The sequence below is a fragment of the Equus przewalskii genome, chromosome 15 (genome assembly GCF_037783145.1).
Source record: "Equus przewalskii isolate Varuska chromosome 15, EquPr2, whole genome shotgun sequence".
Lineage (NCBI taxonomy): Eukaryota > Metazoa > Chordata > Mammalia > Perissodactyla > Equidae > Equus > Equus przewalskii.
Window position 1 is genome coordinate 71,610,738 of NC_091845.1, and position 142,379 is coordinate 71,753,116.

The 142,379-nt window shown below is 46.5% G+C and overlaps 3 protein-coding genes across 58 annotated transcripts; 1 reads left to right on the forward strand and 2 right to left on the reverse strand.

The window, feature by feature from the left end:
* Positions 1-1,841: 1,841 nt before the first annotated feature.
* Positions 1,842-10,457, reverse strand: ANAPC13 (anaphase promoting complex subunit 13). Of its 5 annotated transcripts, none has more exons than XM_008512907.2 (3): positions 10,320-10,457; positions 7,445-7,570; positions 1,842-3,097 (listed from the first exon to the last, which is right to left on the reverse strand). In XM_008512907.2, exons 2-3 carry the CDS (start codon positions 7,541-7,543, stop codon positions 2,972-2,974), a joined length of 225 nt encoding a protein of 74 aa, XP_008511129.1. In that variant the 5' UTR covers positions 7,544-7,570; positions 10,320-10,457; the 3' UTR covers positions 1,842-2,971. The 5 variants fall into 5 exon arrangements, with proteins under 5 accessions (XP_008511129.1, XP_008511128.1, XP_008511130.1 ...); XM_008512906.2 differs by lacking the exon at positions 10,320-10,457 and adding an exon at positions 9,765-9,905; XM_008512908.2 differs by lacking the exon at positions 10,320-10,457 and adding an exon at positions 9,761-9,901.
* CEP63 (centrosomal protein 63) lies at positions 10,112-56,644 on the forward strand. Of its 50 annotated transcripts, none has more exons than XM_070576095.1 (16): positions 10,127-10,411; positions 13,064-13,101; positions 18,347-18,415; positions 19,356-19,533; positions 27,032-27,127; positions 27,915-28,037; positions 31,064-31,177; positions 42,039-42,272; positions 42,519-42,658; positions 43,474-43,611; positions 46,173-46,287; positions 47,169-47,366; positions 48,724-48,810; positions 53,044-53,249; positions 54,037-54,316; positions 56,250-56,644. In XM_070576095.1, exons 1-16 carry the CDS (start codon positions 10,406-10,408, stop codon positions 56,406-56,408), a joined length of 2,181 nt encoding a protein of 726 aa, XP_070432196.1. In that variant the 5' UTR covers positions 10,127-10,405; the 3' UTR covers positions 56,409-56,644. The 50 variants fall into 50 exon arrangements, 38 of the variants coding, with proteins under 38 accessions (XP_070432225.1, XP_070432196.1, XP_008511125.2 ...); XM_070576098.1 differs by lacking the exon at positions 10,127-10,411 and adding an exon at positions 10,419-10,521; XM_070576097.1 differs by lacking the exon at positions 10,127-10,411 and adding an exon at positions 10,452-10,557.
* A 17,558-nt stretch (positions 56,645-74,202) lies between these two features.
* On the reverse strand, positions 74,203-117,998 carry KY (kyphoscoliosis peptidase). Of its 3 annotated transcripts, XM_070577548.1 has the most exons (12): positions 117,468-117,779; positions 114,150-114,212; positions 110,303-110,365; positions 100,001-100,075; positions 99,080-99,224; positions 97,854-97,916; positions 94,870-94,952; positions 92,214-92,322; positions 91,058-91,175; positions 83,283-83,471; positions 81,748-81,938; positions 74,203-78,646 (listed from the first exon to the last, which is right to left on the reverse strand). In XM_070577548.1, exons 5-12 carry the CDS (start codon positions 99,120-99,122, stop codon positions 77,751-77,753), a joined length of 1,692 nt encoding a protein of 563 aa, XP_070433649.1. In that variant the 5' UTR covers positions 99,123-99,224; positions 100,001-100,075; positions 110,303-110,365; positions 114,150-114,212; positions 117,468-117,779; the 3' UTR covers positions 74,203-77,750. The 3 variants fall into 3 exon arrangements, with proteins under 3 accessions (XP_070433649.1, XP_070433647.1, XP_070433648.1); XM_070577546.1 differs by lacking the exon at positions 99,080-99,224 and having other exon boundaries at positions 117,468-117,998; XM_070577547.1 differs by lacking the exons at positions 99,080-99,224; positions 114,150-114,212; positions 117,468-117,779 and adding an exon at positions 110,692-113,547.
* Between the last annotated feature and the right edge of the window lie 24,381 nt (positions 117,999-142,379).

Sequence of the window (142,379 nt, forward strand, 5' to 3'; positions counted from 1 at the left end):
GGGGTTTTCTGCCTCGGCTGGAAGACTGTGTTGAGCTTCAGGTCTCCTTTGGGGCAGCCCCAAAACCATGAACCTCTCAAGTTCCCCATCTCTCTGGAGAACCAGAAACTGGAGCACAGCTCTCCACCATTCCTGAGCTCCTTCTCTGCCTCCCTCCCTCGCTTCCCCAACAAGCGGTAGGGTTGTTTGAGCACATCTGCTCTCTGCTGTGAACACGAAGCACCAAGGACCTGGCCACTTCCTTGGCGAGTGGGAAAAACTTAGAAACAAAATTAATACTTCAAATTATGTTACAAAAGCTACTTAGCACAAGATCTCCCTGTCATTATCTACTCCACAGCAGGTGGCCCCAGTCACCTCTCTTATATTCTGCAGTAGTCGCTGTTGGGGCCCAGATCCCCTCTACCTGGTCTGTCTGCCCATCATTCCCTGGCTACCGGCTGTTGGCTGCCAAGAGCTCCCAGCTGCACTGTTCTCTGGAGCCATGACCCCTGGCACTGCCTGGGTTTTGCCCTCCCAGGGGGGTGGCGGGAGGGGCGGAACCAATGACTGACCAGGACACACTGAGTACAGAGCCCTAGCCCCTTGCCTCAAGGTGGGAAAACTTGGCGTCGTGTTCCATCACTCCCATGGAGGAATCTGTGCTGAGGCTGGACTTCCACTGAAACCACGTCCTTGTCCAGCTTCCTCCCCCGCCCTATCCTGCTTCCCTCACAGGTTCACCCTGAGATGGCAACCTCAATAAACCCCTTACACAGGAAACCCTGCCTCAAGCCTTACCTCTAGGAACCCAACCTAAGTGACATCCTTTATTTTTCCTTCCTGACATGTATCACAATTTGAAACCAGATTTGTATGGCTGTTGGTTTAACGCTTGTTTCCCCCACTAAGTGAAGGCAGAAGCCACACTTACCTTGTTTAGTGTCGTAGTCCTGCATCCTGTGAGGTGCGCCCCAGAGAGCAATACACATGCTCTGAGCTGGAAAGCTGCAGGAACTGAGGCGCCACACAGCCCCCCAGCGCCCCCCGCACACCTTCCTCCTTGGGTGTCCTGGTACGTACAGTTGACAGCCACTTTACGACAGCAGCCTAGCATCTCTTGGCGCCCATCCTCCTCAAGCCAGTCCTGGATGGGCAGATTCCAAAGCAGCAGGGAACAATTTGGCCCTGGTTTGGTCACCTAATTCCTGACACATTGAGCTGTGGTTCTGACACGATATCATAGGTCACAAACTTGGCCAGAGGCTATTCCTGGGTGTGGGGGAAGTTCTCAGATGACGGTCATAAGCCAAGCAGATAAACCAACAGCTATTTTACAGGCATCATACTCTGTTGGAATCAAGACAACTTTTATATTTTACTGGTCTACCAATATTCCCGGGGAAGGCTGGGCCCACAAGCAAGGCTGGATTCATGTGAACATCCACTAAGTTCCCAGACATCAAGGTCTTATATATTACATATCATGAATAAAGTTGTTGTAAAACTCTCATTTAACTAGAATGTGAAAGAAACTATGGCATTCTAGGTACCTTAATTTTTTGAAAGGCTTTGTTTTCTTTTGGTATAAACATTGTTTCTAAACATCCTAACTCTCTCTCTTCCTGGGTTGTCTTTCTTTGGTGACTGAGGGACTGGTGCCTCAGGGTCTTTCTTCTGAGTGAACGACTTCCAGGCAGGACAGAGACGCACAGGGGGAGCTCAGCCTGGATGTGTCTGGCTTACAGGAGAGCGACTACAACCATGTCTCTGACTGGAACTCTAAAAGAAACTCATTTGTTTTGTGATGTACTTTTTCCTCCTAAAAGCTGGGTAAACAAAAAGACCCCGTAAAGAAAGGATGAGAAGAGAGATTTCCATTATTCAGTGTTTTCCTTTTTCAATGAGGGATACAGATGTATAACCCAGGGACTCTTCCTAGAGTTTATGATCTGGGTAGAGAACAACAGACACACCACTCAATACCACTTAACATAGGCAAATAACTCCAGGGGATAAATGTTCATGAATGGGTTCTACAGAATAAAATTTCTTATTCAAATGCATAACTAAATCCTGACTCCACAGTGTTTCAGTTACATCTGAAAGGGCTTTGAGAAAATAAGAAATGCCATTGCTGGATAAAACTAGCAGTCCAGGGGCTGGCCCCACGGCCTAGTGGTCAGGTTTGGCATGTTCTGCTTCGGCAGCCGGGGCTCAGTTCCCAGGTGTGGGCCTACACCACTTGTCAGCAGCCATGCTGTGGTGGTGACCCACATACAAAATAGAGGACGACTGGCACTGATGTTCGCTCAGGGCGAATCTTCCTCAGCAACAAAAACACCAGAATCTAGTGGTCCATCTAGCCAAAGTGGCTAGTGGTCCATTCCCGTGGTACCAAAGGAAGTTGTAGGGAGAGCAAAGGTAACTATTAGATAACCTTTTAATCTGTAAATGTATCCAAAGTTTGAAAATACCATGGGGAATCTTGGGAACCCCTGTAGCCCATGAACAGGCTGTCTATCTATCCATTACATCTATAGGCTTCACACACATCACTCAGAATCTTCTCAGAATTAGGCTGTATGAGACAGTAGTAATTCTCATGTCTGGCTTCCTCTTCTTTGCCTCTCCCTCTCATATCTTCAATCACCATGTTACGGGACACAGAAGAGCGGTTGGGATGCGTTAAACTCTGATAGCAAAGCAAAATCAGAGTTAAAGGCACATGTTTAACCAGTCATGTTCAAACACAAGCCAGTGAATGACGAACTTTAGGGTCAAAGGGCCAAATAGTCTGCATTCCTGAGAACTCTCAATCAGTTCCTCGTTCCGGTGAGTATTTCCACAATGCACTCTGCTGCCACAAACTAAGTGGGTGCACATTTTTGAGTGCTGATCTACTACTAAAAGATTTCAATTAGCAGACTGAAAGAAAACATTTTGTATCTACATATTTTTTAAAAATCCATCCATGAAAAAGGAGCCAGTGTCAGTTTCCTGTGGGGGGAACGTTCTCGTGGAGGTACTGTAAGGCTAAGTCTGTCCACTTCATTTCTTGTTCTTTAACAGATTCTGTGGTGCCGCCATTGTCCTGTTCAGGTTCAGGAAGCTCATTCTGAAAGGGTACAATGGACATTCAGAATGACGGTATACTCCACATTAACAAATGCCTTAAAACACAAGAGCACTTAGAAGTAAAACCTGTGGGGCCAGCCTAGTGGCATAGTGGTTAAGTTCGCATGCTCCACTTTGGAGCCCTGGGGTTCGCAGCTTCAGGTCCTGGGTGTGGAACTACACACCGCTCATCAAGCCATGCTGTGGCGGCATCCCACATACAAAATAGAGGAAGAGTGGCACAGATGTCAGCTCAGGGCCAATCTTCCTCACCAAAAAAATAAATAAATAAAATAAAACCTGTGAGTTCCTAGGAATAGGCAACATAATGATAGAAGTGTATTCCACAGAAAAGAGCTAGAATAAATAGATGTGAGGAAATATTAGAAATATCGCTCAAACATAGGCTGGTCTGCCTCCGTAGGGAATGATGGCATTATGACCCTGGCACTTGTGCAGGAGGCAGTGTGGCAGAGGCTAAGGGCACAAGCTACAGAAGCCACTGGGATCCAAACCCGCGACTCCACCATTTGGTGGGCTACTCGGGCAAGGTATTCAAACCCTTGGGGCCTTTGTTTCCTCTTTGGCAATGAGAGAAAAAGGCAGCCATCAGCCCACAGTACTGCTGTGACGACTAAACGAGGTAATCTAGACCCAGTGCTCAGCACTGCACGGAGCATCCTGTGCTCTAGGAATATGTGCTATTATTATTAGGGCCTAGGAACACTGAGAAGAGCCAATACTAAGTCTCTTTTTAGGAGGCTGCTTTAATAGAATAACACGTTTGCTGACATATTCCTTAAGCACAAGTAACGTATTAAACTATCCTGTACCCAGCATGCCCATTTTATAATGGAGGCAAGTAGGGAGCCCAGAAACTGTAACATAAGGGATACAGGCTCCCCCTAGTGGTGGAGCGGGCAACATAAAACACAGCAAATGAACAATTCACAGCCTACCAGCAATTTTCTTAAAATGGTAAGCCATTCTACATGTAGTGTAGAATCTGGGACAGTTCCCTTATATATTTTTTTCCCAGCTTTATTGCGATATAATTGACACATAACATTGTGTAAGTTTAACGTGCACAACGTGATGATTTGATACACGTATATATTGTGAAATGATTACCACATTAAGGTTAATCATCTCCATCATCTCATAGTTACCATTTTTTTGTATGTGGTGAGAACCTTTAAGATAGTTTCCTTGTACTTTTCCATTTAAATTTATTACTACCAGAACTCTGTTTTGTACCAGAGTTCACTGATATCAATATATTTCTTTTCAATTATCTGAATTTATACTTTTTTAAGAGTTAGCCAACTGTTAATATCCAGACTTATGATTTCCCACTAGATTCCAATTTGCAGGACACAAATATAATAATGTTTTTCTCCTTTAAAATTATGTTCAATATATAAAAACTGTTTTACTTACAATATGTACAAGTATATTTGAATAATACACATCTTACTCTACAAATGTAAGACAGAGTCAAACATGCTTGTACAAATTGAAAAAAATTATTTACTGTAAAGCAGTAATGCCCTCAAAGCAAAAGTTTGGTTCTAATAATTACCTATAGCTGACAAAGCACAAACAAGTCCTTGGCTAATAAATTATTTAATTCAGAGACAGGCAACTTTGTTTAATTTCATCCCATCTGTGGTACACATTCTAAAATAATGTGTCTTGCATTTCACCGCTATTGTCTCCTGCAATGAATGGCAACATACAAAACTGCATGTGTCTGGAAAACAAACACGAAGTATCATAAACACAACCACCTTCATGGTATACTGCAAAAATGGTCACGATTCTCTGCAGCTGCTGCTCTAAAAGGCTGAGTCTATTGCTCCAGTCTTGACCTGGACCGGCCATGTGATTTGCTTTGCCCCACAGCACGCAGCTGCAGTGCCAGTGTGCCAGTTCTTGGCCTAAGCTCCAGGAAGCTTTACAGTTTCCTCTCATGCTGCTCTTGGAACCGAGAGGCCATGTGAAGAGGTCTGGGCTAGTCTGCTGGATGAGAGACTGTGTCCTCGTCACCTCATGATCCCAGCTGACAGCCTACTAACAGCCAGGACATGTGAAAATGTCCTGAATTACCCAGCCATCAGCTAGCTGCTGGCTGACTGCAGAACACGGGCAAGGCCAGCAGGGAGCAGCTAAGCTGGTGAAGACCAGAAGACCCTCTCAGCTGAGCTACAAAGTCATGAGACAAACAGCTGTTGTTTTACACATGGACAAAGAAAACAGTCCAGTGGTTACAGGGGAAGGGGAGGGGGAGGTGGGCAGAGGAGGTGAAGGGGAGCACTTACGCGGTGAGAAGAAATAACGTACAACTGAAATCTCACATTGATGTAAACTATTATGAACGCAATAAAAACAAAAACCAGCTGTTGTTTTAAGCCACTATGTTTTGGGGTGATTTGTTGTGCAGCAAAAGCTAACTGATAGCTTTCCCATGATAGCAGACATGGGAAAAGAGGGATCAGCAACAGGCTAGGTTACAACCAGGAAGTCGGCGTGGAAACTTCCCTCTCCCTTGTCCCCTAGCACACAGATGGTCCCTAAATCCTGCCATAAGCATGTCTGGATTCAAAAATTCCCCTCCACTTTCGTACCTTTGTTCAGGCCCTCCTCCCTTGCCTAGACCACTGCAACAACTTCCTAATTGGTCTCTCTGCCTTGTCACTTGCCCCATTCTCCATGGCACACATTCTCTAACAATGCTGATTGTTTAACTGATTTTCCAAAACCCAAACCTGAGCGTGGCAGACTTCTATTCTGAAGACCACTCATTCCTGGACATCCCTAGGATGAGGTCTATGCATGGCATCAAATACTCTTCTCAAATCTGGTCCGAGCCCAGCTTTCCTGCTGACTTATGTGACGAATGTATTCACCATTCACACTGAGCGCTTCAGCATCTCCCAAAGTCTTTACAAACCCTGAGCCTTCGTACCTCTGCCCCTCTGCTGAGTGCCCGTGTCCACCCCACTAAACTTCTGGTCCTCCCTTCTGACCAGCTTAAACATGACATTTTCTCTGAAGCCTTTCCTGACACCCAACAGGCAACCGAACACTTCCTATACTACATAGCTGATCACGACCCCCAGTTAGAACACTATTTATCACTATGCATTTCTGTGTTACCTCACTAGACCTCCAGTGACAGAATCTATGTCTTATGTTCACTTAGTCTTATGGTACACAGTGGGCTTCAAAAATGCTTGTGGAATGAGAATGAACAAAAGTTTACAGGATCTGGAGCCTCAGAGACCTAGGTGTGAAGTCCAACCCAGACTTCGGCAAGTTCCCCTCTCTGATCCTATTTCCCTCCTGTACAATGGGGACAACACCATCACCCCCACAAGGTTGCTTTAAGGATTAGAGATAATGTACATCAAATTTCAACCTCAGTCCATGGCATAAAACTGATATTCAGTAAGTGGCAACTTTAATTCTCATTATGCTCTCTGTTTTGACTATTTTTCTAAATTCAAACTAAGCTGTGACTTATCATTTGGTGTGTCTTATTCATTGAACATATTATTATCTCTTATTCTTAAATGAAAATGTGGGTGAGCTGAACTTTACTTCTCTGTAAATAGCAGCAGCAGACCGTCTACCTGTAAGCTCTATTTTAGTAATGACGCCTCTCAGGGCAGATGGCATGCTCTAAAGAAAAACAGTCCCTAAGTCCTGATCTCCTTGTTCTTTGTTAGGCCTCTATGACATAAATAGGATTTTTTAATAGGCATTTATAAAAGCAAAACTTTTAGATCACTTATTACATGAAGTTTAGCAAACTCCTTGCAGGTGAGTTTTCCAGAGATCAGGGAAGAAGAGTATTCTAGGAGCCCGTTGGTATACATGCAAAAGAAGAAAAGCCAGGTGTCTTCAGAATATTTTCCAGGGAACCTGGGATAGGCATGTGTTCCAAGAATGCGAGTTTCTAAAAATGTCAACTGAGAAACCACAGGTAGAAAGGTGAAGAAATGTAGTGTATATGCCACTGCTTCCTGTTCCTCTCCACCTTATACATTCAACTCTCATTATCTGCTTTACTAGTTTTGGTGTGGTGGACAGAACATGGCTCAGAAGACCTGTGTTCCAGGCCTGGGAGGACCCCTAGCTGAGCCGGTCATATCAGCTCTCTGAACCACATTTCTCTTCAAATAAAAGTCAAGCTAAATGCTGTCCAGAGGCTTCCAGAGATAGAGGACTCCACAGCTTTGACTTCTCCACCCTGCTAGTTTATTTGTCCACTGATTCCTACCTCTACTAGGACCCACCAGAGCACACCTTTCCCCCATCATCCTCAGCACAAACTAGAGCCTACCAGTGGTATTGCAACATCCTCATAAGGCAGCTTGTCTTCTCGCCAAGCATCGTCAATCAAATCCAAGATTCTTCCATCTCTCTGTACCTCACTGTCCATTCTCCTGCAGCTTTGATGTTGTCAGATCTGTAAGCCAAAGAAGTTATTTCTTAAACATGAAGACTGAGATGATGTAGTCCCACCCTAGGTGTCCCCCGGCTTTTTAGCCTGGATGTGTCTTTTGAGATATCATCACCCTGGGAAAGACTCATCTTCCCATCTGGGTCAGGTGACAACTTATTTTATAAAATAAGATCACAGTCCCTTTCTCCCTCTACCCCAGCTGATGGAGGCTTTATAGTGTACGGCAGAGAGACAACAGACACAGCCCAATTGACACACCAGTGTCTTGTGTGACAGGAGGCCAACATATTTGAGGGCCTCCTTTATGAGGCCACAGCACATCTTGAACGTAGCTTTTCTCTCCTAACTTGCACATTCACCTTTCCCTGTGTGAGACGCCTTTGATGAGCCCTTGATTCATGACCAAGTCTCCCCTCCGGCCCCTCTAGCCTTTCCTGCACCATTTTTACAAAAGTCTCCACCCACCTTGCCTCTAATCTTAGGCATTCTTAGGCACAGGAGCTAAATGAACATACTGAGATAATGCTAAACAGGGTTACCCAAAGCGAGCAACTACAGAGCTGACAGAAATCCTCAGCTGAGCTTGCAAAGGAAGGTGCTTCCTTTCTTAAGATAGCACCCAGCCTGAGCTCTGAAAGGAGCACCTCCAGGTGAACAACAGTGGCAGGACCCCATGCTCTTGTTTCCGCTTCCTTTTGGGGTCCCTTCCTCCGATTCTTAACGCTATACCCCCTTCAACGCCTGGCCCAAGTGGTCAGGATGTTCACTTAGCTCCTTGACCACAGCTGATTCCCCGTTTTTCTCCTAAACAGCTGCAGCCAGCTTGGAGGGTACCTCTGGATCTCGTTCCCAAGTTTGGGCTCTTGCTTCTTCATCACAGGCACCACCCTACTGTGCTACCTGCTACAACGCAGCCATCCTGACAGCCTGGAAGCCAATGACATCAAATGACATCTCAGTCACTCCCAGTTTGAGAATACGAAGATTCATAAAAGAAACAATCTTTAGGGGTGGAATCCAACTCCTTCATATAGGCCTGTGCTTCTCCCCAATAGTAGGATTGCAAGGTAGCCCTAACACCTGGGTAATAATTGTACAGGTTGGAGAGGGGAAGGGTTTTTACCCCCATGATGAGGATCCAGGCAAAACTGAAGCCAAAGGTGCCCAACTACTCCTGCCACCAGTGAACCTGATGAGGTCTTACTGGTTCACTCAGCAATTAATCCAGTATTGCCCAGTGGATAACTCAAATGGAAGGATTCTATCTTTAGGAAACTGACACACAAGGGGTTCCTGCCCTCAGTTCCAGCCGTACCTCTGGAGTCCTGGTCCTACAAGAGCCATCCCTTTTCCTGCTGCTACTCCTTTGTTCTTGCTGCTCTGTCCCCTGGGATACCCTTCTCACTTTTCTATGGTGACCAAAATCAGCCGATTTTCCCAGACAAAGATTCCACCTTCTCTAAGGTTTTCTAAAATCACTGCAGCTTTAGCAGGCACTCTGCCCTGAACACTTCCTTCTTCTCCTTATGATCCACCAAACAAGCCAGGTCGCCTCTAGGACCGATTGCTCAGGTGTAATTGTCTCCAACTGTTACACATAAATTTTGTTTCAATGCCTCAGCACATCTTTCTCCAATTAGGTCTCAACCTTTGATCTTTTTTCATCTGTTCCTCTTCTAAACACCTCTAACCCTGTCATACTTTCCAGCCTCTGCACTTAAAAGCCTCTTTTCCCCCTCACTAACACTAACGTTTCCTTCCAAACTCAAGGTGGGCATCAATTGTTCAGGATCAACGTCCCACTACCACACTTAGGTGCTAAAGTGTCTTGACTCTTTTTTTAAAAGACCTTTTTAATTTAATTTATTTATTTTTTTTAGGAAGACTGGCCCTCAGCTAACACCTGTGCCCATCTTCCTCTACTTTATATGTGGGACGCCTGCTACCGCATGGCTTGACAAGTAGTGCGTAGGTCCGCACCCAGGATCCAAACCGGCGAACCCCAGGCCGCCGAAGGGGAGCGCGAGAACTTAACCACTGCGCCACCGGGCGACCCTATGCCTTGACTCTTACGGGGCTGGAAGAGTGGAAAGCATCAAGACAGGCGATGTCCAGGGCACGGCCACTGTCTCGAGCACTCGCCACACTCGACAGAATGAACCCCTCCCAGTTTCCTGAACAAACTCTTCTTACGCACGTGACAGTCGCACCGCCTGGAATGCTCTCTCCTCTTCCTTTCTTCCCAGCTAACCGCCAGTCAGTCTACAAACTCCCAGGTCGCTTCCCGTAGGAGGCCTTCTCCCAGACCCAAGGGTGCGTGATGCCCGCCCCTGTGAGGGTCCCACAGCTCCCCTGGGGCACGAACGGTCCCGATGGGAGCTTGTCACAACGCCCGTGACACGGTCCTTCCTCTGCGCTCTAGAGCTCTGTAAACGCGCAACTACAAGTCCAAAGCAGGAGCGCCTTTCCCCTGCCTAGAAATGACCTTCGCAGGCCACCACCGTCGGCACAGGTGTGGCAGCCCCGGGCCGCAGCTTCCGGCCCGGGGCTGGATGTACCAAACGTGGAGCGGGGACGGGGGGGACGGGCCCTCCACGCAAGTCCTCTCCGCCCGAGCCAGCGCGCGGCAAGGGGACGAGCATGAAGACGAAGTGAAGGCCTCGGCCGACGGGAGCGGGAAAAGGGCGTGGCTGAGGAACCAACGTGTTCCTGCCCCGCTGAAACCTAGGCCAGGGCCGCGGGGAAGCCTTACCGGCGCCCGACCCACGCTGCACCCGCTTCCTCCGGACCCCGCCCTCTGCGTCACGTGACCGGCACGCCCTTCTCTACGACGGCCGGATGTGGGTGAGCCCATTCGCTGGCGCAGAGGGGAGGTCAGGGAGGACGTAGCTTCAATTCCAAGTGAGGGCGTAGTGGGCGGGACTAGCGAGCCGGCGACGGAGCCTGGACGTCAGGTTGGTGGTGACGCGCGTGCGCGTCCCCGGCCGGAGGTAACGGCGGGAAGGCTCGGGGGCGCGCTGCGGCAGCCCGTAACCGCATGTGCGCACGTAGGGCTGGCGAGGGCCCGGCGGGTTCTGGTCCGGAGGCCGCCCTGGCTGCGGTGGGGCCGCCGGAGCCCCGGTGGCACGGCCCGGAGCTGGCTTCCCCAGCGGCCCGCCTGCGGCCAGGCCCGCCTCCGCCGCCCCCGCCGCCCCGGGTCCGCCCCGGCGCCCCGCCCCTCGGCCTCGCTGCGCACGCCCTGCGGGCCCGCGAAGGCGGCCATGGCCGTGCGGGGCGCGCTGTCCGCGCCAGCCAGGTGGTCAGCCCCTCCCCGGAGGCCGGGCGGCGGGAGGGCGGGGCGAGCTGCTCCCGGGCCCTCACCTTCCCCGGCAGAGCCAGGCTTCCTCCCCGGGGCAGGGCACCCGGCTCAGCCCTCCGCCCGGGCTCGTTGTCCGGTTAGCTGTCTAGCGCAGTTGCGACTTAGGTCGTTGACGGCAGGTGATACCGGTTCGTGTATGGTGGGAAGGTTAGCAAATTTTAGCAAGAGAGTTGTTTTCAAAAGGCTAACGTTAGTACAGGAGATACGGAACTGTGGCAGAAATCGTGAAGGGCTGAAGTTGGGGAACCCTGAACTTACGGATTGTTCCACGCAGATCACGGCTGGGAAATAAATGATAGAGTGAGGGTTTAAAAGGGACGGTTCTTTAGGAACACTTGAATCCTCAAGATGCTTGAAGATAGTAAATCTAGGCTCATAGTGTGGTTTTTCTTATGTCCCTTACAACATAGGAGAGTCTGCTGTCTGTGACTGGTCTCCATTTACAGTGCACTTATTTGCACGAAGTAGTTTTCGTTTTGAGCCTTATGTCCGATTCCTTAAACCAGTCTTTAAAAAAGTTATTTTGTTCCTTTAATAAACCAGTATTGTAGGGTAGGTACCCTGTAGTTACACAGTTCCCCACATGCTTGCATTTAGTTTTATTTTATAGCTATGGAGAGGAAATCATAATAAGGGTCATCAACTACGTGTTAACTTCAAATATATTTACATTTATCCTTATCGTAGCTGTGGCTTAACGATAAGGTGTATGTATTTTCTTATTCAGGATGCAGTAGCATCTTCACATTGATTTTTATCCTGAGCTTTTTGCCCTTTGTGTCATTATCAGTGATCAGGATAGTAAAAAAGACTGAAATTAAAATGGGTTAGAGATTTATAAACATTCAGACAGTCACACTGCCCTTTAAAAGGTACATAGATTCAAGTTTTAAAAATTATTTGTAACAATTGTGTATGTTAATTGTACTGATGCCATTTTCCTTCCATCGAAAGGTGATGGAAGACCTTTGCTTGGTCCTTCCTGTTCTCAATTATGTAGTAGTGCTAGCCGGTGGTGACAGCATCAGTGGTCCACTCTATCAGAGCTTCTTTAAAAGTCAACTTGATTTGAAGTTCAGCTGAAGCCAACATTAACATAAATTTCAGGAACTGAATTTTTGTTTTTTTATGTTGCATTAGGTTTTTTTTCCTCCCAGAACTAAGTTTGTTTTTTCAGTTTTACAAAACCACAGTATTGTCATTACACCTACAAAAATTTTTAAAATTCTGTAATGTCAGTATTCTTTTTGGGTTCACATTTCCCCAGCTGTTCCTTAAATGTCTTTTTACGATTAGCTTGTTTGGCTCACAATCCCATAGAGAGCCACATGTTGTATGTGGTTGATACATCTTTTAAATCTTTTAGCATAGTAGTCCGTTGCTTGTCTTTTTTCCCTGAACATTCTAGGTTTAGCTGATTGCATCCACATGGTATCCTTTAACATGTACATCTATTCCCTTTATTTCCTTTAAACCACTAGTTAGATCTAGAATTGCTCTGTCCACTATACTAGCCGCCAGCCAGCTGTGGCTATTTGAATGAATTAAAATGAAATAAAACTGAAAATTAGTTCCCTAGTGGCATTAGCCACGTTTCAAGTGCGCAATAGTCGCAGGTGCCTAGTGACTACCTCTTGAATGGTGTAGATATAAAATATTTCCATAATTGCAGAAAGTTCTTTTGAACAGCACTGATCTAGGAGCTTGATCAGATTCACCCTTGGTTTTTTTTTGGTGGCGGGGCAAGATTTCCTAGATGGTGCAGTACACGTTCTGTTGCATTAATTATCAGAGAGGCACTGACGGCCTCAGATGTCACTCTTTTTGTGACAGTTAGATCGAGCAGTGTAGTGGGTTCAGGTGTTGTTAGCCCAATCCAGCCATCATGAAATTCCCGTGCGCCTTTCACTCCCTGATGGATTCTTTCTGTGGGTTTAGGTTGCCTATAACCATTATTGCATTAGGGGTTGCAAAATGGTGATTTTCTAATTCTGTCATTCCTTCAGTATTTATTAGTTGAAAGTCTTTTATGAAGATGAACTTGCCCCCACCAGCTATTTGAGTACCATCAGGTGTTTGAAATACAGTTTGGGCAGGAAAGGCAAAGAAAATACTTAATTCTTTCCCTCTATTTTCAGACTACAGTAATGAGCTGGTGGCCTAGCAACCTCGAAAGGTAACCATGAGGCTTTTGCCTTTTTAATTTTCATCATCATGAACTTACAGACTTGAAGATGTTTAAACTGTTCCAACCTATTGTAGTCTTTTTTATTTTGTTTTTTTGGTTTTTTTTGATACTCAATTTGTCCTGTCTTTGGCCAGTGGCAGCCCATTTAAGTTGGCTCCTGTCCACTTTGAGATGACCGGTAATCTTTGATAATTTCCTTGTTTTCTGGTAACACCTGTTCCTGGCTCATTTGTCCGTTTCTGGCCACCAAGAAGCCCTTGTTCCTTTGAGTGGGAAATGATGTGTAGCGACTGCAGTCTGGGTGCTGCATGTGCTCTTGCTCCTTGGCCGGTCATCGGTTCTAGATAGTTTGAAAGAGAAATATGCAGACTTCATACTGCTATTTCTGGTTTATGTTTAGTTTTATAGTTTTTTTCTTTGCATATTTGATTTTATATTTGTATCTTTTTCTCTTTTGCTGAAAATCTTAGTCTCTCATGTCATTAACATAATTACTTTTTTCTTATTCTATATTATATTTAACAGTTTCAAACTAATAATAATAGTTTTATTGTTAATGATATGATTCCTGAATAGTGTTTAGGATTTCTTTGTAGTTCTTTTTTATCCTTTTATAACCTACTTGGGATATGTACGGTAAAATCATTGCATGTTAAAGGCATATGAAACAATTTGTTTTATGGTTAGGCTGCCAACTTGATATCTAGTTGATTTATTTCATTTTGTTTCCAATTTTTCAATACTGCTTTTTTTTTCCATTTGGATTTGTTTTATTATATGTAAAACATTAGCATAGTTCCTGTAAAACAAGTACCTGTCAAAGCTACATCCAGACAAGTTTAGCTTTCATCCCTGTTTTCTCCACCCTATTTCCCTTTCTTATAGGTGTCATATTTACTAGTTTTGGGTTTATCCTTCCATAAAAACAAAGGCACCATATATATCTATCTATATTTTTTTTTCTCCTTTCTTAGATAAAAGGTAGTGTTTGCATACACTGTTTTGTATCTTGCTTTTTTTAACCTAATAATATATGAGCTGTAGATCCCTCCACAGAAGTATGTAGAGATGGTTGTCCCTTTTCACAGCTTCGTAGTGTTCCATTGGTGGATGAACACTCTACCAGTCCCCGGTTGATGGGCATTGGTGTTGTTTCCTACTATTGCAAATAGTGCTGCAGTGTATGTCCTGTGCATATGTGATTTTGTATTTTTACCAGTGTATCTTTGGGATAGTTTCCTGGAAGTGGCATCGTTGGATCAAAGGGTAAATGCATATGTATGTGTCAGTTGCTAGGTATTGCCAAAATCTCCTCTAGGGTAGTTGTGCCATTTTGCATTCATACCTACCGAGTATGTGAGTGCCTGTTTTCCCAAAGCCTTGTCATCAGAGTATGCTGTCAAACTTTTAACTTTTGGTTAATCTAATACAGAAGAAAGGGTAACTCCGTGTAATTTGTATTTCTCTTATTGTGAGCAAGGTTGAGCATCTTTTCATATGTTTAAGGTCGTTTGCATTTCTTTTTCTGTGAACTACTTGTTTGTGTTTTCTGCCCATTTTTCTACAGATTTCTTTTTTCCCCTCAATTTTTAGAATATCTTTATGTATTTGGATAATTAACCTTTTGTAATAAAACTTTCAAATACTGTTGTCGTTTGTCTTTGAACTTTGCTTATGGCATTTTTCCCAAGTAAAAGTGTGTTTTTATCAACTCAGATTTCTCAGTCTTTCCCCTTATTATTTCTGGATTTTTGAGTCATAGTTTGGACAATGTTTTTAAACTTCATTTTTCTTTTGGAAAATTTCTTTGATTCTTTATCTGCTGATTTGTTTTCCTTTTAGTTTAAGTAGGAACCTTTCTGGGCAATGGTAAATTACATTGACTGTTTGTTGGAGCAGCCACAGTTTATCAGCCGTAGTGTAGCTGACACAGCCGTGGGTCTCTGTAGTCACAGCAGCACCATGGCAGGTGGGGCAGAGCGCTCTTATCCTCCTTTACGTGAGACGTGATGGGTAGGCGTAGCCCTTCCATTAGTACACACAGATTCATAATTCTGTGTGGAGTTGTTATTTTCCTATGTCCCATTTGTGAGTAATTTGATCATGGGCTTATACTCTGGATGTTTTTCCTGATCTATAAAATGAAGAGGTTAAATTGGAGGTTTTCAGGTCTTTTCTAGCTGTTAAATTCCAGTATGTTAATGAATTTAAAAGATTTGCCCATTATCAGATATCCTATTTGGGTTTGTTTTTCCCTAAGATTTAAAGTGTGTTTTCCCTGCTTCCCAGACTTGGTGAGGAAGCCTGTGTTTCCTTTAACCATCCTCTTCCAGATTTCACTGATTTAAAATAGCCTTCATTCCAAAGGAGAGTTACAATTAATAACTTCCGTTTGCTGATGTCTTGGTCCAGCTGCAGAAGTGACGAAGATGGTTCTTTATCCGCTGTAGGGCAGCATAGTTCCCATTTAGCCGCACGAGCATTGTGTGTTAGTGGCAGGGGGTGGCAGATCATCAAACAGTAATTACTTCAATTCGTATTTAGTACTGTGAACAAATATCTCACTTTATATAACTTGCACATGGCACAGGCAAAGAAGAAACCAAAGGGATATAGTGCATAACGCTGAGTGAGGATCACGTTGGTTAGGAAAGGGATCAGTGATGTAGCTGTGAGGAGAGAAATCCACGGCAAATCCAAGTCCTTGCTTACCTGGTCCCAAAGAAGGAGAACTGATGGTGTCGGGCAGCTGCTCGAGCAGATGGTGAAAGTATTATGAAAGAAACACAGTACACAGTAGGAAGATTATTTTCCATGGAGAATGTTGCTGGCCCCCCCCCCACCCCCCCCCTTAAAACAGAGATCTCTTTGTCTTAGATCATTATTTTGGTTTCTGAAATGGCATTTTTCCCCTATGTGGACTATTTTCATTATTGTGCTCCTGCCACCTGGTGGCCATGGAGGTGATGTCATACGTTAGTTTGTGTTTTTTTCCTGTATCCAGACTTTGGTTTGGTTTGATTTTGTTTATTGCCAAGAAGACACTATTAAACTGAAAGAAGATATGAAGGTATTTTAAGATCTGGAATACTGTAAAATATATAAAGATTGAACACTGGCTGTCACACTGCCTAGGTTTGAATCCTAGGACTATAATTTGTAGTTTACTAGTCAGGTTATTGAACTGTCCAAGCCTCAGTTTCCTCAAAGTAATAGTATCTAAGTATTGTGAGGAATGAATTATACAGTATATACAAGGCAGAACAGTTGAGCATTCAACGATTTCTAGCTTCTATTATAAGTATTGCTAATCATTAAATCATGTCATCCAGAAAATATATTAATGTATTATATATTACTAAATATATTAATGTTTAAGAATAATATGACCTAAAGAAGTATAATTGTCTTAATGGTAATTTTGAGTAACTGTATCAGCACTGTCCTTAGGAATAGCACTTTCCTACATATTTAATAAATATCCATATGTAGTTGTCAGGAACATGGACATTTAATTGACTGTTAGAATCCTATGAAAAAGCTGGAAGAAACCTTGGTGATTATAGTTCATACCACTCATTTTACAGATGCCAAAACTGAAGGCCAAGGGCACAAAGCTCGTTGGCTGCAGAGCAGGACTATATCCTGGGTCCCCATCTACATAGTACCCTGTGAACTAAGGACTGCCTTTCATTTCCCTAGAGCGGACCAAACGCGGGATCTGGGTTGCCTTGTGACTGACTGTGTTGTGATTTGAAAGAAAGTAGAGTAGAACATGAAAACTATTTTCTTAAGGTTTTTATTTTTCTAATGTTGGTATAATGTGAAGGATAAATGAACTAGAAGAAAAACCTCTCTGCCATTCTTGTGCGTGAATCGTTAGTTTACTCCTCCTGTTAGTAACTGTAGAAGTCGATGTGGATAACGTGTAGTGGTTGTTTTTTCCAGGCTTTTCATCCTCCTCTGTGCCTTCAGGACACCCTGTGCATGTCTCTGACACTGTATTTATTACATTGGGGGAACCTTTTTGGTTAATTTTTTCTTTCCCTATTAATTCCTTGAAAAGAGCCATATCTTTCATCACTATATATCTCGTGGTTAGTACAACACTGAAATCTTTGTTGAACAAAGGAATCCCCTTCTCAGAGCAATATAATTTTTAGGTGAGGCTTTAGGACGAAAGAGCAGAACCTTCACACTGGTCTTTGGGAACTACCTAAAGACTGGGTCAGGGTTGAGCCTTTGAAGGTTTAAGGAAGTGAGAAGTGGTTTGACAGTGATTAGTTGATTAACATGTTGAAGATTTGTGGTGAGAGGTGAGAAACCTACGGCAGGCACAGTTACTGGTACTTCCAGATTTGGAGGTGATCTTTCCTCTCTGCCTCTCACCTTCGTTTCTTTGTGGTGGTCTTTCCTGTTCTCCGGCAAACTGTTCTGTCTCCCTTTCCTTCTTTCTCTTGCTAGACTCTTCTCTGTAGTTCTCCGTCTATGTCCAGTTTGCACAGGAGGATAGGTCAAAGGGAGGGGAATTGGGATAAGTTCAGCCAAAAGCATCCAGCACGTGCCGTGTTGAAATGCTGCACTGAGCTCTGGAGCTGCGGGCATGAATGACATTGGTTTTCTGCCCTTGAGGGATGAATAGTAAGGGGAAAAGGTGTGCAAAAAACTCATTTCCAGTGTGGTATAACTCCTGTGAAAGAGGCTGGTAAGGACCAGGAATGATGAAGTGCTGAGGAGGGAGGGCCCACATAGCTGCCTTCCAAGGCCTGGAGGGTGCTCTGGGGCGGAGAGGGTGCTCCAGTGTGGGGGGTGGTGCTCCAGGAAGCTTCACGGGCCAGTCGTCTCCAGACTGAGTAGGATCTCCTGTCATGGACCAAGGAGTTCAAGGGGGTTTGTGTCAGTGTCCCTCTGCTTCTAGCGCCCCACCTCCGGCCCGGCCCCCCTTACATCAGGAAGTAGGACTACAACAATGAGGTGTGTGATATCAGTTATTTGGGGAGAGTGTCAACAGCCATTCAGATCCTTCTGAGTGATTTTCTTGCAGTCTGACATGTATTTGGTTGTAATATTTCTTGAAGTGATAGTCCTTTCCTGCTCCTACAGTCATCCTAAGAAGTGCCGCGCTTTCTCATTGTCATCTGTATGCTTCTCATTCACATTCTTATGTTTGTAAGTTGGAATATTAGAACTTAAAAAATGCTTTTCCTCCTGAGTGATTTTTTTGCTTTCCCAGTTGCCGAAACCAAGGAGATTTGGCGATGGAGGCTTTGTTGGAAGGAATACAAAATCGGGGACGTGATGGGTAAGTTTGCTTGTGACCTTAAGCTTCTCACTGAGTTTTCAAAAGCATATCTGAGTTATGCCTCTGACCATTTTGTGCTTTGGGTACAGAAGAAAAAGTTGAGCAAAGCTAGGCTGATCCATGTCATGTTTGTGGACAGCACCTCTCTTGGGGGTATTTGCCTCATCTCAGCAGTGTGAGCACTGGCCTTCATCCCACTTTAAATTGTCTACTCTTAAAAAGCAAAGATAGAAGTGCAGAGGCTTTGTGACATGAAGAACAAGTGCTTTTTTAAGAAAGCCTTTAAGTCTTAGTAGTTATAGCTCTCTGTGCCCGTTCCTGGGCACCTCTTTGAATCCAGTACGTCTCTGTCCACTTCTCTTTCCGCCTCTGCAATATCTGGCATCTTCTGAAACTTGGAAGGACATCAGTAAGTTTATATAATAAGGTTGGTGCAGTAAGTGTCTCATAAGAAGGTGGGAAGAAATAGTTGAAATAAACCTAGCTCAAGGATGAATTTCTTGTAACAGCTCTTAAAATTGTATCATTTTCCTGATAGCCTACTTGCTTCCAAGGCTTTTTCTGTGGCTAGCTGAGAAGTGACTTAGCCTGCCTGGGTTCTTCCTGAAAGCTTCCCTGGAATATTACAGAAAAGCTGGGTGTCGGTTGTGGATGTGTCACTCACAAGCCAGGCTTACAACATCAGCCTTGTGTTTGACCAAATGACTTAGGCTTGAGGTTGGTTATTAGGGGAAGACAAAATGTTCTGTGGAATAAGTAATCATCTTAGTAGGAACCTTAATGGGAAAAGCTGAGAAATCCTGTTCTTTGCTTCTGGTAATTTGTTTATTGACACTGTCCCACCTCAGGTAACTTTACATATGCTATGTTTAACATGTGAAGGATGAAAAGCTGCTTGGACACATGTTCTGTGTTCTTAAGGGTCTGTTCTTATTTATAGGAGTTTTTTGACATCCTGTGAAGCAGAACTACAGGAGCTCATGAAACAGATTGACATAATGGTGGCTCATAAAAAGTCTGAGTGGGAGGGGCAGACACATGCTCTGGAAACTTGCCTGGACGTCCGTGAGCGGGAGCTGAAGAGTCTGAGGGGTCAGCTGGAAATGAAACACAAAGAGGTAAAGCAGCTGACTTGCTCCTGTTTTTGATATTTTGTTCTTGCCTTTTATATTAAATGTTTCTTAAATACTTGTTGAAGAAAGCATTTGTGTGTCAAATAAGTTTCTATATTGTCTTTTAATTCTGATAGTTTCTTTTAGGAGAAAAATTTGTCGTGAAAATGCTAAGAATATTTATTTCAAGATCATGTTACCTTGGTCACATGTGATACACACGTAACTTCTTTTAAGAAAATGTAAAGGGTGTCATATGATCTTTGTATAGCTTTCATTCTGTTACATGTCCGTATTAACATTCATTGAGTTTAGTGAACCTTTTTTTTGGCCTCATTGTATGGCTAGTGTAAAAAAGTTAAGCCAGAAATTCAATAATTTGCCTCTTTTGGTTGGAGTTAAAACAAAATTCAGAAAACCCTTTTAAAAATATTTGTATTTTCCCTTGTTGAAAATTAGGGGAAATGGAAAAGAAGAGGAAAATAAAAATTACTTGTAATCCCATCACCTATAATTACTGGTGATTTGGGGGAAAAGTTTGATAATATTTGCTGATTGATTTCTTGTAATTTCGCTGGTACAGTAAGAAGGGGTACACTGACTATTGGAAGGGAAGCAGAAAGCGTTGATAAGTGCAAGAATTGCCTCTTAATTTCTGGCGTGAATGTCAATCTCAGAAGGATTGGAAGAGAAGAAGATACTGGTCCCAAGCCCCACTGTGAGGGACTTGCCTGCCGGGAGGATCACGGCTCACAAGTGCTGTTACTCAGTGTGCTCAGGAACACGTCCCTGAGGGTTGCGCACTGGGACTGATTCTGCTGATGGCCTTATCAGGAGGTCGTCTCTTGATATTTTAGAAATGTTTCATTTAACAAGGGAAGAGTTAGGCTTGATAAAAGTGTTTTTATGCTTATCAAGACAATCTTTCAATGGTTGGCCATCTGCACTTTGGGTCAGAGCAGCGCATGGTAATATTGGCCGTGTCAAATTCAGTTTTCTGTGAATGCCATTTGCTAAACTGGAATTTATTTTAACATTTGGGTAGACCTTTGAAAATGTATTTTAAAATTACACTTCATGCAAAGATGTAGAAGGTGGTGAAAAAGTACATGGACTGATAATCATATTTGATTTTTTTAAGTGTAATGTAGGGAGGGTCAGTGCTCATTGTTTGGTAAGCTACCTAACCCTCTCTTTATTTCTCCTAGGGCAGAACAAAAGTAGTTGTGTTTGGTAAGCTAAAGTGATAGTGGTTTCCTAGTTAAGGAAAACACCATACACATAGATATCTAAGTTGTTTATTTTGTTAGAAGCCCATTAAAAAAATTCCTGTGTGTGTGATTATGAGAACATTTAGTCACTCCAAGGCTGTTTGAACTTATTCCTGTAGCTTAATTTTGACGTCAGGGGCATTATTGCCACTGCTTAATACTTTCAAGAGAAATTAAAGGGATTGAATGGATAGGTTCCATGGTAAGGATTTGAAGATTACAAGTTTGGCCTAGGGACATAAAAGAAATTTAGAGTTGTGGCTGTCTGGTCAATTTGCTGCTTCATTGATTGGGCTGCTGAAAGTTGATTAAGTTTCTAGAAGTGAAGTGAAGTGCTTTTACCAAACCTAGTAATGGGGATTTATTCCATAAAGTTTGTCTGTGAAACTGTGGTGGTAATAATGTGTTTGTAATCTACTTTGAACGGTATATGATATAAGAACTAGAAAATAGGGCTTTAAGTTTTTGTCCTTCTTATTTGTTTGAAAGTTACAGACCTAAAAGCAGCTAGTCCTATGGTACAAACCAGTGGTACTCAGAATACAGGTGCACAGTGTGATAAAAAGCTTGCATCAGAGCATCTTTCTCTTCATAGGAAGTTTTGCTATATAAAAATGTCAATTACACTAAACAGTGTGTTTCGTGACACACTTGATTTACATTCTGCCTCAAGTTCCTTATCTCCTGCTGGATTGCTGTTGTGACCACTTCCACCCCTCTGCGGATCATACTTGGAGGAGTACTGGTATAAATGACTTGTTTTGAAGTGAATGCTTTAGGTGTTTGCTGATTACACTGTTGGGAATGCGTTAGTTTTGATGGATGTTTCTGCTGCTGTTACCTTCTAATGCCCTACAGAGCTGGTAGACCTAAAGATATGTAAGGAGTCTGGAGTCCTGGCCCTGCCTCTTTTCAGCTGAATGGCCTTGAACAAATAATCTCACCTCTGAGCCTGTTTCATCATGTGTAAAATTAGGATATAATTCCTATGTCCCAGTGTTGTAAAGATTGAGTTACTGTTTGAGAAACCACTTTGAAGGCTCCAGATTGTACTGAAGCTGATGAGTTATTTCTGCTGTTCTTCTGTGATGCGTACTGACAGTTTCAAATCTCAGCTCCCATTTCTCTACCTAGTGCCACTCCCTCACTCTGAGCATTTAATCTGTTTTTCTCCTCTTCTTCTTTAAGAAACTTGAGTATTATTGAGTGCCCATTATGAACCAGACCCTGGTACATAAATAAAATTAAGCAGTCTTTTCTTCATATTTAATATTTATGCTTGCCACATAGAGTAAATAAAAAGAAAAATGGTTCTCCAGGGCTCGCAGGGAAAAACAGACCTCACCCGCACCATCCTCTGCACCTGGGACTCCTGCTTCGCTGAAGCAGTCCTTTCAGTGCCTTTAACTGTTTCGTTTGTCATGCCCCTCGTGCTCTAAGTAACATTTTATAGAATATTTCTTAATTGGCAGTTTTAGCTGTTTATCTAATGACTTGCTACTATAAAAGATAAGGGTTTGCTCTCTTACATACGATTTCCATCTCCTCGTCCTGCCAGGATTGTATACCTTAATTTTTGGTTAGATCAGCGTTCAGTATTTACGTCATTAAGATAGTAAATATTATTCACAGCTGAGTCAGATAGTATAATGATAATCAAACTTATTTCTTGTACAATTATTTGTTTTCCCAGGAATTACTAGTCTCCTTTTCATTTGCTTTTTAAAAATGTGCCACCATTGATTCTTCCCTAACTCTCTGACACGAGTGTAAATCTTCGCTCAGTGTGTTCAGATGTGTCAGGTATCCATCCACTTCCTTTTTCCCCTGTGAAGACATCTTTCCTGGAGCTCACAGTTCTCAAATGTAGATAAGGTACTCTTTGTGCTAGCTGTGGAGCTGTCCTCACTGTTATTCTGGAGGTTTCTATGCTTTTCTCCTTTTTGCTCCTTTGTAGTTTTGTCTTCTTCTTCATAAGGTTGTTTCCCTATTTTGGTAGAACATACTTTTGAGATCTTATATGTCTGAAAATATCTTTATTCTCATTTCACATCTGATTGAAAGTTTGATTGGCTGTAGAATTCTGCTTGAGAAGTAAATTTTACTCAGGTTGTTTTTGGTGAAATGTGAGTCTTTCAGACTTTAACATTGGGTAATGGCAAACTAGGTAATTTGGGCCAGTCCACCCCCTGAGAACAACTAGGTAAGTTAGATTAAAAAAAAATCTGCTTGAAGTGGAATGCTAACAAGATAGTGAAGAATTTCTAGGCCAGGATCTGGACCAGGCTAGAGGTCTGGGGAGGTGAGCAGAGGGTTTGGGGGAAATTATTAGCTGAAACTAGAGAAGGCAGCTGAGAGGATGAGAAGCTGGATGGGGTTTTTGATAACTTCAGGGGGCTAAGAGACTAAAGGATTTGGTGTCCAAGGTGGCTGTGAATACCTCCTCACCTTGGGTTGGGACCCTGAAAGCCTGCACCTTGGGAGTAAAGATGGGCCAGATGAAGAACAGACCCTCTTGAAAGTGCCACGTAGCTGCAGACACTTAAATCTCTGAAATCAGTTTAAGATGATCCTAGAGTGCCACTGTCCCCAGGTATCTCCAAAGTGGTAGGACTTCCAGGGGCCTGGAGAAGGCAATCCAAACTTTCCCCAAAGGAAAAGCACCATTCTGGGTCTTAAATTATTTCTTCAAATAATTTTGCTAATGCAATGCTTGATACCTACACAGAAAGTAACCTCACATACACAAGGAGACAAGACAACAAAAATGAGAAAAAGCAGAAGCAGTAGAAGATAGAAACAAACCTGTGGCAAATCTAGATATTGGCATTATCTTGCTCAGACTTTACAATAGCTGTGTTTACTGTGTTCAAGGAGATAAAAGATAAGATTCTCTTCAAGAAAGAGTTGGAAACTATAAAAAAAAGAAATTAGTGGAAATTTTGGTATTGAAAAATAGGTTAACTAGAATTAAGACTGTAAATATTAAGAGATAAAGAGTGAACTGGAAGATAGGACAGAAGAAAATGTTTAGACTAAAGCCCAGGCAAATGATGGAAAATATAGAAGAGAAAGTAAGAGCAGGAGGATACAATGAGGAGGTCTAACATGAGCATTTTGGAATCCTTGAAGGAGAAAAAAGACAGAATGAGCAGAAGTAATGTCTGAAGATAAATTGGCAGAGATTTTGCCAGAAGTGAGAAAGGCACGTATTTAAGAAGTCTAAGAGTCTCAAGCAAGATAAATAAAAAGGAATATGTACCCAGGTTGAAAACTGAAGACAAAGAGGAAATCTGAAAAGCAATAAAAGAAAAAAGAAGCAAACATTATCTACCAAGAAAAAAAGACAGATTGGCTGCAGCAGCTGACTTGTCAGCTACAACAGTGAAAGTCAGAAGACAATAGAGTGATATCTACGAACAAAGAAATGACTTTTTTTCCTGCCAAACCAGAAATCTATACCCAGAAAAAAGGTGAAATAAAGACATTTTCAGATCAACAATAATTGAAAGAATTTGTCACCAGCAGACCTGCACGAAGGAGATACGGAAGAATGTTCTTCAGGCAGAAAGGAAGTGATCCCAGATGGAAGCTCAAGAGAGAAAGCGAGAAATGAAAGACAACAGTAAACACGTGGGCAAATCTCAATGAGCGTTGTCTGTATCTAACAACAGTAGCCTTCTCAGTTTAACGATAGTGGAATTATGGTGGCATTTAAGTCAGTTCCATTAATAAATGGAATTAAAGTATCCGTATGAACTTGGGTTGCCTGCGGGTTGGTAAAACTAATTAACATTAGATTTGTTAAGTCACAGACTCATGTTTTAATCTTGAGAGAACCATTAAAAGTATATTACTATATATATAATTATATGCATATTAATATATCAATAGAGTGTATATCTTCCAAGCTAATAGGAGAAAAGTGAAATGATAAGAGGTTATCAGTCCCAAAGAAGGCAAAAGAGGAGAGAAAAAGGAATATTGAACTTATTAAGTACAAGTAGCACTTAATAAGGTGACGCATTTAAATCCAGATGGATCTATTAAGTGTAAATGCACTAAATGGCCTAATTAAAAGATAAAAATTGTCCAAATGGGTAAAAATTGTTAAACTCAATTATTTGGTGTTTATAAAGATATAGCAAAGTTGAAAGTAAAATGTAAAATAAAAATATATACCATACAAACACTTTGAATAGAAAGATGGTGTAGTTGTATTCATATTAGAGAAAGTGTACTTGAAGCAGAAGCAATGAACATTACTAAAGGTGAAGAGAAACATTTGAGTGATAAAATAGGAAATTTGAGGATATGTAGTAGCAGTCATTCTCTGTGGCCCGTACCATGTCCTCTTTGCCCCCTCATTTAACCTTGGCTATTACCTGCAGCTCCCTGTGCACTGCCAGCATCCTGCTACTCTAGGCTTCTCTCTCTGGAGCCTTAGAAAGCTGCTCTGATAAAACGTGGAAGTGAGGGACAGTTAACACTTCCCAGGGCAAGCCTGAGCAGTGGAGGGACTGGAATTGGTGGATCAGTTCTCCAACTTCCCTTCCCTTAGGGGACAACTCTGAAACAGTCTGTCTGGTTCCTTGGTGAGTTCCCCGTGGGAGTTAGCGTCGGCTGCTTATTGCAGAAATGGGCTCACTAACGCATCCTTTATTGGCTTTCCTCCCTTCCCTGGGTCCCTCTCCATTTCCTCACTGTGCTTCTGGGATCACCTCCAGGTACCTGTCCTGAAGTCTATGTCTCAGGCCACGCTTTTAAGGGAATTCAAACTAAGACAAAAAAAATCAAAATTTTTAAGTAATAAAATAGTCTTAAAAGACATTTCTGTCTCTTTTTCTCTCCCTTATCTGTATGCAAGACGTGGCAGAACTATAAGGAGAAATAGATGAAGCAGCAATTGTAGTTGGGGATTTTAACCCACTTTTCCTAGTATCTGATGGAACAGGAGACAAACATCAGGAAGGATATAGATTTGAGCATCATAATCAATAAACTTGACCTAATTTACACATACAGAACATTGCGCAGGAGAACTGCAGTGTGCACTTTCTTTTCTAGCACAAGCAGAATTCTTTCCAAAATTGACCGTATGCTAGGCCATAATGTAGATCTCGACACAATTCACAAGCTTGAAATGATAAGAGTATGTTTTATGAACATAGTGGAAACAAGTTAGAAAAAGATACCTAAAAATTAAAAATCCCAGGATACGTTTTTGTAAATGTTTTTCTCAGTTTACTTTTTAATTTTAATGGGATTTTTTTAAAATATAGAAGTTGTAAATTTTTACATAGAGCCATCATTTTAAAGTGACTTTTTCATTAATTTTAAGCTCAGAAAGTTTCCTTCTACCTAGAAGTCCAGTAAATATTCACTTAGAACTTTTTTTAAAAGTAGTTTTCTCTTTTCCATTTTATTGGCTATATTTAATCATTCTTTTAGTTTGAACTTCAGAATCATTTTTTCAAGTTAAAAAAAAATTAGACTAGAATTTTTACTTGGAATTGCATTAACTCCTTGTTCCTACAAGAAATTTATTTTTGTTTTTTTAAAATTACTCTTCTGTATGGTGATTGAAATTACTACCTCCTGTTCCTGTTCTCCCTCTCTCCTCATTCATCAATAGATGCAATTCCGACTGGTTATCGAGAGATGTAGAGAAATACTGATGGGTGGTGATGCGGCTGAGGGCTGGGCATGGACTAGCTGTGGCTGATATCAAGCCATTGAGAAGTTGGTTAGGACAGCGTCCCTCCTCTGGTTGTTGGTACTGGTTTCTGTGAAGTCAGGGAAATGGTAAAGCGGGTACAAGGCTCCTACCGTCTGACGTTACCGTTCCACACTCTTGATTTATGGAGCTTATTCTTGAAGTCTCATAGATTTTTGTTCAATATTCTTAGTTTCCAAGGTTTTTATAACTTTATATCTCTTAATTTTCTCATGAGCTTTTTTGATAAAAAGGGTTAGGGAGAATAATTCAGACAGTGAGAGCAAGTTTTCATCTAAACCTAGAAATTTTAGAACAGTTGTTCATTTTCCGTTTTTTGGTAGTGTTATGGATTAGTAAATACTTAGATATTTGACTTCTTGGGAACTGGGGTATTACCATATACACTTGAGAACTTGTGTTTACAGATAAGTATAAGAGTTATTTCCTCTTTTTGTGTTCCAGGGATACTGTTTCAATGCTAATAATAGAAATACTCCCACCTCTCTGCTTCCAGGTTGGAATGTTGCGTCAGCAGGTAGAAGAGCATGAAAAGGTCAAGCAAGAGATGGCCGTGGAGTATAAGCAGGAGTTAAAGAAACTACATGAAGAAGTGAGATTTTAATTCTGTGTTGTGTAATTCTCTCTTTTTAACCCTTGAGAATTTTGTTAATGGGCCAGTTTCTACCTGTAAAGTGGGAAGTATGTATTCCGTGGGAAGTATAGGGTGGAAATTTATTTCTCTGTTCTTAAAGCCAGGCAGAGAATCTTGCCTCACGGTATGTTTGATGCTACCTAGAACAGGGATTCTCAAATACATTTCTCACTTAAGTGCCTGAAAGGAATAGAGCTATTTCTATGTAATACTGTGAAATGTTGATACCAAAAACTTACATTAAATATTATGTTTTAAGTCAGTTACTAGATTTTAAATAATGGAGGATCCAAAGGTTTCAGAAGCATTTTGGGATTAAATAAGAAAAGTAAGGAAATTCTATATGTTAACTCAATTTTATTGTTTAGATTGGGGGAAAAACTGCTTTTATTTTTATTTAATTCCAAAGTACTCCTCTCCTGCTTACTGAATATCAGTGTTCCACAGGAGAATGGCTCAAGAACCACAGGCCTAGAAAAAAGAAAGAGTTTTTATTTGCCACTTTTATTGTGGGGGAGAGTTGTAGGGCCCTTTTTTTCTTTGACTCAATATATTTCTTTTATAGTGTTTATTTTTTATATGTAGTTTTGAGTTTTGTGTTTTAATTTGCAAATCTAACATGCTCTCAATCTGTTTGCAATAGTACCATTTATCATGCTCTTGCTTTCATCATACCAATTTGTTCCACCACATAATACCAATACAAATTCTTAAATTTTAAGTCTAGAAATAACTGTGTCTACAGTTAGGCAGACTGAAGAGAAGCTATGAAAAGCTACAGAAAAAACATATAAGGGACTTCAGAGGAAACACCAAAAATTACAGGGAAGATCCGTCTGAAATTGAGAGGTTAACTGGAAAAATAGAGGTATGTTCATAGTAATAACTTGTTCATAGTGATTGTCAGCCTTTGTGTAGGAAAATGCTGTTTCGGTAGTGCTCTTTCCTGAAACCAATTTTCTGCCATCTCCAGGACTGCTGCTGAGCTATTTCAAAGGTGGGCGGATGATCCAAGTACATCCTGTCATCATCTGGCTCCCTGTGGTTGACGGGGCTACTAGCATCAGTAGTTCTTAACAGGGCAGTACCACCCTTACAGGGCATTTTGAGTGTATGGAGACGTGGTTTCGTTGTCAAAATGACTGGGAGCAAAACTGGTGTTTAGGGGCCAGAGACCAGGGATACTAAACGTGCCTGGGACTGTTCTACACAGGAAGGGTCATTGTACCCAAAATGCCAATATTGAGAAACATTGATCACCAGTTACTAGCAGTCCTCCACCGGCAGTGTCCTTGTCTTATTTATCACCTGCTGGAGAAGGGGCTTAGTAAATGTTGAAAGTACATGGCTTTTTTTCTACAGAGTACTTTGCATGATCAGATTGTTTATCCTTAGTTTCCATCTAGATATAGTAAGCCATTTACCTGCCTCTTTGCTGACTTCATTTTTATTAAGACGGAGTAACTCTGCGATTGTTGTATATATTGATTCCTTGCAGGACTTAAGGGAGGTGGTGAGTCAACACTGCTAAGAGTAGATGAAAGAGCAGCACAAGGCTATCCGTCTTTTCCCCTTGAATCCACCGCCCCCCTCCTCTGTCTGTGCCGCTGGTTCTCTGGTATACCTGAGAATCACCCAGGGTCCTCTTTGGGCTCTCTGAGATTCTGATCCAGTGGTATGGCATGGGACCTAGGAATCTGCCTTTTATCCAGCCCCCCTAGCTGCTTCTAATTTGAGAAACATTCACATCTTTGTATGATTACTTACAACTTTTCTACTCAGAGTGACCTGTCACCCTCAAATGCCAATATATTATTACTATCTAGAACTGTAATTTCTGTGTTTAATATTCTTTTACATCTCAATATTTTCATACATTTGAAGAGCTTACAATTAGGACTGCCTTACTGCTAGAGGAAGTGTCCATGCTCTCCCCTATCCCGTTTGTCTCCAGTAAGACTTTTGCCCCCTCCTTCTACAGAAGCTATTTACCTGGAGGTCACCAGTGACTTTGACATTACTAAAGCCTGTGGCCAGCCCTTATCTTCCTTATCCTATCTGCAGCGTGGGACCCAGCTGGTGCCTCCCTCCTCCTTAAAACACTTTCTTGACTTGGCTTGGAGAACAAACACACTTTCCTGGTTTTTCTCCTACATTGTTAGCCACTCTTTCTCCATCTCTTTTGCTCCCCAACCTTTTAACATTGGAATGCCCTAGGGTCGTGTCGTTGGACCTCTTCTTTTTTCTCCCTATGCTCGCTCCCTTCATGATATTATTAAATCTCATAGCTTTAATCACTGTGTATATGTTGATAATTCACAGATTTATGTATCAAGTCTTGACCGCTCCTCTTTATTACAGAACAATTTCCAACTGCCTATTTCGCATTTCCACCTTGATATCTAAAGCTCTCAAACTTCACATGTCCAAAATAAAGGTCCTGATTTTATCTTCCCCCCATCTCCCCAGCACCATTCCTGTTTCAGTCAGTGGCAACTCCATTCCTCAGTTTGCTTAAGCCTAAAACCTCGGAGTCACCCTTGACTTCTCTTGTGTCAGCACCACAGCCAGAATGATTCTGTTCTAATGTAAGTCAAGTCATGTCCTCTCTTGGACACAAAACCCTTCCAGTAGCTGCTCTTAAAAGCTGAGGTTATCCTAATGACTACACAATCTCGCTCCCTGTTAACTCTCTCACCTTTCTCCTCCCACTTTTTCTTTTACTAACTCCATTCCAGCCATACCAGCTTTCTTGCTCATCCTTAAACATACCAGGATGCTTCCACTTCAAGGCCTTGTACTTGCTGTACCCTCTTCCCAGAATAGTATAACTTCATCCTCATGTCCCTGGTGTTTACTTAAATGTTCCTTAGTCCGGCCATCCCTTTTTAAAATTGCAACCCCCAAATCTGAGCACTCCCTGCTCTGTTTTCTCCAAAACAGGTATTACCATCTAATGTACAATACATGAATGTGTTGTCTATTGCCTTCTAATTGAGCTGAGCTAGGATTTTTGTTTGTTTTATTAAATATTGTATTCCCAACACCTACCACAGTACCTGGCAGGTATAGTAGAGTGAATGAATGGGTGGCTATCAGAAAGCTGGTTAACAGTAATTACCCTGAGCTAGCATGAGACTTCTGGTATTGAGGGTCCTGGAGGACAGTGATAGAAAGACCAAGTTTCCTTTCCCTTTGATTTGTCCTGTTTTCATGAATATTGAGCTCATTTTCTTGATCATGTGACTTGAAGTTACTATTGATCTATCATTAATTTTGAACTGTTTGGCTTTGAGTTGCAAATATCTGTTAAAATTTAGCATAGAGCTCCCTTGTTATTCAAGTCGTTGCAGTTCTGTAAGAGAGTAAAAATTTGGATATCAAAGAATATTTTGTTATTCATCTGAATCTATTTGGTTCCTGATTTTTAGATATTGAGAAGAATTCTGCTACCAACAGACTTATCTGAAAATTTATTTGAATCTGATCAATTCCTGGGTTTGGATATCAAGAACTTGGATAGTGAGGGATATCTGTAGTGATATTTTGAAATTTTGGTTATCTTAGGATCAGTTTTCTGAAAAATTATAACAACCCTTAGGTGGCAGCAAATCTGTGAGAATCATCATGAACCCAGTATTTAGCATCTGTGTTTCATACTCTTCACCATTAGGGTGTTAAATTTAGAGAGACAGACATCCAGAGGCACAGTGTGTGAGGAATTCAGGATTACTCTACAGTTGTGGCAGCTAAGTGAGTAATGGGGCTCCTGCTGCGGAGAAAGGTGCGTGTATACAGGGGACGTGGGGAGAAATTAAAGGAAAAGTGACTCTAGGAAGCTGAGACAGCAAGGGGGAAGCACTTAGAAGTTAAGTACCTTAATTGCCTCTTCAGGAATTCCGCCAGAAATCACTGGACTGGGAGAAGCAGCGCATGATTTATCAGCAACAGGTGTCTTCTCTGGAGGCACAAAGGAAGGCGCTGGCTGAACAGTCAGAGATAATTCAGGTAGGTCACAGACGTTTTCAAATAATGAGAGGCAGAGATTAAATGAGTAAATTTGATTAAATATGAACCAGCTTAATGCAGTGCACGTGAGCTCCCACCTGTCTCCTCAAGTCCGTGTGTCCATCTGCTCCTTTGCCTGCTTTTCTCTCTGGCTTCTTTCTCCCTCCCTCATTCTCTCTCTCTCTCCCCGTCAACTCTTGCATTCTCGTGCTCACCCTATGCTCGCATTCACGTTCACTCTCCTCACCTTGGTCTCTCTCCACTTCTCTCTCTATCCTGTTCTCCCTCTCTATCTCCTATTTCACTTCCTTCTGTCTCTGTCCTTGGGTCTCTGGCTCCCTTGTTCTGTCTGTGTCTTGCTCCATCTCTGATAGCTAGGGGACCTTGGCTCGTCTGCCTGTTTGGGCACAAATACTGAGAGATTCACACTGTGCTGGTGTGCAGTCACTAAAAGCTGGATTTTTGTGGCAGAAACAGAACACTAGTAGAAACCTTTTTTTAATGAAGAACTAATGGCTTAAGCAAAAACAAAAAATAGACACCTGATTTAGGAATATTTCTTCTTAGAACATATTTTGCTTGTTTTTTTCAATTAAAAACCAAGAACATACAGGAAAGTGAACATTTGCGACCATCTATTATGTGCTGGTCAGTCTCGTTGCTTATTCTAGATGCATTTATCCAGAATATATAGTTATATGTTATCTGTTTAATTTCGTGGTAGTCCATCACTGTTGCTGGTGATCTTGCTTTTATAGAAGGAGGGAACAGACCGGATAAACAGAGAGCTGGAGGGAAGCTTGTTTTTTTTAACCATCTGCATTATTTGCTACTTTGTCTCAATAATGAGTCGGCTTTTGATCGTCCCACTGAAGTATCAGCTGGCTGATAAACTACCAAGAATGCTTCTGCTCTGAGTGCCTCCTCGCAGAATGGCAGGAGGGCCCACAGCAACCTCAAAGAAGGAATTATTTTCTAGGCTACAGCAACCTCTGGAGCCAGAGTGGGCCAATAAGATCCTGGGTGTCTTGACCAGAGTTTTTTGACCTGAATGCTAAAGTACTATACAAACATAAGTAGCTATAAGATAGTGTTGTATTCTAATTGTAGCCTTCAGATTGGCAAAAAAGAAAATTGAGTTTTAATTTTTAATTCTCGGTTATGAATCTATGAGTATGCTTGTTATTGATTGCAGATCCTTTTTTCAAATTACTATTGTGATTGTTCTGCATAATTAAAACTTCATTGTTAGTAAAAATTAAGTTATTTGCCATGGTTTAGCAAGGGCTAGAATAAGAAACCTGTAAAAGCCAACATTTGTTTTCCCTACTAAAGATGTTTGAATTATTCTTCTGGTAATTTTGTTTAATATAAAACTCTGATTTTTTAACTCAAAAAATATCACTCATAACGTATTTATCTTGATCCCTTAGCAAACTAAACAAAATGAAATATTTCTGTGATTCAGTATGTAGCAGTGCTGAGTGGTCATCATTTTTTTTTAAACTTTTAAATAAACTTCTGTATACCCATTACCTAGCATTAATATTTATCATTATTTTACCAATCTTTTTTTTTTATTCTGGTAAAAAACATTAAAATTTACCATCTTAACCATTTTAAAGAGTATAGTACAGTAATGTTAACTATATGCATATTGTTGTGTAATAGATGTCTAGAACTTTGTCACCTTGTAAAACTAAGACTCTGTACTCATTGAACAACAATTCCTTTTGCTAATCTTGTTTCAGTCTTCCCTACTTTTTATTTTTGGCGGGAATATTAGAAAGCATATCATAGACATTCTTATTTCCCAAAAGATAAGGACTGTAAAAAAAACGTAAATACATTAGACCAGTATTACATTAGCAGAATAAATAATAACTTCCTAATATAATTTAATATCCAGTCTGTTCAAATTTCCCCAGTTGTCTCAAATAGTCTTTTTTTTTTTTTGAGGAAGATTAGCCCTGAGCTAACATCTGCTGCCTATCTTCTTCTTTTTGCTGAGGAAGACTGGCCCTGAGCTAACATCCATGCCTATCTTCCTCTACTTTATATGTGGGACGCCTGCCACAGCATGGCTGGCTGAGTGGTGCCATGTCCGCAGCTGGGATCTGAATGGGGGAACCCTGGGGCCGCTGAAGTGGAACGTGTGCACTTAACCACTGGGCCACCAGGCTGGCCCCTGAAATAGTCTTTTTACAGTTGGATGTTCAAATTGGAATCCAGTCAAGGTTGACGTGTTGCATTGTGTTGATATGTGGGTCACCATTGAATAATAAAGGTAGAAAGTCTGAGAGATTGGATACATGGATATCAGCATCCACAATTCCTCAAAATTTTAAAAAATTCTTGATATAAGCTTTTTTCTTATGTATTTTTTAAATCTAAAAGTGAAGTTCAGGGGCTGGCCCTGTGGCCAAGTGGTTAAGTTCACGCACTCCGCTGCAGGTGGCCCAGTGTTTCGTTGGTTCGAATCCTGGGCATGGACATGGCACTGCTCATCAAACCACGCTGAGACAGCGTCCCACATGCCGCAACTAGAAGGACCCACAACGAAGAGTATTCAACTATGTACTGGGGGGCTTTGGGGATAAAAAGGAAAAAAATAAAATCTTTAAAAGTGAAGTTCAGAATAACTTCTCACTCTGTGAGTCCTATATTTGCTTGAGTTCTTTTCTTTTAGTCAGCTATTAAGATTACATAATACATGTTCATTTTAGAAAAATGAGAAAATGTAGATGAAATGAGAATTAAGTAAAATTACCCATAATTCCATCCTTTAGAAATTTACCATGATTAACATTTTGGTGTAAATTTCTTCTTTTTTTATGCTTATATGCAGCGTATGTTGTATTCATGTACATTTGGTAGAAAAACACAATAATATGTGTGTGTATGGGAAGGGAGGGATAGTTACAAACCTCAAATATTACCAAGAAGAGCAAAATGTTGATAATTGTTGAAGCTAAGTGATGAATATGTATAAGTTTATCGTCTTATTCTCTCTGTAAGTGTGTATATTTGAAAATTTACATAAAACAATTTTAAAAGGTAGAGTGCTTACTATGTGACAGGCACTATGCTAAGCACTTTATAATACAATATTTTATTTAATTTTCACAAGTAAAATATTTTTCTTTTTAAATATGACATGCCAACAAATGGGTAGTCATAATGATTGCATAAAAGTCCAGGCTACCATTAAATGTACCATAATTGGGGCTGGCCCCGGGGCTGAGTGGTGAAGTTCTCGCGCTCTGCTGCAGGCGGCCCAGTGTTTTGTTGGTTCGGATCCTGGGCGCGGACATGGCACTGCTCATAAAACCACCCTGAGGCAGCATCCCACATGCCACAATTAGAAGGACTCACAACGAAGAATATACAACTATGTACTGGGGGGCTTTGGGAGAAAAAGGAAAAAACTAAAAAAAATCTTTAAGAAAAAAAAAAATGTACCATAATTTATGTAACCAGTTGCTTATTGTAGAACATTTAGTTTTTCACTTTTTCACTTTTGTAATTAGTGCTTGAAAGAACATCCTTATGTAAACGTTTAGGAGTATATGTCCATTTATTTTCTTAGGAATTGGCCCGAGAAGTGAAATTGCTACATCAGAGTAGTTGTACATTCTTAGAGATTTTAAAGTTTATTATCAAAGTACTCTCCAAAAGTAGACCGATACAGACTTTCACCAGCAATATTTAAGAAAGTCCGTTTCCTCACACCTTCCCAATTTTAGGCACTATTATTTCTTTTTATTTCCCCTACTTTTAGTCTAGAAATTTTAGGCAAGAAAAATGGTATCCAGTTATTTGTTTTAATTTGCATTTCTTTCATTATGAATGAGGTTGAGCATTTTTGCATCTGCTTATGGCCATTTCCATTCTTCTGTAAATTGTTTGTGTCCTTTGCTCATTTTTCTTTTAGGATATTTATGTTTTACTATTTTGAAAGAGCTCTTCATACATTAAATATACTAACCCTTTGCTATTTTGTTGCATTTGTGTGTGTCTTCCCAGTTTACCTTAATTTTGCCTGGTAGTTTTTATGGAAATATAATTTTTTTAATAAACAATTATTTAGAATTGCTTAATTCTATTAATTTTTTCTGTAGAGTTTCTATCTTTGATGTCCTGCTATAAAGGCTGACCTAAGCCAAGATTTCTTCTAATGCTTTATAATTTTCTTTTTTATATATTTGGTCTGCAAATTATTTTGGTGTAAAGTGTTTGATAGGGATCTAAATTTGTTTTTTTCCAAATGATTATCTACGTAATTACTGACTGTTACATTTTGAGGACTTGACAGAATGATTCTAAAATTCGTATGGAAGAATAAATGAGTGGTACTAGGCAACATTTTTTAAAAGGAGAGTAAGGGGGGTATTTGTTCTATCAAATATTAAAAGGTCTTATGTTAAAAAGTACAGTTGTTAAACAATGTGGCATGGGTAGATGCAGTGACGGAACGATGGTTATGTCAGCAGAGGAAAAGGACAGGGATGGTCACTAAAACATAGGGTCGTTTCTGTTTGAAAGGCAAGGAATTGCCTGCTACTTTCTCTCTTGTCCAAATAATACAAGTGTGAAAAGGAAATTTTCAGAGAAATCTTAGAGAACATTAAGAACATTTGATAAAAATTAAAATATTAAGCCAGCACAAAGTATAAAATATTTCGTTGATAAATGGTATGTGAGAAAAGTAGAGGTTACATTATATATGTTTTCCTTTTGAAATATTTAGATCTGCTGTAGGATATTACTCAGGTTAGTTTTAAATCCACTATTCGATTATATATATATTTATATTTATTTGTAAGTATAAATATATATCATTTTTAAAGGCACCATTTTCCTGTCACAACTTATGAAGAAAAGATGATCCTAACTCAAAAGTTAATCTGTCACCTTGGTAGAATTATCACAGAGTTAATTGAATTGGCTCAGATCTACTATTTAAAGTTTATGGTGACACAGACACAACAGAGATAAGAGGGTCTTACTGGGAGCTGTACTCTTGATGAGCTCTCCAAGCTGCTACCTCGTGGAAATGCTGCAAGGCTGTGGCCTGCACTGACACCTTTGGAGTTTATGCTCTTGGGGAGCTTGGTAAAGACTGAACCCTGCAGTGGCCATGGCTTCACACTGGGATCCTTTGGAAAATTAAAGAACGCTCATCATCGCTTCATTTCACATTGTTCTCAGTAATTTCACTGTCTGGGAAAGTCATTTCCTTGAAGCACCAACGTTACAGACCACGAAGCCGGAGGAAGATTTGACTTCAGCCCCCACTCCCAGCCCCTTCCCACCTCTCACATGTTCGATGCCCGACCTTGGCTTTTGTTTCATCTCCCTGATGTAGATTGCCTTCTTAATTCTCTTTACTTTTAACCACCTCTGCTCTGTTGTCAATAGAATTCCACCCACTTCAATAGAATAGTTAGAATGCTACATGTTAGATTAATGAGAGGAAGTTCTGGTTTCTGGTTCAAAAAATTAGTGGCAGTGATTAGGGCAAAAAAAAAAAGGTTCAAAAAATGTATTAGCCTTAAAATACCTCCAATGCCAGGTATTTAAGAAAAATAATCATTATTTTATAAGTAGTATATATGGTTATTTCTGACTTTCTTAGTATTGGAAGAAGTATTCTGGAGATATTGCTGTGCAGCTCTGTCCAATAGAAATATAAGGAGAGTCACATACGTAGTTTAAATTTTTTTGGCAGTCACATTAAGAAAGTAAAAAGAAACAGGTGGAATTAGTATATTTTATTTAACCCAACATATCAAAAATATTATCATTACAGTATTTACATTTTTGTTTCTTTAATTGAGTCTTTGAAATCCAGTGTGTATTTTACACTTTGAGTACATCTTAATTCGGATTAGCCACAAGTCAGATGCTCACTAGCCACATGTGACCAGTGACTGCCATATTGGATAGCACAGGCCTAGTGTATGAATTTTAGTTACTGAAAATTTAGACTTTGTACTTGGCATGATTATGTACTTTTCACTATGCTTAAAAACACTTTGTATTTTTGTGTCACTAAAACAGTGAATCAATAAAAGAAGGCGATGTTCTTGATTCTTCAAAACCAAGAAGTTGGTTAGTTTTTAAGTGTCAAATCTAGACTCACTGGTTAAACTAGTATAACTTCAACATTGGGTTTACTCTGAGATCACAGATTTTTAACTGAAGGGTATTAAATAGCTATTGCAGCGTTAAAAAGACAATGGGAGTGTTTTGCAATTGTGTATTGTCTTTCATCCTCAGTGTCCATTGGGCAGTGGTTTTCTAGCTGTGTTCTGCCAAGCCCCAGGGCTGCTGTGCGGGTGAGGCCAGGGTTGGGGAGGTTCTGCAAGCCGAGTTTCAGCCCTTTTCTCCTTCTCACTCTCGCCCAGTCTCTTCAATTATTTATTCTGCACAGGATTCTGTATAAGATTTCCTCTTGGGGAAAAAAAGTTTATATTGTATTTTAAAAATTTGGAGACAGTTGCATGCTTGGCAGTTACTCTTGTGGATCTAAACCTATTTGATGTTCTTCTTTCTTGCTATTGTAGGAATCTGGTAAAAAAAAAAGTTTGATTTTTTACACCAGAACCTTGATCTGTAATTTATACAAACACCATTTGTCTGTCTCTTCACCTTTCTCCTCCCACCCTCTCCGTAGCTCACTGGCATTATTGACCATCTACTTTATGTGACTACAGTGTGGAATTTGGCCCTGTACTGTATATAATAAAATCGTTAAATCTGCAGCAGAGTTCCCAGAGACATTTCCACTTTAATTTCTAAAATAAAATTGTGTATCTTTACCTTTTAAAAATATTTAGAATAAGAGGAGTTTTCCTTACTCAGATGATTTGTGTCCATCTTCCGTGTGTAGGTGAAGAATAGGATGCTGGAGTAAAACTTTTGAAACCTAGGAAGTTGGGAGCTGAAAACCAGTGTGCTTAGGATGCAGAGCCTAAAAATTGTCTATGTCTGCAGGAACTATATACTACAGGTCTGTGAGACTTGCTAATTGGTTTAACCATCAGTAGATACATCATTGAAAGAAACTAATTTGAGATGCACTATATTTGGTTAAATCTTTTAGCTCAGGGAATGTCCAAAAATTGATGATGGAGCCAATCCCTCCTCCCTCCGAACACCTTTTTCTTCAAGGAACAAAATTCCACATTTCCCTTCCTCCAACTCCCCCCTCCCCAGTTTAAACATTTTGTCGTCAGGTTGAATCATCTGAATATGTATGTTTATAATGTATCTGAAACGAAATTTAGAATAATTGACCACATGCAACATCTTCTTGGGTGGGCAGAGGGGAGAATTTGACTTGCAAATTTAAGAAGTTTAGTGATTTTTAAAAAATTTTAATTTCTGAACTTTCATAAGAAATACAATAATGCATTACAGTTCCTATTTCCTATATTTTAAACAGGAGATAAATCCAGTTTTTCCATATGATGACTCCTGAGTGCAGTTAAACTTCTGCATAAGGAGATAGAATAATGCAGCTGTCTTTTCAATAGGTGGGCAGGTCTCTTCTCCTGAGGAATCCCTTTACTCTCTCAATTCCTTCTTACCCCTCTTTCCTAAGATATTTATCATATAAATGTTTTTATGACTTTTTTTTTAGAGCAGTTTTAGGTTTACAACAAAATTGAGAGGGAGGCACAGAGGTTTTCTGTGTACTCTCACATATGCACAGCCTCCCCATTATCAACATCACTCACCAGAATAGTACATTCGTTACCAAGCATGAACCTACGTTGACACATCATAATCACCCGAAGACCATAGTTTACCTTAGGGTTCACTCTTGGTGTTATACAGTCTTTGGGTTTGGGCAAATGTATAATGCTATATATTCATCATTATAACATCATACAGAGTACTTTTACTGCCCTAAAATTCCTCTGTCCTCTGCCTATTCATCTCTCCCCTGCCCCCTTCACTATAATCACTGATCTTTTTATTGTGTCTATAGTTTTGCTTTTTCTAAAATGTTTTCTAGTTGGAATCATGTATAATATAGCCTTTTCAGATTGACTTCTTTCACTTAGTAATATGTGTTTAAAGTTCCCTCATGTCTCTTCATGGCTTGATAGTTCATTTCTTTTTAGCACTAATTAATACGCCATTGTCTGGATGTACCACAGCTTGTTTATCCACTCACCTACTGGAGGACGTCTTGGTTGCTTCCAGGTTTTGGCAATTATGAATAAAACTGCTATAAACATCCATGTGCAGGTTTTTATGTGGACATATGTTTTCAGCTCCTTTGGGTAAATACCAAGAAGTGCGATTGCTGGATCGTATGGTAAGAACATGTTAAGTTTTATAAGAGAACACCAAACTGTCTTCCAAAGAGCCTCTATCATTCTGCGTTCCCACCAGCAGTGTGTGAGAGTTCCTGTTGCTCCACATCATCGCCAGAGTTTGGTGTCATTGTTTCAGATTTTGGCCATTCTAATAGGTGTATAATTGTTTTAACTTGCATTTCTCTTATGACAGAGATCATTTTTTTATATGTTTATTTGTTGTCTGTATATCTTCTTTGGTAAAATGCCTGTTCAGGTCTTTGGCCCATTTTTTAATAGGGTTGTTTGTTCTCTTATTGTCGAGTTTTACGAGCTCTTTTTTTACTTTGTGCAACAGTCCTTTATTACGTGTGTCTTTTGCAAGTATTTTCTCCCAGTCTGTGGCTTGTCTTCTCATTCTCTTGACATTGTCTTTTGCAGAGCAGAAGTTTTTAATTTTAATGAAGCTCAGTTTATCAATTATTTCTTTCCGGGATCATGTCTTTGGTGTCATATCTAGAAAGGCAAAAGGCATTGCTATACCCAAAATTATCTAGGTTTGCTCCTATGTTATCTTCCAGAAGTTTTATAGTTTTGCATTTTACATTTAAGTCTATAATCTATTTTGAGTTAATTTTTTGGAAGGTATAAGGTCTTTGTCTAGATTCATTTTTTTTTTTTTTTTTAAAGATTTTATTTTTTCCTTTTTCTCCCCAAAGCCCCCCGGTACATAGTTGTGTATTCTTCGTTGTGGGTCCTTCTAGTTGTGGCATGTGGGACGCCGCCTCAGCGTGGTTTGATGAGCAGTGCCATGTCCGCGCCCAGGATTCGAACCAACGAAACACTGGGCCGCCTGCAGCGGAGCGCGCGAACTTAACCACTCGGCCACGGGGCCAGCCCCTAGATTCATTTTTTTTTTGCATGTGGCTGTCCAGTTGTTCCAGCACCGTTTGTTGAAGAGACTGTCTGGGCTCCATTTTGTTGGCTTTGCTCTTTTGTCAAGATCAATTGACTATATTTAGAGGCGTCTATTTCTGGACTCTATTCTGTTCCATTGATCTACTTGTGTATTCTTTCACCAGTACTACACTGTCTCGATTCCTGTAGCTTTATAGCAAGTCTTGAAGCCAGGTAGTGTCAGTCATCCAAGTTTGTTCCTCTCTTTCGATATTACATTGGCTATACTGAGTCTTTTGCCTCTCTGTATAATCTTTAGAATCAGTTTGTTGATGTCCATAAAATAACTTGCAGGGATTGTGTTGAATCCATAGATCACTTTGGGAAACACTGACATCTTGACAATATTGAGTCTTCCTATCCATGAACATTGAATATCTCCCCATCTATTTAGTAGTTCTTCTTCTTCTTCTTCTTCTTCTTCTTCTTTTTAATTCTTCTTCTCCCCAAAGCCCCGCAGTACATAGTTGTATATTTTAGTTGTGGATCCTTCTAGTTGTGGCATGTGGGATGCTGCCTCAGCATGGCCTGATGAGTGGTGCCATGTCCGCACCCAGGATCTGAACCAGCGAAACCCTGGGCCACTGAAGCGGAACTTCACACTTAGCCACGGGGCCAACCCCTCGTTCTTCTTTGATTTCATTCATCAGAGTTTTGTAGTTTTTATTTATTTATTTAATTTTTTTGTGAGGAAGATTTGCCCTGAGCTAACATCCATTGCCAAACCTCCTCTTTATTTTGCTTGAGGAAGATTGGCCCTGAGATAACATTTGTGCCAGTTGTCCTTTACTTTGTGTATGTGATGCCTGCACAGCGTGGCTGATGAATGAAGTAGGTCTGCACCTGGGATCCAAACCTGCAAACCTGGGCTGCCGAAGCAGAGTGCACAGAACTTTAACCACTCAGCCGTGGGGCCAGCCCCTGTAGTTTTCTTCATATAGATCTTGTACATATTTTGTTGGATTTATCCTTAAGTATTTAAATTTTTTAAGAGTTAATGTAAATGGTATTGTGTTTTTGGTTTAAATTCCACATGTTCATTTTTGGTATATAAGAAAGTGATTGACTTTTTGTTTATTAACCTGTATCCTGCAACATTGCTATAATTGCTTATTAATTCCAAGAGGATTTTTTGTTGATTCTTTCAGATTTTCTATATAGACGATCATGTTATCTGTGAACAAAGACAGTTTTATGTCTTCCTTCCCAATCTCTATACCTTTCATTTCCTTTTCTTGCTTATTGCATTAACAAGGACATCCAGTGTGATGTTGAAAAGGAGTGGTGAGTGGGGACATCTTTGCCTTGTACCTGATCTTAGTGGGAAAGCTTTGAGTTTCTCACCATTAAGTGTGATGTTAGCTGTGTGGTTTTTGTAGATGGTCTTTATTAAGTTGAGAAAGTTCCCCTCTATTCCTAGTTTTTATCATGAGGGTTTTTTTAAAATCATGTATGGGTTATTATATTTTTTTAATGAGTGAATGCTTTATGTTTTTATAGAAGTAAAACTCAAGTTCATTGTAGTCTTCCTTATTCATTGGTTATTCTTTTATCATTTCACTTTTACCTATTGATAATCTGTGTGTTTCTAGGCTCAGCTGGCCAATAGGAAACAGAAGTTAGAGTCTGTGGAGCTGTCCAGCCAGTCGGAAATTCAGCACCTGAGCAGCAAGCTGGAGCGGGCCAACGACACTATCTGTGCCAATGAGTTGGAAATAGAGCGCCTCACCATGAGGATCAATGACTTGGTTGGAACTAACATGACTGTTATGCAACAGCAGCAGCAAAAAGAAGAAAAGTTGAGGGAATCTGAAAAACTGTTAGCGGTGTGTTTTAAAATTACTATAATTGGGGAAATGTGTGTATGCATGTTTCAAGAGAAAATAATTAACTTAGAATTAGGTTCTAAAATCTATTGTTTCTTCCCTACCTTGTGGCCAATGGATCAGAGATTGATAGCCTTATTAATATTGTGTCTGCTGTCTAACTTAGAGTCTGACTCCCTGGCTTCCTTTTCTCATGAAATAGAAAAATTGTAATAACATCCGACTTTTTTCCTGAGTATTTTGCAGGTTCTGCAAGAAGAACAGAGAGAATTGAAGGCAACTCTTCAGTCTCAAGAAAATTTCATCCTTGAAGAAAGAATGGAGAAGGAGAAGCTACAAGCAAAATTAAAAGCAACTGACACTGAACATACACTAGAGGCCATAAGGTATATTTAATTGGAAATCTTAGCCACTTGGTGGTTTGGCATTGAGCACCAGTTTTAATATTGCATATTCATAATTTTGTGTTTCATCATATTATGGGGTTTTCTTTTACAGTTTTAATTTCTGAGTTAAATTTTTATAGTGTTAAAAAAAATTTTGTGTTTAGTTTTTTCTACCTCCAGTTTGGATCTCTAACCAAGAGACTCTGATGTTTAGAAAGTTAAAAACCCCTTGGTCAATCCATATCCTTGGTGAAACTCCAAATGTGAAAGAAATTGTAGTCCACATCTCCTAGAGGCCTCCCTGCCTTGGGAGAATAGGTCATGATTAGTAGCTACTTATCATCAATGTCATCAATAAGCAGCTTTTGAGATAACCCTTGTAAAAAAATTCCTAAAACTAATTTTATTTCTATATGTGAATTATTGCTGTGAGGTTTGTGGTGGAAAGTAGGAGAAGGAGCTGTGTTCTTTTCACTTGATTTAAGTCTGCTGCACATTTCTCTTCTTGCCAGAACTCTCCTGTAACTTTTTAGTTTCTTTGACTCAAGGTATCAAGTGTCAAGAAGTGATTTTTGTCCTTTTGTCTTTTTCCCTTGAAAAAGAGGCTAAATTACAGTTAAATAAGGAGTAAACTGCTGCTGACTTTTTCGAGAAGCATCATCTCTTGCCTCTTTACTCTTTTCGTAAAGCAGGAGACAAACTGAAGAGTTCCAAAGAGTTTCATTACCAAGAACACTTGGAAAATATGAAGGTGTTGCGCATTATTGTTGTTTGCAAAGATAAAGGGCCTTTAACAGTCCTGTGTCCTTTCACAGGTCACTGGAGGAGGCTCAGGCAGAAAGGAGGTACAGCTCTCAAGGGCAGGGGGGCTTAGACAACGTGCTCTCCCAGCTGGATCTTACCCATACGAGTGAAGAAATTCTGCAGGCAGAGGTGACTCGTCTGGAAGGCAGGTAGATAATTATATACACTTTTTCAAAAATGTTCAAGTTTAAAAAATGATTTTTTGTCAGCATATTGATAAAGTAAACTAATATAGTAGTTTTACTGAAAAAGTAAGTTTTTTTCTCTGGTGTCCACAAATGGCCTAACTTCTTATTTCATTGAGAAAACAGAAGCAATTAAAGAAGAACTTCCTAATCTTTTTCCCACCAAATCGACCAGGCCGCCTGCGTCTGTGCTCATAATTGGCTACAGTGGATGCACTGGTGGATGCTGTGTCTGTGCTCCTGCGACTCCACTTGTGTACTGTTTCTACAGTTTTTCTTTCTTCTTTTATGTCATAAACTTCTTTCTTCCTGCTAAATCATTTCCAGTGGTATAAAATATGCTTTAATATTTCTCATCTTGGGAAAAATATTAAAACTTTCCTTTAATCTTATATCCCCATCAAGTTACTTCCATATTTCTCTGCTCTCCTTCAAAACCAAATTCTTCTAAAGAGTCGCCTATACTGACCATCTCTACTTCACCTCTGCCTGCGTGGCACTGCCTCCATCAGGCTTTCCTGTCTACCAACCGCCCCCCTGGAGCTGCTCTCGGCCAGGTCACATGGGACACATGGTGCACCTTCCTTTTGCTTGAGTGCTGTTGATATTTCCTTGGGCGTTAACTGAATCCTGGCTTATGCTCTACCATGCTCAGCTCACTTGTATTGCTGTCATACTTGTGAACATCTTTTGTTTTTCATACCTCTAAACTTTTTGACTAGGCAGAGTTTGATATTTTGTTTTGAACATGAATCATGATTATTTGTACACTAACATTCCTGTAAAATGTAAAAGATGAAATACATAAACTATTGGTCTTTAGACAAAGAACAAAAAAATTGCCGTTTTACCCTTTTAAAAGTTTATCTTTAAGCAATACATTTTTTATTTTTACTTTTCTTTCTGTTTTTGGAAACCACTAAATATTTTCTGTACATATGAAATATACATGCATACACATAGATACACAGTTTTTGCTTTATTTCTTTTTCACTTTGGGATACTTAAGATATTCTTGGTTATCATTATTGAGATATACACGCACACTTTAGATTGAGTAAAATGAAGTTTATTATTCCTTTTTGACATTAGAACCTAAAATTTACATTTTTATTATAGATTTTCCACTGATTGGCTTTTTAGTAATCTTTTACTGTGCTCTCATCAGGCTCGGAAAACATCTCTTGTTTCTGATTTCCAGTGTGACCTTGGACACTGTAGCCTCCCTAGGCCCCCATTTTCCCATCTGTCCATAGGACAAGATTATCTCGGATTTTTCTTTTCTCTACCTTAGAGTTTGACACATCGGTAATCACATAGTAAGTGCCAAATAAATGAGCATTCTAGGATTTTTAGAAATAGGTAAAATTGGAAGAAATACATACAAACACCAGTGTTCAATATAAAACAATGACTTTAAAAAATTATTCCTTTGTATCAAAATGCAGGTAGAAAATGTACCCTTTTAGACAGTTTGTGGTGTTCAGTTTGAACAAAGTATTCCTTAAAACAAGAACTGGAGGAATTTAAGTGATTGTGTTTGTGCTGTGTTGCGAAGATGGTGTTTTTAGTGATAGCTTCTCTGGTAAGCTGACTGTGTGGTTGAAACAGTCTAGGTGGTTATTAAGCATTTATTGAGCGATCTAGAACCAGAGGATGCAGGAGCTGAGGGAATGATGGACAAGGTTGGAGGGAGATAAGAAGGGAAACACATTATTTTAATCATAGAATTTGTAGTTTGAGAGACAAAATATATACATTAAAGGGCCTGAAAGCAATTTAAAGTAGAAAATTCTAGAAAATTTCTACATTCAAGCTATAAAAATTAAAAATAAACTGTATTGAAGGTGATTAGGGGAGTGAGGGTGGGGTAGCTCTGTCAGGTGAATGCTGGTCTGATTCTTGAAAGGGTGTTGACCATCCATTGCCCGCTGGGAGGGGAAGGTGCTTTGTGGTCAAGGGGGTGGTGTATGAAGAGACGACATCAGGCATAGCAAATGGCACATGGCAGACAGTAAAGCCTATCGATTTAGAACCAAAAGGTTTTATTAATAGAAATGAGCAGTGAGATAAGACAAGTGTGGTGCCCCAGAGGTTCTTCTATCTGATGAGAGATTGATTCTTAAATAAGGGTGACAAGTTGGAAACTCTTTAAAGAAGATTATTCTGGCAGCTGTGTGTAGGATGGAATTGTAATTAAGTGTAGTGAAGATTGGGATTATGATGGCAGCTTCTGTACAAGTAGAGAGAAAAAATTAGCTAAATTGCTGTAATCTTCAGAATTTTGTAACCAGTTAAATTTTAAAGGGAAGGAAAGACTATTGGTAAACACAGAAATCAAAAGTATCGTCAAAATTTGAATAGATTTAGCTTCCTCTAATAAGAAAGTTGGAAACGAGCTTTAATTTGGAGTGAGAGGTGAGGTTTAAGATATTTCTTGGACATCAAGAAGATAGGTTAGATAATTCCATTTGTGGCTTTCAGTGTTTTTCTTTTAAGTATGTTGTCTTATTTTTTTCGTACAGCTTGGAATCTGTGAGTACAACATGTAAACAGCTGAGCCAAGAGCTAATGGAAAAATATGAAGAATTGAAGAAGATGGAAGTGTATAACAATGAGTACAGGGCAGAGATCAAGAAGGTAAAAATTGGCATGCCTGGGATCACAAAATTGTGTGTATTTATGGACTGAGCTGTGGGCTGGAAGGTTATAGGTGTTATATCTAAGGAGAGAAGTGTGTAGTCCAAAGGGCCACTTGATACTCAGGAGTAGACGAGCACCTGGAATGTGTCTAGGGAAAGTGTCTTTCTTTGTCATCCTCAGGGATGCCATGTAAATATTTTCAAGATAATTGAATCCTGCCCCCTTTGAAAACTCTAAAACTTTATTTTAAACGTGTTTTAAGGAAACGCTTTCTAAAAGGTGTACATTTTCTTGCTTGCAAAAAGATGTTTTATATGAGCTATCATTGACTAAAGATGGTTATGGATATGTATTCTCTTCTGTGCTGTGGTCTAGTTAATACCGTCATTGACTGTTGAGGTTTACAGAGCTGTTTGTCTCTACGTTATGGGCCCTCACTGTCCTGTGTGCGGACTCGTATTTTTTTATCTCTTCTTTGAGATTACTCTAGCCCCTTTCTTCTCCTCATCTTTCTCTTATCTTCTGTGGACCAGGAAACCATATAAGCAAAATTTTTAGCTTTGCAACTAAAAAAAGTATGAAAATCACTGGTGCTGTCCTCTAAATAATGTGTCCATGGACTTTGATGCTGGCTCTCAGCATTTGGATAACGCATCTCTCCCTGACGTGAGATCTAATAAATGATTGTGGGTATAAACACCTGACCTTCAGCACAGATATGCAGCTTGGTAGATTGATAGTTTCCTGCATATTTAATCTAGGAAAAGATTCATGTCTGAGGTAAGGTAAAAATTACCTTATTATTTTAACTATTAATATATTTTCTTATCTAATGCTTTCTCATAATTTTTCATGCTTTCCTTTCTGTTTCTTTGTAGTTGAAAGATCAGATTTTACAGACTGAACAAAGTTACAGTTCTGCTCTAGAAGGAATGAAGTTGGAAATCTCCCAACTCACTCGGGAGTTACATCAGCGAGATATCACTATTGCCTCCACCAAAAGTTCTTCCTCCGACATGGAAAAGCGACTCAAAGCAGAGATACAAAAGGCGGAAGAAAAAGCCGTAGAGCGTGAGGTGACGCTTGAACAAAAACTCTTCTTATTTAAAGTTTGTTTCTGAAGATTGAGTTTATTAAAAATATAATTTCCACAGTATTTAATTAGACACCTGCTTCGGGTGAGAGTATGCTGGTGAACAAGCATTCTAGTGAGGCTTGGTGGGGAGGTGAGAGTGGATACAGACATGTAGAGAGACTGTTTCTGTGATGTGTGGTGACAGACTAGAGTTCCAGGGGCAAGTGGCAGGGCTGAGACAGGAAAGCAGGGACCAGCTCCTGAGGGGCCCTGTCAGCCACATAGAGGAGTTTAGTGTTGTCCTGAAGTCAGTAGAGAATGGCTTTAAGCGGGATAAAAGGTCTCTGTCGTCATCACATGGGGAAGAAGCAAGGGCACAGAGACCACTCAGCGCTATTTCACCAATAAGATGGTGGCCTGAGTGGGGGGCAAGGGTGGTAGAGGGAAAGGGATGAATTCTGGAGATATTTGACTGGTAAAATTGACTGGGCTTTGTATTTGGTTGGATGGAGAGCAGGAGTTGCACAGAATTAGGAAAAGATGTCACTCAATTCCAACTCGGGCAACTAAGTGGAAAGTGATGCTCTTTAGTGCAATAGAGAAAAGGTAGGGAGGTTTGGGGAGAATGCTGAATTTGTATGAAAAGTACAGAAAATAGGGAAGCCAGTGGAGGGCACCTTGGTTTGGCACATTTGATTTGAGATAAAGGCTGGATTTTCATATGGAAATATCTAATATTCAGTTCCACAGATGGCCTGGGGTGCAAGATTGAAATCAGAGTTGGATTGAGCTGGAAGTCTGCATGAAACTGGCATTTGAAACAGCCCGAGGGACTTAGAGATTCTGAGGAGAAAGCATAGAGTGTGAAGAGCAGAGACTTGAACCAAACTTAGGATACTACTCATTTAGGGTAAAAAAGGGTTAGAGTGGAGCTAAAAAAAGAAAAAGTAGCAGTAAGGAAGGAAATGACATAGTTTTCAGTGAGGAAGCAGGAAGCCAAGAAGGCAGGAATCTTTTTAAGTAGGACTGGTCAAGCAAAAAAGCTAAGGAGAATGAGGACTGAAACAAATTAATATACTGTGAAAGGAGTGCAATACATGATGTTGGAGGTAGAAGCCAAATTAGAGGATTGCGGTTTGGGATTTACCAGTGAACTGATTCATCCTCTTAGAGTATTTTAATTACGTGTCTGTTAATTCATCTCGAAACACCTTTTTAAAAAATATTTTCAGAAAATATTTATGTATATATCAATGAAGAATGTAACTTTGCTTACTGAAAATTACATGCAGAAAGATTTTTGTAAGATGCATTTGATTTGTTATGTTTTTGTTTGTTTTCTGCTTTTCCCTTCTCAGGAGATTTTGGATCAGCTGGAGTCACTCAAGTTGGAAAATCGTCATCTTTCTGAAATGGTGATGAAATTGAAATTGGGTTTACATGAGGTACATAAATAGAAACTTAAGTTTTTCTACTATCTAAGCCTTTAAACAGATCTCTTTGTAAATACTCATATTGTAAAGAGAGAATTAAGATCAAACTATGGAATGATCCTTTGCAGAAACTTTCTCAAAAAAAAGAAGTCAAGACAATGATAGAAATGAACAAAATATGAATCTCCACTCCAGCAATTGGAAGATATTTTTTATGTTGTGTATGTGATAAAATACATGTACAGTCTGTGTTCTTAATAGGGAGAATGTATTTAAAGGGCTTAGCACAGTGCCTGGCATTTATTAGTGTGCAATAAATGTTAGAAGCTGTTATTATTATTGTAATTATTATGTTCACAATATCTTTTCATTATAAAGTATATCATCTTTTAAATAATTCAGTTTTAATTATATTTATACAAGATATAATTCATTTAATCAAATATTCTAGAATCTCTTATGTTCAAAGTATTTTAGTAGACTGTACACAAGAAAGAATAAGATAGGATTATTGCCTTTAAGAGATTGAAAGTAATCCAGCAGGGAAGATGAGAAATGTGGACAAACTCCTGTGAAACCAGAGAGAGTGTGAGTAGCTAACAGTGAATCAAAGAGTGCTGATGCTCTTTTAACTATTTTTTTATAAAATTTTTATAATTTGCAAAATGTTCCATCTATTCTGAGCCATCTTTTCTTGATGTAGGTCAAATGCCCAAAGATTGTAGAAATTCTTTTTTTCTGTACTTCCAGAGAGTATGTGCCTCTGAAGATGCATAGTTACACAATGCCCCTATTTGCTCCCAAGTAGTTCTGAGTTCCTAACTATAGATTATGGGGGCTGGGGTGGGAGAAAGTGCAAATGCTAGATGAATACTTTATTTCAACTAAAAGAGAATATGGGGCATGACTTTTATAATCTTTTGGGAAGGTAAGATTCTCTTAGCATCATGAAACCATAAAGAATTTTACAACATAAAAATGTAAAATTTCTGGATGGAAAAAGACCCCATAAAAAAAGACTTAAGAGACTAGGGGAAAACAATCTCTAAACAGACAAAAGATTATTATAAAATATTAGTATATGGGGAATTCCTACAAAGATAGTAAAAAGGTAATTCAGTAGAAAAATGGGCAAAGGACATAAGGAGATAATTCATAGAAGTAATACAAAAATCCAGTAAACAAGGAAAGCTGCTCAACCTCCCTAATAATCAAAACAAAATAAACATTCTTTTGCTAATTAGATTGACAATGATTTTTGAAAACTAATGTAGCCAGTGCTGGCACGGTTATAGGGAAACAGCCTCGCTCATGTTCTGTTGATGAGAAAGTGAACTGATAGAGCCTTTCTAGAGGACAGTTTAGCAATATCCATCAAACTTGTAAATATGTTTAGTCTATAATCTCCTGAGTCGTGTGCGTTTCTGATTTTGATAGTCATTGCTGAGTAGTTCTCCAGAAAGCCATGTTAGTTTGCATTCCCGAAGAACCCTTCCTATAGGAGCAAATGGGCAAAAATGGTCATTTCATTGCTGTTTGCAATAGCCAAAATTTTGAAATAAACTAAATGTTAATCTGTAGAGGGATGATTAATTTGTGGCTCTCTATAATATGAAATATTATGCTGTCATTTAAGGTGGCAGATGAAAATATGCATCTAATCTTGCTCTCTCCCCAGATCCTCTAAAACTGTAATGAGAGGATTTTTTAAAAAGCACAAACCTAGAAGGATGGAAAAAATAGGAGGGGAGACAACAGCTAAACGTTTTGTAAGGGCGGGAGATGATGGATGGATGGAGGGAGGGAGGGTGGGAGGGAAGGAAAATGACTTTATATGCCCTGATAAAGCTAATAGTAAACCGGTAGTGGAGAAAGCCAAGAACCAATCTGATTTACACCACAGAATCTTCAAAAGGCTTAGGATTCATCAATACCTGATTGAGAGGATCTTACAGAGTGATTACCCATTCATATTTAAGAGTTGGGACCTCTCAGGGGCACTTAAGCCAGACTATGTTCAGAGATTCCATTTAGCTTAATTTCTTCTGAAACCTCCATCTAACAGTGGTTTTACTGTCCTTTCCTTACACAGCCAGATGTGTGCTTGCTATACAGTTTCTATATTATCTTTCACATTCATTTATCTGTAATTGTTATTAATAAAATAATAAATCCGAGAAAATTTTTAAAGATGCCTGGCAAAGGCAAGCATTATCTTTTTTACAAAAGTGTATTTAGTGACATCAGACATCAAACTCTGGCTGATGAAAATCCTGTCAGCAGTTTAAACTTCCTCTGGTCTTGAAGTTACACACTGTGTGAACATGTTGCATATATTAAGAATAATTATTAGAAAGTAACTTTTTGGGGGCCGACCCGGTGGTGCAGCAGTTAAGTTCACCCGTTCCACTTCTGAGTGGCCCGGGGTTCTCTGGTTCGGATCGCCGGTGCGGACATGGCACCGCTTGGCACACCATGCTGTGGTAGGCATCCCACATATACAGTAGAGGAAGATGGGCACAGATGTTAGCTCAGGGCCAGGCTTCCTCAGCAAAAAGAGGAGGACTGGCAGTAGTTAGCTCAGGGCTAATCTTCCTCAAAAAAACAAAACAAAAAGAAAGTAACTTTTTGCATTTTACCACCTAGGAAGGTAGAATACCTTTACAAATGAATGTTTGGGTTAAATAACTATTTTAATAAAATTAATTATCTTAATAATAAAAGCAATAGCTCTGATAACACAAATTATTTACCACATTTAAAAAATTGACAGTAGTCTACAGCTTAACTCCTATGTCCTGCAAATTTTTTCTTTTTGAGATTTTATTTGGCATTGACAACTTACTAAAAAATTTTGTAGCTTATTGTCACTACAGGTACACAGATAGCTAAAAGTTGTATTTGAAAGTTTATGTTTTTGTTAGATAAGTTCTCTTTGTCAAACCACCCCTTTTTTTTTGGAGGAAGATTAGCCCTGAGCTAACATCCACTGGCAATCCTCCTCTTTCCACTGAGGAAGACTGGCCCTTAGCTAACATCTGTGACCATCTTCCTCTACTTTATGTATGGGACTCCTGCCACAGCATGGCTTGATAAGCAGTGCGTAGGTCTGCACCAGGGATCTAAACTGGTGAACCCCAGGCTGCCGAAGCAGAGTGTGCAAACTTAACCACTGCTCCACGGGACTGGCCACTTTTTATTTATTTATTTTGTGAGGAAGATTGGCCCTGAGCTAACATCTATTGCCAATCTTCCTCTTTTTGCCTGAGGGAGATTGTTGCTGAGGTAACATCTGTGCCAATCTTCCTCCATTTTATGTGGGATGCCACCACTGTGTGGCTTGATGAGCAGTGCAAAGTCCACGCCCGGGATCTAAACCTGCAAACCCTAGGCTGCTGAAGCGGAGTGTGTGAACTTAACCACTACACCACCTCAAACCACTCTTGACCCACTTATTTTCAGAAAATTCTTTATAGAAAAGACCAAACTAAATATCATGTTAAACTCAATAGAAGATTACTGTAATCTCTCAGAATGCTAATAAAAATATTTTGATATTAGAAAAAAATGGTCCAGACTACTGTTTTTTCAAATACTGTATTACCAGGAAACACCTAGAATTGAAGAGCAATAGAATTTATGATGACAGAACCCAGACCAGAGCAGAGTAGTAATTCCCACTTTATACTTGAATGCTGCCTTATCATGTCCAAATTTACTTCACACACGAGAATAGCTGCCAACGGTATGTATAAGTATTTAAGACCAGAGAGTACTTATTTAGAAGTTGTCCCTGCCAGCCAGAGTTCCTTTTCAGAACCTTTTGTTGAAATTTCTGTCTTTGGACTAAGTCTCTCGATTTTCTTCCACAGGTGTTCTGGGGCTCTTCAACCTTCTCTTTCTTGCAGAACTGGTGGCTGCTATTTTCTTTCTTTTTCCCTGTTTCTGATTCTCACTGTAGCTTTCCTCCGTTCTAGTTCCAGCCTTCCTCCAGCTCCTTGGATATTCCATTGCTCATCGAGAAAGCCCATTGTGCTTCTAACTCCCCACCCCGTTTACTATAAGGAACAGTACCCTTTTCCTCTCTTAGTCTTAAGAGGGCCAAAAACAAATCTTCATTTTTTCCAAAGTCAAGCCATAGATGAACTAATTACAAGTAAAAACAATGTGATTTTCCACCAGCAATATCACAGATCACAAGTATTCTTATACAAATTAAGTGACTCAAATATTCTTTTTTATTAGGCAAAAGAGATTTCACTAGCAGACCTCCAGGAGAACTATATTGAGGCCTTAAATAAATTAGTGTCTGAAAATCAACACCTACAGAAAGATTTGATGGATACCAAATCTAAGCTGGAGATTTCTACTCAGATGTGCAGGAAAAACCATGACAGGATCTTTAAACCAACACACAGCAGAGCACCTGAGTTCAAGAATACAGAGTTCAAGTACAATTTCTTCACAGTTTATTTAAAATGTCTCATTGTAATATAATTCTCATTTCTTTGAGAATAATTTCTGACTCACAGAGATTAAGTCTTCCTCAGAGGACTCTGTGTTAATTCTGAGGTACAGTGTGCACAAGTAAACTACTTTAACCTGCTACTCCCAGGGTAACGAGTGAAGGGGGTTATGTAGCACTTTGATTCAAGCTTTGGTCGTAGACGCTCAGGATGTAGGTGTAAGCAACATCCTTATCCTCTGAGCCTTTTCATGCTGCCTCCCACCTCCCCAACCCCACTTGCTCTATAAGAAGTAAAAGTTGGCTTTTTATAAGAAGCTTCTTTTGTATCTTTGGGCAATTAATTATAGGCTGTTACCCTAAGAAGTCAGCATTCAATGAAAAACCGCCCAGCTTCAGCTCTTACTATATGGTTTATATGTTCTCCTACCCAAAGCCTTTGCTGACGCCCTCACCTCCACCCCACATGAGGGTAGGTGCCTTCTGAGCACAGTGCTGCCCCTGCCCGAGCACTGACCACACTGGACTACTCTGGCGGCTCGTCTGCCTTGCTGTGTTGTAAGTGTGTGAGGGCCGAGGGCTGGCAGCGGGATTGGATATTTGGGGCCTGAATCAATGAAAGAACATCTGGTCTGAGTGTGCGGCTCGTTTTGTAAATTACAACCTCACTAGTTAGCCTCTTCGGTTATTTTAAGAGAACTTCTTACAACACTTCTGTTTTCAAAGAGAAAAGTTGCTACAATGTTTGTTTTGTTTTCTAATCTGCTATCCAGGCCAACCCATGGCCAGCACAGACATGATGGAATACAGACTGACCACTACAAAACAGGTCTTCATTCTCCGGGAGATCAAGTGTCGGATAGTACAGAGCTCATGTCCAGGGTCCTCAGCCCCCTGAGTGCTCAGAGCAGCCCTTACAGCTCCACCATCTCTCTGCCTTCTAACTTTCTGTGTAAAACTCAGTCTTTGCCTTCAGTGCTAGAAGGAAACGAAGCCAGTTTTTCTGACACTGTCTCTGAGAGTATAAATGACCAAGAAGAGTTTATATCTTCGGTATGGAAACTTTCTGATCTTACTAGTTTATTAAGTTTATTTAGTTTGATTTTACTTTTTATTTTAAGGGTGAGGAGGATGATGGGTTTTATTTTTCCTTCCTGGTTCTCTGTCTTAAGTCACCTGTGTTATTCTCATGTATTTCTGTCTTATGGTTTTGCTTGAGAAGACGCATTCAGCCACGATTACTTTTCAAAATACGTCTTAGTTCTGAAATATGTTATAGGCATTCATTTGTTTTTAACCCTAATTGGAAATTCCCTTCCTGCCTTTTTCAGAGAGGGTCCATTTTGTGTTGGAATAGGGGGTTCGAGGGCTATCTCTGGATGCCAAGATAGTCCTGAGGCCTAGATAGTGAAGGAGGAAAAGAGGAACCGTTGGAAGGAAAAGGGGATGGGTGGGGTGGAGGAAGGAGTTGCATCTGACATGTCCAGACCATGGATTCGGTGCCACACAGTGGTGGGCCTCATGGCAGAGGCAGCCATTTGACACTGCACTGGCCCCTTGTCCTTGCACCTGCTCTGCAGCCTCCGCCATCTTTTTTGCCTGCTGTTCCGAAGCGCTTGCCTCAGGCCGTTCGTTCCCATCACCAATTCTGTGGGCCTAGACCTGTGGAAGTTCCGTATTTTTGACTTTTTAATGTTCCAAAAAGTCCATGGAAAGGTTTTCTTTTTGTTTTCACAGTAAGTCCCCACTTCACTTATATGTAATTCTGAAATCCAAAAAAGTCCTGAGAATTAACTTTTTCCTGAGTTTGGCAGAAAAACTTATTTGGCACTGAAGTCTGACCTGATCTGAACTGAACTGATGTGATAATATGTTTAGACTTTGCCCCACTTAGCATTTTGCTTCAGAAACATCGGTGTGTTTGATTGTGGGATGTTACCTCAGACTCCACTAGGGTAATTTGGCTGATCTGCATTAGTCCTGGATTCTGTATTTGTGAATTTGCCTACTCGCTAAACTGTAAAGTGTCTGTAACCCTGGTCCATATGGCACCTCCGCATTCCTTCGCAGACGTGTGCAGAGCTGCAAAAACGTGCCCCTGGCCTCGCGCGTCCCCAGCTGCGGTCGCCGGGCGGCGCTCTGCCCGCTCCCCTCCGCTCTGGCCCGGAGCCCGTCAGATGGTGGGGCGCCGGTGCCGGACGCGCAGACGGGGCCCAGGGAACAGGGTCTGAGCCCAAATGTGGCCCCATCATGGGGCGGCCTCAGAGCACTAAACTAGCTTCTGAACCTTGTTTTCTCTTTTGTAAAATAAAGAAAATAGAATCTACCAGCTTGAATTGTTTTTAGGATGATGATCTGTGTGAGGTGTGTGTGTGTTTCCCCCAGGAGCAATGATTCTGTGTTCACTCATTCAGTGCTTGAGGTGACTTTAGAGAAAGTAACTGCTGCGAATGAGGGTCGACTGTTTATGGTGTGTGTCCTGTGTTACCTTCCTAACATCTGAGTTCTGAAATACCACTGGCCCCAGGGGCTTCGGAGAAGGAACGTGGACTGAAATTTTGGAGGAGGGAAAATACTGATTTTAACTGGTATTTAATATGTTATAGGTAGATTTTCTGTACTTTACAATGAAAGTAACATATTCAGGTTTTAAAAGTGAGTATGAAAGGACAGCATTGTGTGTTCAGGGTTGCAGAAGGGTGTACAAGTCTAAATTGCGGTAGTCTCCCTGCTAGTAACCAGTACCTTCCGTTTATATGACGCTTTACGTTTATACAGCTTGGGTCGGGAAGGAAGAGAGATGTGTTAATTTTTGCAGAACTTTTTTTTTTTTCTATTGTCACTAGGATCAAAACAAATATCTTCAGAGGAAAAGGTGTTTTTAAAAAGTCGCCTTTTGTTATTGCTAGTTAGAAAGTATCATGAATAATGTGTCTTACAAATATCCTATTTAACGTGCATATGTCAAAATTTGTTTCTCTTCCAGTCTGCCCTGCCTGTAGCTCCCCTCGGGTCAATAGCTACAAGGTTTTTGGAAGAGGAGGAACTGAGGTCCCATCATATTCTAGAGCGGCTGGATGCCCACATTGAAGAGCTGAAAAGAGAGAGCGAAAAGACGGTGAGACAGTTCACAGCTCTCAAGTAGCCTCTCCAGAGTCACACACGTGGAAATAAAGGCAAACACCGCAGAGCCACAGTCGTCTCGAGTGGCTGCTCTTTAAAAACGTGAACGTATAAACATCGCCCAGATGAGACATACTTTACAAAGCTGTTGTGAAGAAATCTGAAAAGCTGATCCTTCTCTGAGGTGTCTTCACTGCACTGGTTTGTTTGAAGGACTTTTTCCAGCAATAACTTGTAAGAATAAACTACTTTGCTAGACTTTTTTTTCTCGTATTAATATTTATTATCTTAAAGTGATACTTTCCTTTTGCTGACTTAAATGTGAATAGCGATAGACTAATTAAAATAAAGATTTTTATGATACATGTTGAAAGTGAAGGCACTGCAGGAGGAAATACGTGGTAGAAGTATGAGTTTCAGAGTCAGCCTGATCTGGACCGATACACTGGTCTTGCTGCTTATTGGCCAGCTGGGCTGGTACTGTACAAAGTCGGGCTGGAAGTTTATAAAGGGACTTGAGAACTTTGACCTGAAGCCCTCTCTTGCTCAGCCACAGGTGTAAGAGAGAGGTGGGGGGCGACAGGCTGGTTTTAGTGTGGTGCCTATGGAACATCCACGGAGATGTGTGGCAGCTGCATTTCTATGGAGAGGTTCAAAGGAGAGATCAATGTGCAGGAGGCCTTTGAAACATGGAGAGTTGATAAGATCCTCCTGATGAGCTCTACCAAGGAGGGTGTGGAGAGAGAGAGAAGAGCAGAATGCAGGGCCTGGGTCCCTGAAGGAGGCCAGCGTGTGAGGATCATAGGAAATAGATCAGCAGAGGAGCTAGAGTGTGCAACTGGAGACGAGAAGGTGAAGTGTCACGTGCTTGCCAGGTCAGGGATGTGGCCCTGTGGTTCTCTCCTTCCCGGATCTTTCCTGTCACCGTACAAGCACCTGTTATTTCTCCTTTCTTTAAAGCAAAACAAGACCTCAATTCCATATGCGTTGCATCTCTACTGCTCCATGTATTTGCTCCCCTTTGCCCCAACATTTCTGGCAAGAGTTGGCTGCAGTGACGGTTTCTGCTTGCTCACCTCCCATCCTCTTCTTAACCCTCTCCAACCCCATTTCCATCACCACCATGAAACTGCTCTTTTGCTCCTGAGGTCACCCCTGACCTAAGGAGTCCCTGAGCATCGTTTCACACGCTTGACCTCTCTAACTCTCTGGGCTTCAATGACCTGACTTTCCTGGTTTCCGACCTATCCCACTGCCCACTGCATCTCATTCTGCTTTTCTGGCTTTTCCTCTTCCAAAGACTTCCTAAGGCTTTGACATGAGTTTTCTCACTCAGCATACTCTTCCCTAGAATATTCCATTTGATTCTTAAGCTTTTAATCCCATCTAAAGGCCAGTGACTCCTACATTCAAAGCTCTCTCCCCAGCTACTGTCTTAGATACCCAACCGCTTATGGAATATCTTCACTTGAATGTCTGTAAAGCATCTTATGTTGAATGTTTCCAGGAGGGAACTCCTGAATCTCCTCTTGCTAAGATTCCATGTCAGGACAGCATCAAGTTTGCCCATTGCTGGGAGTTATCCTTAATCCCTTCCTTACCCACACCTCCATACCCAAGCCATTGTCATACCCATCCTGTCAATTCTGCCTCCAAAATCCATCTGAGATCCAGCCATTTCTCTGCTTCTCCCCTGCCGTCACCCAGATCCAGACTAACCCAGTCTCTCACTGAGGTTCTGGAAGTGGCCTCCTAACAGGTGTCACTTCTACTCCTGACCCCAGTGATTTGTTCTCCTCGGTGCCTCCAGAGTTATCCGTAGAAATGTAAATGAAACAATGTCACTGCTACTTCCCTTGAAACCCTTCAAAGGCTTCTTCACTCAGAATAAATCTGAACTGCTTACTGTAGCTCCAAGCCCCTCCATGATCTGCGCCAGCCTCCATCACCCGCTGTGTCGTCTTTCTGTCCTTGTGCTCCAGCCACCCTGGCCTCCAGTCTGTTTCGGAGTGCTGCCAGCTTTACCGGTCAGGGCCGTTGTGCTTGCTGTTTACCTGGAAGCCCTTGCTCCACCTCACCCATGGTTGGTGTGTTCTCCTCTCTCAGGTCTGCGGCCAGACTTCCCCTCTGGAGAAAGCCTTCCCTGGCTGCTGCATCCGAAACCCGCTTCTCCTCGTTTCTCTAGCTCACTGACCTGAGTTCTTTCCTTACTAGTTCTCGCCACTCTCTGAAAGCATTTTATTACTTGATTTACGTTTTTATTGTCTATTTCTCTCTTTAGAATTAAGCTCCTTGAGGCCAAGGCCTTTGCCTGTCTGGTGCATGGTGGGGTCCTCATCACCCAGCACAAGCCCAGCACTTCAGAGGTGCTCAGAGAGCGTGAACCGGTGATAAATGTCCTTTCTCAGGTGCACCCCATCTTCACTTCATGCCTTTGCACGTGCTGTCCCTTGGGTCAGCCTCCTCCTCGCACACACTTTCATGTGCCCCTATTATCTTGTTTGGCAAAGCTTTCCCGCACCCCCTGACCACACTCAGGGAGATTTCTCCTCATTTCTCACAGCACGCTGTGGGTACCCCTCTCAAAGCACTGACTACACCGTGTTGTCCTCTTCAAATTCTGCCTCTCCCACCAAACTGGAAACCCCTTAGAAGCAGGGACCAGGTCCTGCCTAGATCCTCAGTTAGGATGCTGCCTAAGGCATATCAGATGCTAAGCAAACACTGGATGAAGAAAGTCCCTACCATTCTGGACTTCACTGTTCTCACCTGTAAATGGAGATAATGCCTCATGGGGTTGAGAGGATTTACTGAAAATATGTTTCCGAAAGGGCTTTGCAGACTCTAAAAGTACTGCACCCATGTGGATTGGTCTGAGGGGATTTCTGTGTCTCAGACTGTTCCAAGCTTCTGCTTAAAATATGTAGGATACAAGCCTGCTTCTGAAATTTCCTCAGTACGTATTGACTGGGATGGACAATGATGGACTCCATAGTCACTGGATGTACCTGCGGAGTCAGGAGGCGCTATGTACTTCCTTAAATTTATATTGTGTTGTTTAAAGTTGAAGTAGTTAACTGATTGTCTAAATGGTCAGAACATTTGATTGTAATGTAATCTCTCAGCTTCATTTTTCAAAAAGATATGCCAGATATTAGCATGTGTCATAACTAAATTTGAGTTAGTTTCTTCATACACATTTTGGAAAATCTCTCAGTGATCAGCGTACCCAGATGAGATGAAAAGATGAGGGTGCTGTCGTCTGCTTTTGGTGTTTACAGATAATGTGTTGTTGGCTGAGCTGTCTCATTCCTCTTGGCCTGGGTTCCCAGTGAAGTTTTGCCTGGATTTCTGTGCAGATTTTAGCTGAGGAGGACAAAGGTGAGTTCCCGTTGTAGGTTGGACACTACCTTTCCTAGGAGCCTCATTTGGTCTCAACAAGTCTAGGAGGCAGTGGGTGTCATTGATCCCATGTGACAAGGAGGATTTAAGTGGCTTGTCCAGGGTTCCAAACCCCGGGCTCTTTGTAGCAGAGCTAAGGGTAGAGACTGCAGGCAGAGGACCCTGTTCCTAATCCTGGCTCTGCCCCTTATTAGCTTTATGGCCTTGGGCAAGTTAATTAACCTCTCCACGCCTCAGTTTTCTCCTCTGTAAAGTGGGGGAAATCAAAATCCTACCCTCCTCAAAGCGTTTTTGTGAAGATTAGATTAACGTGTGTAAAACACTCAGAATGTCTACTTAACTCCAAAAAATTCTACCTTCTCTCTCAAACACAGACACATAACACCTGGTAGCCTATGGGTGATGGTTATCTGTCTGCAAAACACCCTTGAGTCCAGTACCTAAAAGTTACGGGTGAGAAAAATAGCAATAAAATAAGCTGTGTCTGTCATTGAGAACATACGTCAAACAGTTGTCGTGAACGGCAGTCAAGTGCAGAATGGCAAGTATAGGAGAAGAAATTTGTTGACTTGTTCTAAGGCACTTTGAGATAGTGTACAAGAAGGCGTCAGAAAGGAACAAGCAGTGGAATCAGAGCAAAGGGGAAATGAGGGCTGGAAACGTTGATTGACAAATGAACGTCTAGTCCAGTCCAGTTGCTGGAGGCAGGCAGCAGCGTTACCTCTGAGCTTCTTAAGGGCGAAGGCAGAGAAGGGGACATTATTACTTACAAGCTTTGGGGCCGGCCTCGTGACCTAGTGGTTAAGTTTGGTGTGCTTCGCTGAGTAGCCCGGCTTCCGTTCCCAGGTGTGGACCTACGCCATCGGTGGCCATGCTGTGGCAGTGAGCCACATATGAAATAGAGGAAGACTGGCACAGATGTTAGCTCAGTGACACTCTTCCTTAGAAAAAAAAAAAGCTTTATGGTGCCCACAAGATCAAAACAGACCCTGGGTTCAAGAGAAGCGTATCTTTTTCTGAGTGTGTATGAGCATTTGGCTAGGTGCACAGCATGAGAGGCCCTGCAGCCTTTTGAACTGATGATAATAAGAGCCTGTACAGCTGCCTTATGGTGGGCTTCAGTGCGGCTGACAGCCTAAGGCTGAAGTGTAGTTCAGAGGAACTAGTTCTGAGACGGTCCCACACATGACGGCACAGAGCTCTTGTGGCCTGGCTGGATGGAAGGGGGAAAGTTAGAGCAATGATGGACTGCAGGCCTTGAAAGCAATATTCTATAAAAGCTATTTCACCACAGTGCCATCCATTCTGATAATTTGGACAGTTCACTCTTTTCGTCTGTGGGAGCCTAGAATTTGGGAATTTTATGTTGCCCATGAAGACCAGGTTTGAATGATTTGACAGTACAATCAGAAGTAAGTTTGTAAACCTCTTACGAAAAGAAAGAACCTAATCAAGGCAGTGCTTGAGTGGTGGAAGGTCCAGGAACTCCCTGATATTAAATGCAAAGTATGTACATATGTGTGTGTGCAGTCTTCTGTGGGAGAGGGTCCATAGTTTTCATCAGACTCTTGAAGATATCTGTTAGCCAAAAAGAGATTAAGAACCACAGCTTCAGGAACTGGAGTTCTTCCAGAAGGGGGTTGTTTCTGGGGTGGGGCCTAGGGGGGTGGGTGGAGAGAAAATTGGAGGAGCCTGACCAGTTCCTGTTGGGGCTGAGTTTTAAAGCACAGTTGAATAGTCATTAAAAATTCAAGCTTTTCAATAATAAAAAGACACCCCAATTTAAAATTGGGCTAAGGATCTGAATAGACATTTCTCTAAAGAAGATACACAAATAGCTAATAAGCACATGAAAAGATGCTCTACATCATTAATCGTCAGGGAAATGCAACTCAAAACCACATGAGATGCCACTTCACACCCTCTATGATAAAAAATGGACAATCATTGTTGATGAGGATGTGGACAAATTGCAACACTCACACCTTGCTGATGGGAATTTAAAATGCTGCAAGCACTTTGGAAAACAGTTTGGCATTTCCTCAAAAAGTTAAGCTTAGAGTTACCATATTACCCAGCAATACCATCCCTAAGTATATGCCCAAAGTCAATGAAAACGTATGCCCACGCAAAAAGTTGTACAGGAATGTTCACAGCAGCATTATTCGTAATAGCCCCAAAGTGGAGACAACCCAAATGTCCATCAACTGACCGATAGATGAACAAAATGTGATCCATCCAAACAATGGAATATTATTTGGGAATAAAAAGGAATGAAATACTGATGCTATAACGTGGATGAACCTTGAAAACATTATGCTAAGGGGAAGAAGCCAGTCACAAAAGACCACATATGTATGGTGCCGTTTATCTGAAATGTCCATGATAGGCAAGTCTGTACAGACGGAAAGTAGATTGGTGGCTGCCTAGGGTTGGGGGGTGTGGGCAGATTGGAGAGTGAAGACTAAAGGATATGGGGTTTCTTTTCGGGATGATGAAAATGTTCTAAAATTGATGGTGGTGATCTGCACTACTCTGAAAATAATACAACTAAAAGTTATTGAATTGTATAATTTAAATGGGTGAATTATATGGTATGTGAATTATATCTTAATAAAGCTGTTACCAAAAAAAGCCTCTGATGCATAGCAACGTCTAGAAAGATTCAAGTTTATATTCAGAAAACATCGCAGCACATGCTAGTCTAAAGTGTGATATTTTCCACTCGCAGTGCATGATCAGGCATCACAGTGGTGCCCCTCTTTAGAGAGTGGGTGATCTGGCTCTGAATCACTGCTTGGGGGTGGGGCTGTTCTGTACAAGTGCCCTGGGGAAGGGCTTGGCCAGCAGCCGGGCGCACTGCAGGGCTCCTGCTCCCCATGCAGCGCAGCGCAGCGCGGTCTTGTCCTGCCCTCAAGGAAGGCAGTTTCCAGAGTTACTGAGGGCCCTGGCAGCAGAGTCCATAGTAACCAGCCAGGCAGAGTTTCTTGGCTAAGTATATTGTAGGGAGGGGTTGCAGGAATGTTTGGCACTAACCTCAGTGGTGAGGAGGACTGTCTCCAGGACGTTTTAGAGACAGTTACAGACCACCGATGGGGCAATGTGGGCATAAGGGACCTCTGCCCTAAGACTGCTCGACAAGTCCCCCAATATCACCACCAACATGCCTGGGCAAAACAGAAAGAAAAGCCAGGAGCATCACATAAACCTACTTCGCTGCTTCAGCTCTGGAAAACACGTCAGCTGAGACACCGCTTGACACTAGTTTGCCCAGTGCCTTTATGGAGGAGCCACTCCTTTGGGAGGCATCCAGTGTGGACGAGCGAATCGCCAGTTCCCAGAGCTGTCCTGAGTCCTATGGCACTGGCTTGGGGAAACAATGTGGACATCTTGGTGGGCCACCTCCTGGATTTGTCTTGCCCCTGATGTACAGCATAAATGAAAACAACCTGCCAGTCCCTGAATCTTTCTGCAATCTAGGACATATATTTCAGATCCTCAGGCTAAAATTAAATGCCACATGCAAGGCATGAAGTGTTTTCTACCACTGAGTCCCATCAGCCATGATTGAGCGTAGCCCTCGCTCCCAGCAGGAGCGTGTACTCCAAGTGTGCAGGTCATTGTGTCACCCAACAGAGAGGTGGCTGGGGCAGGAGCCCAGTGACTTCCCCGGTGACCCCCCTCCTGGCTGACAGGCCCCTCAGCCCAGTGTGGACCCTAGCAGCAGCCTGTTCATATTAATAAGCACTGGACCACGAGTAAAGGATGGGAAAGGGTCTAGATCGCTGATACATTCAACCTGCTACCGCTTGCATGAACTACCATTTGTAGACTAAAAAGGGGTCCCCTGATCTCTTTATTTTGCTCCAAATAAGTTTAACACATTTTTTAACAACAACGAACAATTCTAGCATCTTCCCAGTCTCAGTCATTCCTTAAATCCACATTTCTCAAACTGTTTTCCAGAGATCTGAAAATTTTCAAAGTGTTAATAAGTCTTCCTTAGAAATATGTGAAAGCACAATGGAAAATCCTGCACATCATATTCCCTGGGGCCAGGATGGAATTGGGAGAGCTGCCTCTCTTCTTCCCACTGGCTGCCATCCCTCCACCCCTCTCCCTGACGGCCTCCACTCTTGCTTCCCCAATCACTGAACCTTTTGTGTGCCAGGGACTTCTGTCGCAGAGTGGTGAAGCCTAGAGACCCCTCAGAATAATGAGTAGGTCCATAAAATAGAATACGTAAGTTTCAAAGGAAAACCAATTATATCGACATTCAGTTATCAAAACCTAATTAAAACCAAGACCGTGGTGTGGTATTGTATATGCATCCTTATTAACTCATTGCATACCAATACCAAGTGGCAGTTCTGTGACTTACTATGCTTTTGAAGCAGTGGTGTATGAAAACAGTATTTCAAGATGTCAGCAACAACTGTAATGAGCTATGAAAATATCTGTGATTCCTATTGGAATAGAGCCCCAGGTACTGCCAGCACTGCTGTGCTTTATAACCTCTCTTCCTAATGGAATAAAAGCTATATTTCAGTTAGTATTGAAAATAAGGATGTCAATTTTCCCATCCAAGTTCATGGAGCCCTAAATTCTATCCTTGGACCACTTGGTAGGGGTTCTGTGGACTCCAGTTAAGAATTTGGAGGATTATGGGGCCGGCCCCGTGGCCAGGGGTTAAGTTCGCGCGCTCCGCTGCAGGGGCCCAGGGTTTCGCTGGTTTGGATCCTGGGCATGGACATGGCACTGCTCGTCACGCCACCTTGAGGCGGCATCCCACATGCCACAACTAGAAGGACCTGCAACTAAGATATACAACTATGTACCGGGGGGATTTGGGGAGATAAAGCAGAAGAAAAAAAAAAGAATTTGGAGGGTTAGAACTTCTTCGTGCTTTTCCTCGTACCTGGTTAGTCTGGTTCTCTGTGAACACTCACTGGTGTAGAGGGGGCAGTATTTGTGCTTAGTGTCACCGACCTACACAAGGGAAACGTTTTTTTATTCATGGCGTATCTTTGGGCATCTTGAAGTACCACTGCTGTGCATTTGACAGGCCTGAGCATTCCACCTGGGTCATTGGGAGACCCTGGGGTCTTGGAAGCCCTCAGCATTTGGGGTAGGCAGGTCAAGCCTAGGATGGTCAGTGCTCCTAGCCTGGAGCTCCTCGGAGGGAAGCCAGGTTTGGCCAAGCAGCCCACAGTCCCTATAGGTGACAAGCCCAATTAGTGATATGTGGCACCATGGGTTTGTTACATGTCACCAAGGAGAAGCTGGACCACTCGGACATCTCCTTCGACAGAACTGCAGAGGGTGCTGCTGCCCACTGTGGACAAGGGGCCCATGGCATCCTGGAGGAGTCGGTGCTCTGTGTGCCCAGGGACAAATTTTGCAGTCCAGGCGCAGCCACTGGGGACGGCAGGGCAAGGGACAGGTCGGGGGGTGGCTGGTGCAGGGAGGCCAGGTGTTCCTGTGGGTATAACTCTAGACCACTGCCACAAATCTCGGTCTTTACAGAACAATCCAATAGTCTCTGAATCTTTCTGGACTCTCAAGACATGTATTTTGGAGCCTTGGCCTAAAATTAAATACTACAAACAAGGCAAAAAATATTACCCAGCAATGGTCAGATAATTGTAGCTGTCTGCTAGTATATCCTGCTGCCTCTCACCCCAGGCCAGCTACAGGGTGACCGCTCCAATAAGAAACAGAAGTTCTCCAAATTTTGAGTTATTTCTTAAAACTAGATCTAAAAATGTTTGCTTGGATTCAAAATCTATCCATAATAATACTGGAAACTTCAACAATACCAGAAACTTCAACCATAAATTGTCAATGAAAGAAGAGGAATTGCAATGTTTTTAAATAATTTGTATTTAAATGTTTATTTGTATTTAAACTTAAATTTAAGTTACAATTTCCAAATTAATTCTATAAAGAGAATTATCACTACTCTGCAAAGTTTCCCATCAAAGCGAACTATGAAGAATTTAAAGACATTGTTAATTAAAAACATCTTGACTAGGAATTTTGTGTAACAATTTCAAACATAAATCCCAATATACAAAGTTAAGATCACAAAAGAAAGCTCAGGGTTTTCATTAAAAGCTTTTGAAAAGATCACATTGGAAGTGTTATATAAATTCAACGTCTTTCCTAATACTCACATTTTATTTTCATCATAGTAATTACATATCGTAGAGAAAATGTAATGAATCTCATCCCATATAGACGCCCTTACATCCTCTCCTGTGTACCCAGAGGTTGTGCAAATGTTATTGTCTCTGCTTTTCATGGGAAGTCCTCTCTCACCCGTTCAGCCATGAGACGAGAAGATCGTGGTGGTGAGGGCCCGGCGTGGGTTCATGTGTGTTGTAGGCCAGCCCTTCCTCCTCTTCCTTTGTGCCTCAGCTAAAATATTTCTGCAGGTAAAATCTATTTTGATGAACGGTTAAACATATGTGGGCTACTCGGACGACAGTGCATCCGTTTATTCATTCATCAAACATTTAATCAAGCAAACCCCTCATCTCAGAAGACTGAGCTCCTGCTATTCCCTGAAGATGCCAGGATAGGCAACACAGACCCCAGCTCCCTTCATGTTCCCAGAACCTCTGAAGAGTTTGCATGGCGGGCGCAGTAACACACCTGCACCCTCAACAATTTGCATCACCAATGCTAAAAGGCAGCCCAGTGCCCAGGGCGATGGGCCCAGTGAAATGAGTCTGAGAGAAGAGAGGGAGCCTCAAAGCCAGCTTGCACTCAGCAGCTGTACGCCCTTGGGCAGTTTCTTCATATGCAGAATGTAGACTCTGATCCTGCTCCACCAAGCTGTCATCAGGCCAGGTGAGATGCTGAATAGGGAAGAGAATCCAGAGCTATAGTTGGGGCCTCGCAGGTAACATCAGTCACTGAAGAGGGTGGCTGTGGGAAAGATTCCACTTGGGGTCAGACAGCTGGCCTCAGGGTCTGGGAGACAATCAGAGAGGCAGGAGTGGAGCCGCCTGGACGGCCAGTCTGTCCAAAGGGGGCGCTACAACTCGTTCCCCGTGGAAGTGCTCACAGGCTTCTTGAGAAAAGCTGGCCAGTCAGATTTTAATGCAATTTTCCTGATTTTTAAACGTTGGCACCAATTAACTTTTTTTTTTTTTTAACACTGTGCAAGCTGAACGAAGTTTGCGACCTCCGCCCACACCAGTGTTGGGGAGATAAGGATGCCCTGGGGCCAGGGTCCATGACCACAGGCAAGGCCACCAGGAGAGCGGGTGAGGAGGACAGCGGGAGGAGAGCCCATCTTCCTTTGTCTGTAGGCTCCAAGGGACACCGGTGCCACAGAGGCTGGCCACCCACCATTTGCTGTTCCTTCCATCCTCCAGGGAGAATGGGGCTCATTTACAGTAGAGTGACTTCTATTAAGAGCTAAAACTATAACATTTCTAGAAAAAAAACAGAAAACTTTTATGACCCTGGGTTAGGCAAAGATTCTTTTTTTAAAATGGTGGCATGGATGATGTGTCTCCCCCTGGATTTAACAAATGCTGACATTTCATCATACATGCTTCAAAACTTAAATATGTAAAAGATTGCCAAGAACTTCTTTGTGGCCCTTTCTAATTCTGTGCCCTTTCTTCTATCTCCAGAAGCATATGCTATCCTGGTGATGGTGTTAGCACTTCACAACCATATTTTTGTACTTGTACACGTCCACAGAGAACACATAGCATGATTTCCTGTATTATAATTGTATTTCTATACACTAGAAGCAAACAATTAGAGAATGAACTTAAAAATTGGTACCATTTACCGCATCCTGAAAAACACACCTGTAAAACCCAGAAATATATTTAATAAAAGATATGCAAGACTCTACAAAAATCAACTAAACATTACTGGGAGAAAGTAAGAATTTGCTCCCTCATCCTCTAAAGGGAGAGATGAGAAATAGAGAACGGGGTTGGAAAGGCACCAGGTGTCCAAATACAGCATCTAACATGTCAGTATTCGACATTTATGTTATTAAAACCATGTAAATATCAATATATAGTATACTATGACTAAATTGACTCTTTTGGTACAATTTGCCTCCATAGAATTAACATTTGCTGTGTTTTCTGCATACCAAATAGTCCCCCAAACTCCTCATTGTCACTATAAAATTCCCCCAATAAAGGCAACTGCATCAGGTCACCCATTTGTTGGTCCCATTTTACTTCTTTCTGTGACATGCCTCCTGGACTGGTCTGCCCTGCTCCTTTCTAGACTGTTCCTCCTGCTGGCTGCACAGCCACATCCCATGACTGCTTCCCTTTGTCCCTCCTTTGTCGGAGCTTCCTGGCCCCAAGTGTACCCCATTCTTGGTTTATGTCCCTCGTGGGTTTGAGCACTCCACCAGAGAAATGGCTCACACGAGGCGGATTTTCTTTGAGATCTTGAATGTCTGCAAATATTTTTATTCTGCTCTCACCCTTGAGAGATTTTAACTGAGTGTAGAGCTCCAGGTTGGAAGTCGTTTTCCTGTAGAACATTGAAGGCATTGCTCAATTGTCTTCTCATTTCCAGTGTTTTCGTGAAGAGCGAAGCCATTCTGACTCCTGACCCTTTGCAGGTCACTTGTTTTATTTCTCCTCTGGAGGACCTGTTTGTCCCCAGTGTTCTTTAATTCACAATCACGAGCCTTAGAATGGCTCTGTTTTCATGCATCGTGTGTCCTGCAATCCTGGGAAATTCTTTTGAATGATGTGTTTAATAATTTAATCCTCAGTGGTTCCTGGCACAAACTAGGCACTATGATAAGTGTTTGCTAATATTGTTATTCTCTTCCTGGAACGCCTATTAGTCAGACATTTTCCTCAGCTCTGGGGATCTTTGGAGGTCCTTTCATTTTAAGGATTGAAATACTAAAATGCCTATTAGTCACCTATTGCTGGGTAACAAATTACCTTTCAATGTAGCAGCTTCAAAGAACAAACTTTCATCATCTCACAGTTTCCGTGGGTCAGGAATTCAGGAGTGGTGTAAGCGGGTGGTTCTGCCTCAGGGTTCCTCATGAGGTTCCAGTCAAGAGGTTGGCCAGCGCTGCAGAATCTGCAGAAGGATCAGCTTCCAAGATGGTTACCACATGGCTTTTGGCGGGAGGCCTCTGTTCCTTACCACGTGGCCCCTCTCCAGAGGGCTGCTTGAGAGTCTTTACAGCAAGGTGGCTCACTCTCTCTAGAGCCAGTGACCTGAGAGAGGACGAGGAGCAGGTGGTAGTGCCTTATATGTCCTAATCTTGAACATCACAAGCTATTATTTCCATCACATTCTATGTGTTAGAAGAGTCACCAAGTATAGCTCCCACTTAAGGGGATGGGTTTTATGAAGGGAGGAGTAGCAAAGAATTCGTGGACATGTTTTTAAACCATCACAAATGACATTGGCAACCAGAGGTGGTCATATGTGGTCCAGGTCCTTTCCCTGGAGTGCTGCCCACAGATAGCAGTGTGGGGCTTTTTCTTGGGTTGGTCAGTTTTCCAAGAGAGGAACACTCAGCCTTTGCTTGGAGGATAGAAGCCAGGCAGGCTTGGGGCAGGGAGTGGGATAAGGGCTTGGGGTCACTCAGGATGTGGATTGTATTGTTATTAACCATGACTTGTCTTCCTGTGGTGTCAGAGGTTGGTTTGCAGCCTCGCTCAAGTGCTAGATTATGCTCTTCTTTCTCTGTCTTTGGGCTCCCCTTCCCTGTTGAGGTATATTGCAGCTGTTTACCCATTCCCGAGAACCCCCCGACTAGAGCTGGGCTTTGTGTTGGTGGCTCAGAGCTCCTGCCACACAGTGGTCCTGGAATATAGCAGATGCATTTCTGAGCCGGTGGGTGGATGGGCTCAACTGCTCTCATGTAAGGCAGTTACGTATTGGGAGGGCCTTTTAGCAGAGCTGCCCAATAATGGAATAGCTGCCTGTGGAGTAGTGAGCTCCTGGTCTCTGGAAGAATTCTAGGGGAGGCAGGGTGGCCAAGTGTTGGAGACCAGACTTCTTTTAGAGGCTGGAATCAGTGATGGCTATGATTGCATGAGAGGCCTGTGACCTTTGGATTCTTCAGGGAACAACACATGACACTTCAATATCATTCTCATAATGCTAATGACATTCATTCTCATAATAACAACTGTGGTGTGGCAGTGACGAGGGCTGACCTCACTGAGTACCTCCTCTGTGCCGGGCCTGTTGCATTCACTGTCTCGGTGTCCACTCATTCAAACCCTGGAAGGTGCTATGATCATCCCCATGTTACTACCGAGGAAGCTGAGACAGGAGGTTGAGTAACTTACCAAAGGCAGTGGGAGGTGGCAGAGCTGGGGTCAGCTCCAGGAGGCTGATTCAGGGTTTATACCAGCCTGCTGCTGTCCCACAGGTCTGAGCCCCACGTCTCCCCAACCTAACGACAGCCAGGGCTCTGCGAGGAGGGGTCCCTGGGTCAAATCAGCATTTACAGAGGGAGACTGAGGCTTCAGTCTTACACTAATGGCTCCTGACTGAGCAAGACAGCACACAAACAGGGACCAGCGGCCACGAGGGCATCTTTCCAGAGAGAAGCCCTTTGGCTTCTTTCTAAAATGGACTTTCAACACTCTTGTTGAGCTTTAAAAATGTCAAGTGACGCTTTTACTGACAGAGTGGATTTCCTCCCGCCGTCAGCTGAACGTGCTCTCTCCGCTCTGTTCCTCCTGGGAGATGGCCAAGGGGATCTGATGCTGATGAAATGGATGCCAACGGGTTCATGGTGCCCACACTCGCCCCAGTCCCGAGGGCGGGACCATCACAAAGGATGTCGGGGGCAGGGACAGCCTCCAAGTGTCTCTGGCGTCTTGGCTACATTTAATTTTTTATAATATAATAGCATGTTAATTTTCAGATCCCCTTGGTGTCCACATACATACAAATACATGTAGGGAGCAGCAAAGTGTGCACTGGGCCACCTTAATCCCGTGGTCATGTGGGTTCCTCATTTTCCCTCATCTTCATTCTTTGTCCACATGGGAGCTGCCAGGCGCACACTCCTAACACCTGCACTCCCTTCTTCATGCAGTCGGATTGTTCCTGGACGTTCACCCAGAGGGGTGGGGCTGCCCCTCCGCCCTCACGCCACAAGTCTCTCCACGGTGCTCCCTGCCACCCTGTTGGGGGGCGTCTCTGCCTCGGTCCCCGCACAGCCAGGGTGAAATGATGGCTGATTCCTTGTGTCACGGAGGCAGTCAGCCGTCCCCCCATGGAAACAAAGCAATCTCAGCACAAGCTGGGAGCGGCCAGTCCCCCGAGAAGAAGGGCACTCCTCCGGTCCATCGATCGGTTGCCCTGACTGCTTCCCGGTGGCAAAAACCATGAGCACTCCCAGCCGGGGGGCAATTTTTATCTTCCTGTAAATATACTTTTCCCACAGGGGCAAAGGAGCTCACTGCCCGGCATAGCCTTTTTTAGTTAGTTGGGAAAAAGAAGGAATGAATATTTAGGATGTTGTCACTCAACAGTTGTTTTAGTCAACAGCCATATAAATAAATCCAGTGAAGGATTAATTCATTTTTGAAATGATAAATTGATGTTTCCTTCAAAAATTTACTGATCCACTTATTCTAAATGCAAGGTATTGTTTGATCATGGAGATGAAACAGCAAATAAGTTCTGCATGGGCTCCTTCTTCCTGGGGCAACATGCCAGCCTGTGTTTGTGTGCTCCAAGTGGGGATGTTGAGTGCATCCTCCCAGAGCCCAGAGCGGATCAGGAGGCCTCCAGCGTACCCTTGGACCTATGGTTTGGGAGTTGACTGGTTGTCAGTCAGTCGGTGGGCCAGGTTGCTGGGAAGCCAGTGCTCACATCTGTCTGAATAATCTCCTTCGTTATTGTGGTCTTAGCCTGATTTGGCTGCCTTTAACTCAGGATTGGCAAATATGTGGCATACCTCCCCCTTCAACCAAGCGTCTATGGATCACCAGCTAATCACAACACTCTTTCCTGCTAAGCTCAGTGTGACTTCAGAATCCTTCTTAACCCAGTGGACCACGCAGCAAGGACCAAACATCTGGGCGGCTGGTTTAAGGAGAGACATGAAAACACTCGGCTGGCCCTGTCCAGGTTTCCTTCTCATTCTCCAACCCTCATGACTCACCTTTGCCCCTGGAAACACCAGGAGCCTCAAGGCTCTTGGTCGTTTTTACTCCTCATCCTGCAGGTGCTTCTCTGTAGAGGGCTGGCCTTGAGGACAGCCATGTTCAAAGCAGCCACCAGCTTGGAGCATCACTTGAGCACCATTTCCTGAAACACCAGCTCTCCTGAAGATAGTCCCACATACTCAGGCTTCGCTGGGGTAGAAAATATTTATGCGTTTTGATCTTAAATAACCAAAGATTTGCCATTTCGGGGCTCTTTCCAAAGAAAACAGGTTCTCCTGGGCAGGTGTATTTCCTGGGCTCTGTTTGGGTGGCTGTGGGGGATACTGGCAGACGCCTTTAGCGATACTGATCCACTCCTAAACAGAAGCACCAAGTTTAAGTAAAGAATCGCCTTCCAACAGGGTCCTGGGGGGGTGTGGATCTGGGGCAGGAATCATAACTAGATAGACGGAAGGGAATTCCCCAGACTATTCACAGCCAAAGAGTCTCTGACTGTCCTCTGCCACCCACCTGCCCCTTCCCTGGCAGGGCGGCCCTTCTCTGTGGATAATCTGACTTACAAGGTGTAGCTTGCTCACCTTCAGGCTCTACCACTCATCCAGCTGTGGTTCTATGAGCCATCCTACCCACTACCACCTAGGAGTGAAGACCTCGGCCCCTTGCCTCTTCAGAGTCCAGAGAAAGGAGGCGACTCTGGGAGTTTTTCCTGCCTCCCCATTAAATCCATTTTTTGTTTGAAGACCCGTCTTTTCCATCAGTGCCTGACACAAATTATGCCTTCTTCAGAGATGGCCAACTTGTTCCGGAAGGCTTTCATGGAAATCTTGTCTTAACACAACCCAGTAGTCCTGGCATTCATATAAGAAGAAACATGGAGAGTCATGGGGCAGGTGGGGGTTCATGGCATCACAGGAAGCAACCACAACAGTGGAGCTGAGAGATGATGAAGGCCTGGGTCGCAGCAAAGGCCGTGGGAATGGAGCAGACGTGGATTGGGAGATAGGTCAGATATGCGACACAGCCAGAGTAGACCAGATTCCATCACTGAGAGGGATGGAGGAGTCATTGGTGGCCACCATGGTACCTGGGGGATGGAGATATGTTTACCGGTAATTTGGGGGAGAAAAGTGACTTGGGTTCAGTATCTTTTGACTCAGGGATGCTTGGACAACACCCAACAGAGGGCATCCCAGGCGCCCCGTGACTTTCAGTTTTCTTTAGTTCTGCTTGCAGAGTCAGAGAGAAGCAACATCCTGTCAGGGACTGTTGCGTCCTCTTTGGTCCCTCTGCTGGGTTTTCTCCAGCCCCTTGGCCTCAGGCAAGAGAGGAGCCAGCAGCACAGTCTGCTGGGGGCTGCAGGGCAGGCTCTTAACACAGCAGGACCCTTCAGATGCTCTGCAACTGACACTCCCAGGTCTACCGCCTGCCAGCATCTGTTCACGGAGACACAGCATCACACACTCTCCGGACTGGAAGGGACAGTAGAGGTCACCCATTCCAGCCTCGGGGTGGCATTTGCAGACTGTTCTAATAACTCAAGAGTTCCTCCTTCTATTATGCAGGAGACTGTTTCTTCTGACATCCTCTTACTACGCTGTTATTGACATGGTCCACCACAGACCTCCTGCCTAAGGAGAGGCGTGCTGGGGCTCAGGTTTATGCCTCTAGCAGTGAGGGACACGATAAGGCCATATTTGGGAACACAAGTTCTTTTTGTCTTTCACACCACAGCTACGGAATGGTCTCCACGGTGACAGCAGCTTCTTGGAGGTGTCTAGATTTTCATTTTCTATATTCCCCTAAATGTCTAATTTATGAATAATCTGTTTAGATAACCTGCTGGCAAGTTTCTGCATGTATACGAATATCAAGAAATAGCTATATATATATATTTAAAACAATAAAAAAAGTACAGTGATAGGCACTTGTGGCACATTTGTTTTTCTCCCACTAAAAACAGAAATTAGGAATTAGGATTGACTTTAAAATTTTTAAGTTAAACAAGATTCAATGAAAGAAACACTGCCTTCATGTTCTTCAAAGGCGTGTGAGCAGAGAGGGGCTGGAGCTAACCCAATTATGTTTTCTTTAATGTGAAAAAGCTATTTGCCTGACATCCCATTTGCATCTCACCATCACATTCAAAGGGCTGGGACATTGATTTTTTTTTTTTCTGTGGATTCTTTTGAACATGAAAGTGTTTTTCCCTGTTTTCTCCCCCCTTGTGAGAGCAGTGGTAAGAATGGATCGATAATTACATTGTTGGATAAAAATGAATATAAATTTTATTGAAAAACAACACCAGCAACAATGTGGGGAAAGCATAGTCAACAGCCACCGGCCCACGCAACTCAGTGCACACGTTATGAAAAGTAATCACCTCTCAAGAGTTCCAACTACTTACTCCAAATGAAAAGAAATTACAGACCTCAGATAAACCGATGTGGGACTCGGATGCACACCAGCTTAGAATGCTTTGCCAATGGCGGAGGGCGTGGCCCCACCGTTCACCTGTGTCCGCTGTGGACCATCTAGTGCATTTCAAGGGCTAACTGGCTTGGGCAGAACGTCCTCCTTCCAATGAGCTGGCCTCTCAAGCCCCAGACCACTGGGAAAACGCTTCTACTTTTCAAGTCCTTTGAGAAGAGGATTTCACAAACTTTCTTGGCAACTTGTCCCTCCTGCTTAACAACAGGAAAGAGTTCTTTAAGTCTAGCCTAAATCCTTCATGCTTCAGTTAATCTATTCACTTCCTTTTAAACTCAGCAGGCTGTGTGGGACGGGTTTGTCCTGGTGGGACATTGTAACATATGGGGAACTCACAATGATCGTAATCGGATTGAAAGTGGAGTCCTGCGGTGCCGGTGGCGCCTCCGAAACCAGTTGAAAAGAAGTCGCTTGCAGCCGTGGTGGTGGCCCATCTGGCCTAGCGCTTCCCCCATCCCGGACTCTCTGCATCCCCTTCTGCCTGTGGCCTGAGGGTTGCCACCCTAGGACCTGCCAGCAAAAGCTGCCTGAGTTCGCTCAGTTTCAGTCCTTCACTGGCACAGCAATGAGCGTGGTCAAAGCCGTCCCACCTAGTTCCGTATCCAGTGTTTCCGTTTCAAGATGGGATTTCCGGGCAAAGCACTCCCAAATCCTCTTACATTCCACGTCTTCTCACCATGCCAGGCTCGCCTCACAGTCTGTGCGTGGCAGCGATGTGCTCCGCGTACACACGAGGAAGCGCTGAGAGGCCACAAGAAAGCACCCAGTGAATTTAACATAAACGTCCCAAGACCATTTTGCAATTTTGGCGTAAAAACCTTGGTGACCGATTCAGCCTCGCGGAGGGGTGCAGCGCCGGCAGCTCCGCACGTTGGGCACCAGGGGGCGCCCGCCCCCTTCCACCGGCCGCCGGGACTCATCGACCGGGAAACAAAGATGGGCTTCAAAATGCAAGAAAAGATTTCAAAATGCAACCTCGAATTCTACCCTGAGCAGCACGCGTGTAAAAATTCATGAAGATTGGATTTCATTTCATGTATTTTTACTTAGGGGAAAGAAATGCAGGTGATTTTCTGACTGTGCCTGCAGCTGTCTTTACAAAGGGCTGCCTGGTTGAACACTGGGGAGGAGCGCGGATGCGCTGCGGGCGCTTTGAGCGCTGGGCCTCGCTCGGGTTCTCGGGACAGCTCCTGCTTTGCTGGGTGGCATCCTCTGCACGCTCCACAATGTAGTGACTAATTATACTGTTTTTGAAAAGATGTATGGAAGGCACTTATTTTGATGAAACACAGCACACTTCAGTTTATAAAATGGAAGGTGTGAGAAAAGGCTGTTTTCAGGGTGTAAAATCTCCCCTTGTTTCCGAGTCGTGGTTCACAGTGGTCCCGCCTCTGGGGCTTCTGTGCATTTTCCAGGTGCGAGGGACGTGGTGCCCAATGCCTGGATGGCAGAGCTTGCCGGATGGCGCTGGACACAGGCCAGGGCAGGTCAGCCCCCATGGGGGTGCTCCCCTTGGGTTCCAGGGCCCCCAGCCTGGTGGAGGACGGGCACCGCTGTAACGTCGATCTGGGAAAGGTCCATGCTGGTGGCAGTGGGGACCGTTGGGGGAGGGACCCCAGGGAGATGCTGGAGCGAAGTGTTGGGAGCCTGGAACTTCAGACAGGCCTGGGTAACCAACGGAGGCTGCTGCCCCCCACCCTGAGCTCTGGGAGGCAGGGGCAGGGCCCCCTTGGTTTCCTCCGTAGGCCCAGCATCTAGCACAGTGCCTGGTACTTATTAAGTGCCCATGAATGTGTGTTGGATACACAAAGGTGAGGAGGAAGGCAGAGGCGGCTGTGAGGATCCCTGGCTGACCCTGGCTATAGCTGAGCCTGGGGGCATTTGCAGCACCAGTGGGGGGCAGAGTGCTGGGCAGTGTCAGCTGTCAGGGGCTGCAGAGCTGGAGAAGCCAGGAGGTCAGCAGGGACAATCTCAGGGGTCTTTGTGTGCCGGGAGCGTGTTGCAGCGGCCACGCACGGCCTCTCCATCCTTCCCTCTCTGCTGCCCTGCCAGAGCCAGCCTTTCTGCTGTTGCCATGGCAACACCAGCCTGAGGTGCTGCTGAGGGTCAGCTGGGCAGCCCAGGCTTCTGGGGCCTGAGCCCCACAGAAGGCGGGACCCCAGGGGTCTCTCTTGTCAGAGAAAAGGAGGGAGGAAGATAGGATAAGGACAAGCACAAAAACTGCTCCCAGGGCAGGTGGAGGCCCCCAGCTGTGGTGTTGGTGGCAGGGACTCCTGGGGGCCGGCAGAGCCCTGTTATCATGGGAGGCTCCTGGGCACTGCAGTTTGCACTATACCCTTGCCTGACCTCCCTGCCCAGGTCTTTATTTTGAGTTGTTGACGAGGCTCCCCAAGGCCTAGCAGGCATCTTGGGGCACCCTGTGAAGGATGTAGGTGGGGCCCAGAGGCCCAGGCTCTGAGGGCGCCCGGAAGGCCACCCCAGACCTTAGACTGAACTAACTGCCCAGCAGGCTCCTCTGGGAGCCGAGCTGGAGGTCTTATCCCTTAGACTCAGGTGGCAGGATGGCCATAGGGTCCCTTCACCCCTTGGTCCCCCACCCAGGACACTCACGAGTGGGCACTGGCTGCTCTTTGCTTTAGAGTCTCCCCATAACTTTCTGTTGCCACATTCCCAGTACACACAGGGACTCTGAGGGCCCCCAGCCCCCAGCCAGGGGTAGTTGGCTAGCTTCCTCTCCACACCTTCTTTTTCCTAGGGCTCTTAAAGAGCAAGAAGCGCCCAATGAAGAGGCAGCAGGAATGTGGACGATGGTCAGGTCTGGGGAAAATGACAGTCCAACCGTCCGTGGGGTCCAGGAGGTGGTGAGAAACGCTGTGATGCTACATGAAAGGGGCGCTACGATTCCAGATGACTCAGCCTGGCAAATCACGTCCCTCTCGGCACGGAGGAGAATTCTCGAATCATGGCGTGACAAGCCTGCCGCCTGGGCACCGTCCCTGCTTTCCCACATCGACGCTACGACAACAGCATGAGCACGAGAAGGGGCACCTGGGCAGTGTGGACAGTTTACAATACCTTGGATTTACATAGCACCTGTTTCTTCTAAAGGTCCTTTGCCTCTGTCGCCTTGGCCGTTGCCACAACTGAGTGAAGCCATCAGAACACAAACATCACAGCTCCTGCGGCAGAGCAGGGAAACTGAGGCAGAGGCCTAGAAGTGATTTCATGCAGACTCAGTGGTGTCCAGGGATCTCTGCACGTCCCTTGGGCCCTCTCCGGGCAGGCCTGGCCCTCTGGGAGGTGTGACGGGACACAGGCCCTCACTGGGCGTTCACTTTATACTTCAGGATATAGGAGTAGAAGTTGTGGTTGGCGTTCTCCAGCACCATGACATAGACTTCCTGGCAGCCGGCCGTGCTGCAGCTGCCCTCCCAGTAGCCCTCGCTGTTCAGGGTCAGAGGCCACGTGTCCTGCCCCTTCACTAGGGCTTTGGCGATGCCGTGCAGCTTCAGTTTGAATGGGACGTTCCGGTTAGCAGGAAGCACGCCCGTCAGAGGCTCCAGCAGCTCATTGTCCTGCCCCCAGTTGCCAAAGCTCTCGGGGAACATGGGCCAGTTCACCTTGGTGTTGGTGCAGCACAGGAGATAATTGAAGACGAAGATGTAGTTGCCCGCTTCCTGCCTCTTCTTGACGAAGATCTTGAGGGCAAACTTGCCGGCGTGAGGCAGCTGGACCTTCAGCTCTGTCCGCTTCTCCCGCTGCAGCTGGAAAATGTAGCGCCGCTGTGTTTCCTCTGTGATGAGGCCGTCGTCCCCGTGCAGGGAAGCCAGGACACTGATGCCCTCCTCAACGCCGAAGCTCACGGAGCAGCGCCCATCGCTCGTGTGGATGATGGGGTGAGGGTGGGAGGGCTTCGTGATGCCCATCTGCTCCGAGAACCAGCTGGGGCCCACGGGCTGGTGCAGCTCAGCTGGCAGCTGGACCGTGTCGTCCACGTAGTTACACTTGAGCGTGTACTCCAGCACAGAGCTGTAGATGTCAGAGTTGCCTTTGGCAAAGATTTGCAGCTTGTGGGTGCCCACGGTGGGAGGGTACACTTCCAGCTTCATCCCATTCTTCCTGAGGCTCAGCAGCCCGTGCTCCTGCTTGCCATTGAGCATAAACATGAAGAGCGTCGGGGCACAGCTCTCAATGGTCACCATGGCCTTCCCGTTCACTGCGGAGAGAAAGCCGAGGTCAGGGGACATGGGTCCAGCCGGTGCTGACGTGCTGGCAAGTGCTTAACAACTGGCTCTCTGGGGGAAAAAAGTCCTGACTGGTAGTGTTTGCTCATTTCTGTGGTGTAAATACTTTCACCAGGGAATTTAAGCAACCAGTGTGACGTCACTCTGAGCATGACATAAGCCAGCTGCAGCACACCACAGGAAGGGTCCCCCATCCTCTTTAAAACCTCCAAAGGAAAGCGACCAAGAACAATAGTCCTGTTCTCCTCTCGGTCGAACCCTTCCTCTCCCCTCACTTCCTCTCCAAGGCAGCTCAGTGGCAGAAGCCGTCTCAGCCCTCAACTGCTCAGGGTCCCTCCTGATCCAGCTCACATCTGAGGTGGTTGTGAGGTCCCCGTGCCATTCACTGCCCAGCACCTCCACACAGCACCCAAGGGGTCCCGTGAAAACATCCACCCATCACCCCTGGGCTCACGTCTGTGGGTCACATCAAACTGGAGACCAGTGGAGAGGCCTGCCCCCTCCTGTATCCTTCCCGGGGCCACAGAGCATCCTCTCGCATCCTCCAGGGGCACACTCCCTCACACCCCAGGGCCCTCACACACACTCTTCCCTCCACTGCCTTCCCCCAAGCCTGGATAAGACCTCAACATGATGTCCTGACTGCAAAGAAGCCCTTCCCAACTCATCAGACCAGGCTGAGGCCCCAGAAGCCTCTCTCCCAGCCCTGCAGCTCCCTCAGGGAACTTAGCCCCCTTGTAAGGAGTTAGTTTTATGCAATGTCAGTCCTCGCTGCTGGGCGTGGGCACTACGGGGAAGGGCCAGCCTGCCTCCTCTCCTGCCTTGTCTCAGTGCCTGGCCGGGTGCCCCAGAGGATCCTTGGCAAAGGCGAGCTGAACGGCTAGGAAAACTTGAAGTAAAGGGCTGGCGACCCTGGGCCTCTGTAGGAGCCCGTGACCTGCTCTGCACCCTCTCTCTCCTCCCCTCAGCCCTCCTTAGCTCCCGCTTTCCCTGGCTCTCATCTTCCCCTCCTGTGTCCTCCTTCCCTGCCTCTTGTCCCCCTCAGTTTCCCTCTTCTGCTTCCTTCCCAGCCCCACTCTTCACCTAACTAGCTCCAACAAAGAGATATTCTTTGCATATGCATCATGAGTCCAGAATCAAATTTCAGACTACTGCACATTAAGAAACCCAGTGTTTCACAGACGAATGGATAAAGAAGATGTGGTACATATATACAATGGAATACTACTCAGCTGCAAAACAGAACAAAATCATTCCATTTGCAATAACATGGATGGACCTTGAGAGAATTATGTTAAGTGAAATAAGCCAGCGAGAGAAGGATAATCTGTGTATGACTCCACTCATATGAGGAATTTAAAACTATGGACCAAGAACAGTTTAGTGGATACCAGGGGAAAGGTGGGGTGGGGGGTGGGCACAAAGGGTGAAGTGGTGCACCTACAACATGACTGACAAACATTAATGTACAATTGAAATTTCACAAGATTGTAACCTATCAATAACTCAATTAAAAAAAAAAAAAAAGGAAACCCAGTGTTTCCATTTCTGTGTCTCTCGAAAAGGCAAACTCTGCTCAATGGCATTAGTCTGACGCTGGTGCACCCTGGTCCCTGCTTCCGTGTCGTTCTGTGGCCACAACAGACAGGACAGGTTTCCATCTGACGTAAGGCAGGAAACGCATTCGAAAGAGAGCACCCTCGTGCTGTCATTTTGGGAGCAGGAGCCGCCAGGTGTTTGTAGTTTTAAAAAGTATTCCAGAGCTCAGCAGCCTGGTTCAGGGAACCGTCGTGAGGTGGAAGGGACAAGTCAGCTGGCACTAACGTGGGTGCCCCTGTGCTCCCCGGGGTCCACGTCACCCCATCGTGTGGAGTGGGGAACCCTGGGGTTCTGGGCCCATCCACAGGCACCCCTGTGCTAACAGCCAATGAGAGCTCAGCCTTCCTTCCTGGAAGGACACAGGCCCCCTGGTGGCAGAGATGGTGCAGACAGGCAGTCCCTGGAGGAAGATGGGGGTGCACTGACCCCACAGGAGTCCGGGCTGTGGGCCCAGCCCCGGACCAGGCCCCAGGGCCTCGGAGATGCATAAGACACGGTCCGCTGGAGACAGCTTTGCGAGGCCCACAATCACAGTTCTGGGCCCCCATATGCCTCATAGTGCACAAACACACCCAGCTAGCTGCCTGCGGCCCCCGTGGGAGGCAGGGAGCACATGTCAGTCCAGGCCAGCCTTGGGGACAGCTCAGCTTGGTGTCCTGCACTGCCTGGCCCCAGGGAAGCTGCCTGCAAATGGCTGATCCTGCCTCCAGGAAGGAGGGGAGGAGCAACCAGCAGAGTCCACAGGCATCCGGGAGGTGAGGGAAGGGCACTGAGGAGGTCATGCTCTCTGGGGGACCTGGGCTCAGAGGATGGAGGGCTTGCTGTGCCCTTTCTGGAACACATCCGCCCTTGTCTACCACGATGACGATGCTCTCCCCCAGCTCCCAAGACCCAGCTATGGACCACCTCCCTAAGAAAGCCCCCTTCCACCCTCTGTCCTGGGAGACTCCCGGGGCTCCCGACCAGCTGGTTAGCCTACATACACACAGATCCCACCTCTGCTAGGCCAACACACACTCTCCGCCAGGAGCTGGGAGGAGAACACGGCAGGCTAGTGAGCTTCTCGTGGACACCTGGCCTGGGAGGTGGGTGTGGCCAGGGTAGAGGCAGGGTGCTCCCTGCGGTGTGAGCTGAGAGAGACTCACTGAGGGCACTGCCAGCCCGGCCCCCTGATGTGGACTGTGAGTGCATGCAGCCCCCAGGGGCCAGGGAAACCCATGGACTTCCTCCGCACCCCTCTCTTGGTTTATGCTTCTGGGCAGACTTCTGTCCTTGGAAATGTGACCTATGGCCACATCCTGCCCTGATGGCCTGACGGCCTTGGCTGCCTCAGTAGTCCCCCAATGCCTGCACACACGTATAGCCTACACAGAGCTGGGGCCCTGGCAGCGCAGGCCCACGTGGACCAGACCTAGACACGCGAGCAGGCGGCCCTGTCCCTGCTGCCGGCGCCCTGGCCCCTGCCCCCGCTCACCTGTTTTGATCATGGAAGTCTCCGGGTGGGCACTGAGCATCCCCTTGTTGTAGAATTCACTCTTGTGATACATGTTGTTCTCAAACTGCCTCAGGGATTGAGGAGGTTTCAGCAGTTGCCAGTTCTTGTTGTCTGGAAAATGGTCCTCGATGAACAGTGCGGGATGGGTGAGGAAGTAGAATTCATTGTAGCTAGAACGGGGAGAGGCCGGTCAGTAGCCAAGCAGGGTGAGCAGGCCCCAGCTCTGTGACGGGCAGGCGGGCTCTCAGCGGGGTCTCTGGGGCCTTGTTCTGGCTGACACACCCACAGGAGGGGTCCCACCGACTGAATGAGAAGAGGCACCACGTCCGATCCTAACGTGGGCACTGGAGCCTCCCGCTCAGTGTCTGCTTCCAGAAATGGGAGCTGAGGCAGGATCTGAGGCCCCTTCTAAGAGAAGGCCACAGCCCACAACTGTGTCCAGACAGAGATGTGAACAAGCGGAGGCACGGCTGGTGGAGCAGGTGCCAGCCAGTGAGAGGAGGGACGGCAGGAAGGGAGGGTGCAACAGCTCTGTCCACCCCAGCTGGTCTTGTGCGTGAGGAGCTGTGGGGGTGAGAGGCCCTTCCGCGGTCCCTGGGGCCCACTAGATGTGGCTGTCTGAGGTCAGTGATGGGGACCAAGGGAAGAATGGGGACTCATCTGAGATGGGGAGGTTCCACTCGGCCCAAGATGAGCAGCACCCAGAGCTGACAGAGGCAGAGGGGGTGTGTGAGTGCACAGCTCTGGGTGTGGGGGTGGTGCGTGTACTTGTATTTGTCCCATGTGCAAGACTGTCAAGATTTAAACTGCAAAAATCAGAGACAACGCTCTCATTTTCTGGATACAAAGGAATCTGAGCTGCAGATGGATAGCACGACCCAGGAGGAATGTCACGGCCTTAGCTTAAGGCCGGGGTTGGCCAGATCCCTGGAGGTCAGACCGGCTCCAGTCTCCAGCACCCTAGCCCTCCACTCCAGTGTGGCTCACAGCAACTCTGCACACTGACAGCACTTCCCACAAACCATGACCCCCTCCTCAGAAATGAGATATGGCCTCTGACAGCCCAGAGAGGAGGAGGAAGCCCAGCCTCTGGGGGAGCAGGAGGAGAGAACCCTGGCATCCGCGCACAGTAACAGTCAACGGCCAGAGGCCTGGAGGGAACCTCCAGGCAGGTAAAGGAGCTTTTGGGCCCTGCCTTTCCTCACATGTGGCCAGGGCCAAGTGCTAGAGGCTTCTAGCACTCAGGGGGAGGGGGGTGGTGGGGGGGCACACGAGGAGCCAGAGCAGGGATTAGGTGGTGGAAGGTGAGGTGGCAGAAAGGTCTGGGCCCTTGTAATTGGGCTGGAGCGAGCTCACTTGGGCGCAGGAGGAAAGGGGGGAGCGGCCAGCAGCAGGTTGAGCTGCCTGGCCTCCCTCCCCTCCCGCCAGGCCTTCTCCACCTGCAGCCTCCTTCATCCGCATGCCTCCTCCGTTTCCACCGCCCAGACACGCAGCACGTAGAGACTTGTACTCACAGGAAGGTGAATTTGGAGGTGGCGGAATCCACCAGGCCGCTGCCCCAGGTGCTGTCCACCAGGTGCCATCTCCCGTCCAGATACACGGCGTTCCAGGCGTGGTCAAACTCCCCGGAGAAGCTCTGCCCCGTCTGGTAGCCAAAGCCCTTGGAGTAGCCAGGCACCGTCATGCACTGCACTCCAGCGATCCTGCGGGGGGAGGGGGTCTGAGAGGGGCTGCTGCTGGCTGGCCCCTCAGAAGTCAGTCTGTCTGTGGCCCCAGGCCTCGGGTAGGTCTGCTGTCCGTCAGTCCTTCTGTGCCTCTCCTCTTTCCTGCCTCTCACACAGCCACATGTGTACAGCCTGAGGGCTCTTATCTCCAGCACTGCGGGAGACCAGGGGCCGGGCTGGCCGCAGTCCCCGCTGTCTGCTCCTCCCTCAAGACTGTGCAGATGGCTTCTGAAACGTCTCTCCCCAGACCCCACCTGAGTGCTGGGCCAGCAGCTCTTCAGGACGAAGGGGCAACAGTGAGGATCGCCCCAAGAACACGGAAACCAGGGAAATAGCGATGTTTCTGAAGAACCAGGGCGGCTCCAAACACGTGGCTGAGGAGCTGGGTCCAGGTGACACGGGGGGTGGGCATCAGGGAGGGGTGCTAGACATGAGGGTGCTGAGGAAAGCTGAGCCTACTTCCCCCGCTATGTCCTGCCCAAGGACATCTGTGTGGGGACCCCTGGGGCAGGCCAGTGGCAACTTTAGCCCTGACCTGGGAGGACTGGCCCACGGCCAGCATCGCTCAGGTCCGACTGCCAGGGCCACACCGTGCATTGTCATCTGCTGACTGATTGCCCTGGCCACAGGTTCAGAGTCCCTGGGAACTGTCCTTTGGGAAATGCTGACCAGTCAGCTGGAGCCTTCCGTGTGCTCCCCCACTGCTCACAACCAAGCTGGCATCACTTTCTGAGACCAGGACAATGGGGGTGGGCAGGTCACCACTGGGGACCACAGAAACCATGAGCAAGCTGCTATCTGGGCGTTTGTAGCTGAGACCCTGAGGCCCAGACTTGGGCTGTGGGCACCACCCTGAGGCCAAAGCAAGAACACAGAGAGTCCTGCCGTGGCCAGCTGGCCATCTCTCCAGCAGCCTGACCCCTCACAGCAGCCGAGGAGGAGACTGCTACCCTGGCCTAGGAGACATCCTGTGCTAGCCCTTCTGGAGCCTTTGCGTGAGTTAGAAAAAGGTGCCTCGTCTTCAACACACTCTCCTTGCACACTCTCCTTGGAAGATGGGTGTAGTAAATACACAAATACGTGAGATCAGCCTGCGCATGGTGGCCCCTTCACAGGGCTCCTTCGAGCACCGCAGAGCGCCCGGGCGGAGGCTGTGCTACGCTCAGATGGACCGAGGCTGCACTCCCGGGTCGCCGGGGTTCCTGCAAGGAGGCGGCCCCTGGTGGCCAGGATCCTTCCGTGGACCAGGTCTGCAGTCTCAGTTGCTCCAAACAGGAGGGCCATGGAGCCTTTCAGAGTAATGGGGAGAAATGGCTACTTACTCACTATAGGAACGGGGGGAAATGTTCCCTCTAAAAACGATCACTTAAGTTAGTAGAATGTTAGATTAAATATTACTTATCTTTACCCACATGTCATTTGTTGAGAGAGTCAGTGAGGCAAAATGGAGAGCCTGGGGGTTCCCAGACCCCACCGCACCATGGTGCTGCTTGCGGTGCACACAATGACCCCATCCCCGATGACCCCGTCCCTGTGGGGCCTGCATCCCCCTCCCTGCAGTGCGGGCCCCTCTGCTGAGGTGCCTTCTGGGCTCGGATGTCCCACAGTCCAGCGCTTCTGCCTGCAGCTTCGCAAAAGGAAGTCCAGGCCTCCAAGGCTGTCCAAGAAATCCCACGAGAACAGACCAGCTGGGCCTGCGGGAAGGGTTCTGGGAGCTCTCGCGGGCTGGGGCAGAGCAAGAGAAGCTGCATCCTGATGTCCAGCTTGTCTGCTGGTAAAGACCAAAACCAACTCCTGGCGCAGAAGGGTGGCCCAGAGGCAGGAGGCCCCAGGAGGCAGCAGGCTGAGGAGACCTCGGAGGAGAGAAGGGGCAGTGGGGAGCCCTGGCGAAGCCGCTGTCTCATCAGCTGCCATGCTGCAGAGGACGGCCGGAGGGTTGCAGGCCGAGGGGGCGTTCTCGGGATGCAAGATCTGAATGTGTTTATAGTCTTAGAGAAACAGCTAGCAGGGACGGAGGGGCGAGGCAGGGCCAGGAGGGTGCCTGCATACATGGAAGAGGAAAGACGGGGGATGGCAGAGTGAGAGAGACTTTGCAAAAGTCACCTGGTCTCTTGGTATTGGGATTATGTGTGATTTTCTTTTTCTTCTTTAGACTTCTCTATATTTCCTAAATTTTCAATAACGATTATGTGTTAATTTTAGAATTTGAAAAAATCCATAAATACTACTTGAAATTACATTCTTTGATGAGTTACTTTCTTTCTTGCCCAGAATGTCTGTGCATGACAATTTCTAGGATGATATGGAGTATGGATAAGGGGAGTCCTGGGAACAATGAGGTTTAGAAAATGGCCTGCTTTGCAGTAAGGTGAATGGATTGAGTGCAGCTGTGGACCTCTGGACTCGCTGCCCACTGATGCTCGTCCTCCGCTCAGAGCCACCTGGAGTCAGGAAGGAAGGAAGAGCACCGACCATCCACGTGGCCTCCAAGATTGTGGTAAAATGGAGCAGGCGCTGATGGGGGCAGCATGGCTGGCTCACACTCTGCCTGAATGTCCTCCTAGGAGAAGCCATGTCCCTGGGCAGTGTGCCAGGGGGGTGTCCTCCCTCTGAGGGGGTGAAGTGGAGGGAAGATTAGAGAACCAATTAGGGGAGCAGGAGTGAGAGCCCCCGCCCCAAGCCTGGACAAGGCTGAAGGAGGGAGAAGTGAGAGGCAGGATGTCCACCTGGAGTGCTCCGGGCTGCAGTGGACATCACTGGGCCGAGCCAGGGGATCAGGACTCTACTCCCAGCTCTAGCTGTCACCTCCAGTGTGACCTTGCCAGCCTCACCATGGGCCAAAGGAAAGGTTGGCATTATGTGATCTCTGGGGGTCGATTCTCCTCTGACAGGCTGAGGAGAGCCTGGGAGGCTGTGGGGAATGCCTGGGGCAGAATAAAGATGAAAAAATAGGCTCAGCTGTAAGCTATGCCATGCTCGATGTCATGTGAGGGTATTTTATTACCTAGCAGCAATGTGCAAGATGAATTGGACAAAGAAGTCACACTGTAAAGCATTATTATTAATAATCCGTAATTCTCATGCAAAATTGTGGGACTAGTAATTCTAGCTGCTGGTTGCTAGTCAGGATGACGCAAGACCATTTTATGTCATCAAAAGATCACTGACCACACATACTATGTGCAAAGCACTATACCAGGCATGAGCGAATAAAATACCATTATGCTAGGCTATGCTAAGGTATGCTATAATATAATAACTACTGTAACATAATAAAATAAAATACTCCAAAAATAAAGCTCACTGGCTGCCCTAGATGTGCTCATGGTTGGAGGCGGGGGCAGATATGTGAGCCATCGCTAGAGCGCTGGTGATAAGCACAGCCCTGGGGAACCCAAGGGAAGAGGAATTTGCTGGAAAGAGCTGGGAGAACACTGAAGAAGGGGCAGGGGATGAGAAATGTTTCCACGTCCGAAATAGCTCTGACCAGTCATCCTAGAGCCCAAAATATCACCCAAGGAGATCTAATAACTTCAGACTGCAGAATCTTGGCTTTTACTTTTGACGTTTTTGAAAACCCCAATGCCAGTGATATTAATTGAGGAGGCGGTGGATCCAGACCGTGACCGTCATTTTACACAGAGATGGTCCAGGTCCCGCCGTAGGATGGCTGAGCTGTTTGGGGAGGGCAGTGCACCCTGCCCACATCAGGTTTTGACCAGAGCCGACCCCCAACTCTGATCACGTCTCCGGGGATGTCTGAGCCACAGGGGAAAAAAGGGAGGGGGAGAGACCGCAGCTGTGGGAGAGGCAACGAAGACCACTCTTTTTTTTGGTATCTTATTGAAAATATTGAGATTTCTAGTAGTGAAATGAGGAAATATGGTTTTATTAACTTTAAGCCCAATAGTCACTTTAACTGGGCAAGCATATGTGAATTAGAAATTTTAGGGTCTTGCTGTTCCCGAAACATTGGTCCTCAAGAAGGTTAACATTACTGCAATAAAGCTAAATTCTAAACTGACAAAAAAAATGGTGTTTTCTATACTGCACAGAACAAGCATCACCATGACTATGTTTCATAATTTACGTAGTTGATTTCCTATAAATTTGACAGCGTCTTTCTCTTTCTGCTGTGTGTTCCCCTTTCTCTTCTCTTACACCACCCTTATGGCAAGGTCAGTACCTGTAATCACAGCAATAATTCTTTCTCCAGGGCCCTGTTTAGAGCCCCATGAGGTGTCACCTCAGGGACCTCTTCTCTGACCTGTGATGAGTCAGCTGTTCAGAGAGGGAGGCTGACTTGCCTGGGGACACACAGCCAGCCAGTGGCCTTATCAGCACCAGGGCTCAGTTGTCCTGATGCACAGTTCTGAAGACTTTGCAATTCACCAGTCCTTTTGTACACCAAGATTTGTTTTAATCTATAAACTTATGGGTGGTGTACAGAGCGAAAGTAAAGGAGGGTTTGCTGTAGTGACATAATTGGTCTTTGCGAGCATTATCCTTCGGTGTATCTGTAACGGTGGGGGGAATTTAGAGGTCCTATTCTGAGGCCCTATGTGACAAAGTCAGGTTTGGGGATAATTTAAGGTTATTCGATGTATCTGCCTCTCCCAGGAGCCTTAGACACTCACTCCCCAGCCTCTGCGGCCTTTGGAGCCAAGTGATGCTTTGGGATTATCAGGGACATCATGCTGAGTGGAAGCATGCCACTGCTCTTGCTCTCTGTGACAGCTGGAGGATGGATGGAAAACCGCTGACATCTGAGTGGTGACAACCAGTCCCCTCAGCACCAAAGCCTCAAACTGGTAATAAGCTCCTGGCTTTATCAAAATTTCTGGAAAATCTGCTACCTGGTGGTGGTGGAGATGTGATAACCGGGGTGGGGGGGGGCGTTGGGGGGACGTTCTAGAGGCTGACTCGGTGGCAGGAAACTGGGGAATTAATCTTGGCCCCTGAGTGAGAATTAAGCAAAATACATTAAGCTTGTGGGGAACTGAGGCAAAAGGAGAGACCTCAATGCTGGACGATAGAAAGTCAGAAAGAAATGGGACCAGCAGTTACAAGCAATAATACCAACAAAAAACCTCACATCAGTTACTTGGGAAAGACGATGAGGAAAGGAATGATGCTGCAAAAATATCTGAATTCCCCACCAAATTACTTTATTAAATCAGTATTTAATGAGGCCATTGCAGAGAGGCGGAATGGACTGGCAGAAGTAATGATGGCCATGTGGGTACAACTCTTGCTAAGAGGCCACTCTGACAACTAAGCAAGAATAAATCAGCAAGTGTGGATTACATGTCTTCGATTATTAAGGAATCAGCTAACAAATTTACCAAACCTTCAGCAGTTATTTTAAAGGTAAGGGGAATTAGGAAAGTGATACATGCATGAGGCTACTGATCTTTACAGCAAAAGTTGAAGGAATTCAGGCAACTGGGAGGTATTGGGCAATGTGAAGAAGCTTGTACATGGTAACTGCCAGGTTGCAACCTAACTTTAAATGATGCAAAATTTTGGACTGTGTTTTAATGATCAGCTGCAGGCCAGAATATGGCCATTGTTAAGCATCTGAACCAGGCCAAAAAGCTGACAGTTTCATTCAAGGCAAGTGTCAATTTTCTGAGTCTATGTGGGTTTACGTGATGGTAGCAAAGTTCCACAGAGCAAAACCGCTCTAGTACTCAAGAAAGGCAAGAAAGGTTTAAAAAAACAACCCCAAACTCAGGTTAGAAAACCCAAAACTGAATGTTCTCCTTTAGTCCTGCAGTCCTGCCACTAGGCAGTACAGCCCCCAGGGTACAGATGGGGAAACTGAGGCTCCAAGAGGTTAAGTGCCCTCCCAAAGGAACAAAACTAGGTAGTGGTAAAGCAAGGACTGGAAGTTAAGGACAGGTAAACTGAGGACTGGAGAAGTCTAGCACTGCTTCTGTGCCATGCTGGGAAGCTTGTACTGGATAAAGAAGGATATATTCTGCGACTTGAAAACCCTGAGTGTTTTTGAATTTGCAAATTCAGAGGAAAATAATTATGTTCTGAAAGATGCTAGGCACAAATAAAGCTACAAACAGATAGACGGTTATTCCATTATTTAAAAAGAGAATAAGGCCTATTTCAGATGAGTCTTGTGTATAAGGTGTGCTGACGAGGGAGGGAGAGCTGGTGGGCTGTCCTGGAGTGGGGCCTGGAAGGAGCAGTGGGGAGAAGGGAGCAGCGAGCATGAGGAGCTGAAGTGTGGGCAGCGTCAAGGGTGCAGGGCTGGAAGGGCAGGTGACGTTAGATTTTGGAGGCCTGGGGAGCCTGGGCAGGGGGGGTGGTGAGGATCCCAGTGCCTGGAGAGGCCCAAAGGCACGTGGGGGCACGTGGGTCTGGGGTGGGGATGGCGCTGGGAACATGCAGGGTGGAGAGGCTGCTCTGGCAGTGTGGATGGGGAGCGGAGGGGCCAGCATCTTCTGCACCCTGACCTGCCCTGGGTCCCTCTGGGGCTGTGGTCTCAGGGATGGGCCTTAGAGGTGAGGGAAGAGAAGAAGAGAGGGCGAGCAGGAGGGTTGGAGCAACATAGGGCCAGGCGCCTGTCCATGCTTGGCGGTGGTGATGGGGGTGGGAGGCCGTACAACTGGGGGTCAGGCCAGGAATAGGCTGTGTGCCCCCCAGGAGCAGGATGTCTTGCGGCTGCCCGTGCAACACTGACACATCACAGCTGCTGCCTGTGGACTCTAAGTGTTTGTTGCTATGCTTCAGTCCTGTGGGCTGACAGCTGGGTGCCTGAGAAGACCCTTCCCAGAAGCCTGCAGAGACACTGGGCAGCAGTCCATCCACCCCCCGTGGAGGGCGCTTTTTGGTGGCCCACAGGGCTGGCCGATTACTTCTTGGGGAGCCCAGCAGACCTCAGAGAGTGGGCCCAGGAAGCTGCAGGGGTCAGCGGGGCTCCCCTAGCCTTGAATCTGTCTCGAGGTCACTCGGAACCAGCAATAAATTTCCTTACCAGCCACGTGCCTGCTGTCACCCCTGCTGGCAACCTGGCCAGTGCTCACTTCCAGAGCAATGACAATGGAGCCCAGAGGCTCCAAGAGAGAAGCTGCCTCCTCGTTATTCAGCTTTTCCAACTGACACATCTTTCCAGGTAGGAGAGTGTTTGTCTCCCCCGAGAGAGGTCCCCTGCGCCAGCCCCGAGGACAGCCTTTCACAGTCCCCTTGGCGACAGCAGCCACCGTCCTCCCGTTCCTAGATCTGCCATTCTTCTAACCTTCAGCTGCACAGAGATGGGAGAAGGTGGAAAAAGGGCCTTTTATAACGAAATTATCTCTGTGCATTCATCTGCCATTATGTTAATGCATCGCGAAGCCCGGCAGATGGTACAAAGTCAATTATGCTGGTGTTAAAAAGGGAGAAATTGACCTTTTCAGGACTCACTTGGATTCCAGGACAGAGTTTGCAAACTCAGGTTTCAGGCCTGGCATGTGGGCGAAGGCATACAGTGCTTTGGAAGGGGAAAGATGGGGGGCCGGGGTGGTCAGCCCTGGGGCTGCCTGCCTTTCCCCAGACTCCTCTCGTACCTGCACATTTTCTCAAAGAGCCCGGCGTAGCCGTCACAGTTGGTCTTCTGGGTCCGCAGGATGTCAGTGGGTTTGAAGGCCTGGCGGTCCTTCTCCTGGGCCGCCTCGATGTCGTACTCTGGAGGGCAGAGGAGGAGGCCGTGAGAAGCCAGGTCCTGGGAGGCTGGTGCAGAGGAGGCGGGGGGGTTCCACTGCCCGCAGCACTGCCCCCGCCCTCGGCTGTGCTTTCTGCATCATTTGGGCTGACCTCCCTCAGGCCCAGGAGAAGCCACTGTGGGCTGAGTGGGGCAAGAGCTTGCCCAGGCTGAGCTGCTGGAGTTGGGGTGGGAAGAGGTGGCCCCTCAGGCACTATGGCCCGTGTCAGGTGAGTTCATCCTCTCAGCTGCTGCATCCTAACTCCTGCTCTGGGAGGACGAAGGAAGAGCCCAGTGGCAGCGGGTCAGGAAAGCCCTACTGGTCATAATGTCACAGGGAAAATACCGGGTCTACCTCACCACCTGGCTCCTCCATCGACTGCAAGGGACTAGCAACCAACATGGGGCTTGGTTTGACCTGCTGAGACTCCCAAGGCTGTCCGGTGCCGAGCTGTGGGCAGCTGCACAGGCCCAGGCCCCTGAGGTGGCTCTGAGAACCTGGAGACTGGGCTGAGATCGTGGCCAAGGTCACCGATGTGGGAATAGGGAGCAGGGACAAGAGAGCCTGCCCTTCCTGGTGCTGGTACTTTAAGAGGCTGGTGGTGTTGCAGTAACTTTTCAAACAGCTGTGACTCCTCCCCAACCGATGGTCATCCTTCTTGGAGATGACCTTCTGTCCTGAGTTCTCATCTCTGTGGAGCAGGTTTCCCAGGAAGCCAGGGCTGAGGGAAGGCTGCCCCTGGATGAGGGCCTCAGCTCTGGCCACTGGCTGTGGGCAAAGGGCCACAAGGGATCCCCCAGCCAACGACCCTTCATGGAGAACATTAGCACACGGCGAGCTTTACCCTCCTCGGTTAGTCTTTGGTTATTCAACCCAGCCATCTGGGAACCCCTCTCCTCCACCTTCCATCTCACTCCACACACTGTGATCGAGTGAGTCCCAGAGACCCTCCCCTGGGAACAGGGGCCAGCAGGAAGTGGCATCCAGGGATCCCAGCACAGTGGGCCGCAGGTGGGCCTACCTATGTGGTGGCAGATCCAGATCCAGATGGCACGGACCCTCTCCAGGTCACTGTGGGCCTCCTGGAGCAGGTCGCTCACCAGCTCATCCAGGCCACTCTTGACCGTCACCTGGGGAGTTATTGCTTAATGGGTACAGAGTTTCTGTTTAGGGTGAGGAAAGCATTTGGAAGTAGATAGTCGTGATGGTTGTACAACACTGTAAATGTAATTAACGTCACTGAGTTGTACACTTAAAAATGATTCAAATGGCAATATTATGTTATATATATTTTACTACAATAATAAAAAAGAAGAAATTAGGTTTTCTCACAGGAACCCTCAGGAGGAAACAGGGTTGGTGTTGCTGGAAAGGCAGCCTGACCATGTTCAATCTTTGCTGAGAAGCCCGGGTGACTGGGGGTCAGTTCCTGCATTAATTGCCCCTGCCTTCCTCAGCCTCCAGCCCAGGGTACTCCCTGGCCTCGTTGTCTCCTGGAGCCACTGCCCACATCTGAACTCCAGGACTTTCTGCCTCCGACATGCCCAGCTGCCCCCACTTCCTTTTCCTCCAGCTTCAACTCCATAGTCCTGTCTTTTCCCCTCTCCTGGGGCCTGGAACAGCGCTGACACATGGCAGGCCTGCACTGTGACAGCCTGGCTGACTCCCGACTTAGCCCCAGACTTTGGTCCTATGGCTTCTGCTCCTTTGGTCCCATCCTCTAGGTGGCAGCTTGCTCCGACCATCCACTGCTCTGTGGCTGGATCTCTGGCCTCAGCTGGGCTCCTGGCACTGCTCTCTGAGCCTGGCCAGCAGCCTGTCCCATCCCCTCTGGCAGCCATTACAACATACCCCACCCTCCTCAGACTCTGGACACTCGTGCCCCTCTCACTCCCCTCACTCCGGCAGATGACCTGGCCTCCGGCTCCACGAGGCCCTGGTGGGACTTCCTTACTTCCTGCTCCCCATCTTTCCTCTCTCTCGCCTGCTCAGCAGCCTCTCTGTTGGCCTGGAGTCCAGGCCTCCTGCCTTTGGAGGGCCTGCTCCTCCTCAAGGCATGCCCTTGCTCGCCTGTGTCCTGCTCCCCCTTCTGTCCTGGCTGTCCCTTCCCCTCCTGTCTGCCTGTCTCTTCCAAGCGGCCCCCAATCTCTCTCTCAGGACACCCCACGCCTAGCCTCCCCTTCTTTGCCAGGCTCCTGTGGGGTCTCCTCTCCATTTGTGCATCAGCCAGACTCCAGCAGGCTGAGGCCTCCAACCCTCCTCTGAACTGCCCCTCCGGAAGTAAGAAGTACCTTGGTGCCGGTGCCGGTGCCCATGTAGTGAAAACGAGTCTGTGCTACCTTCGCCTGACCAGACTACACAGCTCCCCTTGGGAGCCCCTCCCTGCACCTTCCAGCACACTGATCCTTCCTGGCCTTGCCCAGCCTCTTTGGTGGCCTCAGGCCCTGTGGACCTCCTGTCCTGCCCTCCCCAAGATGACACCCACCCAATGGCCTCAGCTCTTAGCTAAATCTGATGGCTCCCGAATCAGTGTTTTGGGCCCAGACCTCTCCAGGCTGGAAACAGCTCCCAGCTCGGATACAGCTCTGGCCCAGTGGTCTTTTCCACTGGACGTGCCACAGGTCCTAGAGCCCATCGCTCCCTAAGCAAATTGATCACTCTCCCCGCCCCCCAACTTGCTCCTTCTCCCTTGCTCCCTGTGGTGAGGAATTGCCCCACCCTCCCTCCCTCCCTCAGTCCAGCGCCCCGGAGCCCCTCTCCTGCCTTCCGCCTCACTCCATACCCACTGCGGACCGCGGCCTTCCTCTCCGCCTCTAGCTCAGCGCTGACCTTTCGGGTTCTCTCTGTTCTCAATGTCCTCGCTTATCCAGGTCATGCCTCCTGCCAAGACAGCCCGATGTCCCCCTACTGACGTCCCTGCCTCTAATCTGACTTGATCCCTGCTCTATCCATCCACTCACCAATTCAACAAACAAGGATCCTGAGTACCTACTACGTGCCAACCACAGGGTGGTCTTTCTCAGACTAGACAGTCTCCCTGTCTACTGTCCCAGGATGACTCACTCTGATGTCAGCAATGGGTCCAGATCCTTGGCCCCTCCTACCAGACTGTGTGGGGAGGCTCTTGCCTGGCTCCCAGGACCCCAGTGTGTCCCTGGTGCTTCAGCTCTTGTAGCTGCCCTTCCTCACCCTAGATGTGCCCAGACCCAGAGGAGTGAGAGCTCAGAGCCCATGTGCCCCAGGGGTGAGCGTGGCTGTGGTCACAATGGGGGCTGGCCATCTGCATCCATGGCCAGCCCCAATCCTCATGTTCTCTTCTTTCATGGTCTGGGGCTGGCATGGCTCAGCAGTAGCAATGCCCAAATGGGCAGGGGGAGGGCAGGATAGGGCTGGCCAGAGGGGCCTGCCAATGGGGCGGCCACAGGGGCTGTAGTCTGGGGTGGGAGTGCCAGGATCGTGGGTAGGGTAGGGGGATGGAATAGCCTTTGGTGCTGGGCAGGGGCCTCTGCCTTGGGCCTTCTGTCCCCCACCTATTTGCTGTGAAAGACACCCATGGCCATTCCTCCAAGGGGCTCAGAACACTCTCAGGAGGGGTCTGGGGAGAGGCTTTGCTACCCTGGCTTGGGGAACTCCAGCCACGCTAGAGGCCCCGTGGGGAGAGGGGCTGGCTCTCCTACCTGTGAGGCATAGGTGTCCAGTTTCTCAAACTGCCGCAGGTCCAGGGGCATGGATTTCAGGCTGGACCGATCCCAGGGGTAGGCTGGAAACACAAGCAGGCAGCTGCTGAGACCTGCTGACGAGGGCTGCCTGGCCCAGGCCTCATCTTTTTGAGGAGCTATGACTGCCTGACCTTCCACATGATTCCCAAAGTCTGGAACACTGCTCCCAGCGCTCTATTTCCTAGAGGGTTTCTTGGTCTCATTGGTTTGGGAACTATGGCGACTCCTCTGGTCCTCTTGGAGACTCACAGGGAACGTGAGCCTATCTGTAGCCCCAAGGGGTCAGCGATAAAGAGACTGATCTCACCTCAACAGGCTTGCTGCCCCTAGTCCGATGGGTGATGGAATCCCCTTCTCCCCACCCTTGGGTTTTCTGCAGATTCCCTGTTAACTTTCCCAGGAATGAGCGCTCTGTGGAAAGTGTCCAGGCAATGTTGCTAGCCCCTGATGAGCTCAGGGTGGGAGGGTCCTGCCACAGCCACGGTGCCTGGTGGAGAGGGGCTACAGAGCACCCTGGGGGTAGGAGGAGGGTGCGGGAGGGCCGGGCCATCTGGGCCCCCATTGGGGGAGGTGGGTCTGGCACTCAGACAGGTTTCCTTCCTTACCCATGGTCAACTGGCAATAGAAGACCCCAAGAAAGCCAAGTGTGTTCTGGCAACAGGCACCCAAGGTACCGTGGGGGAGCCCTTGAGGCTGTGCCTTGTAGCCATTCATCCAAGTCTAGCCTTTCTCACAGGAAGCCTGGACACAGGACAGCCCTCATCAGCTGTTGCAGGGCTAACTGACCAGTGGTCAGACCAACAGATGGACAGACAGCAGACCTCTGTCCAAGCCCAGAAGAGAGCCTGGGCTTGGCCAGGATCCTTCTTATTCAAGGCCCCCTGAGCCAGGCTGACCAAAATCAGGCAAATTTGGTGGGAGACAGGGAGGGGGTGAGAGGAGGATGGGGCGAAAGGGGACAATCCCCTGACTCATGTGGACTCACCCACCTCTCAGCCTGCCATGTCAGGAGACTCTGAGTGTCGGGTGAGTGAGGGGAGCTGGTGGGGCCCCAGGGTATGGCAGTACCTTGGGAAGAGCAGAGTGACTGGGCAAGTGCCTGGTGGGGCTGCATGAGGCCAGGGTTCTAGTCGGGGCCAGACCTCCACCTCACTAGGGGGCGCTGGACCCAGACACCAGGCCTCAGGCGCATATCTACGGGGCTCCTGGGAGAGTGAAAGAGATGGTGGGTCACGTTGTAAGGTCGTTGTCACTACTCTCCGGGGCTGTGGGGTGCAGGGTGGGGGTCCTCGCAGGCAAGTGCGGGAGCAGGGGAATGAAGCTTCTCTGCCCCGTGGGGGGCTACAGCTGCATTTGTCCACATCCCTGAGGGTCTCTTACTCCCGTGCTGTAGACCCAAGAGATGTGGTAAGAGGGTGGGGGGGAGTTACCACCAGCTCTGGCCCGAGCTGCCCCACGACCCCCTGGGAGTGTGGGATGAGAGGCAGTGCTGGTGGTTAGGGAGCTGGCCAATGCTGGCCACCGAGGAGATCCCTGCCCACAGTCAAGCACTTCCCCACTGTCCAAGGTCTGTTCCTATTAGGAACCAGGCCTTCTTCCTTCTCAGCCTCACTCTGCTCCCCTACTTCCTGCTGACACACTCTCTGGGGGGGTTTGGTCTCTTTGACTGGAAGCCCCTGACTGGGTTCTCGCCATAGCACATCCTCTGACATATCCAGGATCTGAGGGCTGTTCCTCTCTTGAGACGGGGCAGGGCGTGCTGTGGGCAGGCAGGCTACGGCTTCACCCAGCAACCTAGCATTTTCTTTCTTCATTTTTCTGCTCCTTCTACAAGAACCAAGACCTTTCCTGGACTCCCCTAAATCCTTTTGGCCTGTACAAGCTTACATTGGAGCTCCCTTGAAGCCCAGCGCCATTGTTGCTCACTCCTCGGGTGCTGGAGCTGGGATCTCTTGCCTCCCATTACTTAGATCACCATCAGTGCCCATCCTGTGTGGTCTGAGTGCAGCCCCGGCTCTGCCAGCCCTTCAGAAGGAGTGGAGACACAGCGGCTGGCCCTGCTGAGCTTCACACTTCTCAGCGCCCCTCCCTCTGCGGAATCTGGGCCTGCCATTCTCTGACAAGGACCATCACGGTGACCTAAGTGGATATGAAGTGGACCTATACAGTTAACAAGTTTCCACTCAGAACAGCTCTGCAAATGAGGTCTCCCCTGACCCCATTTAGAAGAAGGATGGCATTTCTAAAATGGGACTGAAAACCTGATTACTGGTTTTACCTTTTTTTTGTTTCCATGTTACAATATCTGAACATTAAAAATAATTGTAATGATTTATGCCTCATTAAATTTACCTTTTGAGCAGATTATATAAGATCCAAATATGATTTTGCATAAATACATTTAACGTACTAGTGGCGTTAACTAAAATTATTCTAATTTTCAAGCAAAACAACAGGAAGAAGTGCCAAGCTGCACCAACCCTTAGATGCCATCTGGTCTACTGAGGCCCAGAAAGGTGAGTGAGGGACAAAAGCAGGATTCGAACCAAGGTCATCTATCACCCAATTCAGGGTTTCCTCCTCTGCCCCCTCTGCTTATTCACAAGCCTCCTATCTCACAGATGTTTGGCATTCCATTTAAAGTTAACACAATTCTGAATTCTGTTCTCAATATGTTTCCTGAAATGGGCTGCGTTGTTATTGGTGGGTTTATCCTGTAGTTTTGGGATCCCATCTGGTGTGTGAGCTTTTCACTTCTCCACCTGTGTCCATGGCAGACATTGCCAATCAATCATGATACTCCTCTCCCCCCGGCCCGTAGCAGCCCCAGATCTCAGCACAGTGCCCTAGGGAGCCATTTCCAGTTGATGGATGATTGGCCCATGAGGCTAAACCAATTCGCCATCCCGGAGAATGGCTCTCAAGAAGGCTCTGTAACTTACCATGGGCGTCTTTCCCCCCAGGCTGCCGGGGTCTTGTGTTTCCATTTTTATCGCCTTGTAAACCTACAATATCCCAAAGGTCAGAAGTAGAGAAGACACTTCAGAAGACATAGAAATGCAAGCACAGACGAGTCTCTGTGTGGTGATCCTTGCCTCTGACCCCTCATCTTCACTCTCCTTGACTCTCCTTCTTGCAGCCTTCTTGCTCCCATCCCCACCCACCACTGAACTGCTGCTGGAACTGCCCTGGGCTTCCTGGTGAGGCAGAGGGAGGACCAGGAACCAGGGAAGGGATGATGAGAGAGAGGCCTGCAGTCTGGAGCAGAGGTGGAATTTGCTCTGACATCAACACTCTGGATTACTCAGTGAGCCCACCTGGAGCCTGATGCTCCTGCCCTCATCTGATCCTCCTGCCATCTCGGAACACAGCGGGAGATGCTGAGAGCACCAGCGAATTCCCTGCCAGAAAACCCCGGACAAGCACTGACCGAGGGCAGACAGGAAGTGGGGAGAGGGGAAGGCAGCTTGTGTGGAGCTCGAAACCCAGAAAGACCAAGTAATTATAAAATTATTCCTGGGGAATGTTCTAGGGCAATCAAATCCTATAAATCCAGGACTGTTACGGCAGAATGGTAACCAATTGTTATTAGACTCTATGGGCAACAGGAAAGAAATTTTTCCTGCTTATTTGAAACAAGATCAGGAAGATTCGGGTGGGCCCCTGTTGGAACCAGGAGGAGCTAGGGAGTGGGGATGCTAAGGTGGGTTGTTTTCTGCCCTTGAAGCCACTGTAGGCTGGAAATACAACAATGGAGGGTTGCAAATGTATCTAGGCCATTCTGAGGAACAATGGGCTTTTGTTTCTTGCACCTACATTTTGTTTCTGCAGTAGAGTGACAGGGGGTCAAAACAGTAGCCAGCATTTACTGCATCCTTACTGTGCCTGCCTTGTGCTTTATACTGACTATCTCATTTAACCTCACAACAATCCTATGAGGGACGTTGATTTACTTTCCTCCTTTTATAGATGAGGAAATTGAGGTCGAAAGAGAGGTTAAGCTACTTGCCTAAGGTCACAGAGCTGAGATCTGAACCCAGCTAGTTGACTCCCAGGGCCTGCCCTCTCTCCACCTGACTGCCCTCCTGAGGCCCTGACAGCCGAGGGCTGCAGGACTGGGCAGCCTTGGAGGAAGCACCTTGGCCCACAGAGTGGACACGGAGCGAACCTGAGCCTTGGCTGTTCTGCAGCCTCCATTCCTTGGCCGGCATTTCCCCAGGCCCTCTGTTTAGCCACAAGATGGACACATGCAGGGAGATGACCGAGAAGGGAGCGGAGGAGACATCGTGGACCCGGGCCTGGGCCTGTGCGCACTGCAGAGAAGGCAGCCAAGGACAGTGGTGAAGAGCACAGGCTTCAGTCGGTGCTCTTAACTGACCCACTTCTGACCCACTTCCTAGCTGGTGACTTAGACATTATTTCACCTCTCTGAGCCTCATTTTGCTGATTTAAAAAGTGGGGATAATACGAGTATGTATCAAAGGGGGTTAAAAAATTAAGGAGGGGCCGGCCCGGTGGTGCAGCGGTTAAGTTCGTATGTTCTGTTTCGGCAGCCCAGGGTTTTCTGGTTTGGATCCTGGGTGCAGACATGGCACTGCTTGGAAAGCCATGCTGTGGTAGGCGTCCCACATATAAAGTAGAGGAAGAGGGGCACAGATGTTAGCTCATGGCCAGTCTTCCTCAACAAAAAAGAGAAGGATTGGCAGCAGATGTTAGCTCAGGGCTAATCTTCCTCAAGAGAAAAAAAATTAAGGAATGTATAATGCTTAGCACAGTGCATGCCACTCTTCAGGCAGTCGATAAATGGTATGTAAAAACAATACCACCACTCGTGATGAAATTCATTTTTAGCTAAATGCCTTGTGTTACTCACACCTAATTACAGAGACTTAAGAACAGTGGTTGTTGGGTATGGAGAACAGAGTCTCCCAGGATGAAGCTGTCATACCTCTGCCTCTTTCCAGTGTGTAGGTCCAGGTCACTCCTCTACTTCCCCCCGGAAGATGGCCAGGCTGGGCTCTGGCCCTTCCAGCTGCCTTCAATCCTCCCTGCCAGACTTTCCCACACAAGCAGCTCTGTACGTACGTACATTTAGCCAAGGAGAACTTCTTGAGCAGCTGGGGCATGGCGTCTCGAGGGTGGACCTCCACAGTCAGCTGTGTCCCTGCAAAGGAATATGAGGTGATGCTCTCAGCCAGATGCTGCCAGGAAAGGGTGCAACATCTCATGACAGATGTTTGAACAACAAAATTCAATTGGTTTTAGAACTGTCTTTTGAATATGCAAGTAATTCTTATTTAAAAATACACAAAACCAAAAAATAAGCAGAGAGTTTCAAGATCCAGGCAAGATGGAGTAAACATATTCCACCTTGTCTCTCCCACGGAATGCAACTGTAGACCTGGGGAAGAATGCATAGGGCAATGAATTGAGGACTCGGCAAAGTAAACGATAGAAGGGAAATTGGGGAAGATTAGAATTGAAAGCATCACCAAACTGGAAGGGAGTCTACCTTCCTCTCCCCCTAGGGGGTTACCTAGACTGGACTCAAAGGCAGCCCCAAACGCAGAAGTGCACACTGGGGTGCAGAGAAAAAATGCTCCAAGAGAAGCCCTTCCTTCTGGCCTTTGGAGGGACAAAAGGGAAGCTTTAAGAGTCAGAGAGAGTGGGAGAAATCCCCTGTTGTTTTTTTCTGTGTGACTCAGCCCCCAGGAAATCCTGTTGGTGGCAGTGCAGCAGTGCTTTTGGTGCCAGGCAGGCACCTAAGTCTGTGAGGGAGTGTACCAGAGAAGCTATGATTCCCAAGAGTGTGGGGCAAACACTCATTGTTTTTTTTCTCTCTTTGTTCTCCACTGATTGACTCCAGATTCAGACACAGTAGTGAGAAGTGTCTGGCAGAGTAGGGAAACTAAAGCCCCAGCTTTAGGGCTGGAGGAACAGAAAGTGGGTTATAACAAGGAGGGAGCTCAAGAAAGCAATTCCATAAAGTTACAGATGAACTCCTGTGGTCACCTCTGCATGGATGGATAGCATCTACGTTGTGCATGCATGATCTTATAGTAAACATCATATCGCAGTCTTTGAGAACTACACGATGGGGTAGACTAATTCCCAGACTGCTCACTGGTTGTGTGTGAGCAGGGTAGATCTGGATAGCATTGCAAAGGCCACAATCCATAATTACTCAGCATAGGAAGACCCAGGAAAATCTCAACTTGAAAAGGAAAAGATAATCAATGGATACTAACCCCAGGAGACACAGATTTTGGAATTATCAGACAAAGCCTTTAAAACAGCTATAATGATCATGCTCTAACAAGTCAGAGCAAATAGCCTAGAAATCAATGGAAAGATAAATATTAGCAAAAATTAGAAAATATAAAGAAGTAACAAGTGGAAATTTTAGAACTGAAAAATACAGCAGTTAAAAAATTCTCTGGATATACTCAATAGCAAAATAGAGGTGACAAAGGAAAAAGTCAGTGAACTTGAAGAGAGAACAATAGAAATTATCTAATATGAACAACAGAGAGAAGGAGTGAAAGGAGTCTCAGGGAGCTGTGGCACAGTACCTAAAGAGCTAACATTCACGTCACTGAGATTCCAGAAGGACAGGAGAAAATAGTATGATGCAGAAAAAGTATTTGAAGAAATAACGACAGAAGAGTCAATGAAACCAAAAGCTGGTTCTTTGAAAAGATCAGCAAAATTGATAAGCCTCTGACCAGAGTGACCAGGACAAAAAGAGGTAAGGCACAAATCAGGAATCAAGACACCAATATCAGGAATGAAATGGGTATATCACTACAGACCAGACCCCATATATATTGAAGGAATAATACAAACAACTCTATGCACATAAGTTCTGCAGCTTAAATGAAGTGAATAAATTCCTCGAAAGCTACAAACTACCAAAATTCACCCCAAAAGTAGATAACCTGCATATTCCTATATCTATTTTTAAAACTAAATTTGTAGTTCAAAATCTTCCAAAAACAAATAAACAACAAACAAACAAATAAACGCCAGGCCCAGATGGTTTAACTGGCAAATCCTAATAAACATTCAAAAAGAAATTGCAGTAATTTTTCACAAGATTCTTTAGGAAACAAAAGAGTAGTGAATAGTTCATGCCCTTGTTATGAGGCCAGCATTAATCTAATACCAAAATCAGAGAAAGACAGTATAAGAAAAAAATCACTACAGACCAATATTCCTTATGAACATAAACACAAAAATCCTCAACAAAATATTAGAAAACTAAATCCAGCAATATAGTAAAAGAATAACACACCACAACCAAGTATGGTTTATTTTGAGAAGGCAAGGCTGGTTCCACATTTGAAAATCAATGAATGTAATTCACAATATTAGCAGCCTAAAGAAGAAAATCCACATGATCATATCAATTGATGCAGAAAAAGCATTTGACAAAATTTAACATCTATTCATGACAAAACCTCTCAAGAAACTAGAAATAGAAGGGAACGTCCTTAATCTGAAAAGAAGCATCTACCAAAAACCTGCATCTTAACAGCATATTTAATGGTGAAAAGTGGAATGCTTTCCCCCTGGGATTGGGAACAAGTCGTGGATGGCCACTCTCACTGTTCCTCATAAACATTGTACTTGAAGTCCAACCTAGTGCCATCAGTTAAGAGAAAGAAAGAAAGGTCATAAAGATTATAAAAGAAGAAATAAAACTCTCCTGTTCACAGATGACATGTCTGTCTACATAGAAAATCCCAAGTAATCTACAAAAGAAGTTCCTAGAACTAATAAGCAAATTTAGCACGGTCACAGGACACAAGGTCAGAACCCCAAAATCAATTATATTTATATTGCTAATAAATGGCTAGAAATTAAATTTAAAAAATACTATTTTCCATAGCTCCAAAAAATGAAATACTTAAGTATAAATCTAAAAATAAATTGTAAGAACTGTATGCTGAAAACTAAAAAATATGATCAAACAAATTAAAGCAGACTTAATAAGTGGGGAGACATACCATGTTCATGAATTAGAAAGCTCAATATTGTCAAGTTGGCAATTCTCTCTAAATTGATCTATAGGTTTAATGCAATTTCAATCAAACTCCTTGGAGGAATTTTGTAGATTGTAGATATAGGCAAGATGATTCTAAAATTTAGATAGAAAGATACAGGAACTACAATAGCCAAAGCAATTTTTTAAAAAAGATGGAGGACTCCAACTATCTGATTTTAAGATATATTATAAAGCTACAGTAATCAAAACAATGTGATATTTACAAAGGGATAGATAAATAGATCAATGGAGCATAATAAAGAGTTACAAAATAGACCCACATAATTACGGCAAATTGATTTTTTACAAAAGTGCAAAGACAATCTAATTAGAAAATGAGTAAAAGAACAGATATTTCACCAAAGAAGAGATTCCAGATGGCAAATAAACACATGAAAAGATGTTCAACATAATTAGCCGTTAGGAAAACGCAAATTAAAACCACAATGAGATATCACATCTATTAGAAGAATAATAATAAAAAAGTGATATAATATGCTGACAAGGTTGTGGAGAAATTGGCTCTCTCATACATTGCTGGTGGGATTGTGAACTGGTTCAGCCATTCTGAAAAACAGTTTGACCATTTCTTATAAAACAAAACATACACTTAACATAAAACCCAACAATTATACTCTTGGGTTTTTACCCCAGAGAAATGGAAGCTTATGTTCACACAAAAACCTATACACAAATGCTTATAGAAACTCTATTCACAATCACCCAAACTGGAAACAACCTAAATGTCCTTCAATGGGTGAGTGGATAAATACCCTGTGTACATCCATATCAAGGAATATTTCTTAACAATGTAAAGAAACTCTCAGGAGTGCTGGGAGGATGTGACTACAGAGTCCACACAGAGAACTTTTGGGGTGACAGAACTGTCTGTATTCTGATTGTGGTGGTGATTACATGCATGGGTTAAAACTCAAGAATGCACACCAGAAAATTCTATTTTACTGTATGTTAATTTAAAATAAAATTTAAATTAAAAAAAACCCAAGTGAACAAAAAAGCCCAAGCAGAATTAAAGCAAAACAAAAACTTGAATTATACAGAAAGATACAAAATAAAAAGTGAACATCCTCTTTGTAACTTCCTTCTTCACTAACATCTTTACACTTCAGTGAATGTAGTCACATGTCGTCATCATTTTAAATGGCTGCGTAGTATTCCATTCTATAGACGTTTTTATAATCCACATAAGCAATCTCTTTCTGTTGGATATTTAACTTTTCCCAAATGTTTTGCTATTATAAACAGTGATGCAATGAACATTCTGATACGCATCTCTTTACAGACTTTTCAAATTAGTTCCTTTGAATTAATTCTTAAATGTGGATCAAACGGTATAGAGATTTTTAAGGCTTTTGTTAGATACTGGCAAGTTATTTTCATGAATGATTTTATCAGTTTATGATCACATCAACAGTGCAAGAGAAGGCCCATTTTGCTCATTCTTGCTGTGTTTGACTGCAAAATTGGCCACAATACTTTGTGCTTCCTCCCAATGAGAGGTCTTTTGTTCCTTCCCTTGAATTTGGGCTGGCCTTGTTATTTGGTTTGGCCAATTAGCATGTGGCAGAAGTGGTGTTGTGCAAACTCTGAGCTTAGGCCTCAAGAGACTTTGCAGCTTTTCCTCCCATTCTTGGGATTCCAACCACAACTGCCATGTGAATGGACCCAGGCTAGCCTGCTGCAGGATGAGAGACCACGTGGAACAGAGTAGAGCCATCTCAGGTGAGGCCATCCTAGACAAGCTGGTCTCCAGCCAAACCACCAGTTGACCACGAACACATGAGCAAGTCCAGCCAAGACCCGAGATCAGCTGGGTGTGGCTCACACAAGAAGGCCCAGCCAACTTGTAGACTTGTGAGCTGGTAAATGCTTATTATTTTAAGCCACTGAGTTTGGGGATGGTTTTAATGTAAAAATAGGTCACCCATACACCCACTGACATTTAATTCTTATCAATCCTTGAAATTTTTATCAATGAATAATTATATCTCGTTGTTTTTGTGTATTTCTTTAATTTTTAGTATAGTATTTTTTCATAGATTTATTTGCAATATAAAATTCTTTCTTTGTGAATTGACTATTTTCCTATTGATGTATTATTTTTCCCTTATTGATTTTGTAAGAGCTTTTTTATTAACCCTCTCCCTGCTAAATGTGCAATTATTTTTCACAGAATAACAATACTGACTTTCTTGTGTAGTTCATAAACTTGCTCTGTATGCCAAACAGGATAATTCTCAAATAATTCAAAAGATACAACATGGCCGGCCTCCTGAGGCATTACTTTGAAGGGTTAACATTCATTTTTGAGTGTGGCTCCAGCACATTAACTGTCAAAGAAAATCAGCCTGTGACTTTACAATTAAGACTTCAAGCATTTCAGAATTCAAAGTGTAATTCAGTTCTGGTCACAGGATTGAGTGCCATTGCCAACAGCAACTCTTTCCTGTGTGTCTTCCCATGATGCATGAGGCGTGGGCCTGTTCTCCTTTGCCTTTTCACTTTCTCCCCCTGATACATTCTGAGGTGTTCTTCAAAGCTGGTGCCAAGCGGTACTTGGCTGCAAGATGCCTTGTGAAAAAAGGATTTGAGAAACAAGCCCATTCTCTCCCCTTTTGTGGGTTGCAATACACGCTCTGAGAAGTCCTGCAGCAAAGAAGTCTATTTGACCCAGTACTACTGCGTGAAACACAATTTGGAAAATGCTGGACTGGGACAATCTCCATAAGCTTCTAGAAGCTGCAAAACTGAACAACTTGTTGGTTTAGGGCTCAACAGCAAACCTCTTCCCCAAACTCCTCATAACATCCAAGTATTTCCAACCACTCCCAATTCAGCCATATCTTTTTGTCAAAAAATGAGCGAGCTGAAAACGGAGATACTGGCAAACGCCTTTGAAGGGTGGGCATTGAGGCAGTCTCACACTCAGACAGAGCCCTGGCCGGGAAGCTCCACCCATCACCATTTCTAATCCCTTCTCTCCTTCCGCACTTCCTCTTCTCTCTCCCCTCTCCAACAGGGGCCAATGCTCCACATTCGCCTGAGTCCGACTTCCTGGCTCTCTCTCCAAGCAGTGCTGCCGGTCGGCACTCCCTCGGGGAAAACGGCAAAGCTCCCCACTCCCCAGTCTGGGTGGGACTGTGATTCCCCATCCTTTACAGGGGTGTAAGGGCACTTCGGGGAGGCTTCTCTGCTCCAGGAACCGGGCCTGGGTGCGCGGTCTCCAGGCAAACAGCAATCACAGTACAGCCCCATGCTTCCGAAAGGCATGGAGTGGTAAGAGTTTGCCAACCGTGACAGCCCTGTATCGAATAAAACTCTGAAAGAAAAGATTTAATTTGACCAATCTCCAATGACAAAGAGTGGAACATCATTTGGAGCAAAATTTAAAGTTAAGACCTAAATCCTAAGTGCAGTCGGACACCATTAGACTAATCTTAACAGTCACAGCCAAACCCAAAGGAGGCCCTTCCTGGGACTTTCGGCCACCTGGTGGCTCTCTCATGGCACCCCTTCCCAGTTCTATCAGTTGTCACCCAAATATCATTTCTGAAGCTGCATTTTCGGCTGTTTTAGTAAAAGTGTATTCGTGACTGTTTTCTGCCTCCCCTAAGGAGTGGCTCCCAGGCCCTTTTCCCACACGCCATGGGCTCTGCTTCCCTTTCCCTGCCTCTCAGAAATGGAGAAGCAGCTCCTGTGCGTACTGCCTCAGGCCTGCCTATTACCCAGTCAGGAGAGTTCTCCCGCCAACAGCTTCTCTCCAGCTCTCTTCAGGTTTGAATCAGGATTTGTGTAAAGGCCTAATTTGCTCAGAATACCTAATGCAAAGATGGCAAACAGATTTCATGTTGTTCATTAACCCTGACTGATTGGAAGTGGCTGCCTGGAGTGCTGATCAATTAGCAAAGACTGTCAGGGATGTGTGTGTGCACGAATGCGAGTGTGCACACACACGTGAGTGTCTATGTGTGTATAGGGGCTGTGGGATTCATGTCAGATATTTGCCATCATTGATTTAAGGTGCTCATTAATTCTTTCTAGAACTGGCTGCCACATTTACACCCTGAATTCTTTGCCCTGGAATGTTTTCCTGCAGTAGCTGAGCATCAGGAAACTTCAGCTGAAGCGTTTGTAATTTCAAAAACCCCCTTAAATAGCCCCTGGATAGGTGTTCAACAGAGATGTGCTGTGGTTTCTGCCCAGGGTGTAGTAGTTAGCTTTAGCGCAGGAAGTGGTGAGCTCTGACATCCCAGAAACAGCAAGCTGGATGGTGACAGCGACAGCCCAGCTCTGAAGAACCCTCATCAGGTACTGCCGGCCACAGTGAAAGCCCCGCTCAGCAGCTCTAGTGATGAGATGACAACTGAGCGTGCCAGGGCTCAGGGCTGAGACCACTGGGGCACCAGGCGGGGTGTGTGACGGAGGGCGTCTCTTGCAGCCCTGAATGACCTCCGCTTCCCCTGGGCTCTCAAAAACGCAGGGCCACTCACGATTCCTTCTGCAGAATGGAGCTCCTCAGGGATGTCCCAGGTCTGGAAACATGACAGTTTACTCTAGCGCATGCACGATCAAAGAGGGCAGAGTGTCTCCATGAGGATAAGAGCGGAGGATGACCCGGCAGGATGAAGCCTCAAAAGGAAACTGGCTCCTCACGAATGACTTTCTGGGTGAAGTCACGGGGGTCCAGTGACCACTCTGCTCTCTTTCAGCCCACACACCCATACAGATTAATCTCCTGAAGCCCCCTTCCCCATGAGGTCCAAGACTCCAATCATCTTTTTGGCAACACGTGCATGAAGTCTACCATTGATGATGAGGTGAGGAGGAGGGGAAAAAGCAAAACCATTCTGGCTGACAAGTTCTGACTGAAATCTTGGATTTCTTGTTGGGGGAGGTATGGAAGGTATTCCACCCTATTTGGCCCCCCTAGATTGGTCCCTGCCCCGTGTGGAAGGAGGTGGTATGATGGAGTAGCTAAGCACTGGCTCTGGAAGTGCACACACATTGGTTTAACTTCCAGACCTGGCACATGCTAGTTGTGTAACTTCAGGCAAGTTACTAAAACCTCTCTGGGCCCCCATTTCCCCGTCTGTAAAATGGGGATAACCAACCACACAGGTGGTTGTGGGGATTAAATGAAGTGAACCACAAAAGGGGCTTAGGTCAATGACTGGCCCACACCAAGTGTCCCCCCTGTGGCACCGTTATTACTGTGATATAAAGAATTTCCAAGAAAGCTTCTTGGGGACTTGTGTGGTCCTTAGAACCGAGCTCATGAATTTCAAGGCTCATTGGATGAGAAGGAAAATGGCACATGGAATAACAATGTCCCTGGTCACTATTGTCTAAAGTAGTAGGCATGTGGTCGCTCGGCACTGGCCCCAGCCTCAACAGAGCCAAATCTGAATTCTTCACATTCCTTCTCCAAACTGCTCCTCCTGCATCTCCCCGTCTCCATCCTCAGGTCCCAAACCTTAACTCCTCTCTTTCCCTTATGCCCTAGAGCTGCGCCATGGGAAAACCTCTCTTGCCTGCATTATCATGATGCCTCCTAAGTGGTCTTCTTGCTTCCAACCTCGCCTTCTTCTGTTTACTCTCCACCAACTGGAGGCTGTCACATCTAAAACCATGTCTAAAACCATAACGTTTTCCAATCACACTCAGAACAGAAGCCAGCATACAGGCCCTGCAAGACCTGCCCTGTGTCCTCTCTGACTCATCTCTACTACCCCCACCTCACCCACGCCCCTCCAGCCACAGTGGCTCCCTCCTCCCTGAACAGGCCAGCAATGCTCCTGCCTGGGGCCCTCTCCCCGGTGCTCCCTCTGCTGGAAGCTCTTCCCTAGATGTCCACCTGGCTTGCTCCCTCATCTCCTCCTTTACTCAGATGTCACCTTCTCGGGGAGCCTTTCTCAACTACTCTATTTTAAATTGTCCCCCATGGTAGGCTGAACAACGGCCCTTAAAGATATCCATGTCCTAACCCCAGGAACCGGTGACTGTCACCTTATATAGCAAAGGGGACTTTGCAGAAGTGATTAAGAATCTCCAGATAGGAAGATCATCCTGGATTATCTGGGTGGGTCCAATGTAATCACAAGGATGCTTATAAAAGAAAGGCAGAGGGAGATCTGACTACTTATATGGGGAGAAGACAATGTGAGAATGCAAGCAGAGACTGGAGTGATGCCCTGCCTCACCACCTGCTAGTGCCTCTCCGCGGGATGCTGGCTTAGCCCGTCTTTCAGACAGCAGTTCCCCGAGAGGCCCCGAATGTTCCAGGGCCTCCAGAGATGTTCTATTTCCAGGAGCCACCACTGCTCCCTGGACGTGATTAGACAATTTCTGTACAGCTTAGGACATCAGCGCTGAGAGCAACCGTGGGGAAACTTAGGGCCAAGCCTCTGAGAACTTGCAGACACCAGGCTTTGAGTCTTTAGTGCAGAGCAAGAAACCACAGCAGGGGCGAGGGGAGTGCGGAGTGGGGGGTGGGGGTCTCTAACCTGGCCTCACCTCCAGCTGTAGCTGTGAAGCCCTCCTGTCTCTACCCCACCGTATTCTCAGATCTGATCAACTGCACAGTCACCACGGTGAGGCCCTCACCTGCCCTCCCAGAGCCCCCAGAACCTGTCCCGGCAAAGTGAGGATTCCCAGGAAGGGCCCTCTCACTCCCCACTGCTGAGTTAAACCCCTCCCTGGGTGGAAGGCCCTGGAAGGCTGAGTGGTGGGAGCAGAGGCGAGGGAACCACCATGACTCAGAAGAAGGGAAGGCTTGGACACCATGAGCCGGCAGGAGGAGGCCGGGTTCTGGGGGCTGTGGAAGCAGAGCTGTGTGAAAGTTAACAGCTGAGGCCTTGCTGGTGGTTGGGGAGGTCAGACTGCCCCAGCTCTGCCTCCTGCTGGCCATGTGATCTTGGACACAGGACAACCTTTCCAAGCCTCAGTTTACTCAGGTGTAAAATGAGAATAGTAAGAGTACCAATGATAGGATTGTTGTGAAGTTCAATTTACACGAGAATAATCATGTGAATGGCCTGGCAGGGTGCCTGGCACATGGTTAGCACTCAATAAATGTCAGCCATAGTGATGACAACAAGGGTGTGATGATTACTCCAGTGGGATCTGCGGCCCAAGGACTTTATTCCTCGATCCCACAACACTATGCGGCCTCTCACTGCTTCCCATGGGATGGGGGAGAGGGAAAGGGGGCTCCAACATCCACCGGCAGAGAGGACCCTGCTCCCTGCAGTTGGCACTCTGTACTGGCCGTCTCTGGCTCACAGCAGCCGGAGGAGAGGTCACGGGCAGTGTCAAATCCCTTACCTTGGTTGTCGTAGGAAGTGATGATCTGGGTCTGCTGAGGATGCTGCTTCTCTGCCAGGTTTCCTATTTAAGGAAGACAGAGAGACCGGCAGTGACTACTGGGATCACAGTGGAATTTTCCCTGGGCAGAGCAGAGAGCTGTGTGTGTCTGCAAAGAAAGGCAGGCCCTTTCTTTCAAAGAAAGGGTGGTGGCCAAGCTCCTCCCAGGCCTGGCCCAAATGCATGCACACCCCCATGGCGTGCACACCCCCACAGTGTGCACACCCCCATGGCATGCACATCCCCACGACATGCACACCCACATGGCATGCGCACCCGTGAATCAGCACACTGACACACCTGAATGCAGAGGCAAATGCCTGGGAGCCCGTGTACACACACCCTCATACCTCTCAGCGGTGCCAGCATGGGCTGGGTTTCTTCCCAAGAAGCTGAGGAAGTGTCCTGTGGGCTAGGTAACCACAACTCCTGACTTCAGTGTCGCCAGGCACAGTTCCCACCGTGCACAGGGATGCCCCGCTGATCTTCCCACCTTTCTGTGCAGCGGGCTGGAGGGCCCTATCCCGATTATACAGCTGAAGAGCCTGCAGCTTGGACTGGTCACCTTTTTGTCAGGGAGGGTCAGACCTGGGACTTGAACTTCAAGTCTCTTGACTCCTAGCTCAGCCTGCTGCCTCCCCCTGAGAAGATTGAGCGGGTAGCCTTCCTGGTTCAGCTTGACAAACATTTGCATGGCAGCCCCATGCGAAAGCTCTCTCTGCACACTAGCGATAGGTATGTCCCCAGGACACAGAGCTGTCCTCAGAGCCTAGTGCAGGCAGGCTGCTGTGGAGAGATGCCCAGTTCCTGCGATGGGCATGAAGGGGAACCTGCAGGCTTACCTGCCCCTCCTACAGGAGGCACCACCTTTCCTGCATCTCTCCCTTCACAGCTACTGCAGTAGCCTGCCCTCGCTGAGACTGCCCTCGAGCCTCTGCTTCAGAGGGGCTCGGGGAGGGGCTGGGGAAGGGCCAGGGTCATGGCAGCAGGAGGTTCCCACGCCACTATCACCCTGGCCTGCCATATTCTCCCCTGGCCACCTGCTGGTCTGCAGAAAGGCTGCCACTGGAATTGACCACTGGGACCTGTGCCTGAGCCTGGAAACAAGCACGCCTCTGGGGTGCTGGCCTAACCAGGCTCCATTCAGATGACATGCCCTGTATACCCGACCAGATCTGCCACTCAGTGCTTCCCACTCAGTTCCCAGTGGGCTGGACTTAGGATCCACCTGGCAGGGTCCTGCCCTGGAGAAGCCTGCCTGCTCCAGCCTTCTCCTACAAGCAGGCCCAGCCAGGCCCCTCAGCCCCCCAGGGCATGTTGGTCAGTCGGCTGAGGGCCAGGTCCACTGCGTGCGCCAACCCAGGGTGATGTGGTATGCTGGGTTGGAGCTCCAGGCCAGACTCAGGCGAGGACAGGGAGGCCACCTCCTGCGGGCACAGCTGGCTGCAACTCTGCTCCACTGGCCGAGGGAGGAAACAGGATCTGGGAAGGGAATCCTCAAGGAGGGTGATTGGCTGGCGTAGCTGCTCTGGGGTATTTATAGTCAGGGCTGCACAATTGGTTTCCCTGTAGCTGTAGGGTGTCACTCCCTTTGCTGCTAGGCAGACTTCAGCCAGGACCAAGGAAAGCAGCCAATCACAGCAGGGAAGGCCTGTTGCTGGGCAAGCTAGTTGGGGTTGCTCGGCCCAAACACCTGCTGCTTGGAAAAGTCTGGAGCACTCCAGGCTCCCCCTCCCTGCCAACGCCCAGGACCAAGGAGTGCATAGGCAGCAAGAGGGGGGACATGTGCCCTTTTGGATCAACCCCACATTCAGCCACATTTGTGCACACTCCACCAGCACAAGCCGTCAGCTGCTTCCTTGTCAGATGAGAGCCATCCAGTTTCCAGGGCCGGGCTGCCTGCAGGTAACCAGGGCTGGGGGCCTTGGGCACCAGCAAGGCGAGCATGTACCCAGAATCCCGCCATCAGAAAACACAAAGAGAAGCTGTAATCTTAATTTCTGCGTGCATGCAAACATGCCATTCGAAAAATGAATAAAATTTTACTTTAAATTACATCTATGGGTGGAGTGGTGGACCCATCAACTTTTCCAGGCTCACAGTCTCTGTAGAGCCCCTCTCCAGCCCTGCATTTACCCGAAACTCTCTGTTCTCAGGTAGTTTTGCAAGAACTACTTTAATCACCCTCTTTATCGGCTGCACATTGCACTAAGACTCACTTCATGTCTTCTAGAATAGTCTTGTGTGTCCTGTAATAGTTACCCTGTCCCTTTGTGTTTTGTTGTATTTTTCTAACTTTCCCCCAAACCAGAACCTTAAAGATGGCAAAAATAGGATGAACTCAGTGTGTTTCTATCCTCTTCTGATGTAATAACATGCCTAAGAAGCCACAAGATGGATGTCAGACAACTCAGGCAGGAAGGAGAGCCGCCACCAATGAAGATGCTGCGTCTCTCTCCTCCCATTTCGGCCTGCTCCCCCACTCACCCACTCGCACCCTGGCCCAGCACGCCTGCCTGCATGGGCTGCTGTGCATCTCTGTGGCTGATTCGTCTCTGGAGGCCTGATTCTTAGTATAATTCTCACCAGCCCACAGCAGAGCTTTGCTGACTGCGGCCAGGGCTGGTGCATCTACTATCTGAGGGCCCTGACAGCAAGGTTAAGGAAGCTGTTCTGCCCATGGATGCCCGTCAGCTGGGACTCAGAGGGGTGGTCCTCAGGGGGGTGTCTTGAGGATGACTGGTCCCCATGCACAAGGCAAAGGACACACCTTGGCAAGCTCTTCACTTTCAGGGTGTCAAGACTCGACTGTAGTGAATGGCCACCCCCCTGAGGGCAGGGATTCCTGACTGTCTTGTCACTGTTTCATCCCCAACAATCAGAATCTTGCCCAGCACAGAGTAAGCACTGTAGACCTTTATTGAGGGGATGAATGAATGAAGGTACTTTGGAACGTCATCCTTCCCGTTTGTTACTGTCAGAAGGATGGCCGAGCTTGTTCAGTTGTGGTCCTGTTTCCCCTTCTGTGGGAGGTCTTAGAGGTGGTTCCTTCACCCTGGCATGAAGTGAATCAGTCCGCTGATCTGGGGTGTGACTGAGCCCCCTACTGGGCCCTGGGATTGCAGATCTGATTCTTATTAGAACCCTCATGGGCCCATGGTGCGGTGTCACTGACGTTTGCTCCTGGAGGCTGAGCTAGAGACTCTCTGGTGGGCACAGAATAAGGGCCAGCACGGTCAGTCCACACATAGCGTGCCCAGAGAGCTCTCAGCCTGCAGGGCAAAAGACACCTGGCACTAGTGAGAGGAGGCTTTGGAAGCTGACTTCTCTCAGATCTTATTGTATTCTCCATCCTGGGCCAGCAGGGAGCTACAGAACCCTTGACTGGCATCTCCCCAGGCCTCGAGTAATACCGTCCCCAGGCAGGCTGCTGTCCTCTCTGCTGGGAAAAATTTTCAAAAGATGGATGCCCGCATAGTGTGAGCAGCCCCGCCTCCCGCAGGAACACACCCAAATCTCACCCACCCAAATGACGCAAGTCCTTCCCTACAGCTCAGCCAGCAAACAGTTGGGTGCTCAAGCTTCCGGCATTGCTCCCCCAGCAACAGCCTCAAGGACCTGATGCCAGGGAAGACTTTCCAGGGTCACAGTGGCCCCAGAGGCCTGGATGAGTCACAAGCAGCCACTTTCTGGGTGGTTAGATGTCTAGAGCCAGTCTTCAAACACGTGACCCAATCCTTCCAGTCCTCCTCCAATGAGCTGAATTCCAGAGATTGAAAGGAAAATGAAATGAAAAGAGAGAATTTACCATGCAGCTCGTTCCCTTCTAATTTCTGCCATCTCCGGAGTCCGTTTCCAATGCCCTGGAGCCCTGAGAAACAACAAGGACTGGCGTGAGTCTCTGTGGAGAAGAGACTCAGGCCAAGGGAATGAAGACCTGGTGGCAAAGGGTTAAAGGGAGGCTGGTGGAGCCTGGCTCTCTCTGGATCCGAGGGAGGCTGCCTGAGAATGAGATGCAGTTGGGGTAATGAACCCTTAACATTTAAAACGTTTTTAAAAAATACTAAATCAGTAGTTTTCAAGGGTGGTGGGGTCGGTTATTAGGATCATCCAGGGAGATTTTCCACAATACAGGTACCATTTTTCACTCTCACATCTCCACTGCATAAACGTGGAAGTATTATTGTAGAAGACACTTGCCATTCATTTTGCCTGCCTATTTCTGTATGTGGGGAATCTTCCACTTTTAAGATTCTTGATGTGGGGTGGGGGTGGGCAAAGACTGCCTATCCGAATGGGAACTGAAAGTGATAGCTACCCCCTATCCCAGCCTCCCTTGCAGCTAGAGCATGGACATGTGTGGCCCATGCATGGCCAATCAGAAGCACCCGTATCCAACTCTGTCTTGGGACCTGGTGATGCCACAGTGAAGGGGATGGAAGCTCTCTCTCTCTCCCTGGTGGCGGCTGGAAGTGGTGGCTGCAAGGTCGAGTTCCCAGCCCAGAACTGGCATACATTCTGGCAGCGTGAGCAGCTGCAATAAAATCAAGTTCCTGGCATGGAAGGAGCATCTAGTGCTCCTTGGTGGCAGTGAAGGTTTCCTCACCAGACGAGCTCTGCTGTGCAACCAATGGCACTGCTCCTAGAAGCTCAGCCTCAAGCCTGGTTCTCCAGCCCTTTTAGCCACTCAGAGGCCTCTGTCGCTTTCTGACACCCTTCTTTTCTGCAGAGTCCTCCACAGTCAGTGTCTGGGGCTTCCCACTCGAAACCCTCACTGACACACTGATGGAGTGGAATGCACATGTCACATCGACTTCGGGGATAAAACTTAATACCTCGAAGCTCTTTCAGACTCGGTGCAGGCAGCTTAGGCTACCTCCTCCATGGCCAGGGAAATACGCGACAGGAGTTGAGGGCTTCCAGGCCCGTTTTTGAAAAGTTCTGCTCTAAGGGACTGGCTAGGAAAATGCTAGGGCCCCAGAGGAAAGGGGAGAGGGCACCTGCTGGCCTTGCAGCCCACATGCCTGTGCACACACTCCTTGCCTCCTTGTTCCTCTGACTCTTCTCTGCCACAAGGACACAGCAGAAGAGCCACTTGGCCACATCTTCACTCAGTCCTCTGTATAGTGACAGTATCTGAGCTTCACTCTTTTCTGATGTGGAGCTCAGGCCCTTCTTTGCAGAAGCAAGGAAGATTCACTCCCCAGCCGAGGACCTGGGGCGGGGAGGAGACAGGAGGAGACGCCTGGAGGTGGGTGTGGGTGAGTTTTGGATTTGTGCACCATCAGTCAACAGAAGGCCTTGGAACAAGCTAGTTTTGTTCAGTGTTTCCCCTCCTCCGGTCATGTCCCAAGGAGTGGGCCTGCAAGCTGGCATAGCCAGGGGTCTCCTGGACATCACCACTACCCAGACAGCCCTGGAGGCCACGCACTGTCCCTCTTCTCTGCTCCAGCGCAGAACTGTCTGTGAATAAGTGACACAGGTCTCCCCAGTGACGTAGTGTTTAGGAGAAATGTCCGTCAGGAAAATATGTGGAGAAAAATATCAGCAGAAAAGGCTCAGCAAGCAGGGGTCTTCTTTCCCTGAGTCACGGTCATGAGTGTGAAGTGCGTTGGTCTGGAGCCATGAAGGTTTTGTGCTAGGCGTTGGATACTTCTCGGAGCCGTCCTGATCCCTGGCATTTCTGGGGCTTCTCTGTGTTCTTCGCCCTCCCTTTCTAGTGTTAGAGCCGTTCAGAGAGACGTGGTCAGAGGCGGAGAGGGAGGTGGGGCTCGTGGGCTGACCCAGAGCTGGGCCTCATGGGGGCCCTCTGGCCTTGCCACACACTGGGGAGGCCATCTGGACAGCGTGCGTGTAGCAGGAGCAGCCTCATTTCTATCAAGGAGCCAATGGCCTCTGCCAATTTCCTTATTAAATACCCTGGGCAGGCCATTTTCCCTTCTCCAGGAGCACTTCTGAGAACTACAGAACCAACTAACCTAAACAACACCTGGCCCTCAAATCCCTCCTGAGACTGGAGTGCCTGTCAATGTGCTCAGCTCTCCAGAATCTATTCTTTCTCCTGCCTGACTCCCCAGAGGTCACCAGGAGCTATGTGGCAGCTCCAGCCTGTGTGGTTCATGGGGGCAAAGCCATTCCTGGCACCATTGCTCCAGTGGGGCAGGTGGAAGGTAGATGTTCAGTGTGCACAGGGGCTCTGGGGAAAGAGGAGCCTGGAGCAGACTCCAAGGAGCTCTGCAGCTGGAGGGGAGGAGGGAGGCAGAAGTGTGTGGGCTGTCAAGCATCACTCCCAAAGAACTGGTGCACGTCAGCCTGATGCATAGGCACACCAGGCTTGGCCTGGGTTCCCGAGAGCTTCTTCATAGACCCAGGAGGTTCGCAGACGTTTGAGGGGGCTTATTTAACCTCTGCTATCATCCATCTGTACTCTCTTCACATGTCCTCTCCTCTGGAGAATACAGATGCCTGGGTCCTACTTTCCACCATCGCTCCATAAATGGTCACTGTATATATATAGTCTCCCCTTCCCCAGAAAGTCTGTAGGACAGGTAAAATGACTAGATAAGGTGGGGAGAGCAGATTTCAAGCTTACCCCTGTCCAAGGCTGTGTGCCTTTTACATCTTTTACGCCTTCTATAGGAGGAGGCTGGGAGAGGGCTCAAGAAAGGGGAAACTGAGGCTGAGTTGTGCAAGGACACTAAGGGAGCTCCCCATTTCGAAGTCCAACTCAGCACACAGATTCCCCTGGGTCCCCTGTGCCCTGCACTGTGCCGTGTGGGGAGCAGGACTCGGCCACCCAGGGGTCAGTCCTGAGGCTCTGGCCCCCTTTCTCTAGGGCGTCTTCCAACCCTGATCTGCACCCTTCAGAGTCTGGAAGGAAACTGGCTGCCCGGGGTGACAGAAGCACCCACAGGCCTGCACAGGGAGTCAACCCGGGGCAATCACGCGGCTGCGCGTTGCCACGGGACGCCAGAGCCACAGCGCGGAGGCGCAGGCAGCCATGGGGAGAGGGTCGGTCTCGCTGACCTCGTTCGGGGGCGCGTGGGGCGCCCCCCGGCGGGCAGGCCCTGGGGCGAGGAGGCCGAGGTGCCCGGGGGTCCAGGGGCCCATGCCGGGCGCGCTTTACCTCCTCTGCGCTGGAGCAGCGCGCCCGGGTCCGCCTGCCGGTCCGAGTGCGCGCCCTGCGCGGCCCGCCGCTTCTCCGAGTGCACGATCAGCAGCATGTCGATGGACACGGAGTTGCTGTCCTTCTTCAGCTCCATGGTGCCGCCTCGCTCCGCGCCGGCGCGCCGCTGCCGCTCGTGAGGCTGCTGCGCTGCAAATGGCCCCGTGCGCGCCGCTGGCCGGCGCGGGAGACGGCGAGGGCGCGGGAGAGGGCGCTCCCCCGCCGCCGGGCCGCTGGGCGCCGCGTTTCGCTGACTCTGCCAAACACGCCATTAGAGCCCGCCTGGGAGGGCGCTACCCTAATGAAGCGGCTCTAAGTCACCTTTGAAAGGAAATCCCCGGGCCGAGCCCGAACTGCACCCAGGTCGCAGCCGGCAGGGGCCGCCCGCTCCAGAGCCTCCTGCCCGCGCCCCTGGCCTCCTACCCTGTGCGCTTGAAGCGCTCGTCCCGGCTGCAGGGCTGCCGGGCGCTGCCTCATCCCCGCCGTCTCCGCGGGGCTTCCCGAGAGGCCCGAAGCGGACCTCCTGAGAAGGCCACGGCAAATACAGAAATCGCTCAGCGCTGTCAACAGGGAGAGGCAGTTCAGGAAAAGCAAAAACAGCAAGGGGCTCAGACTGAATTGCAAGGGATGGAGAAGTTGGCCAAGTTTTGGCCTTGGCCCCACTCCTTCCCCAGGTGGGTTTTGGAGGTCGACGGCTCCCTCTGAAGAGGAACATGGGTGAGATGTTGGGGTCAGGACCTCCCCACCCCATTATGGCCCCACCAGAACCTGGAACATGCCCACTGGCGTCAACCTAACAGTTCTCTCTGGGCTGAAGTGAACGTCTTAACATCTCTGTTCCTTCCAGCAGCCTGGCTCTTGCTCATGGGGAGGGGAGACGGGGAGAGGGGAGGCTGGGTGCAGGGAGCAGCTTGCCCCTGCCATCAGGGAGCTGGACCTGACAGCCCATCTATTTTTAGCGGCCACAGCAGCAGGGCCTTTGGCTCTGGATCTCAGGAGTGTTTATAGAGGCATCTGCCTGGTAGCCCTTGGCACAGTGGGTCCACCTGGCTGGGGCCAGTGCCCTAACTTAAGTTTCCACCATTAATAAATACCATGCACGTGGAGGCCTTTGCTCTGGGACCCTCCTCACTGTGGACTGTAGTGACCTCACCTTGCAGCGTGGCCCCTCTGCGCTCCCACCTTCCCCTGGGAGGCAGACTGTATGGCACAGGCCTGGGTTCCAGGCCCAGCTCTGACACTTGATGCCCATGTGACCTTGGATAAGCCATTTCCCCTCCGTTTTCTCACACTTATCATGGGCATCATACACATTCTCACAGGGCTGTTGTGAGAATGACGTGCGCATGAGGTGCCTGGCACATGGTAAGGAGCCTCCAAATGGTAGCTGTCATTCTTACTTCATTTTAAGGGTGAGGAAAGGGACAGGTGACAAGTCAGTGATGGAGCTGGGAGTCACACAGCTGCACCCTCAGACTCTGAAGATTTCCCCGCTGACTGTGGCTCACAGCTTGGTTGCCTACAGGCAACTGTAAAGGCCACCACCTCATTGCATCACCACTGTCCCCTCGCCCACTGGGCATCTGATGAAAGGAGAGGCCACTGGCTTCTAACAGGGTTGACTGGAGTCCCTAGAGAGCTGAGCTGCAGGACCAGTGGGGGTGTGACTCCCGAGGCAGGTTTCCTCATGCAGCGAGTCCTGTCCTGTCCTGTCTGCATGTGTGTGTGCGCACATGCACGCTCACTCTCTCTCTCTCTCACACATACATACACGCGAGCGTGCGCGTGCGCAGACACACACACACACACATACACACGGCTGGGAGGCTGGCTAAGCCTTGCTGCTCTCTTGATGGCTGGGGAAGTAAGAACTATGGATTATTCGAAGCTCCTGGGGTCTCCGAGGTTGCCCAGGCAGCTCTCTGGTCCCAGTGTCCCCTCACCTGACCTGGTACAGTGGGGCCTACCTCCTCCGAGGGTGCAGATCCCAACAGAAGCTCTTGTGCAGCACCTTTCATTCCTGAATGGGGCTGAGAGGGGGTACAGGAAGCTGAAGCCCCCTTACCTGACATTTGTGTTCCAACCCCCCACCCTTATTCCCCTGCTGGAGAGGAGCTTGCTCACCATGGCACTCCCTCCCAGAGCTGCATCTGGGGGAGAAGATGATGAGCTGGGAACGTGCCAGCCAGAGGTCCAGGAAGACAGTCTCAGGGCCTTCTGCCTCTCCAGGATGTCTGAAAACAAATCCTTTGGAGCGGGGCTTCTCATCCATGGTGCTATGGACATTTGGGCCAGAGAATTCTTTGTTATAGGGGGATGTCCTGTGCATTGTAGGCTATTTAGCAATATCCCTGGGGCCAGTCTACTAGATGCCAGTAGCTCCTCCTTCCAAGTTGTGGCAACCCAGAATGTCTCCAGGCATTGACATATGCTCCCTGGGGGACAAAATTGTAGTGAGAACATTGCTTTGGAGCAAACTCATGAAATAGGAGGCGTGTCATCTTGACTGCCGTGGGAGATGCTGCTGCTGCTCGATCCCGATGCTGCCCAGACCCTGGACCCACTCCCCAGAGGCTCCCACCCATGGTCCTCAGTCCAGCAGCTGGCTTCTTAGGGCCTGCAGAGCTGCTTGCTGCCAGGTGCAGGGGCAGAAAGATGAGATCGTTTCTTCGCTCCCCTCCTCTTCCTGTCCCTGGCCTCTGTTGACTCTTCCCTTCCTCCCTACTACTTGTTTTGGGCTGAGCGGGAGACACCATGGGAAGGTGGGAAGGTGATGTGGCTTAGAGCAGTGGAGATATCCAAATAGGAGAGGGGGAGCAGGAGAGAAGACTGAGGCTATGTGATCTCGTTCGGAGGATCCTTGTGCTCAAAACCCCCCTCCAGTTGATCCCACAACCAATGAGACAAAGAACAGACCCTCAGCCTGTGATTCCCACCCTGCATCCAGCTTCCTTCCACAGGCCCCTATCTTTCTCTTCCCTGACACCCCACGCATGCTGCAGCCGCGCCATGCCCGCTATTCCCCAAACTCATCTGTCCTTTCTGCTTCTAGGCTTTGCTCAGACTACTAGCCCCTCCATCCTGCCACCATCTTGAACAACATGGGCTTCAAAGACCTCTATTCTGACCTAACTAATTAATCTACGTCCTTGTCTTAGGATCTGACAAACCAGGGGATATCTCCACTCTTGGGAAGAACTTTAATTATTTTAATCACAATGAATTGGAAATTTCAGGACACAAAAGACAGAGAGCAGTCAAAATAGCTGTGTTGTCATCTTTATCCTCCATCACATGTAACGCTCCGACACGTCCAGCTGTCACCCATGCTGCTTCATCCCTTTGTTTGATGGTGGGATTTCTCAGTTGTCTGAATGGTTCTGAGCCCTGAGCAGACTTTGCTGCCTTGGAGCTGGGGTGTGGGCCACAGGGGGAGGCTTGCTCCTGGCAGTCGAGACCCTCACCAGAGAGGGACGTATTGTGACTCACGTTGTTGTAGTTCCTCAGAAATGGTGGTTCCTCAGGGACCACCAGCCATAACTCTTTCACCTCCCTTGAGATCCCAGGAGGCACGTTTCTGTCTTCTCTATAGCAGGTGATGTGTAGACATGACTTGCTTTTCTCCGTTAGTGCAATGAGGAGTGCACGCAGGGGCACACAGAGAGTGGGGCCACATGGTGAGGAGCAACAGACAAGGCCTAGTCTGTTAATTCCCTTGCTTCCCTTGAGATGGGCAAACCGTGACACGGGGGCCAGACCGCTTTCCCAGAAACCTTTTCCACAGCTGGTGTAGGCTTCTCGTGGTGTCTTGACCAACCTTGGCTCACCTCCACTCCTGAGTCTTTGTTATTGCTGTCACTTCTTCTTGCTGCCCACCTGAACAGCAATGCCTGTCATTATTAGTGGGAACTGGACACCAAGGACTGGTCATGAGGGCAGGACTGGTGGTTACCATGGGCACGATCAAAACCATTGCCACTGGAGACCAGCCTTCTGCAGAGGGTGCCAGGCAAGGGCAGTGATGGTATGAAAGGGTAGTTAAACACCACACCTGTGCTGTGTGAGAAAAGGAGCCACTGCGAGTGTGGGGTGGGGGGCCTAGATGAGGTGGGGAGCTGGGCTTGGAGCGAGAGCACAGGCAGGTGCCAGGTGCTTGTCGGAGAAAGCTGTGAGACACAGGGCCTCCACGCCAGCTGGACAGCAGACCCCAGCTCAGTCCTCAGCCACAGGTGACCACTCTGGCTGAGTGGGGCCATGGGGCTCCATAGGCTGTCCATGAAACAAGTCGCTCTGCCAAACTCATGCTCATTATTGAAAATCTAGAAAATGCAAAAGCTATATAAAGAAGAAAATAAAACCACCTGAATCCCATCAGCTAATTACTTTTAAACATTCTGTTATTTAGCATTTCCTTCCATTATTGCTACAACATATACAATAAATGTGTATATGTGTATATACAAACATATACATTTAAAAAATATAATTGAGATCACACCATATACAGTTTGGTATCATGAGTTTTTTTTTCCCACTCAACACATAACAAATAGTTTACTAAAAACACTTTAAAACCCAATTTAAAAGGCTGCCTCATCACCCATTATATCGACGTGCCATAATCCATTTTTCCATTTTCTTGTTGTTGGACTTTTGGTTTGTTTTGCATTTTCCACTTTTATAAATAATGTGACGATAAACATCTGTGCACTTATACCTTTGACCACGTATCTGGTTATTTCCTTAGAATAGATCCCTGGAAGTGGAATTACTGAGTCAAAGGTTGTGACTATTTTAAGGCTTGAGATATATATAGTCAAATTACTTTCCAGAAAGATCGGGCCTATTTACAATCTCACTAGCTGTATATGTGAACCCCCCTCCTGCATACCATCACAAGCATTGTATATTATCATCACCCAAACCTTTGCCATTATATTATTGATACATGGTAACTCTTCCTAATTTTCATTTTTCACTACCACTGAGATTGAACAATAGTTTTTACATAAATTTACGTGTGCGTGTGTGTGTATATATGTGTGTGGGTGTGTTTTTTTGGATTTGTATCCTTAGTTCCTTTTTCCTGCTGGAATGGCACACACATTTAAATATTAGTTTGAAAAAAGAATGCTCTCCCAATCTACCTCAGATCTTTTCTGTCTCATAGCAAAGTGTGTGGTGAAGTCACCGCCATACCTCAGACCATGTTAAGCTCTGCGAGGGCCAGGTCATGGTCTGCCTTGCTCCCAAATTCCCCCTCCTCCCCCCACACACTGTGCCTCCTATGCGCATTGCACACAGGTGCCCAACGAGTGTTTGAATCAAATTGGACAGAATGAAGGCTCCCAGCCAGTCAAGACTTCTCCCATTAGCCTGGAGGGCTAACCGCTTTCCAGAGATTCGCAGCATTTGCTCTTCTGCCTTTTTCTCGCAGACCTTCAGGGAATGGAGGAGAAGGAGGTTAAGTGAGGACAAGCAGCTCTGAAGGCACCTTCCCCCGCTGCTGCCAGAACCATCTGGAGCATGAATTTGGGGAGAGCTTGGTTCTGACAATCCTCTCAGTCCCGTGCCGCCGCCTCCACCCCCACCCCAACCAGGAGCCATAAGCCATGACTCCTTCCGTTAAACACAGTTTCCGTTCTCAGCTTTCTGGGATGCCTTTCCCTGATTGGCCCACCAGCTGTTCCCTGTTTCAGTATTTCTGTCCATGACACCTTCGTTGCTTTCCCCTATTTTTCTGTCCATGGCTTATTAAAACCCTGTCTTCTTGCATATAATGATGTGCAAATGTGTGAAGCGCTACATTCCTAATTCCAAGTGGTCCAAATTTTGGAGTCTTTATACTCCGTGGCATTCTTGGCCTTTTCCTGCAGATGGAGATGATGAAAATCAATTTGTCTCTCACCACCACTTCCAAAATATCTCGGGCCATGCCAAGAGAGGTATCCAGTGGCACACGAAAGCCCATGAAGAGATTACCTCTTTGGCTTTGCCAAGTGTTTATTGCCGAGCTATTGAAATGCCCCTGCATATTCCTCGAGCCGCCTCTCTCTGCGATGGAAACAAGGAGTCCTTGCACCCACTTCATGCTTCAGAGTTCGTTCCATGGCAAGTCACCTACTTCTGGACAGAGTTCTGCATTTTTACTTCCATGAATTCGTGACATCATTGCCATAGCCCCAAACGGGGCTGATGCCTTTAGGCCCATTTTATCGACAAAGAGATAGAAGATCAAGAAATCAGCTCACGCAGTTTTCCCAGTGAGTCAGCACTGGCTTCTGGACGGGCCCGTGCTGGCACCAAGCCTAATGCACTTGCCATTCTGCATGTTTTAGTGAAAAGGGCACAGATGTCTTTTCCAGGCACAGGCTGAGATTTGGAATGGCTACCTGCAGGGCCCAGGCCAGTGCTCCAGGTAACACACATCCCCTGGGAGAGATCTCTCTCCTGGGTGGTGTGAGGTTGTCTAATGAGGTGGTGGGAGGGCCATAGAAAACGGCTTTGGAGTATCTGATTGAAAATACAAATGAAGTCAGAATAGCCTTTGATCATTATTGTAGACCCCTGGGAGGAGTTGGGAGGAGGTTGGTGCCCACCTGCCCCAAGCAGGACAGGCCCAGTGGCCTGGATCCCAGGGGGCACAGGAGAGCCAGTTTTTAGTGTCAGTGAAGACTCCAGGCTTGCCCATCCCTGGGCCAGAGCCTCTAACAGGAGCCACGGGTATTTTTAGTCTCACGTGTGCAGGCACAGGACAAGGCGAGCTAGAAGGGAACAGCTAATAAGCCATGGTCCTTATTAAGTCGGCAAGGATGAAATGAGGGGAGGGCAGGGAGCCTGGTGGGACTTTTGCACATGCCTCATTTTTGGAGAACTCTCTTTCCATAATTCACAGAGAAAGATTGAGGTCAGGGTGATTATGCACAGCCCCAGTTATAGAAACGTGGAAGTGGAGTATCTTCCCCTCCTGTGGTCTTCAGTCCCCTCCCCACAGGGGAGGTCCCACTCTGCCCTCCGGGTGAGCAGTTTGGACAGGAGGGATGTTCAGCTTTGGGGCTTGACTATCAAGACTCCTGGGGTGGGGGGTTCTCAAAAGGACCAGATTAGAAGCCAATTCCCAATGTGATCCTTGCAGCCTCAGGAGATAGTTGAGTGTTATCAACTGTTATTCTGATTTCACGGATGAGGAAATGGAGATTTAGAGAGGTTCAGGCACTTGGGCAAGACCCCACAGTTGGGAAGTGGTGGAGCTGGGATTCAAACTCACTGTCCTGGATCAAGTTCTACTATTGGCTTCCAACGCATTCCACTTTTCTCCAAATGACAGGCAGTTGGGTCTAAGACTCATTATCCTTGTTATTTAACCCACAAACATTTTTTCTGTGCCAACTCTGTGTCAGGAACTCTAACACTAGAATGAGGTAGTGAGGATGACACAGTTGCTGCTCTCAAGAGCTCTTGACTTAGTGAGGGCAACACACAAGCACCTCCCAGCTGAACCTCTGTGTGGCCAGCACGCAAGCTTGCCCTGTGGGAGAGGCAGAGGGGGAAGTGAAATTGGCAGGTTTCCAGCCTTTGATGTTGAGCATGAGGACAGTCAAATCTCTGCTAGTACAGTCAGTTCCCCTTCTGTATAGCATCTTCCAAGGGTGAGACTCCGGGGGGATGGCCCAGGGGGCAAGCGTGCTCTCAGCCCCTTCCCCAATCCTGTGACTCTGAGCTTTGTGACGCACTCACTAAATGAGGGCTCGGCAAAGCCAGAATGAAGGTAGCACCTGGCCCCTGCTGCTGTCAGCCACTCCCTTCATCCCCCACCACATCTTTATGTTTTGAGAGCAGTGGGAGACAGAGGAAAAACACTGATTGGGGATGAAAGCATGGAAGTGAATTCCTTGCACCTCCCTTCCCAGTCCAAAGCCTGCCATGGCATGGGCCTCTGTCCATCTGTTTATCTGTCTACCAATCCATCCTTTCACGTACTCTTTTATGTCCATCTATCCGCTCATCCATTCACATTCTCATCCACCCATCTCACTTACCTATTTGTTCACCCATCCCTCAATCTCTACCTGGACATCACTCCTCAATTCATGTGCCAACCTCATCCCTCTATCCCTTCCATCTAACATGTTCCTTCCACCCACTCATTCATTTATTCATCCATTCATTCCCTATCCCCATACAATTACCAATTCCTTCATTACATCTAGAACCAGACACTGTGTTCCAGGCCTTGTGTGTGGTGTTGTGGGGACATAGAGATGAACGAGACTCTCTCTCCCAGTAGACCTAGAAAACAGCGTGCGTATCTATTTATGAAAGAAACAGTGAGATTGAAGAGGGTCCTGAAAGGAGCAACAGAAAGAATATGGCTGATGGAGAAGAGAGGGGCTAAAGGAAAGTCAGCTAAGATGCTTAGACTTTTCTTTTGGGGAAGACTCAATAGAAAGAAAGAGAGAGAGAGAAAGGAAGGAAGGAAGGAAGAGAGAGAGAAAGAAAGAAAGAGAGAAAGAAAGAAAGAGAGAGAAAGAAAGAAAGAGAGAAAGAAAGAAAGAGAGAGAGAGAGAAGGAAAGAAAGAAAGAAAGAAAGAAAGAAAGAAAAAGAAAAAGAAAGAAAGAAGAAGAAAGAAAGAAAGAGAAATGGAAAGAAAGAAAGAAGAAGTGTGGGGGGACATAAGCATTGGGTACCCTCTCCATGCTGGACCCTGTGCTAGGTGCTTTGCTGGTCTTAATCATCCCAACAACCTTTTGAGGTAGTTAACTGTATTTTAGAGATGAGGAATTTCAGCTCAGAGAGGGCACCTGTTCAATATGAATAAAACATGAAGAGCAGGGTTAGGTTGAATTTTCTTGCTAACACAGAGCATCCGAATGAGAGCTTGAAGCAGACAGGCCAAGGACAATTGAAAAGCAGGCTATTTGACAGTTGACTTCTCGACTGCTTGCCTGAAGGTGTGTGTGGATAGAAACCACAAAGTCTTTACATTCCTACAGTGTCTAGTGAGAAGGAAGTTGCAGGGGTATGCACAGCTGTTGGAATTTAATGCCAGGTCATGTCTGTTGGACATAGAATTGGAGCATCCTTTGGTGGCTGCACCAGATCCAGGGTCCTCCTGGAAGATTCCTGGCCTGGACTCTCTCTGCCAGGATGCACCAAGCAGCCTCAGGCCAGTTCTGCAGGCATTCACACAGCCAGTTCAATGTCCAACTTTGCTGTGGTTTTCTGGTTCCAGGATCTCCTCTTGGAGGTGGGGGCTTGTGAAGACCTAGAAGAGCCCCAGGAGGAGAGATCAGCTTCACCTCCCGTCTGTTAGGGCTTCACCCAGGGCCCCACGAGCCCTAGTCCCAGGCACCTCTGGCACCCAGGATGCGCAGTTTTCCACTGATACATCCTTCCTGACGCTTTCTGGATCCACATCCAGTTCCCACTGTTTGATGCCACCAAACTATTCCCTAACTATTTTGATGAATCTCTGAGGACCATTGATTGATAACGTCTGTCTCAAGGCTGGAGTATTCCCAAATGGGTAGGTAGGTGGCCCACGCAGCAAGGGCTCTCGTGACAACGCGGGGAGAGGGGCTCAGCTGGGATGAAGTAGTCCTGTAGTTTGCCAGACAGATGCCTTCTAACAGCTGCAGAGCTGTGGAATGGGGCGAATGGTGGGGGCTGCGTGGGGGTGGCGGTACTAACTAGAGATTCTAGTGTTTCACAGCTCTCACTTACTTGAGTCCTGCTGCTTCCTACAAACTTGTGGGTCTTCTATTCTCTGAAGTCAGTCTGTCTGTCTGTTGAGAAACCTCTTTGGCTTGGCTTTGCCTACCCTGGAGAACAGAGTTTGGGGGAATGGGAGAGCAGGTGCCCAGGTGCAGGGCTGAGTCCAGTGGCTCAGCACCCCCGGCACACAGAGCCCCAGAGTGGCCGGGAAGGGGGCATGTGCAAGGAGAGCGGCTGCTCTAGGCCCGACTTACCTCAGCCGTCCTCCCTCCCTGGCTTTCCCCTCCGCATGGCCAGGCCACCCACCTGCCAGCTCAGCTGTCCTCCTTGCTCACCATGTAATCTCTGCCAGGAAAAGAGGGGGGAAACATGAGCCGGGCCTTCTCCCACTGCATCCTGCCATCATGTCCTCCCTCCAGCCAGGAGGGAGGGAGGGGGCTGGGGACAGGGAAGGGCAGGGCCGGGGAGAGCTCCCAGGCTCAGCTGCCTTTGAGCTGCTGCACTGCGGGGGGGCCTCCTGGAAGCTCAAAAACCGCCTGACTCAGGCCTTCCTTCCCGCTCTGGTCTCCTCTGGCACCTGGACATCCTCTGGCCCGTTCAGTCCAGCAGAGCCTCTCCTGCCTCCCCTGGGCTTGATCTTCCCTTTTGTTTTCCTGGGTCTGGGGGAGCCCCTGATGGGTGTTTTTATTTTCATCCTAAAAAGGCTACCCAGGAACCAGGGAGTTCAAGTCCCAGAGTTGCCAGGCAAGTCCCCTCATCTGTAACCCAGCAGCAATCATGCCCACTGGCCAGGGGAGAAGGCAAAAATGAGTGACGCAGAATGTGGCTTCAGCACACGACCCGCACGCGGGAGTGGCTGTTCACAAGTGGGGCCAGGCCTGTCTCTGAACCTGGGACATGACCACAGATGTGCAACCACGGCTGCTTTCATTCTCAGGGCGTCTGTACATTAGATGGGAGGAGCAAGGACAGAAACAGCCCCATATGTGCCCCTCACTGTGAGATCTCAGGGTCGTTAGGCTGGTGGCGTGCGCACTGGGCTGTGTTCGTGTGCGAGCTCTGCTGCTGGGACTGTGCCATTTGTCTGTGTCCCTAGAGCAGCCTACTTCCTGCCATGACAGGTGTTCCTTGAAGGCACTTCCATGTGTGTGCGTGCGTGCACGTGTGTGTGCACGCAACAAGGCCACTTTGGGGCCCCCACTGGTGCTGTGGGACCTTGGAGGAGTCACATCACTTCTCTGGGCCTTGGTTTCCTTGTGTGAACAGTGGGTGTGTCAATTCCCGCCTGACGCGGCATTCTGATCCCAGCAGCTGCCCCTGCGTGGCACACGGCAGGTGCGGGGTCTGGTGGCATCAGCTCCCTACCCCTCCAGTGCAGAGTTTTCCTCGGCTGCCTTGAGATCTGTTCCAGGGAAGAGGGAAGGGAACGGTGGGGCACAGGGCGGACACAGGGGCGTGGGGTGCCCTGGCTTCTGGGCAGAAACTTGGCTCTCTGCAGACTGAGGCAGGCAGGGCTGGCCTCACGTCAGCACACAGGCCGCTCCTACCCCGCCCCCACAGGTCTGGGAGCAATCAGGCAGGGGCATCAGGGTACTTCAACCAACCTGGTTCCTTCTCCCCTGGCTCCTGGTAGAGGAGGGGCCTGGTTGGAGGGCTTGATTGTGCCCTCAGTGAGGGGCAAAGCCTCTGGGCGCAAGGCTTCCCCCATCAAGTTCTCTTGAGGCCAGGCCTCTGGCCCCCGGAGTGGCTATTGCGCAAGCAAAACAGGGAGCTTGGCCTCTGACAGGGTTACTCAAGACAGGCTGGGCCCAGGGCTGGGCCAGGCCCTGGATCACACTGGTGACAGTGACCTGTTTGTGGCAGGACAGTTTGCACTCCCCAGGTGGTCGCTAAAAAGCCTCCACTGAGGGAGGGGCCTCTGTGATGACACGGGCCTCTGGCCAAGGCCTGACAACCATCTGTTCTGGGCCACCAGCCTGGAGGCCTCCAGGGAGGGAGAAGACAGGGAAAGAAACAGAGAGAGAAACAGGGGACAGAGAGAGAACCAGAGAGACAAAAGGACGCAGGGACAGAGAGAGATAGAGAGAGACACAGGGCCAGAGAGAGGAAAAAAGGGCCACAGAAAGGCAGAAAGAGAGATACGTAGAGAGAGGAAAGACAGAGAAAATGAGACAGAGAATGAGAAAAATAGAGGGACAGAGAGACAGAAAAAGACAGAGACAGAGACATAGGGAGAGAGATAGGAGAACAGACAGTCAGAGAGAGACAAAGAGAGACAGAAAAAGGGAACAACAGGAGTGGGGGGCAAAGAGAAATCAAGAGACAGAGAGAGAGAGACAGAGACACACACACACACAGGAGAGAGTGCGAAGGACAGAGACAGGGAGACACTAGAGATAAAGAGAATCAGAGAGACAGGAAGATAGAGGTGGAGAGAGAGACAGAGAGAGAGGTAAGAGACCCTGGGAGAGATTGGAGAGAGGGATTATGGGTTGGAGCGGGGGTGGACAGGCAAAGATGCTCCTGCTCAGGCTCCTGGGGGAAGGAGAACCCTCCTGAACCGAGATCCTTTCAGCCTCCGCACATTTAGAGGGAAGAAGTCACACCTGACCCTGGTCCCCCAGTCCAGCGCCTTGACCATAGCTTTCAGGTGTTACCAGGCAGCAGAATGACTGTGGGGCACATTCAAGGTCAGAGTCTGATTTGCTGGTCAAGGGGAGGCTGGGAATCTGCATTGCCAGCAGGTTCCCCAGGACATTCTATTGTGGGGTCGCACGGACCACAGTCAGAGAAGTGCCCCAGGAGGAGCCGCGAGAATGTCCCCCCACCTACTCTCCCCACACTGAGGGGCCCTGCTGGTCAGGGACCAGCGTTGGGAGGGCTCTGAGGACACTTCCTCCATAGACCTGGGGGCTTTCTACATCTTTTATTTCATCAGCCAGTGATCCCCAGGAAGAGCTGGGGGCCCTCTGTCTACCCCTGGGCGGGCAGACTGGGATTCAGTCTTAGCCACCCTGTGCAGTGGAGGAGACCCAGTGGCTGGGCCAAGGCAACAAAGATAACAGCACATGTTTGTTTATCAAGCTCCTGCTATGGCCCACGCTCTGTGCTGAGTACTATTTCACTTCATTCTCTTGAATAGGGTAGGGATCATCATTGACTCAACCTTAGGGATGAAGAAATGAGGCCAAGAGATGGCAAGTAACATGTCCCAGGTCACACAGCTAGTAAATGGCAGAACCTGGACCAGAATCCAAGTCTGTCTTCCCTAAAGTCCATGCTCACTCCCAACTTCTCCTCTATTTCTATTAATGTCTCTAATGCCTCTCAGGCTGTGTTCCCAAACTCAGCTCTCTTGGCTCCTCCCCCCATCCCCATCCACTCAGTGTCCAAGGTGTGCCAATGCCAGCCCCACAATAGTGCTCTCATCTACCACCATCTTTTTCTATTGTAACGTCTCTTCCCAAATGCAGCCTTTATATCTCTTGCCCAGGCAGTTACCTTCTAATTTCATTTTTCCCTAAAGTTGTTACCTATACCACTGGAAGTGAGGGAGATGATTTTAGGTAGCTGTCTTTCCAGTTACTTTAGAAAACAGAGCCTGAGGCAAATTCACATGCTAACACGGTCTGAGAGGACGGGCAGGGGTGCCATCCCAGGACAGCGAGAGTGAGGCGGTCAGAGGGGAAGGTGAATTCCGGAGGATGTCTTACCGAGCTGCCCCTCTCGCAAGAAGCAGGGCCTGTTTCTTCAGGCACATGGGTTGTTTCCAGAAAAAATTCATGGAACATCTTTCCTTGAAACTGTATGTATGTGTGGTTGAAAGGGCAAGGAATTCATCTGTCAGCTCCTTCTTGTCTCTTACCCTCGCTGGTAAAAGTTCACCCCATGAGGCATTAATTTCCCTGCCCTTCCAGGTCATTCCCTGGGCAGCCGTGGGACACCCTGACTGGGTGTTGGAGCTGTTGGAACTCCCGCTGTGGTGGGTGTAAGGGAGACTGTGTCAAGCCCAGCCTTCACCCCCAGGGGAAGGCAGAAATGGCTGGCAGTGTTAGGAGATGAAGTGAAGGCACCAGGGACTGGGCTGTCCCTCTGAGCCGGCAGCTGAGGCCCAGAGGCAGAGAGAGCCGAGTGGATCTGCTGAGATTCCTAGACTGGGTCCGTGCGGGAGGGCACTTGCTGTTGGTGGGTAAGATGATGTGGAGTAAATAACACAACAAAATATACATGAGTATGGTCACGTTCATACTGTGTTCATAAATAGGTAGCCTCGTGTCCAGGAACGGCTCACTGTGTTTCTTCACTCTCACACCCACAACACTTCTGACACACCAAGCAATTCTGACATAACTGCCTGGAGCTAGAGTAGACCGTGCTGCTTAAGGGCTCAGCCCCACAAGACTGCGCTCCACTTTAGACACCAATCAGAAGTAGTAGGTCCCCAGGCCACCCATAACGTCTATCCAACTTGGCTACAAATTGGAGGTTCCTCTGACCCCACTTCAGGTTCAAATATTTGCTAGAGTGGCTCACAGAACCCCCAAAACAGTTTACTTAATATTGCCAATTTGTTATAAAGGATATGATCAAGGATACACATAAACAACTATGTGAAGAGATTCGCAGGGTGAGGTCTGGAAGGATGCTGGCCCACGAGCTTCTATTTCTGTGAGAGTTGGGGTGCCTCACCCTCCTGGCACATAGACGTGTCACCAACTTGGAAACTCTCCAAATGCCATGTTTTTGGAACTTTTATGGAGGCTTCATCACAAAGCCGTGATTGATTATTAACTCATTTTCCAGCTCCTCTCCCCTCTCTGGAGGAGGGTGGTTGGGGCTGAAAGTTCTAAGCTTCTAATAACGGTTTGGTGTTTCCGGTGACCAGCTCCCATCCAGAAGCCCAGGAAGAATCACCTCATTAGAACACCTATCCTCTTATCACCCAGGAAATTCCAAGGGTTTTAGGAGCTCTGTGCTGGAATCCAGGCTCAAAGACCAAATATTAGGAGGCACTGGGGGCAGAGACTAATATATATATACATTATTTCACAACTTGACAATAAGAAAAACCCAGTAGAACGCCCATGGGGCTGCTTCACAGACATGTCTGCCTGGTGACACATCCTGGGAGGGGGCTCTCTGGCTCCAAAAGTGGTGTCCAGCATACTTCATGCTCCAGCCACTGAGGAAGGACCTGCAGGGAGCTGCCCATCAGACCACCCGCCTGTGCCCAGACCCTCCTGATGGAGATGCCAGGAAGTGTGGGGCTCCAGAGGGCCCAGGGCTGCACTGTGAGGCTGCCCTGGAAGGAGGAGTTTGGGGCCTGTAAAAATGTGTAAATCCTGGGGCCAGCCTGGTGCAGGGGTTAAGTTCGCATGTTCCGCTTCTCGGCAGCCTGGGGGTTGCTGGTTCGGATCCAGGGTGTGGACATGGCACCGCTTGGCAAATGCCATGCTGTGGTGGGCGTCCCACGTATAAAGTAGAGGAAGATGGGCATGGATGTTAGCTCAGGGCCAGTCTTCCTCAGCAAAAAGAGAAGGATTGGCAGCAGATGTTTGCTAAGGGCTAATCTTCCTAAAAAAAAAAGTGTAAATCCAAGCCTATACTTTGTGAACTACTGACTTGTGAACTACTGACCTTCTGCTTCTTGTGCAGCCCTGGCCAGGTCAGGGGAGGGAGGAGGCTATGAAGCCCATGACCATTGGCCTCCATGTCTGCCCAGCTGTCCACCTCTGCATGAGGATGAAGTCAAGCAATGAGAAAGGTTATCTAGGTGTGAGCTGGCCAAGAGGGGAGCTGCCAGGCAGCCCTTGGCCCTCAGGAGCTGGGCCCGCCCAGAGCAGGAGCAGAACTAAGAGGTGACATTATGAGTTCACTGCCTTCTTGACCATCAAAACAAGCCAAGAACACATCTCAGAGCTGCTTTCAACAAAGTGGGCTTTCCATGTCTTCTAAATAAATCACTTTCTGTCTGAGTGTTGTCCAGTTTACTCTCATGACAAAATCATTTCTGTTTCTTCTTTTACCTGAACTCACTGGCTCTTCAGTAGACTGCCACTCACATCATGTAGATTTCCACACAGGTGAATGCATTCTCTACTTTTTCCTTGGATTCGTTCCTTCTTAATAAAGCACATCTTATTGCCACATTTCTATCAAGAGAACAACACCTCCACTTCCATTTCCACCTCCACTACCCTCACCTCCATCACCACCTCCACCTCCTCTGCACCACCACCACCACCACCTCCATCTCTACCACCACCACCCCCCCCCCACCACCCCATCCACCACCCCATCCACCACCATCGCTATCTCTCCCACCTCTACTAACTTCACTCTCACTCTCACCACCAAAAACTTTGTCCTACCTCTCAGAGATCCCCAATCTTCAAGGAGCAGGTAATGAAAGGGAGGCAGACCCGTATAGTCAGAGGAGCACAGACCCTGGATTCAGAGCAGCAGCCCTTTTCCTCCTCTTTGGGAGCCAGTTCTTGGGGTTCTGGTTCGACACTGTGTTGGGGTGATGTCCTGGCTTTCCCCTCTACCCACGCCTCCAGCCTTGACTCCTGTGACCCATATAATGCAAGAGTCTGGCAGTGTGGTAACAGTCGGGGGCTCTCGGGCCCAGCCTACTCTTTAGCTGGTTTGCACGGCATGGCTGCACTAGGCTGTTGACAGCTGCTATCTGATCTGACTGATCAGTTCCTGTGTGGTGTGGATCCTTAAATATTTTGCATAACACCAATGCTACCCCAGGTTACTGTGACTCAGTCCATGTTACTTATTGATGAGGCTGATGATGATTTCAGTCATGATAAAGCTGTTTAGCCATTATTCCCTGTTTCTAGAGGACTAAAATGCCTGGGTAATTGGATCAAAGATTTTAATAGCCAGTGAATGTTAAAAAGATGGAATTTGTGGACTGGCAAATAATTTCCGAGAACAAGAAAAGGTTATTACCAACTAAATCCAAATCAAATATGATTTTTGAGTCTCTCTGAGCTATTTTCACAGACAGTTTTACAGGTTGTTTACCTCCCATATGAACACACTCCTCCCAAAACCACACACAGCCTCTCTGCAAACAAAATTTAAATTTGAGTGAAAATCAGTTGCTAAGTGTGGGTTATCTGGTTTGATAGGAACAGTTGGGGAAATGCTCTGGAGGACCTTAGGTGGCCATAATCTGAGAACAGAGTGAGGATCAATGGGGAAAATGAGGCAGAAGTTCATCATTGTAAGGAAGTTCCCTAAAGGGTCAGCCATGGAAAAGAGACGGTGTTACTGAGAACAGCAGAGTGCGCCCACCTGTCACGTGAGAGAGTAGTGAAGCCTGCAACGCCATGCTCTGCTGTGGGCAAATGGACTGCTCATTGCTGACTGGTGGGAATATAAACTGTTGTAACAAATTTAGACAGCAATTTAGCAACAACTAATAAAGATGCAATGTGTGTGCCCCATGACCCAGCTCAGATCATGTACAAGACTGTTTATTACAGCAGAGTTTCTAAAACTTACAAACTGGGACGTGTCCACGGTAGGGATGGTTGTACAATCATGGCATCCTCCACACTGGAATTCTGTACGGCAGCTACCACGGATGGACTAGACCCACGTGGAACTGCGTGGATAAACGTTCACGACAAAAACTGAACGAGTAAAGAAGGGGGAGAAGATATTCAAGTCTGACGTCACTTAGATATAGTTTTAAAACGTGAAAAACAATATTACGTATTGTCTACAGATACACACGTGTGGCAAAAGTTTACAAAATAAATGGAACGTGCTGCTGCTTGAGGATGCGATTCCTCTGCGGAGAGAGGGAATCGGGTGGGGATTCATGCTGGTCATCAATCCATCTGTAATAGTTCACTTTCTTCAAAAAAAGCTCTGAAGCAAACGTAGAAAAAATGTTAACCTTTGTTCACCTCCGAGGTGGGCATATGGGTATCTGTTATATTATCAATGGTACTTTTCTGTGTGTTTGAAATATTTCATGATGAAAAAAAAATACGTGAAAAGGAAAAGGAGACCCCGGAGTCCTGCATTCGTGGAAATGTTTAAACAGAGGCTGCACGAGCATGTGCTGGGAATAAACCCTTCCTGCACCGGGGGTTTGCGGGGTTGTCGTGGATGCCCTAGAAATCTCCTAAAAGGATTGAGCCCTTGCCCTGGCTTTCACGAGCCATTGTGTTTCATCCGTGAAATGGGGCACTGCGAGCTGAGGGAGGCTGTGTGTGGGTGGGGGTGGGGAGCACAGAGTCACCAACAGTGAGCGTCATGACCTGGGCAGGCCAGAGGTGTCCCTTGGGGACCTCCAGTGACAGATGTGTTGTCAAGTCAAGCGATACTGAAACAAGTGTGTAGGGTGGAGTGTTTTAACAACTTTTGAAAGTGATGTTCTTGCCTCTTTAGGGACCACAAAAGCCCCTCTGTCTAAAAAGGGGTGCACTCATGAAATCACTGAGCACTGGAGTCAGATTGAACCCATATTATCACCCAGTCACTGTCACTATGTCACCTCTCTGAGTTTTCTTGCTTTGAAATAAGTAATAATAAACAATAATAATATAACAATATAATGTATAATAATATAATAATGAATAAGTAATAACAGCAGCATCTGCCTTGATGGGTTATTCTGAGGAATAAATGACATTTCACATATAAAATGCTTAGTACAGACCCTGGCACTTAGTAAGCAGCCCACAAATGTTAACTGTCATTGTGACCATCACTGCTTCTGCATTCAAGTCTGATGACATCTAACAAAAAGAACATTCGCCAGCTTAGATCCAGTAATACTTTATGACTTGAAAATAACATCCGTCTTCTCCTAAGCCCTCTGTTTAGTCTCCTTCCTGCCTGCCCTCTGGGAGATGACCTCATCTACTTCACCTGCCCGCCACCTGCAGACTCATCCATGGGCACAACGCTTTTTTCCTGTTATGGACCAGCCTCTCCACCCAGGTTCTTGATCGCATCCTGTGGTGGACATCTACTATTTTTGTTGCCTGTATTATTTTGCTAGGGCTGCTATAATAAAGTACCACAGACTGGGGGCTTAAACAACAGGATTTATTTTCTCACGGTTGCTTTCCTCTGAGGCCTCTCTCCTTGGCTTGCAGGCAGTCACCTTCTTGCTGTGTCCTCACGCGGCCTTCCCTCATGCGTGCGCATCCTTGGTGTCTCCCTGTGTGTCCAACTTCCTCTTCTCATTAGGACACCAGTCAGATTGGGTTAGGGCCCACTCTATTGCTGCATTTTAATTTAACCACCTCTTTAAAGGTCTTATCTCCAAAGACAGCACATTCTGAGACGCTGAAAGTTAAGGCTTCAACACATGAATTTGCAGGGAGAGGGGCATAAAATTCAGCCCATAACACTACCTATTATCTATCAACCATTTTGCTCATGGTAAACCAGAGGCCCAGTGTTCCTTTCGGGACTCACCCTCCCTCATTCTGATCCCAGGTTTTTCTGAGATTGATTCTGTGCTCAGACTCAGGCCAATCAGCAAAACACAACCCCCTGACCACAGTGATTGTCCCATGGTGGGGTCATCACTTAATTTGGGTTAATGAGAGCTAGGCCCTGACTTTTGCTAAACTGTTGGGTGAGAGTCTCTCTCTTTCCCGCGGGACGCAAACCTTGAACTGCAGACGGTCGTCTTGAGGTGTCAAGAGGCAAGTCTGTCCTCAACAAAACACAAACAAACCAAATCCAGCAACATATTAGAAGGATTATACACCATGAGGAAGTAGGATTTATCCCAGAAATGCAAGGTTGATTTACATAAGAAAAGCAACCAACGTAATATATCACAGTAATAGAAGAAAGGATAAAAATCACAGGATGATCTTAACAGATACAAAAAAGATCTTTGATGAAATTCAATCCCATTTAATGTTAAAAATATTCAACAAGGGGTTGGCCCAGTGGAGTAGTGGTTGAGTTCACACGCTCTGCTTTGGCAGCCTGGGGTCTACAGGTCCAGATCCTGAGTGTGGACCTATGCATCATTCATTGAGCCACGCCGTGGTGGTGTCCCACATACAGAGTAGAGGAGGATTGGTACATATGTTGGCTCAGTGACAATCTTCCTCAAGCAAAAAGAGGAAGATTAGCAACAGATGTTAGCTCAGGGCTAATCTTCCTCACCAAACAAAACCAAAAACAAAAGCAAACCTCAACAAGCTAGGAATATAAGGGAACCTTCTCAACCTGATGAAGGACATCTATGAAACACCCACAACTAGCTTCAATTTAATGGTAAAAGGCTGAATGCTTTCCCCCTAAGATCTGGAATAAGACAAGAATATCTGCTCTAGCCACTTCCACTCGATGTTGTCCTGGAGATTCTCTCCAGGAAAATTGGGCAAGAAAAAGAATAAAAGGCAACCAGCTTGGATAGGAAGAAGTAAAACTGTCTCTATTTGCCAATGACGTGATCTAGCAAACGGAGAACCCTACAGAATTTCTAGATATTAGAAATCCTGCAGAATCCTACATTAAAAATTTATTAGAGCTAATAAATGAGGTTAGCAAGATAGCAGGTTACAAGATCAAAACACAAAAACCAATTGCATTTCTATACACTAACAGTGAACATTGCAAAATAAAATCAAGAAGACAATTCCATTCACAATGGCATAAAAATGAATAAAATACTTATGAATAAATTTAAGTAAGTGTAAGGCTTGACACTGAAAAGCAAAAAACATCATTGAAAGAATTTAGAAAAGCCTTAAATAAAAAAAAAGACAGCCTGTATTCATAGATTGGAATATTTAATATTAAGGTAGCAATACTCCCCAAATTGATCTATAGATTCAACACAATCCTTAGCAAAATTCCAGCTGCGTTTTTAGAAGAAAATGACTAAAATTCAAATGGAAATGCAACCCAGAATAGCCAAAACAATCTTGGAAAAAAAGAACAAAATTGGAAAAACTCAAGGTTCCAATTTCAAAACTTACTACAAAATTGCAGTCATGAATTCTGTACAGTCCGGCATAAGAATAGACATATAGATCAACGGAGTAGAATTGAGAGTCCAGAAATAAATCCATACATCTATGGTCAATTGTTTTTCCATAAGGATGTCAAGACAATTAAATGGGGAAAGAACACTCTTTTCAACAAATGAGCTGGGACAACTGGATAGCCACATGTGAAAGAAAGAAGTTGGATACCTGCCCCAAACCATAAATGAAAATTAACTTAACATGTGTCATAGATCTAAATGTAAGAGCTGAAACTGTAAAACTCTTAGAAGAAAACATAGGTAAAATCTTTATGACTTTCGGTTCTCTTAGCATCTAAGTTTCTTAGATATGACACCTAAAGTATAAACAATCAAAGAAAAATAGATAAATCGGACTTTCTCAAAATTAAAAATGTTTGTGTTGCCAAGGACACTATCAAGAAGGCGAAAAGACAACTCACAGAATGGGAGAAAATTTTCCTTTTTTTTTTTTTTCAAAGTAGGGTATGGGTTAACAATTCTTTTTTTTTTTTTTAATATACTTTTTGGTGAGGAAGATTGTCCCTGAGCTAACATCTGCTGCCAATCTTGCTCTTTTTTTTCCTCCCAAAAGCCTCAGTACATAGCTGTATATCCTAGTTTAGGTCATTCTAGTTCTTCTCCGTGGGATGCCACCACAGCACAGCTTGGTGAGCAGTGTGTAGGTCGGCACCCAGGATCTGAACTGGTGAACTCCAGGCCACTGAAGCAGAGTGCACAGACTTAACCACTTGACGATGGGACTGGCCCAGAGAAAATATTTTCAAATCATATTTCTCATTAGGAACCTACATCTAGAATATATAAAGAATTCTTACAACTCAATAATAAAAAAACAACCTAATTAAATAATCAAAATTTAAACATAGGGTTACCTTGTGACCCAGAAATTCTACTCCCAATTGTATACCCAAGAGAATTGAAAACACATTCACACAAAAACTTCTACACAGCTGTTCATAGCAGTATTATAGTATTCAAAAACTGGGAACAACTCAAATGTCCATTGACTGATGAATGGATAAACAAGCTGTGGTATATCTACTCAATGGAATATTATTTAGGCATAAAAAGGAACTTATACATGTTACAACATGGGTAAAAACCATTATGATAAGTGAAAGAAGCCAGACACAAAAGTCCACATATTCTATGATTTTATTTACATGCAATGACCAGCATGAGCAAATACGTAGAGAAAGGGAATAGATTAGTGGTTGCCAAGGGCTAGGGGTAGGGGGAAATGGGGAGTGACTGCTGATGGCTACAGGTCTTTGGTAGAGGGTGGTGAGAATGTTCTGGAATTAGATAGCAGTGACAGTTGCACAACCTTGTGAATATAGCTGAAATAATTGTAAAGTGTAACTGTACACTTTAAAAGGGTGAATTTTATGATACATGAATTACATCTAAATTTTTAAAAAGAAGAATAAAAGAAGGCGAGCTCGTCTGAGAATGGGGTGGAGAGTGAGGACTCAGCGTCGGGAGACGGAGGGAGAGAAACCGGATCCTGCGCTGTGGCCTGAGCCCCAATATCCGGTTGTGCCAGAAGTCAGACTCCTTGGAATGCTTCAGTGAGGGGAGCCAACACATTCTCTGCTTCTTACTGAGGTCGGGTGGATCAGGTTTTCTGTCACTTACCCCCGAAGGAGCCCGGGCTGGCACACACACCCTCTGACCTACTGGAGGCCGGGCCCCTCAGGCGGTACTTTTTTTCCCCAATTCCACCTCTGCCTCTATTGGCTCCTGGTTCATGCTTCTTGCATTTAACAAGTAAATTTTCCCAGAGTCCGCTTCACCTTTTTCTCTTCTTCGTTTCATGCAAACCTCCCACAGAGTGGCCCACACTTGCCCTTCTGTTTCCTTGCTGTCCTTTTCCTCTTAACCCTTGGTCCCTGCCCCACACTCCACGGGCACTCTACCGCCCTCCTGTGGCCAATCCACGGGCACATCCTGGCCTTCAAGGTCCAGGTCTTCGCTCCCTCCATTTGGGTGGGCTCTGAGCTCTCTGGGCGGCCCTCTGACCTCTCTGCTCAGCTTCCTGGTGGTCCCTGCTTTGTCTGCCCGTCCCTGGACACTGTGGCCCCCCCTGACTCTGGGCTAGGCCTCTGCTCTGATCCTCTGCTCCCTCTCCCTGGGCTGCTGCCTCCACACTCAGGATTGCAACTTGTTCCTCACAACTGGACCCCCTTCCTGCACTTCAGACTCGCCGTCCTCTGTTCCCCTTCTCCTTTGGAAGCAACCTCATGGACCAGTCACTCACGCTGGCGATGCTGCCTCCTCCCTCTCCTTCTCTTCATGTAGTCACCCAGTCCTGTCATGCCATGCCCCTCCTAAGCGTGCTTGGCGGCCTTGCTCTCTCTGCATCCCCATCACTGTTGCCCCCAGGCCGGTCGGCTCTCGGGTCACTTCACCTGTGGTGTTCTCCCCTCCACTTCTACCTCTTGCTCTGCTCAGATTTAAAACACAAATCTGAGGATGCTGTTCTCTACTCAAACCTGCACGGCATCAAGTCCAAGCCCTGGACAGGGCACCTGGACCGTCAGGTGCTGGCTCCTGCCTGCTTCTCAGATATGTTTCTCGGTCCCCTCTGCTTGTGCTTTAGCTCCTCCAACCCAAAACTCTCCAACGTGGGGACCACCAAGTCTCTCTGCACGTGATGCCTTCCTACCCTCAGCCCCTCTCAACACATTCCTACTCTTTAAGATTGGTAAGATTGGGCCAGGTGACACCTTCTTGGAGATGCTTTTCTAGACGCCCCATCCCACGTCTGCCCTCCCTCCACCCCCACCGGACAGGGTCACATGCTTCTGGTTTCCACGACTTGTTGGGCTTTTCTCAGTGAGACCATTTATAACATTGTTTAAACGGTTTTCACATCTATGCATGCTTTGTTTCTGGAAGGCAAGGCTGTGTGTTCCTGGTGCCTTGCATAGTGCCTGGTGCCTTGCACGTACCAGCTGCTCAATCAATGTTTAACGAAAGAACAGGATGAACCATAATGTCTAACGCTCCCTGGCCGCTCACTTTGTGCCAGTCACCACTCCAAGACCTCTTCATATATTAAGTCATTTAAACTCCACTGCAGCCTTATGAAATGCACACCACAACTGTCCCTGTTTTACAGGTGAGGATACTGAGGCACTGTGGGGCTAAGTAACTTGCTCAAGGTTGAGCAGCTGGATTCAAGCCCAGCTCAAGGGGCTGGGCTGTACCCACCCCACTGTGCTACATCCACACCTCTGCCTATGCCCATCGCTGACTTCTGCCCTGCATCCCCACCACTTGGAACACCAGTGCCCAGTCACTTCCTCCACATTGCTCAGGCCCCGCCACCCTCACCTCTGCACGACTCTGCTCAGCCCACCTAGAGCTCCCTGGCCTAGCAGCGAATGTGCCCTTAACATGTACCATTTGTCAGAACAAAGCACACCACCCCAGAGTCACTCAGGTCTCAGCACAAGTTGCCTTGTAGCTTCCCAAAGAGAGCTGGTGACATACAGGTCCGTTGGACACCGGCCGTTAAGAATCACCATCATTGATAGCTGTGCCTTTGGAAATGTCATCTTTTTGTGGGGGATATGGTAGTTTACCAAAAGGAAAAAGAAAGAGGAGTTTTAATTACTTTCACTTATTTGATACAATTACAGTTCACATAATCGTGCAGCTCATTTGCTTTATCATATTACATCTTCCCTACCTTCCTGTGACGTGTCCAGGACAGGTGAGCCCCATGTTATTGAAGGGGCAACTGAATGTCAGCAGCACGGAGTAACTTGCCCGAGGCCCCGCAGCTCGTTGGGACCCAGGTTTGCTGGTTCTAAGCTTGCACTGGTTCCTTGCTTGATGGAAGCGTCTAAACACCACCTGGTCACAAGCCAGCCCACAGGAGAATGTCATTCAGCTGCGGGTAACAGAGGACGCCCTGCACCTAGTCCCAGGGCCTGTCCTTGGGGCACTAGGACTTCAAAATATGAATCTGGGGGACACGATTCAGCCCATAACAATACATATGTTCTTAAGAGAGAAAACATAACTATCTCGGGAAAATAAGAATATAGTGGGAAGCCCTCATGGGTTGAGTGCTGTTTAGCACATATTGAGATCCTAACCGCTAAGACCTCAGAAT

What these genes read in the sequence shown, in the direction of transcription:
- ANAPC13 (XM_008512907.2), bottom strand. Translation starts at nt 7,543, where the DNA reads ATGGACAGTGAGGTACAGAGAGATGGAAGAATCTTGGATTTGATTGAC. An exon ending in AGGATGTTGCAATACCACTG is followed by an intron (nt 3,098 to 7,444) that starts GTAGGCTCTAGT and finishes GTACCCTTTCAG; the next exon opens with AATGAGCTTCCTGAACCTGA.
- CEP63 (XM_008512900.2), top strand. Translation starts at nt 10,605, where the DNA reads ATGTGCGCACGTAGGGCTGGCGAGGGCCCGGCGGGTTCTGGTCCGGAG. An exon ending in TGGCCTAGCAACCTCGAAAG is followed by an intron (nt 13,102 to 18,346) that starts GTAACCATGAGG and finishes TTGCTTTCCCAG; the next exon opens with TTGCCGAAACCAAGGAGATT. An exon ending in TTCAAGAATACAGAGTTCAA is followed by an intron (nt 53,250 to 54,036) that starts GTACAATTTCTT and finishes TCTGCTATCCAG; the next exon opens with GCCAACCCATGGCCAGCACA.
- KY (XM_070577546.1), bottom strand. Translation starts at nt 117,603, where the DNA reads ATGGAGCTGAAGAAGGACAGCAACTCCGTGTCCATCGACATGCTGCTG. An exon ending in GAAGTTCTCCTTGGCTAAAT is followed by an intron (nt 97,917 to 100,000) that starts GTACGTACGTAC and finishes GGGATATTGTAG; the next exon opens with GTTTACAAGGCGATAAAAAT. An exon ending in ACCTCCAAATTCACCTTCCT is followed by an intron (nt 81,939 to 83,282) that starts GTGAGTACAAGT and finishes TCCCCGTTCTAG; the next exon opens with CTACAATGAATTCTACTTCC.